Genomic DNA, 144,179 nt, shown 5'->3' with positions numbered 1-144,179 from the left:
TCTGGGTGACATTCTGGTTCTGAGACCTGCCCAAGATTTTCTTCAAACAGGGGAGAAATGTCAAGTAACCCATCATTTAGTTTTGATTGAGAGCGTGTCACAACACATGAGGGAAATATGTCAGGGAGGAACCGAACATAGTCTAGGTCACGGATTGGTTGTGCTACGACTTCTGGAGCGGGGTAACCAGTCCTCCAGCGATGTCGTTTCCAAGTAGTAAATCTACCCCGGAAATAGGTAACGTGTCGCTCACGGCAATACTAAATCTACCCTTAGCTAGACCACAATCCAACATGACCTCATGTAGTGGAAATGATGCGTTCTCAGAGTTTAAACCTTTTAACAGGACTGAAACACCAGAGTAACTGTCTTTGCCAAAAGGAAGCACTCTTTTCAAAACCAATGAGTGAGAATTACCAATGTCCCTTAGTATTTTAACTGGAATTGCAGAAGTAGAAATTAAGGCTGCTGTTCCTTCCAATACAAATGGTGTGAAGCATTTGTCATAGTTCTGACCCTCGGGTTGCAGATTATGAGGATTCGATAAAAACCCTACCTCCCTGGGAGGTGACTCTCGTCTTTCATTTTTACGCTTTAAGATCAAGCAGTCTTTAGCAATATGTCCCAGCTGATGACAATAGAAACACCGCGGTAAACTCTTTATTGCTTGTTTTTCTGGTGCTTTGAGTTTACTATCTGTTGGACGCTTAAACTTGGTTTCATTATTCAAACGGTGGGTCAATGCAAACTCATCTGCTGATAAAGCAGCTGCAGACAACGTGGACACCTTTTGTTCATTGAGATACAACACCAGTTTTTCAGGAAGACACCTTTTAAATTCCTCTAAGAGGAGTAACTCTTTCAACTCAGAGAAGGAAGAAGCTTTAGCAGCCATCAACCATTTATCAAACAACCCATTCTTTTCTCTGGCAAATTCAACATAGGTTTGAGTTTCATTTCGTTTCCTTAATGTTCTGAACTTCTGTCTATAGGCTTCGGGCACTAATTCATAGGCTTTTAAAACTGCTTCTTTTACTTTATCATAATCGGTTCCATCGTGAGTGGATAGTGATGAGATTACCTCTTGGGCTTTTCCACACAGTTTGCACTGTAATAGCAGGGGCCAGACTTCCCGCGGCCAGGAGAGTGCATGTGCAAGGCACTCAAACGCGGTGAAGTAGCTGTCCACCTCGGTCTCACGGAATGGAGGCAACAACGTGATGCACTTGCTGATGTCCAGCCGGTCTGGTCCACTGTCCTTTCTTTCATCTACTCCTCGTGCTGAATGGTTTGCCAACTGTGTTTGGAGTTCCAGCTCCACGCGACAGAGTCGGACTTTTGTTTCAGCCTCGATTTCGAGCTTCCTGAGTTCCATCTCCATTTGTCTTCGCTGAGCTTTTTCTTCAGCCTCGTGCTTTAGTCGAGCCAACCTGACCCGCAGCTTAGCAGATCCGGGAGATTCTCGAAAGGAGTCTGAAGACACTGGATCATAGCGAGGAATTGAGACAGAAGGAGCCAACTGTCTTTCACCTGGAGGTGGGGTCACCTTCCATTCCTCGATGTCTGTCTCCCGGTCTGCATAGTCCCCGGCCACAGTTCCACCATCGCCCTTCTCATGATTTGCCCCCTGCTGGAGGAGGAGAGGATTAACAGAAACCAGCACAGGGGGAAACAGTTTCAATTGTTCCATTTCAAGCACAATCTGTTTTTGTAGCTCCAAATTCCGCATCTGCTGAGCCCCAGTGAGGCCAAGATGCACAGCCACCTCTACTAAATCCTGTTTGCAACATCCCTCTATCTGGCTACGGGAAGGTGCCTCCAAGAAAGCCTTCACATCAAAGACAGACATACCATTAGTCTACAGAATTATACACACACACAAGGTCACTTCAGGAGATAAAATATGAGAAATGGTAAAGAAGGCTTCCAGGATTAAGATGTGAACATTAAAGGATAAGGTCCCGGACGAGCCCCCACTTGTTACGTTTGCTCGAAATGCAAGCTGTGATGAAATGTGTTAATTATTTTTTAATGCGTAATTTTTTTCTAATTAATCAATCATAATTAATATATGTATATACATATATATATATATATATATATATATATATATGTATATATATATACACACACACATATATATAAGTATATATAAAGATATATGTATATGTAGCTTCATAGCTAAAGCCTAGCTAAAGCATCCTGTTTATCATAGAGTTTATCAAAAGGAGAACCGTGGGCAGTAGCGGTTGGTGCGGAGTGTACTCTTCCAGATGGAATTAACCAGGAAAAAAAAACAAATGTCAAAACGCCAGTTACAGAGTCGCACCGGTAATATTTAAGTATTCGTTTAATTCTTTATTTGTCTTATTTTTTACAAAATCTTTTGGGGCTGATTGTTGCTTTTTATTACCCAAGCACTGTTACTTTTTCTTTTTCTTTGGGCAAGCAAGTAAGAAAATTTACAGAATTTAAGAAGTTCCTTAATTTAAAGATAACTACATGTTTTGCACTCTGAATGTTGCAATTCGAGGTGCATCCTTGTTTCCTATCTCAGCCTGGTTCTTCCCTCTGGTTGATTAATAAGTCATTTTATGAAAGCCATTTGAACAGTGAACTTCGTTCAAAAACGTTTTAATGATGAACTAAAAAAACAAACTAGTTGATTTTAAAACATATGAACTGAACTGAACTTTGAATTAGTTCGTTTTTAAGACACTGCAGAAATCAGCGGAGGAGAAAGTAGCTTCACACACTCTGCTCTTTCTTGTATGCTACATCAACAACTCTTTGCATAGACCCTTTTACTGTTTGCAAACAATATGACATCAGCGAGAATGCGTGCGCAGCTTGGCAACAGAGAATGGCGTTGTTTCAGGCTTTATCAAGCTACGCTGCGGGGTTATCACCGGCAAATCTTGAATGTTATATTATTAAACTCACTTTAATGAATGGCAACAGACTCCCGGATCCCTGTGGCATTACGGAATGGGTGGAAGATGTAGGTGCGTGGCCAGATATCCAGTGGCCCAATATATATACGTACGTTTTTAGTGGAGAGGCCCAGTAAGTACACACGTGAGAAGCTACGGGCATACAAATGGTTAGATGCATACAACTATGTTGTCTGTGGCCATACAGAAAGTGAAATATCACGACATAGACTCTGAGTTTTGCGTCTTGAAGGCAGAAGTCCTTCCTAGCCAAAGACAAGGACACAAGACTGCTACGTACGAGGCTTGGGTCATAGTAAACAAACCAGAGAACTACGTCTTCACAGCCAACTGTACCTGCATGGCAGGGTGAGTATAGCATAGGTTTCTTTTTTTAGCGTGCTCAGAGTACAATCGTGTTGATTTTAGAGAAATACAGTAATATGCAGTGTAAATAAATGTAAATAAATAGACTGCTTAAAAGCAAACCAGCAAACGCAACTTACTTTATTTAATAGATCACACGTTAACCAGCTTTCTGGTGTAATCTTAGTACATAATTACCTTACCTGATATAAAATGGGCGCTACAAACTCGAGCATTTCGGATCGTGTTTTCAGTCCAGTTTTCATCAACCCTTTGGATGGCCTGCAGCCACGGACGCCTCCGATTTTGTTGAAATGGATGTGCTCCCTTCGGAATTCTGTAAAGTTTCCGTCCACTGCTTGAAGAGAAGCGATTCTGGCATCCATACACGCAAAAACCTGACATTTTTATGCGCTCAGAACTTCAAAACAAAGGGTTTAAAACGCTGTTTTAGTATCGAGTGTGAATGAGGAAGCCGTCACTCTCGTTGCCAGGCTGCGCGCGCAACTTTTGATGACGTAGGTAGTAAAAAAAGGTCTATTTAGAGCCACGATGGCCGAGCCCATGAATGTTAATTACAGTGTGATGTAAATCTGCGTTTTCCCATCGATTTTCTATCACAAGCTAATGCAGGAAATAAGGAGCGAAGACTATTTTCACCATCAAAAACTCAGTAACTGATCATTTTCAAAAACAACCCAAGTAAAAAATGGTTTCTCCGTCAACTTGCTCTTTAGTGTTTGTTTATCTTTGTCACAAAAAGTAAATAATTCTGCATGATTCAACATTATAAACACTACATACTAACTAAAACATCTGCTTCTTTTCATGGCTTTTAAACTAATTTGCAGCCTAGTAATTCTAAAAACTGGGAATAAAAGAATTATAAATATCTATAATGACAGATCACTTAGTTTCCGTTGTTATTAGCAACATGGCTGCAACACGGCTAAAGAAAGGAGTCATTGGGCTCAGACCACGCCCTGGTCTGTCCACACTTTCCAGAAGTCATTCATTAAAAATCCCCTCGGGTTCGGCTTTTGCTGGCCGGGGTTGACCCAGTAGGACAGCGACCTCACATTGTGTCGATTTTTGACTTATAATAGCATTTGACATGTTTTCTTCCTTGTGGCTCACAGATAACCCTTAAAACGTACTGAACATGCACACATCCATCCACTCTGCAATGATTCCCACCCGGCTTTGCTGGTTCCACCATGGGAACAGGAAAACCGACTTGACTTCCAACATCAACAACTGGAAAACCTGCAGCACACATCCGGTTTATCATTGGCTGTGCAACATTTGCAGAGTTTGTTAGTGTCAGGTCAAGGATTCTGATTCCCCCACAATAACAATATGACAGCAGAGTGTCAGGAAAGGAGGGTACTTCCTGTCCCTTCAGAAGCTGCATACAGGAAAAGAACGGCGGTGAAGACAAATGGGTAAATTGATTTTGTTTAATGTTTGAACAATGTTTCAAAATAGCTTCATCGAGTTTTACAATAATAAAGTTGTGCCTTGCAGGGCTATACAAAAACTCCCATCCTAAATAATTTTAGTCCTGCAGTGTTTAACATGAATGCAGTTTCAAGCGTGCACATTAGGAATAAGCCATACTTAGCTGTTTAAACAGGGACATTAAGAAATTCCTCCAGGAAGCTGCTTTTAGCTATGCTGACCTGAGATGGGTCTCATCTCTAATAACTCTTAAATCAGAATAGAAAACTTTCATGTATTCATCAGACTTTGAATTTCTCATGCTGCACCTTCTGCACTGTAACTGCTCACCCTTTAACTTTGCCTTTTTATCTTATTCTCACAACAAATTTTATTAGTGCATTTGAATTCTGACTTTAAATCTGCTGTTTTGTGTTGTCGTTAAACAGGTTTGTAGGATTTCCTTTTGCCACCTTCAGAACATTGCTAAGATTAGAAGCATCATTTCCAGGAGTGATGCTGAAAAACTAGTTCATGCATTTATTACATCAGGGGCGGATTTAGCAATTTGGGGGCCCAAGGCGAACACAGACATGGGGCCCCTTACACTAAATTTTCGACAATCTTACCTTTAACTGGATTTGCGAAACTCTCCCCTCTTCTGACATGAGTTACAGTATTTTCACTTTTTATTAGTCCTCCTCCTTTTTCCTGCTTTTCTCTCCCTTTGAGCACCTTCAATATTTGCTCTGCTTTCTTCTTTCTGTCAGTGCTCCTGTGCTTTAGCCTTAGTTATTTTTTTTTTCAATTTTCCATTTTGGTCTATGTTTTCCTCCCTTGAAACATTTTCCATTGTCTTTCCTTTCTGCTTCCCGACGTCACTTTCAGAAGTGAAAATAAAAGCTTTTATGAAGCATGCTGCTTCTTCCTCTTATTGGAGCCACTAGGATAACTCAGTTTCATGCTTAATGGTTTGACTATCGCTTTGAGTTTGTTACGAACGCTGCCGCCTCTCTTCTTCTTCTTATTTGTGGTCTTATGGCACTTGGCAAACAACAGTTTGGTGCATTACCACCACCAACTGGATTGGAGTGGAATGACTACCAATCACTTCCTGTTTGTGCATCGCCGTCTTAATAACCCTCTTATGACCATAATTATAAAGGGCCACCTGGTATTTTTTTAATCTTATGGCTGTAAAATTGTAATAAAAAGTGCAAAGTGTGTGTAACTCTTCTTTTTTCAGAAAAACCTCAGCTTTTAGTGTATGGTTTGTATTTAGCATTTATTTCTATTAAAGCCGTTAAAAAATCAGCTTAAAAGTGAAAAAAGCAAAAAACGGATTCGAATTTTTTACATTTATTACTGAACAGGAACTTCAAAATTACTGGGCGAACAATTTAAACCTTGAACTGTAATGCATCTATTCTTAAAAAAGTTAGAACCTTGGGATCTTTTTTTAGCAGTTTTTAGGACCATTTATTTTTGTAAACTTTCAGACGTTTTTATTTGATGGTAGACCTTAAAGCAGTTTCTCTCCAGCTGCAGGCAGAGCTCACCTCACACCGCCATGGGGTGCTTCTCTGGCACACCATGCACTGCTATACCAAAAACTTTTGTTTTAGCAAAAATAATTATTTATTGTAAAAAGATAAATAATGCTGGAATGATGCTGAATCTTACAATTAGCAAATAGTTGAGAGTTGTTCAAATAAAAAAAGAAAGACTGAACAAACATTCATACCCCGGTTCACCGGAGATCTGTCTTTCGTTGTGGTCACTATCTTCAGATATAAGCCTTCTGGGACACCTAATAGATCGTGTTGATTTTCTTTGAGGCATTTCCATAATTTCATGCTGGTTTGTATGCTGATTAGCTTCCCCGTTCTGTTATCCGCTTTCACCGCGGCGCTGCGCTCTGTTTCAATCAGGCTGTACAGCAGGATTTCCCCCGTAGCGATATTTTCCCTAACTCTGATTGCTTCATGCTATAAATCGTTGGAAAGCTGCTTTTATGTACTTTTAGGAACCGTTGGAATTATTTGAATCTGATCAGCCATTCAAAAGTTATAAAATGGAGTATTTTGGATGACAAACTCAGCACGTCTCTGAATCTGTGTTGTGATTCGTTGCGCAAAAGACAGGGAATCCCGGTGGCTACCGTAATGTATTGTATACGCACGAAAAGCCCCACTTTTAGTCTTTTCAGCACTTTTGGAATGTTAATGATATCTTGAATGGTTCAGGAATTATGGTAATGAGAAGTGCGCATGTCCAATCCCGTCTGCGGCCACAGATTGGTAATAAGAATATTGTGGCATTAACAGAGGGGTGCCGGCGGTCAGGGCTAGGGGCCCCCCAACACAAGGGAGCCCCAGGCGGCCGCCTACCCATGCCTAATGGTAAAACCTCCTCTGTTTTACATCAAGACTGGATTACTGTAATTCATTACTCTCAGGAAGTCCACAGAATGTAGTTAAAAGTCTTCAGCTTGTCCAAAATGCTGCAGCTAGAGTTCTGATGAGAATTAAAAAGAGAGATCATATCTCTCCTGTCTTATCTTCCCAACATTGGTTACCTGTTAAATTCAGAATAGATTTTAAGATCCTTCTTCTCACATATAAAGCTCTTAATAATCAAGCTCCATCATACATCAGTGATCTGATTGTTCCATACGTTCCTAACCGAGCACTTCGCTCTCAGACTGCAGGTCTACTGGTGGTTCCCAGAATATTTAAACTTAGGATGGGAGGCAGATCTTTTAGCTATCAGGCTCCTCTCCTGTGGAACCAGCTCCCAGCTTCAGTCACTTTGTCTACTTTTAAGAATAGGCTTAAAACATTTTTGTTTGATAGGGCCTATGGTTAAAATCTGATGTTAGCCTAAATCAGGACAAGTGGGGGAGTAGAGGGAGGTGGAGTGTACAGTCGGTAAAGACGGCTCTCCCTTGCCCTGCCTCCAACATGCCTCCATCTAAATAGGATAGATTATCCAGAGTTATCTCTGTAGTTATGCTGCTATAGGCTTAGACTGCTGGAGGACATACTGACAACTTTTCACACTCTACTACTTTCTTCTACAATCTGCTCTTAGTATTTTCTGCTATTTCAGCTGTTAACTTTATTTTCTCTGTAAGTGTTTTTCTCCCCAGAAGAAGCTACAACGATGTTCTGCTGAGTTGTGGTGGCCTCATGGAGGGGGCCATCGTCTAGCACACTGCTGCTAACCACTTAAACATTCTCCCTCTCCTGATAATAACTTTTTGCTTTCCTTGACGTTGGATGTGCTACTACTAGTTTACCCGTTTAATTATCGATCCACTAGGATAAATACAATAAAGTTTATCTCACCAAATAGAATATTTACTAAGACATCACAATATCACTATAGAACAATTACTTGGTATATACGTGTGTGTGTGTGTGTGTGTGTGTGTGTGTGTGTGTGCGTGCGTGCGTGCGTGCGTGTGTGTGTGTGTGTGTGTGTGTGTGTGTGTGTGTGTGTGTGTGTGTGTGTGTGCCTGCTCTGTCTTCTCCATCCCCAGTGAGTCGTGGAGGATGGCTGCTTATACTGAGCCAGGATTCTCTGGAGGTTTCTTCCTGTTAAAGGGAGTTTTCCTCTCCACTGTCGCTGCATGCTTGCTTAGTATGAGGATTGCTGTATAGTCACTGATGCTAGTCAGTGACTAGATGCAATTTGCTGGGTTCCTTATATCGGAAACATTGCTCTGATTGGCTTAATGAACTGTGAATTGGAATGTTTATTATGTGAAGTGCCTTGAGACGACTCTTGTCATGATTTGGCGCTTTATAAATAAACTTGAATTGAATTGTCACTTTGATAAGAATGTTTTGCGGTCTTGCTCCTGGACATTGAGCACATTGAGTTGCCTCTGTGTATGAAATGTGCTAGGTAAATAAAGCTGCCTTGCCTAATGTGTTCACTAGCAAAAACGGAAATAATAGTTTTACTTTAGGCTTCTCTAGGCTAGAGTACTGCAACTCCTTCTATGCTGGCTTGAGCCAGTCCTTAATGACTCCACTCCAGCTGGTCCAAAACGCTGTTGCCACATTTCTTTATGGAACACGTGAGTGGGAGCATCTCACTCCCCTCCTGACAGTTTTGGACTGGGTACCGGTGAAGAGTTGCATCTTGTTCAAAATCCTGGTCCTTGTTTTTCAATCCCTCTCTGGATCAGCACCACCATATTTAGCCTCCCTGCTGACCTGTTATGTCCCTGCAAGATTGTTACATTTGGGTCAGAATGACTTTTGGGGTCATTTATCACAAAATATGCCGCTCGTTCACGTTGCCTCCATCACCCGTTCATGCCGCTTCGTGCTGTATAACATAAAAAAGATCAGACCATACCTAACACTACATGCCACCCAGCTTCTGGTGCAATCTACTGTCATCTCTACTGTCAGCATTTTTCAGCCTCCCGACTCCTTACCCATCCATCTTTACTCTTCAGAAACCTGTAACTCTCTCCTTCAGTTTTTTAATGATAAGGTCAATAGAATCCATCTCTCTTTACCTCATTCCTCCCCTCCCTCTCCTGATTTATTTGAACCCTCCATTCCGTTCTCCTCCTTTGAACTTCCCCATCCCTCAGAAATATTAGATTACATCACCAAATCCAAACCTTCCACCTGTCAACTGGACCCTATTCCAACAGTTTTAGTTAAATCGTGCCTTTCTTCTCTGTTCCCTTTTATAACAGCCATTATTCATTCCTCACTCTCCTCTGGTACGGTCCCCTCCCTATTCAAATCCGCTTCAGTCAGCCCTATTCTAAAAAAACCTGGTTTAGATCCCAATGATTTCAATAATCTCCGTCCCATTTCCCATCTTCCCTTCATTTCCAAAGTCCTAGAGAAAACTGTTGCATCTCAGCTCCATTCCCATCTCACCCGCAATAACCTTTATGAACAGTTTCAGTCTGGCTTCCGTCCCCACCACAGCACAGAAACAGCTCTCATCAAGATCACTAACGACCTACTCGTTGCTGCTGATTCTGGTTTAATCTCTATTCTCATTCTCCTCGATCTGAGTGTGGCCTTTGACACCATTTCTCATTCCATCCTCCTCAATAGACTCTCTTCCTTAGGCATCACTCACACCCCCCTCCGCTGGTTTCAATCTTACCTTACTGGCCGCACTCAGTTCATCCAGTTAAAATCCTTTACCTCAGAACCCTCCCCAGTCAAGTCAGGTGTGCCCCAGGGCTCTGTCCTGGGGCCCCTCCTCTTCATAGTATACCTCCTCCCTATCGGCAAAATCTTCCGCAAATTCAATATCCAGTTTCACTGCTTTGCGGATGACACCCAGCTCTACATTTCCAGTAAGCCCAACTCAACTCTCCCACCATCCTCCCTTACACTCTGCCTCTCTGAAATCAAATCATGGTTCACCTCTAATTTCCTCAAACTCAACGGCAATAAAACTGAACTTCTTCTAGTTGGCACTAACTCCACCCTCTCAACATCTGACAGCTTTTCTTTAACAATTGACAGCGCCATAGTCTCCCCCTCCCCTCACGTCAAGAGTCTGGGTGTCATTCTTGACAGCTCACTTTCTTTTCAAGCTCACAATAATAACATAATTCGGTCAGCATACTTCCATCTACGTTCCATAAACCGTCTCCGTTCCTCACTGACCCCTCACACTGCCGCCATTCTCGTCCACAGCCTCGTCACCTCCCGTATCGACTATTGCAATTCACTTCTTTATGGTCTCCCCAACAAACTCCTTCATAAACTGCAAATGGTCCAGAATTCGGCAGCCCGTATTATCACCAGAACCCCTTCCTTTCACCACATCACCCCGGTTCTCCAGCAGCTTCACTGGCTCCCAGTTAAATTCAGGTCCATCTTCAAAATTCTCCTTCATACCTTCAAAGCAATCCACAACCTCTCTCCTCCATATATCTCAGACCTTATAAGTATTCACACCCCGTCCCGTTCACTCAGATCTTCTTCTTCCATCCATCTTGCAGTTCCTTCTGCCCGTCTCAATACCATGGGGAGCAGAGCTTTCAGCTGCTCTGCTCCTCGACTCTGGAACTCACTTCCCCCAGACATCAGGAACATCGACAGTTTTACCCTTTTCAAAACAAAACTCAAAACACACATGTTTAAATCTGCCTACAACCTCTGATTTTATTGAACTGTTTCTTTGTTTTTTCTTGTTTGGGTTTTATTATTGTTTTATTGTATTTTATTACGTGTTTTCTGTCAAGTGACCTTGGGTGTCCTGAAAGGCGCTTTTAAATAAAATGTATTATTGTTATTATCTCCCGCCTCGATTACTGCAACGCCCTTCTAACCGGTCTTCCAGGCTGTACTGTGAGACCTCTTCAAATGGTCCAGAACGCAGCGGCGTGTTTGGTCTTCAATCAGCCCAAAAGAGCACACGTCACCCCTCTGTTCATTGAGCTCCACTGGCTACCGCTAGCAGCACGCATCAAATTCAAATTGCTAACACTAGCATACAAAGTGCGAGATGGTACGGATTCCATCTACCTGAATCCTCTTGCAAAGGCTTACGTCTCGGCCCGGCCGCTCCGGTCATCACAGGATCATCGGCTAGCAGTGCCTACACCACGCTCAGGACAATCCAGACTCTTTTCACGTGTCGTTCCACAAATGTGGAATGGCCTACCAAGCACTACCAGAACATGGGCTTCCTTGTTGATTTTCAAGAAACTTCTGAAGACCCAGATCTTCAGAGAGCATCTTCTAAACTAGCACCCTCCCTGCACCCCCCCCCCCTCTACCGTCCACTCTGTGTTTGCTTCCCTCTGTAATTGATTATGCTGCCTCATTGCCACCTAGGATTGACTGAATAATGTTTGTTGTTAGCCTCAATGACAACCTGCTGACCTGTAAGTCTACTAAGTACATGAACATAAACCTAATACAATGCCAACATGATAGACACATGCTATCAGAACATGAAATGATCATGTTCTAATAACATTTACATATCACAAAATTCAAAATATACATTGATATTGTTTCCACAACCTCACCAAAGCCCTTTTTTAGTGTGTCTGTTCCCCTGTCTGTCTCTAGGTCATGTAGCACATGCTCCCTGTGAACTCCACAGGTGTTTAACAACTGGTGATTCGTAGTTAGATGTAGTTCATCTGTAAACATTGTTCAAATTATTTCAACAATTTGACCATGACAATTTGACTTTTTGTTTTTCACTTGAATTAAAAAAAGTTGTTAATTCCAGCTTCTTTCCTGGTGTGTCTCCCACTGCACTTAAAAATGCGGTCGTTCAACCACTGTTAAAGAAACCAGGCCTGGACCAGCCCGTCTGTGCCAATTATCACCTGATCTCCAGACTTCCATTCATCTTAAGTCATTGAGAAGTTGGTTCTAACTCAGCTTACTTCGCACCTTGATGACCATGAGCTTCTTGACCCACATGAATCAGGTTTTAGTCCAAATTACAGCACTGAATCAGTCCACATTTGGGTTCTCAATGACATCCTGATTTTAAAGGACTCTGGCTCCTGCGTCTTGTTACTGTTACTTCACCTGACTGCGGCATTGGACACTGTAAACCACACCATCCTACTTCATAGGGTTAAGACATGGGTGGGTCTGATGGGGCTGGTGTCTATCTCCAGTGGTCAACGGGCAATCAGGCGGGGTACACCCTGGACAGAGTGCCAGTCCATCGCAGGGCAACACAGAGACACACAGGACAAACAATCATGCACACACACACACCTAAGGACAATTTAGACAGACCAATCAACCTAACAGTCATGTTTTTGGACTGTAGGAGGAAGCCGGAATACCCGGAGAGAACCCACGCATGCACAGGGAGAACATGCAAACTCCATGCAGAAAGATCCCAGGCCGGGAAGCGAACCACTGCACAGCCCCTCCATGATCCATTACACTAAAAATTACATGAATCCTGTAGGCTATGTCTCACTTTTCTGCACTTCTTAGCACTGTTTTCCTTTTATCGTTTAGTTTAATTAAGAATAAATTGCTCTTTCAGTTGCACCTTGTGATATTTATTAGCCCTTTCGGCTTTATTTGTGTCATTTTAGCGGGTTTTAATTCGGTTTTGTCATTCATTTCCTGGCATAGTCCCTTTACTTGTTTTCTTAAATTGTTCTTTTTAACATGTATGTGTATGCTTTGCCTTTTATAAATTTTAGCTAATTCCTCAGTTTTTTTTGCTATGTTTCCATTGGGTTTGAGCCTTTGGCTCTTTAATACACCGCACCTTGTTTAACTGCCATGCTATTCTTAAACTGTGCTTTATACATGTTAGGTAAATGCAAAATGGTATGGTACTGATCTCCTTGACTTTTTATTTTGTTATTGTTTTTATGGAAAATCTGACAAAGAAGACTAGAAATCCACTCTTTATGTGGCCAGGTGAAATTTCCCATTTGAAAACTGGTCAAGTATTAATTCTTTCAGCATGATGATCGATTCAACAACATAGTTGCTGCCAGTAGATTATTAGTGTACAAGAAGTTAATTTACATCTAATTGAGGACCCGTGAGACATTAAGATCTCATAGTAAATATGAAATCAATCGTCAGTCTTTTGGGTTAATTAACCAGATGATTGGAACTTTTTATTGCAGGGATTATGTAACACTTTGTATTAACTGAGAGACAAGAGAAGAGAGATACCTTTAAAAGGTTTAAGATGATTTATTTCTAAACACTTTAAACAATTTTAAACAAGACTAACTCTAACTCTAAATGATGGATGGATCTGGTGTAATGAGACGTGAGATGGATGGTGTATGTGAGTGATGTTTAATCAGAACTCTCGTATCCGGAGAAGCAAGTCTGAATGATGTTGTGATGTTTTGCTTCTAGTGATGATCTGAGTTTGACCGGAGTAGTTTCATAAACACATGAGACGCCATTTTGTCGCTCCACACATACCCTTGATGAGACCTCCGTACAGATCCAGATCGCCAGGTCCTCGGACCCCCCTTTCGGTACTGGTGCTGATGAAACAGCGTCAGCAGTACGACAACTTGGTCTTTGGACTGTCTCCAGGTAAAAAGCGACAGGTGGTTGACAGCGTCAAAAGGGACCCTCCTTGGGTCAGTGAGTTCAGCTTTTATTCTGAAAGGATCCGTTGCTTGGTTGGTAAAATGCAACAGATTTTATCCAGCTTGTTGGTTCTCAGCTTAAAAAGGAAGTCCGGATTGCCGGTCCGATACTTCTCTTAGCATGCGGTGAACTCCAGTGAGATCTTGAGAACTGAACTAAGATGGCGTGGGAACTGGTTTTATTAATCTGGATGTTTTGATTTCTGGTTGAATCAAAGTTGGCAGATGTATAAACATCATAGAGACTATGCCACGCTTCAGAAAGGAAGGTTCTGATTGGATCAGTAACAGCAATGTGTCATGCCTTTACATTATTGTGTAGTCAGCGTGTCTAGTGCACTAGATTAAAGTCATATTACTTATTAAAGCGTATTAATCATAACATTGTTATTTCACAGATCGGTCAACATTATATTATTGACTAACACTTTGTTTGATTAGCTTTATTAAAAATAGAGTTCTTTGATTTATTAAAAGAAAAGTCTTTTAATCTTCTTTCTTCTCTTGCTGGAAAGTAAACAGTTTTAGAAGCGAATGCATGACCTTGAGGCTGTCTCATGCACTCTTGAATTGAATTGAATTGAATTGAAGTGACTGCAGCCACGCATATGTTGCACATGGCCCATCTGGTCTTGTTGGAAAACATTGTTAATGGTTTAAGATTGTTTTAATAATTCTTTTGTCATTTTGGCATGGGATATGTGACACATTAGCTCCTTCAGACTTCCAAGAGCTTGTTTCAGAGTCATCATCTCAATCTGAACATCTGTGTCCTTCTCCTTCAGCCCTGTTGTTGCACTTGTTTCAGATGATATCCTTTATTCTCTCTCTTATAGCCTCTCTTAGTAAACATTTTAATTATTTTATTTGCTTACGTCCAAGATCCTGGAAAAAAATGTGGTTAAGCAACTCACAGCTGCTCTTAAAGAACATAACATCTATGACTGTTTCTGGTTGGGTGTCCGTAGAGCTCATTCTACTAAAACAGCTGTTCTTTGAGTCTAATGACCTTCTGGCTCACAGTGATGCAGGGGACTGTTCTGTTCTGGTCCTGCTGGACCTGACTGCAGCCTTTGACACTGTTGACCATCACCTGCTACTGGAGAGGCTGAGAGACTGGGTAGTTTAGCATTAGTTTTATTTTAATAGTAGCGTTTGACTTTGTGAAGTGAATTGGGTCAGCAGTGAAGTCATTCCAGATGTAGATCCATCATGCAGTCACCTGACACTTTAAAAATAGAAAGTCCCCCATGCACCTGGACTCCTGCAGCCAAATATGCTCAGTTTATAAACACAAGACAAGTGGGACACCGCTAATTTCTTTCCCAGAGTCGACACATTGTGACTGTGTGAAATGCTCTTTTGTTTTCTGGTGATCCTGCTCATGTTTGACCCCCTCTGCAGAGAAGTGAGAGGGTGGGGTTGTCTGTGGGCTCTGGCAGATGTCTTGCTCAAGGGCATTTTCAGCAGATGCTTGGAAACAAAGATGCCTAAAAGCTTTATGTCCTGAGGTTGAAAGTTGTGGGTATGCCTATTAGACCACCCTAATGTGTGTAAATGTGTCTGTGTGTGGCGACTGTGGAGGAATGTTGAGTTTTTGTTCACGTGGTGGGTTTTCAGTAAGTCTTTGTGCATTTGGAGGAGTGCAGGTCGTTTTCCTTAGAGGTAATGGAGCTCTCATGCATCCTGTTACTGCCTGGCAGACAATATAATAGGGAGCACGTAGCTACCAGTTGCTTCTGGAGAGATTACAGCTTCCACCGTTCTGGTTGATTTCAACAAAATGAGTAAACAGACAAAAAAAAAGGAAGAAAAAGCATTCAAGCAAATCTGAAGGTGATTCAGACTCTTATTAAGGCACTTTTGTGTTTAACAAGAGGCAACACAAACATGACAATTGTGAAATGTCTCCATTGCATCTGCAAGCAGTTTATAATGTGCAGGTATGCAGGTCTCCGAGCAGCATGATGTGATTTTGGGTTGGCGAAGCCTCTAAAAAAAGACATGCTGTCTGTTGTGAAACGTCTATCTTGTGAGTTGGCCTGCACAACATCCTGTTCTCGCTTCACCACACGGCTGCTGTGGAGCGCTTTGGCAGCGTTCACAATCCCAGCTGTACATCTGCTTTACATTCAGTTTTTCTGCCGTGTGAAAGTCGAAAAGACCATCGTCGTGGACAGAAGACATAAAACCTGCTTTGAAATGGCCAAATGACATTGTTTATTACATCCTGTTATACTGAAAAAGAGGTTGTGCTCTAGAAGATGTAAACATCAGATTCGTACTAAACTCCTATGTGAGAAAGAAGATAAGATAACATCACTGTTGGAGATTTTTCTAAAACAGGAGGATGATCTAGGAGATCTGTCAACGTCTGGGGACAGGGTTGGGCAAATATATGCAAGATGCAGGTGAATATTATTATTTATTATAGGAAAAAATCCATCCATCAATCCATTTTCGCCACTTATCCAGAGTCAGGTCACGGGGGCAGCAGCCTAAGTTGAGAGGCCCAGACTTCCCTCTCCTCAGCCACTTGGGCCAGCTCTTCCAGGGATATCCCAAGGTGTTCCCTGGCCAGGTGAGAGACATAGTCCCTCCAACGTGTCCTGGGTCTACCTTTAGGTCTTCTCCCGGTTGGACTTGCCCGGAAAACCTCACCAGGGAGGCGTCCAGGAGGCATCCTGACCAGGTGCCCGAGACACCTCAACTGGCTCTTCTCGATGTGGAGGAGCAGCGAATCTACTCCAAGCCCCTCCCGCGCTAAATTTTCTGTTCCGATTTAAAAACCGGTCCAGACAACCTACCTGGACCTCCCCCTATCTCTAAGGGAGAGCCCAGCCACCCTGCGGAGAAAACTATTTTCGGCCTCTTGTATCCGCGATGTCGTTCTTTCGGTCATTACCCAAAGCTTGTGACCATAGGTGAGGGTAGGAACATAGATTGACCGGTAAATTGAGAGCTTTGCCTTCTGACTCAGCTCTCTTGTCACCACAACAGACCGGTACACCACCCACATCACTGCAGACACACTTCTCCAGGTCAGGGATGAGGTCCTGCCTCAAGTGGAGGAGTTTAAGTATCTCTGAGTCTTGTTCACGAGTGAGGGAATGATGCGTGCAAGATCAATAGGTGGATTGGTGCTGCATCTGCAGTGTTGCAGGCGTTGTACCGCTCTGTCGTAGTGAAGAGAGAGCTGAGCCGGACTGAAGGCAGAGCTCTTGATTTACCATTCGATGTACGTTCCTATCTTCACCTATGGCCACGAGCTTTGGGTGGTGACCAAAAGAATTAGATCGCATATACAAGTGGACAAAATGAGATGTTTCCACAGGGTGTCTGGGCTCTCTCTTATGGCTCATTTCCACTGACCATTTTGGCATGGAATGAGAAGGATCCTAGCGCTAATTTTTCTGTTCCGATTTAAAAACCAGTCCAGACAACCTACCTGGACCTCCCCAGTCACGGGACTTTTTAGCCCTCTTCTGTTGTAGGTCCAGAAAATTCTGGAGCGGTATAGTTAGGGCGGAGCAACAGCACAGGCCACTGATTGGTTGAAAGAAATGTGTCACTACTTGCAACAAGCAAAACAGAGTTTCGTTGTTTGTATTTCCATTAGTTGTACATGAATGTGAAAAAATGCCAGCAAGCAGCAGGTTTTGGTCTTTCTCAGAGCTCCTACATTCCTCACTGTTATTGTGAGAGTCTACACTCAGGAGGAGTTAGATGGTTTTGTTTCTCGGCGGATGGCAGTTGAAGGATCCGAGCGGACGTGGGAATGGCGTCGGTGAAGAAATTAAAGCCCAATATAGAACATTTAGGACAGAAACAGCCGTAGTGGATTTTTTTGGATTAAAAATGGGAGAAATACACTAAGGTGCTACGACACACTGGATGCTTTAGCCACAAACCGAGGCAGGCATCTAGACTAGGTGAACGCACTCTGGAGACATTTGTGGAGTTTGGATTAGGGTAGGAGTTGTGTAAAGAGAGCTCTGAAGGACTGAACCCCCAGAACTCTGGTGCACGGGCACTCCTGCAGTTAGCTGGGTGGAATCACATTTGTGCCCCTCCTTGGAACCCAAGCGGGTACCCGTTGCAGTGTCTGCTGAGGAAAAAACTATTGGTTAGGGTTACCAGATGACCAGTTTTGGTTTCAAGAACTCATGTCCCCAGGAATTTATTATTTAATTCCCAGCAAATTTTGATGTCTTGGGAATGTGGATCCTCCAGATGAGGCTTTGATAAAACAAGGTTATGGTTAGAGTTAAAGGTTTAGGGCTAGGGATGTGGCCCATCTCAGGTTTTGAGCTTAAAGGGGCATAATGGAAGTTTGACAGCCAAAGCATGTATAGAAATAATAAATTTTTTCTTCATACATTCTCCTGCAATGTCCTGGTCCTGTAGAATGAGCCCTGGCATTTTTACTGTGATTGCCTGTTTTTCTGGAAAATCACAGAAAAAGAGAGATGCTCGGGTCGAGCAGGCTGCTTCATGCGCGTTCACGCTCAGGCATCGCCCGTAGCATTTGCTATCAGTAGCTTTAGTCTTTGTTGCTGTTCCTAACGCCTAGTGACAAAGCTAGCTACATTTCTGAGGACGCTCAGCTACTTTCTGTAGAACTTTCTTCTAGATATTTCCTGCAAATTAGCAACAAAATACCCATTTTCGCTTCGAACCGTTCTTTGAACGTTGTTTCAGCTGTCATCAAGGATATACAGATACTAAGGTTGTCACTGGCGCTTTAGCTCACCTAGTAAGATGTCAGACTCTTGTGCAGAATACCTGGGTTTGATTCTTGATGTGAACATAGTTTATTTAGAGTTTATTTTTTACATTAATGGTATATTTTTTTACAGCAAGATGCCCAAATTTTTATTTGAGACTCGCCGAACGGAATTAATTCACAGATAAAAAAGATGTGGGTTCAACTTTCATTTTGGAACAATTTTTCAAGCAAGGGAAGGGAATGATCTGAGCATGCAGGAGGACTGACCCATCATAAACCTTTGTCGGCTGTGCTGAAGAGAAAGCTACAGAACCAAATGATGTGATTAATTAGCTGCGCATTCTCCTGTCCTCTGTTCTCCGACACACACACACACACACACACACACACACACACACACACACACACACACACACACACACACACACACACACACACACACACACACACACACAGATATAATTTATCATAGCCATCCTGGATTAGTGCAAACAACGAACCGAGCTAGCGAGTTACTCCAGCATCACGAAGATTTATTCTGGTAAGCTATCAGTAAAATGTTTTCCGGAGTTATATCAATATTTACACACAGCTGTAAAACTGGCAGCACATTATTTTATTTATCTGTAGGTTACTGAATTATATTGGGACACATGATGGAGCTAAAACCAGATGAGAACTCGTAAACTTAGAGCTCCCCGGTGGAGCACAGAAATGAAAAATAAAATATAAACATAAACAAACTGTACCAATTTTGGTTCTGAAGACGAACAGAATCCTCCCCAGTGTTCAAATCGGGTCGCAGGTCTTCTGAATGAAATGGTCTAAATCATGTCTGTACCTCTGGTAGTGACATCCAGCTAGCGGCAGTGTCGCCAACTCCCCCCGATAAAAAGTAGCTGGGGGGTTCGGGAGCCACAAAGAGGGGACCCGCGGGCCACCTACTGAGGACCACTGACCTACAAAAAAGTTCTACAGAAAGTATCAAAGGGAAAAAGAGAAATGTCACTTGGTTTGTCGCTAGGCGCTTTTTGGAAAAAAAGTCGTTGAGGGGGATCAAAAAGCCGTTAGGAACAAAGTCACTGAATTGGTAACACTAGCGGGGTTGGAGTTCGGTTGACCTTCTCCGGCAATCCAATACCGTTCTCGTTGCCGTATCCCAGAGAAAAAACTAATCTGACCGACTAGCAGAGGCTTCAGAAGCTACATCTGACTGATGACACATTGGTCTCTGCTATAACGCTAACGCAGAAACACCGGAGTCGGGGTTATATCTCCTTGTGAAACGTCACCAGCAGCCCAGGGCCTAGACCGGAAGCTAGTTTCAGCTTTTCCCTCTCCAGTCAGAAACACCAGATTTTCTTAAAATTCCAGCTGTGAAAATCCAAAAACCTTTTTCATCTGAGGTTTTCATACTGCTTTACACATGCCGTTCAAAGGAATTTTGCCCCTGGCCAATATCTTTAAACATTATAAAACATAATGGAATTTACTTCTTGATACATAGAACACACACAGGATAATAAAAGATCCTGTGTGTGTTCATATTTCAGCAGATTGCAGGATATGGTAAGCCGTTTTAACATTTAATCAACACTTGAGCTTCTTTGTAATTCCTATTTCATATAGAGCAATAATATAATCTAACCTGCTTGTATTCTTACTTGTCAAAATTGCAAATGATGATGTTGTCAGCAATGTCGTTACTAGTAGAAATTATAATTAGATGTCAATAGTAACACCACTAGTAGGGAGTTTGAGATGTTTCAAAATCTTTAAAAACCTAAGGTGGCCTATTTCCAAATTTTTTAGGCAGACTGGATATGTATTCCAGATATCTATAACTCTATCGTTCCTAGTAGAAATTAACCTTCCAGATGTCCATAATAACATTTCTACAAAGCAGAATAACACTTATTTTGACAGATATCTGAAATGTAATTCTTCCTAGGGCAAATTGCATCACATTTCCCATTCATGTGTACTGGGTTTGTAGCACCTCCTATCTGGAATGGACATTATGGATAGTAGAAACTGAATTCTTACTAAGAGAAACTCTCATTTTAGAGAGATCGAATTCAGCTGTGGCAAACTATGCAAATGGTTAGTTAACAAAGCACCCAGGAAAGTGTGGAAGTACGGTGGTTCGATGAGATGAAAAACCAAATGTTTCAATAGTGTCTTTCCGTATTTATACAAATGCGCGAGAACAGTTTTATTCTTTTTTATTTATTTATTTTTATCGCCCCAAAAATTTATAGCTTTACTATGTTAAAATGTTTAGAGGCATAAAAAAATGTTTTAAGCTAAACTGTTTTCCAAATTTGTCATTGTAGCTTTAAGTTGTGTCAGCTTGAGAAATAGACATGAAATGTATAAGGATAATAACAATAATTGTATGTTCTTTTAATAATGAAGATAGAGCTAAAAGGCAGAACAGATTTTATTTTTTGACTTTAGCCCGTAGTGTTAGAATTTCACATTGTTCCACACTAAGTAGTCTCCGTCCCACATTTGGCGAGTTGGGTCATGGTCACCCTACGACTGATCCGCATTAAGAAACAGATGAATGGGGCCTTGTACCGTGAGATTTTGGGCAAAAACCTCCTTCTGTCAATGAGTGTATTGAAGATGATATACAGCTGGATCTTCCAGCATGACAATGATCCTAAACACACAACCCTGGCAACGAAGAAGTGGCTTTGTAAAAAGAATTCCAAGGTTTTGGGGTGGCCTAGCCGGTCTCCAGACCTCAATTCAAGAATGGGTCAAAATACCAGCTACAGTACGTGCAAACCTGAAGACCTACTGGAAACATTTGATCTCTTTCACTTCCATCAAGGTTAAAATAAAGTATTAGGGCGAACCTTTATTGACCAAATACTTAAATTTTTATACCATTATACAAATAAATTCCTCAACAGATCATACAGATTTGTTTACATTCTCTCTCTGACAGTTCAAGTGCACCTATGATGAAAATTACAGACCTCTAATCTTTTTTAAATAAGATAACTTGCACAATTGTTGGCTGCCAAATAGATTTTTGCCCCACTGAATCCTCCAGAACAACCATATACTGAGAAATCAATGGCAAATCAATCGCTTACAAATGAGAATTTGCATGAACAGTGACGTTTTGCTATTAAAGACCTTTCAAATAAAAGAAAATTGTCGCAGTGTGACAAGCTTTGCTCTCCAATCAAAATGAATGTTTCTGCCAACGTGAATTTGCCAAAAACTAATTTAAAGTGAAGATGTTAGCAAAACTCTGCTTTGAAATATGAGATTTATTACTTTTAATTTGGAAAAATTAAATCAAAAATATGCATCATCTTTTGTAATTGATGATTTCACTTGTGGACAAAGACAAGACGGTGTTTTGGACGAAGACAGAAAAACATTAAAATGATTTAAAAAATAAACTAAACTGTCTGATTTTAAATCAAGACAAGACGGAAGTTCTTCTCTTTGGACGGGAACTTCAGGAAAGGAAACTACTTAACCAATCACCCGACCTGAACGGCATTAAATTAGAATCTCCGAGAACAAAGTAAGGAACGCTGGTTTTATCTTTGTCCAGGATGACATGTAATTCAAATTCGACGTTAAACAGGTTTGTAGGATTCTCTTCTTTTACCTTCGGAAAATTGCTAAGATTACAAGCATCCTTTCCAGGAGTGATGCTGAAAAACTAGTTCATGCATTTATTACATCAAGACTGGATTACTGGATTACTTAGCTGTTCAAACAGGGACATTAAGAAATTCTTCCTGGAAGCTGCTTTTAACTATGCTGACCTGAGATGGGCCCCATCTCTAATAACTCTTAAATCAGAATAGAAAACTTTCATGTATTCATCAGATTTTGAATTTCTTATGCTGCACCTTCTGCACTGTAACTGCTCACCCTTTAACTTTGCCTTTTTATCTTATTCTCACAACAAATTTTATAAGTGCATTTGAATTCTGACTTAAAATCTGCTGTTCTGTGTTGTCGTTAGACAGGTTTGTAGGATTTCCTTTTTCCACCTTCGGAATATTGCTAAGATTAGAAGCATCATTTCCAGGAGTGATGCTGAAAAACTAGTTCATGCATTTATTACATCAAGACTGGATTACTGTAATTCATTACTCTCAGGAAGTCCACAGAATGTAGTTAAAAGTCTTCAGCTTGTCCAAAATGCTGCAGCTAGAGTTCTGATGAGAATTAAAAAGAGAGATCATATCTCTCCTGTCTTAGCTTCCCTACATTGGCTACCTGTTAAATTCAGGATAGATTTTAAGATCCTTCTTCTCACATATAAAGCTCTTAATAATCAAGCTCCATCATACATCAGTGATCTGATTGTTCCATACATTACTAACCGAGCACTTCGCTCTCAGACTGCAGGTTTACTGGTCGTTCCCAGAATATCTAAAAATAGGATAGGAGACAGATCTTTTAGCTATCGGGCTCCTCTCCTGTGGAACCAGCTCCCAGATTTAGTCCGTGAGGCAGACACCTTGTCTACTTTTAAGACTGGGCTTAAAACATTTTTATTTGATAGGGCCTATGGTTAAAATCTGATGTTAGCCTAGATCTGGACAAGTGGGGAGGGAGGTGGAGTGGAATGAACACTGTTATACATTAATTAATGGACTAATATTGTTATGTATGAATGAATTAATAATTAATATTAATGAACGAATGAACAAATGAATGATTGAATGAATTAATACTGTTATGATTTAGTTAATGGACTAATACTGTTATTAATGAATGAATGAATGATCACAGGACCGATACATAGTTGAATGCAGCTCCAGCTGAAACTGTGTAAATAAAGCCAGTAAAACCTTAGTATTGATCTCAGTAGCAACAAAATCCCTCCAACTTTATGTAAGAAATCAACAACAGTTATGAGCGACAATTTTGACCTGAGGCTTTGTTCTGAGTTGAAAGCATGAAAACACCTTTCTAAATATTTGTTTTTACTTCATTATGTTGGTTTTGAGGCATAAACACTTGTAATTGAAACCATGAACAATATTTTCCTTCAATACATTATATCAGTCAGGTTTGTATTTTCCGTGGAATAATTTTTTATTGATTTATTATAAAGAGACATTTTTGGGCCACGTTGTCATCTCCATACTGACTCCATTCCTTAATGGTAGAAGTTGAACAGGAGATGCAGTTGTCAGTTAATTGGAGGACATGAGCTCAACATCAATAGGCTGCATTGATACGGTCTCAGAGTGTGAAGGGCACACAGGACCATGTCAACGTCACCATTAGACTCCTCAAATCTGCTGGAGAAGCTTCCTGTAGACTTGCTGGTAACAAGAAGTCCATTGTGTGTGTGTGCGTGCGTGCGTGCGTGTGTGCGTGTGTGTGTGTGTGTGTGTGTGTGTGTGTGTGTGTGTGTGTGTGTGTGTGTGTGTGTGTGTGTGTGTGTGTAAAGGCCCAGAAAAGCCCTGATGAGAAGACTGTGGCCAGGTGTCATGTGATGGGTGGAAACCAGCACAATGGCCTCTTGAAAAACAAACAATGTTTTTGGTGTCTTCTTCTGCATCTCTTCTGGGACCCTTGAGCCAAACTCCAACAAACACATCTGGAGATCTCTGCTGCCATAGCAGCATTTACGAGTTGTTTAAACCTTACCGGACACATTTGGTGAGATGTCAGACATTCTTATTCTAATCTGCTGGACTAACGATATTTCCAACCTGACGTTCATAAGATATTTTCCTTGCTCTCCAATGTAAATGTAGAAATACAGGAATGATGATTTTGTTTTTTCATCAGGTTTTTATCGTACCACACCAGCTTCAGCGCCCCCCGTGGAAAACAAATAAAAACGTTGGCTTTTACTTCACAGATGGCGAATTCTACCATTAGTTTTCATCTCGCTGTAGAACTATCTGGGATCACAAATGTCTTAAATTTGACTGTGTCTCATATTTCCTAACATGTAGAGTTTTTATTGTAAACAAATAAGACAAAATATTTGGAGAAATTATGTAAAAATGATTAAAATAATTGTGGTCCTTGATTTTATTGTGAAATGATAACGTCATGACAGAACCTGGGTTTATTTTAGTCATATTACACGCTTTAACCTGCTGAGGGTTTTTACCAGTTTTATGAATGTTTTAAAAATTAGACTCCACACCTTCTAGACTTATTAGCATTTTTCTTTCAGCTTGTGGAACATGTAAACAATTTTCTTTAATGCGGTAATGGCAAATCTGCAAAACAAGCTAGCTTTGAAAAACAGTCACATGGTCGGCTATCATCCATTGGCCACATCATCCTGATACCAGAACACTTATTACCAGAGTAAACGAGAGAGCGCTAAACACACCAGTGGTAGTTTTTAGGTCCAAACGTGTGTTGTTGTATTTTTTCTGTTTTCTAGCTTTTCTACTCCTTGTGCACCAAAAATGCTGAAACAAACCTTCCTATAGAAATATCATAAAAGAAGTTTTCCAACATTTTTACATGAATTTCATCCTTAGCTTCAACCCTCACAAAAATGACTAAAATATTGATGTTTTTCTGAGCTTTAACCCCTTTTTTGCCATGTTTATGATCAAAACCACATCATACTGTTAAAAAAATGTACAAAAATAAATAAATAAAAGTAAAACAAAAAAATCCAATAATGTTTGTGTGTTATGTATAGAGGACTTGTTTTGATGGTGAGTTGTAGCTTGGAGTGTCACAAATGGGCATAAAATACTTTTTGCTCACTTTGCAGTATGTCATATTTTCTAAAAAAGTCACAATTTTAGTCTTTGTGCACAAAAAATGCTGTAACAAAACTTCTTCATTTAATATTTCACAAGTCCTCATGTTGTACATGGATTTCATGCTTGGTCTCAGTGCTCACAAAATATAATAAAATATTGGCGTGTCTCAGATATTTAACCCTTTATTTTCCCTTTTATTGCCAGGTTCATGATCAAAACCAGAAATGTAAACAAAAGAAAAAATTAAATAACTTATTGTGCGTTATGTCAAAAGGATTTGTTTTATGGGTGATTTTTCAACATCTTGGAGTGTCACAGATGGGCATAAACTATTTTAAACTTTTTTATTTGAATGCAGTGACAGTCATTGCCCTACTATACATGGGGGAAATATGCAATCTGGTGGAAAACAGTAAAAACTAAATGTTTGACTGGTCTGGGAACCCACACAGATTAATCAAAAATTATGCAAATATTTAGGCATATTAGAAAACGAAACTTCATGGGAGTCAATGGCACAGAAAAATGACATAGGAGCAAGAACGCTATAAACATTTTCATCATTATATTAAATGTAGTAGGGGAATATTTTACTATTTTGATAATTGCCCACAAAACTGGCCTAAATCAGCCCAGATTACCTCAACGGTTCTAATGATAATCTAGTCAGATAATCCTGCTGTTCGTGGTTTGTTCTGTGACAGTTCCAATCAAGGCAAGCTTGATCACAAGAAATTTTTTCAGATTTCCCATCTGACTGGGAATGTTCGTGTATGAAACTAGTTTGTGTAGTTTTTGTCTTAAGGCTACATAATCAAAACTGTTAAATCCGTCACATTTTTTGCCACGTATGTGGTTTCTCGTACTCGTACTCGTACTCGTCTTCCTCCGCTTATCCGGGTCCGGGTCGCGGGGGCAGCATCCCAACCAGGGAGCTCCAGGCCGTCCTCTCCCCGGCCTTGTCCACCAGCTCCTCCGGCAGGACCCCAAGGCATTCCCGGACCAGATTGGAGATGTAACTTCTCCAACGTGTCCTGGGTCGACCCGGGGGCCTTCTGCCGGCAGGACATGCCCGAAACACCTCCCCAGGGAGGCGTCCAGGAGGCATCCTGACCAGATGCCCAAACCACCTCAACTGGCTCCTTTCGATCCGGAGGAGCAGCGGTTCTACTCCGAGTCCCTCCCGAATGTCCGAGCTCCTCACCCTATCTCTAAGGCTGAGCCCGGCCACCCTACGGAGGAAACTCATTTCGGCCGCTTGTATCCGCGATCTCGTTCTTTCGGTCATTACCCAAAGCTCATGACCATAGGTGAGGATTGGGACGTAGATCGACCGGTAAATCGAGAGCCTGGCTTTCTGGCTCAGCTCCCTCTTCCCCACGACAGATCGGGTCAGCGTCCGCATCACTGCAGACGCCGAACCAATCCGCCTGTCGATCTCCCGATCCCTCCTACCCTCACTCGTGAACAAGACCCCGAGATACTTAAACTCCTCCACTTGAGGTAGGACCTCTCCCCCGACCCGGAGGTGGCAAGCCACCCTTTTCCGGTCGAGAACCATGGTCTCAGATTTGGAGGTGCTGATCCTCATCCCAGCCGCTTCACATTCGGCCGCGAACCTACCCAGCAAGAGCTGAAGGTCAGAGCTGGATGAAGCTAGGAGGACCACATCATCCGCAAAAAGCAGAGACGAGATTCTCCTGCCACCAAACTCGACACACTCCACACCACGGCTGCGTCTAGAAATTCTGTCCATAAAAGTGATGAACAGAACCGGTGACAAAGGGCAGCCCTGGCGGAGTCCAACCCTCACTGGGAACAGGTCCGACTTACTACCGGCTATGCGGACCAAACTCACGCTCCTCTGGTAAAGGGACTGAATGGCCCTTAACAGAAAGCCACCCACCCCATACTCCTGGAGCGTCCCCCACAGGGTGCCCCTGGGGACACGGTCATAAGCCTTCTCCAAATCCACAAAGCACATGTGGATTGGTTGGGCAAACTCCCATGCCCCCTCCATCACCCTTGCAAGGGTATAGAGCTGGTCCACAGTTCCACGGCCAGGACGAAAACCACATTGCTCCTCCTCTATCTGAGATTCAACTATCGATCGGACCCTCCTCTCCAGTACCTTGGAGTAGACCTTTCCAGGGAGGCTGAGGAGTGTGATCCCCCTATAGTTGGAACACACCCTCAGGTCACCCTTCTTAAAGATGGGGACCACCACCCCGGTCTGCCACTCCCTAGGAACTGCCCCCGATGACCACGCAATGTTGTAGAGACGTGTCAACCATGACAGCCCTACAACATCCATAGCCTTAAGATACCCAGGACGAACCTCATCCGCCCCCGGGGCTCCGCCGCTGTGTAGTTGTTTGACTACCTCAGCAACTTCTGCCCCCGAGATCGGACAGTCCATCCCCAGGCCTCCCAGCTCTGGTTCCTCCTCGGAATGCGCATTGGTGGGATTGAGGAGCTCCTCAAAGTATTCCTTCCACCGTCCGACTATAGCCTCAGTTGACGTCAGCAGCTCCCCATCCCCACTGTAAACAGTGTGAGCGAGTTGCTGCCTTCCTCTCCTGAGGCGCCGGACAGTTTGCCAGAACCTCTTTGGAGCCGATCGATAGTCTTTCTCCATGGCCTCACCAAACTCCTCCCACGCCCGAGATTTTGCCTCGGCAACTGCCACTGCTGCACCCCGCTTGGCTATCCGGTACCTGTCTGCTGCCTCCGGAGACCCACAGACCAGCCACGCCCTGTAGGCCTCCTTCTTCAGCCTGACGGCTCCCCGAACCTCTGGTGTCCACCAGCGGGTACGGGGGTTGCCACCACGACTGGCACCGGCCACCTTACGACCACAGCTAGCAACAGCCGCCTCGACAATCGCAGAGTGGAACAAGGCCCACTCGGACTCAATGTCCCCCACTGCTCTCGGGACGTGGTCAAAGCTCTGCCGGAGGTGGGAGTTGAAGACCGTCTTGACAGGTTCTTCTGCCAGGCGTTCCCAGCAGACCCTCACTATGCGTTTGGGTCTGCCAGGTCTACGCGGCATGTTCCCTTGCCATCTGATCCAACTCACCACCAGGTGGTGATCAGTTGACAGCTCCGCCCCTCTCTTCACTCGGGTGTCCAAAACATACGGTCGCAGGTCAGATGATACGACTACAAAATCTATCATCGACCTGTGACCTAGGCTGCCCTGGTACCAAGTGTACCGGTGGGCATCCTTATGTTCGAACATGGTGTTCGTTATGGCCAAACTGCGGCTTGCACAGAAGTCCAATAACAAAACACCGCTCGAGTTCTGATCAGGTGGGCCGTTCCTCCCAATCACACCCCTCCAGGTCAAGCTGTCATTGCCCACGTGAGCATTGAAGTCCCCCAGCAGGACAATGGAGTCCCCTGATAGAGCACTATCTAGCACTCGTCCCAGGGACTCCAAAAAGGGTGGGTACTCTGAACTGATATTTGGCCCATAAGCACAAACAACAGTCAGGACCCGTTCCCCGACCCGAAGGCCAACCCCTCTCCAGGTCTCGGGTTCCAGAGCCAATGCAATGTGTCGAGGTGAGTCCGACTATATCTAGCCGGTACCGCTCAACCTCTGCCACAAGCTCCGGCTCCTCATGTTATGAAAATCATCTGACAATTTTCTCATCCCACTGTGTGAACCAAGCTTCAATCAGAGATAATTTATTTTCCTTCAAAGATTAGGCTATAGGGCTCTTTCCTCACAGGCCTAGAAAACCTCCAGATAGTAAACAGGATGAAGCTTCAGATTCCTTAACTTTCCACCTCAACTTTTAATGAGGATGAGAGACTGCTTCACTGCAGATGAAGCCCCAGTCATTTATATGAGGAAACACGTAATTCCCTTCAATTAAGTTTTTTTTTAACGGCGTGATTCGCACAACAGAACAGAAAACCTCTCAACAGAACAGCGGGGCTGCCACCTTTTGAACATTTCAAAGAGTGAGACGGGGTCATGGGGTTGGGAGTGGACAATTCGCCGACCATTTAGTGTGTGTGTGTGTGTGTGGGGGGGGGGGGGGGGGATTAATATTGAGCCTTTTCGTGCTCTACATTTTATTTATTTATTTATTTATACTCTGTACAGAAGAGGATTAGAGCCACTGACAAGAAAAAAAAAAGAAAGAGAATTCTTACTTTTTTCTCAGAGGGAACCCAACACCTTTTCCGGAGAACCAGGTAAATGCCGTAGCTTTTTATGATTATGTGAGTTAGCTTTTGAACGTTCCCCAGAGACTTTTATTAACGATACGGCTAAAATTTCGTTTATTGTTGGTTTGCTCCGGTGTAAGGCCTTGCAGTGGGCTGAGGCCAAGAGCCGCCAGCCCAACTTCCTACGCGGCTCCCTCTCAGATTTTTTAAGCGAGTTCAAGCAGCTTTTCGATTTCACCGAATGCCCGGCAGAGTTAGCAAAACGAATCTGGAATCTGCAACAGGGTAAACAATCAGTTACAAAATTTGCTATCTAGTTCCGAACCCTCGCTTCAGTTTCCACCCTAGACGAGGCCTCCCTTAAAGCCGCCTTCTCTCAGGCCTTAACCGAGCACATCAAGGATCAGTTAGCCTATTGTCTGGAACCAGAGAACCTTGAGGCCCTTTAGTCCTGGCCACCAACAGGACGAGAAGCGTCTTATGGAAAGACATAGAACCAACTTGTTCAGGCCTCCGCCGGTTACAGTCCCACATCAACGAGTCCACCAAACACCACAACAAATCTCCCATCTTACAGGACCAGAGGAACCGATGCAGATCAGAAGAGCTCAACTGTCTCCTGAGGAGAAGCAGAGACGTTGCTCCTCTGGTCTGTGTCTGTATTGTGGTCAGTCTGGCCATTTTGTCCCGACCTGTCCAGTTCGGCCAAAAGCTGTTGCCCACCAGTAGAACCAGGATTACTGGTGGGTGGAAATGCAAGTAGCCCCAACTCCCGATGTGATTTATCCTGCTCGGTCACCTTCAACAAAGAAACTTTTACTGCAGATGCCTTGTTGGACTCAGGCTGTGAGAGGAACATTTTGGATCTAACAGTGGTACAGCAACTCAACATCCCCACTGTCCTACTCCCTTCACTCATAAAAGCCTCCTCACTGGATGGGAGCTCTCTTACCACCATAACCCATTGTTCAGTTCCTGTAAATCTGTTGGTTTCTGGAAATCACTATGAAGTGTTGAGTTTCTTCGTGTTTCCTTCTCCACAGTCTCCTGTAGTCCTGGGTCATGAATGGTTGGTCAATCATAATTCCCACCTTGATTGGAGGACAGGGTCAGTCACTGTCTGGAGCCCCTTTTGCTTCTCCCACTGCCTCCTCTCAGCTCCCCTTCCCGTCAGAGAACCCAGGAGTCAGACACAAGAGCCACCTGATTTGACGGAAGTCCCCTCAGAGTACCATGACCGCCAGCAGGTATTTAGCAAGGACCGTGCATCCTCATTGCCCCCTCACCGACCCTATGATTGCTGTATCGATCTCGTTCCTGATGCAGCTTTACCTTCAAGCCGCCTATACAACCTGTCCAAACCAGAACAAGAAGGTATGGCTAAATACATTCTGAGTCCCTGTCTGCAGGTATTATAAGGCCTTCCACGTCTCCCCTTTGTGTCAAAGAAGGATGGATCCCTGCGTCCCTGCATTGACTATCGAGGACTGAACCAGATCACTATCAAAAACAAGTACCCTCTACCTCTGCTTTCCTCTACTTTCGACCCTGTTAACAATGCCTCTGTCTTTACCGAGTTGGACTTGCACTACGCTTACCACCTCGTGAGAATCTGGGAGGGGGACGAATGGAAAACGGCTTTCAAGACCGCTCTTGGACATTACGAATACCTGGTCATGCCATTTGGACTCACTAATGCCTCCGCAGTCTTCCAGTCTCTGGTGAACTCTGTCCTGGGTGACTACATAAACAAATTAGTCACGGTTTATTTGGACGATATTTTGATTTTTTCCAGGCCCCTCACAGAACACCGCCAACATGTCCGAGCTGTGCTTCAATGACTCCCCAAAAACCACCTGTATGTCAAAGCCGAGAAATGTGAGATTCACGCTTCGTCCATCAAGTTCATGGGTTTTGTCCTGGAGAGTAGTCGGCTGAAGACAGACCTTGATAAGATCGAGGCAGTTCGGACATGGCCAACCCCTGAAACAAGTAAGCAACTACAAAGGTTTTTGGGTTTTGAAAATTTCTATTGACGTATTATCAGGAACTACAGTCAGATAGCCACACCCCACTTGACTCACCTCAGTCAAGGTTCCGTTTCTGTGGTCCCCAGAGGCCGACCAAGCATTCAACACCCTCAAGACGAGTTTCACTCAGGCACCCATTCTCACACGCCCAGACACCTTTCTGCAGTTTACCCTAGAGGTTGATGCATCTGACACTGGAGTGGGTGCTGTACTCTCCCAAGTCTCTCCCACAGATCACCGTCTCCATCCCTGCACCTTTTTCTCCCGTCGTCTTTCGTCTAAAGAGCAGAATCACGATGTGGGAGACTGGAAACTTCTGGCCATCAAGCTGGCTTTGGAGGACTGGCGTCACTGGCTGGAAGGTGCAGAACATCCAATAGTAATCTGGACACATCACAAGAATCTCACTTATTTAAAGGAGACTAAAAGACTAAATCCTCATCAGTCCCGCTGGTTGTTGTTTTTCTCCCGGTTCACCTTTGTTATCTCTTTCAGACCTGGCTCCAAGAATGTCAAACCCGATGCCCTTTCCCGGCAGCACGCTTCTGACAAAGACACTGAACCCACCACCATACTACCAGCCTCCTGCATTGTCGGTTCCATTGCTTGGGACATCACCAATAAGGTACTGGAAGCCCAATGTTTGGAACCAGACCCAGGTACCGGTCCCCCTCACAAAACATTAGTTCCTTCCAGCACTCACGGCTCCCTAATCCACTGGGCACACACTGCTAGATTTTCCATTCACCCGGGCCTTGGCAGAACCTTAGCGCTCATTTGTAGAACATTTTGGTGGCCTTCAATGTATAAAGATGTGAAGGAATACATTAGCGCCTGTCAAGTCTCTGCCAGGTCAAAAAGTAGCAACCATGCCACTCAAGGTCTTCTCCAACCCTTGCTGTTACCTCCTCGCCCCTGGTCTCACACAGCCCTAGATTTTGTAACTGGTCTACCTCCCTCTAAGGGCTTCACCATCATACACACTGTAGTTGACCGCTTTTCCAAAGCCTGTCATCTGGTCCCGTTAAAGTCCCTTCCTTCCTTTGCAGAAACCACTAATCTCCTCATTAAACATGTTTTTCGATTGCACGGCATCCCTTCCGAGATCCTCTCAGACAGAGGACCTCAATTCATAGCCTGCATTTGGACTGAGTTCGCCACCCACCTAGGGGCCTAAGTCTCTCTCACCTAAGGTTTTCATCCGTAAACAAATGGCCAGTGTAAATGCCTAAAACAGGAGCTTGAGGCTATGCTCAGGTGCGTCTGGTCCTCCAACCCTTCCAGTTGGAGTTCACAGTTGCCATGGATGGAGTACGCACACAACTCCCACACCTCCTCCTCCACAGGTCAGTCCCCGTTTGAGATCTCCCTGGGGTACCACCCCCCTCTGTTTCCCTCGGACTCTGCTTCTCCCATCACTGTGCCTCAGTTCCTCCACAGGGCCAGACATACCTGGAATCAAACCTGTACGGCTCTACAGCGTACGGCGGATCGTAATCGCAGGATTGCGGATCGACACCAGCGTCCGGCCCCTACCTACGCCCCAGGACACTTGGTTTGGCTCTCCTCCCATGATATCAAGCTCCGGGACTCTTCCAGGAAGTTCTCTCCCTGCTACCTTGGTCCTTTCCTCATCGCCGCTGTCCTCAGTCCTGTCTCTGCCCGTCTGACCTTACGCCCGTCTATGAAGGTACACCCTGTGTTTCATGTCTCGTTGCTCAAACCCGTTGTCTCCAGCCCCCTGTGTCCTCCTGCCGACCCTCCTCCGCCGGTCCGCCTTGCTGATGGTGGTCTTGGCTACCGGGTCCACTGCATCTTGGATGTTCGGCCACGTGGTCGTGGATGCCAGTTCCTTGTGGACTGGGAGGGGTATGGACCGGAACACCGTCAATGGGTCCCGGGGTACTGGATAGACAACGTCTCCCTCATCCAGGACTTTGAGGCCTCCCGTTCTGCCTCCTCCTCCTCCTCTGCTAGGCTGCCAGGTGGCGTCCCTTGGGGGGGGGGGGGGGGGGGGGGGTACTGTCGTGGTCTGCCCTGCTCACTATTGATTTCACTTAATACACTGCAGTTGTCCCAGTTCTGTGTTAACAGGTGGGCATGTCAGAGAGCCAGCTGTTCCTGATCTCCCTGATCATAGGGCCAGGGGTACTTAAGGAGCGGTGTGACACAACTCCAGTGCCGGTTGATACTCGCATCTTGGGTAAACACTAGCCAGTCGCAGTCTCGTTTGATGTTCAGTTGTAATCTTGTCTGCCCGTTCCAGTCTGCCCATATCTACCGAGTCCTGAAGGTTCCTGCTAGTCTGTTCTCAGGAATTACCCACCGCTGTCTGGAGTTGTTAGTCCAACATCACGTCACTCACCGTCCCCCTGGTCTCCTCACTCTCCGCCACCCGCCTGTCGGCCTGCCCGCTTCCTAGCCTGCCTAACCACCAGCCTCCGGACCTGCATCATAGCCTGCCTCGCAGCCTGTTTCCTCGTCCAGTCCTGGATCCTTACTCTCTGCTGCTTGTCTGTCCCCGCCTGGTCCCAAAGACCCAGCCCTGCCTCACCAAAACTGATCATCTCCAGTAAGAATAGCTCTCCAAACAGTTCTAGTTCTGGTTCTCTGGTTCCAGGGTTTCGTGATTCTAATACCTGTTTGCTTTCCCGTTTTAGATCTTGGTCCCTCCTGTTCCCGTTTGGAGCAGCACTTTCAGTTACACATCGTTTTAAATAAATATTATTTGTTATTTACTTACCATCGTTTCCGTCTGTGATTCTTTCATGTCCTGGGTAAAACATATTCCCAACATGACAATTGGACTGTTTGAGTGATTCAGGCATCAGTGGAAACCTCTGAGACAATAGAATTGCTTGTTGCTGAGTTATTTTTTGCTGGCTTTTGTATTAACCAATCACAGGAAGAGAAAATGATGGGGCGTTGGAGATTTGTAAACACTCTCCAGCAGGTAAAACAAAAAAGCCCCAAACAGTCAGGAATCAAATCAACGTTGGGACATAGGATTACACAAACAGAGTGGACTTCTTTTACTATAACATGGATTATGACCTTAACCAGCAAAAGTAAGACTGAATTTATGCTTTTGACTTCATGAAAAGAGTTTTGTTTGCTACTGCTTTTGCAGCGGGCACATATGAAAGGTCATTTGGCATCCCCTAGTGGTGATATGTGGTTAGAGCACATATGAAAACTGAATGGCAAAAATGCGCTCCACCCAGAGCCGGATAAAATAAATGGACTACACTAGGCAGGCTGCATTTTTGGGGCCCCCCCCTCCATCGATGTTATTTAATGAATTGAAATCTGAAACTTACCAAAGTTACTTATAAAAGTTCATTCACATTTTACACAGCCTAGTTTTTGGTTACAAATTGGTTGTTTGTATGCCAAAATAAGTCATGTTAAACATTCTATCAGCCTATTTTTTGATATTAATAATTTATACGTCATTACACAGCTGTATTAAATGCTAATAAATTATCCTCATCTTATCGATTGGGAGTGTCATTGTCGAGGCGGTACCAGTAAATAACCACTAGGTGCATTAAACTATGTAAACAGAGCAAATATGTGTCTCTTATTTGCTCTGTTTATATTTAATCACTACATTTAATTAAAAAGATTTTCTGCTAAATACAATAGCTTACAACATTTATAAATGTTGACAAATTAATCACATGATGGTGGAAAGACATTGAAGAAGAAATAGATTAATTTGAATGGACTGAAGCATGTTTTAAAGGTGCAAAAACAAACTATAAACACGCAGATTAAATTATTACAGTATAAATTTAATACAATCTATAATCTTAAAAGAAAGTATTTTAATAAAATGAAAACATTATCTTAAGTTTTGATCTTGCTTTATGCTCATTCAGGCTGTTTTCGCCTCTGCTGAATCAGAAACTCTGTGACAATTTTCTGAGTGTGAACTTATTGTTTTGCTATTTGAACAATAATAAAATTATTTGAAAAATAATTAATAAAACCAGCAACGCTTACAAAGGAAACCATTTAGCATGCTCCGCTCCGGGATAATCAGATAAGCCTTCCAGCATCACAGGGCCTCAGTCACAGCAGAAACACGTCTAAAGAAATGTTCCTTAGTTAAACTTCGGTTTATGTCTCCACATTTCCTCTGTGATGCCGAAGAATATCCAGTATTTTGAGAGGGATGGTTTAGTGCAAAGTACTCATGCATCGTGTCATCAGTTTGGTACCACTGCAGGATCAGATGGGCAGCTAGTTGTTAACACCCTTTCTGGGTCTAGAGGCTCCTGTAAGACTATATTGGGATCACTTCTGGCTGGCTGCTGTTCTTCCAGTTTGCCCGTCTGTGAAGGTGTTGATGTTGACGGCGTTGGCGCTACAGCGTCTTCCGCCGCATCTTCCACCGCGTCTTTGGGTCGCGTCTCCTCCGGGTCTGACCTGGGCCCGGCCTCTCGCTCTGCTGACTCGAGCAGGTTCACAGCTGTTGGACGGCTGCCCGAGCAGCCCGACAGAAACTTCTGTAAAGCCCCCCGCTGTCTCTTCTTTTGTTCCTCTTCAGTTTTTTTTATTTATTTTTTTACGTTTTGACGCACCCGAAAGCATCGTGAAAGTTAGCCCACTCAAAAACACCTGCTAGCTTTGTTGTGTCCCACTCTGACTCTGACCGCTTCTCTGACATCCTTAATTGGGTGGTGCCTTAACGTGACGTAGCCAATGAAACGGTCTATGGTTAAGATAAACATTGTCACTATTTTTAATTAATTAATAAATATTGAAATAAATTGTAGGTAGGAGTCCTATCTACAAATTATATCATAGGACATTTGTACGTTTAATTTTTAATTTATTTATTTTTAATTTTGTTCCTCTGTCTGGGCCCCCTCCAGCCAATCAGGCCCTAGGCACGTGCCTACTTTGCCTTTGCGTTAATCCGGCTCTGGCTCCACCAAAAAGAAATCACCAGCCACCGCTACTCAGATGCCTGCGCACTCTGTTCTACCATCACTGGTTGGGGGCAGCAACTGACGGTTCCAGTTAAGATCCATGCCTTCAGATTTGGAGGGGTTGACTTTTTTTCTGACTGCTTCTTATTCAGCTGCAAACCACCGGAGTACAAACTGAAGGCCATGTTTTTAAGATTAGACTTGGATAAATCTTGAAGGACTGCCTCACACTGAATGACACACTGAAAGAGCAGACTCTAATTTCATAGCAAATTAAATCAAAAGGCTTCATAAACTTTGGTTTTTCAGATCAATGATAAGAAACAGACAACTAACTGTAATATTTGACCCCCAAACATTTTTTTTAAATTGATGACACAATTTTTATGATAATTTTACATTTTTGACATCTCAAACATTTACAATATGCAGTGCCAAATATTTCAAACCTACAGAAGATTCTGTATTTGTTGTTTCTCCTGATCTGTTTCGTGTCTAAAGTCTGAAAGCACACAGGAGCCCCTTGTTTCCAGAGGTTGTTTTGGTTCTGATGGGCTGTGATGATGTCCTGTAACCTCAAGCTAACGTGTTCCTTGTGCACCACAGACAGCCTTCAACGAGCTCAAAGAACTTTACTGCAGTCCGAGAAAAACAAAGTGCACGTGGAACGTCTGTGTGTCTGTCACCATGGTGACCCAGTTTCTCTGCACCCCACCTGCTACAGCGTGTTAGTGGATGGTCTATTAGCCAAAACTCTCTTTAATTTCTTTGCTTGCTGTTTCAGTAAAGCTCCAAATCCTATTTTTCCCACCTCACAGGCTTTGTCATCATCACAAAAGCTTTTCCTCCCCGGTGTCTCAAAGTGGGAGCTTTGATTTCTTTTGAACTTGAACAAAGAACCTTCTGTTCAAATCATCATTCTGCTGCTCAGGGCTTTGTTTTTCGTCAGCGTGCATTCACAGTTTTAGCTTTAAACTCCTCTGCAACTGTGGACCAGAGAGGTGAATATCACAGCTGTGGCCTATTGTTCAAACAACCCAATTTACATGACATAAGATTCAATGAAAAACCTGCTTTTCTTTGCACGAAAAAAAAAAACATTTGCATTTAACATTCTGAATTGAATTTAGTTTTATTTTTTTTAATAATGAGCTGTTTGCTTTGCAAATCAATTTCCTTGCCCTTCATGTCCAGTCGGTTTGTTTAGAGGAAGAGAACATCTTCGAAAAAGGTTCTACGCCTCTGGGTGGAACATTCAGGAAGAGACATTACTCTGCCACTTCCTCTGAGACAGCTGCTCAGAAACATAAAAGACTATAGATACGAAAACCACCTCTGTGTTAGTTGTGAAACATACCGCATTATGTCAAATTTAAATACAGAGAAAGCTGAGTGAGTGTCTTTCAAATTTAGACATTTTTTTTGAAAGCTTGACTGAAAAAAGTGAAGAATTTCATCCACTGAGGAGCCTTTTTGTAGTTTTTCATGAAAATAAAACTTTGATGATTGGTGGAAACAAGGTGACAAAACATTTTCTGCTACATAGTACTTTTCTTAGCTACGTAGCATCGTTCTCGTTAGCCATTGGCTAAGAACAACTCAAAATACATGTGTTCTATACTTTTGAGCTGAAGATGGCGCTAGACTTAAGTTTTTAGACAGAATTTAGAGATTTCTAAGAAATTGCATCAAAATGCAAAAATAATGACTACACATGTCAACAACACAATTATACACTTATTTATACTAGATATCAGCAAAAAATAAATCAATAAAAAAGGTAGATTTTGGTGCGATTTACTCTTTAAGCAAATTGAAGGCCTTTTTTCCTACACCAGCAGCTAAAAATACCTACCACTGGAAAGAGGGGCGCAGATAGGATTTTCAAACTGGGGGGGGGGACAAAGTTCCAATGTACCCTCCCCCAAACACACACACACACACACACACACACACACACACACACACACACAAGCATGCACACACACACGCACACACACACACACACACACACACACACACACACACACACACACACACACACACACACACACACACACACACACACACGCATGCACACACACATACACACACTCACACACACACAAACACACACACACACACACACACACACACACACATACACGCACTCACACACACACACACACACACACACACACACACACACACACACACACACACACACACACACACATACACACACACATACACATGTACACGTACACACACACACACACACACACACACACACACACACACACACACACACACACACACACACACACACACACATACACACACACATACACATGTACACGTACACATACACAAACTATTGCAAGCGCCTTAACTAGAGCTCAGTCAGTTTGTGTAATTTCATCCAATGGTTTACGTGAAAACTAACATTTATATACGTGTTTGAACCAGGGACGGGCAATCCTGGTCCTCGAGGGCCACTATCCCACATGTTTTACTGTTTTCCCTGTTTCAACACACCTGATTTCAATCAGCAGGAGATTAGCTGTCTTCTGCAGAGCTTGATAAGCTGCTGAATCAACTGTGTTAGAACTGGGAAATAACAAAAAGATGGAGGATACCGGCCCTCGAGGACTGGAGTTGCCCATGAAGTGGAACGCTGGCAACAAAGCTCTACCTGATCAACACTATAAATGATAAATGACCCGCACTTGTATAGCGCCTCTCAGAGTAAGGACTCCAAAGTGCTTTACACTGCAGTGTATCATTCATCCATTCACACACTGATGGTGATGAGCTACGATGTAGCCACAGTTGTCCTGAGGCGCACTGACAGAGGCGCCCCACTATTTAAATCAGTCATTTGTTATTCTCCCAATCAGTTACTAACCAAAACCTCATGCTTTATGCAAAACATTAAATGATTTTCAGCACACCAATCTTTACAGAACACATAAAAGCCCTAAAAAACTGCACATAAAATGAAATAAGAAACAAAATTCACTTATTACTTAGAGCAGTAGTTCACAAACTTTTCAGCCTGGGCAACAGATGTTACTTCGTATTTTTACGTTATTTATAGATTTTCATTATATTTGGAAACTTTTAATTTCTATATAAATAAATCTCTTTTAAAATTTTATATTTTACTTCTTTTTGATTATGTGGCACACTTGACTTCCATATAAACGCATCAGCATCTGCCTCTTTTTTACGGCTTTTTTTTTTTTACATTGCCGCTACGTCTGTCACGTTAGCGGTGTTTTACCATCATTTCTACATCCATCACGTCCCAGAGAAGGTTAAACCAACATCAAACCCAACGTTTGGAGCTTGTAAACTCCACACACCTCTCGTGCAGCACCAGCTGTCTGATGCTGCAGCAGCGTCAATCGTCCTGGCTGGATGAGTGAATTTCTTCATCAGAGTCAATATTCTGCTTCATAATCAGAGTCAGTCATTACCAGACAAAGTGATCAGTCAACAAAGACCAGACCTGCCGGCAATTATACCTTTTATCTAATATTTGTGCTCTTCATGCTGCACGCATCTCCTCCTCTCCCCGACTGGGAGCCTCTCGGCGGGAGGCGCTTTTCAAGCTCTAAAAACTCCCAAACTTTGCTCAGCCTGAAGGTTCCACATCTCCACTATCTTCTGGTGTAAAGTAGTAACTTCATGAGGGATCATATTTGTAGATGAGACTTGTTAAAGTCAGCAATGATGCTTTGGCGCTTATAACGAGTAAGTCCCAACACTGACAACAACGTAGTGAAACTAGAACCAACACGCATAAACAGACAGATCGGTCCCGCCTACTTACTCTGTTGGTCTTTTTTAAATACGCAGTAATCGTTGCCTTTTTCGCTTCATCCTGCATCCTAGCAGCAACCACTTTGGCGCCTCTGGAGTCGGTGTTTGTTTACATCATGCTGCATTCATTGTAATTGGAAAAAGGAGCTTCAAGCGCTTAATCTCCGATTTTGTTTTCTTTCTGGCCTTAGTGCGGGGCGGGGGACGGATCGGGGTTGATCTGAATCTGGGGGGGGGACAGATCCCCCCCGTCCCCACCCTATCTGCGCGCCTGATTGGATACACCGCTGCTTGCCCTGGTAGTTGTTACTTCCTGTTAGAGCGAAGGCAAACACTAACAGCGGAGGGTGGAGTCTCATCTGTAGGGTTAGCGGGTTTAGGAGAAACTGTGGTGTTTTTGTTTAGCTGCATATGATGTGGGCCGTCTGAGAATGACTGATGCACTTTAACCCCCCTTGCTTCAGGCACCCAACCTGCTCTAGAATATGCTTCTTAGTTGTTAGTAATAAAGATCATTGATGTGGTTCTGTTAAAGGGACACTTCACCCATTTTAAAATGGGTTTTTATATAAATGCTATAAAAACACCATCATCTGGTTATTTATACAGAACGTCTGGTTATCTACAAATGTGTCTAACAACAGCAGCAAGACCAGGGATGTTTGCTGTTGTTGGTCAGAGGGATGGGTTGGGCCTGTGTGCAGCTGTGTCTCTGTCAGTGTGCCCCAGGGTCACAATGTAGCTGATCGCCATCAGTGGGTGAATGGATGAATGACTAAAGTCATTAAACTGTGTCTTCCAACTCGATAAACAATCGTTTAAAAAGTAAGTTTAATATAGACAAATTAATTTTAATTATGATTATTTTCAATAGAACTAAATTCACTTTCTTTTTATTGCTCAAATTCAAAACGTCTCAAGGCACTTTACAAAGTAAATGTTCTAAGTTTGATAGGCGGATTGGTGCTGTGTCTGCAGTGATGCGGGCGTTGTACCGATCTGTTGTGGTGAAGAGAGAGCTGAGTCCGAAGGTGAAGCTCTCGATTCAAAGGTCGATCTACGTTCCTACCTCATCTACTGTATGGTCACGAACTTTGGGAACAAGATCGCGGATACAAGTGGCCGAAATGAGTTTTCTCTGCCGGGTTTCTGGGCTCTCCCTTAGAGATAAGGTGAGAAGCTCAGTCATCCGGGAGGGGCTCTAAGTAGATCCGCTGCTCCTCCACATCGAGAGGAGCTAGTTGAGGTGGTGTGGGCATCTGGTTAGGATACCTCCTGGACGCCTCTCTGGTGAGGTTTTCCGGGCACGTCCAACTGGGAGAAGACCTAAAGGAAGAACCTGGTCATGGTGGAAGGACTGTGTCGCTTGGCTGGTGAGAGAATGCCTTGGGATTTCCCTGGAAGAGCTGGCTCAAGTGGCTGGGGAGAGGGAAGTCTGGGCCTCTGGGCTTAGGCAGCTGAAATGGATGGGTGTTCTATGTGAACCCATTTATCAGTTTCGTGAGTTAAGTTCATGATGCCAATGAATTAAACATTTTCCATGTATAAAACTCAGCAGATTGCATCAGGCCACTGACTTGATGAGTCAGCGACTTTATTGCCATCCTCTGTAAAAAGGTCTGCTGTGTGGTCCAAAGTTATGTTCTCTGATGAAAGCTAATTTAGCATTTCCTTTGGAAATCAAGATCCCAGAGTCTGGAGGAAGAGAGGAGAGGCACAGAATCCATGTTGCTTGAGGTCCAGTGTAAAGTTCCCACAGTCAGTGATGGTTTGGGGTGCCATGTTTTCTGAGGCCCAAGGTCAATACAGCCGTCTACCAGGAAATTTTAGAGCACTTCATGCTTTCTGATGCTAGCCAACTCTATGGAGATGCAGATTTCATTAGCCTACAGGACTTGCACACAGTACCAAATCAATCAAATCAAAGATACTTTATTAATCCCAGAGGGAAATTAGAGAGCCAGTACCTGGCTTAAGGTCCATGGTATCCCTGTTCTTGATTGGCCAGTAAACTCCACTGACCTTAACCCCATAGAATATCTATGGGGTATTGTGAAGAGGAAGATGCAATACGCCAGACCCAAAACTTCAGAAGAACTGAAGGCCACGATTAGAGCTGAGCAGCACCACAGACTGATGGACTCCATGCCACGCCGCATTGCTGCTGTAACGTGATGAAGGAGCTATTCCTCCAAGGTTATTTAACCTCTCTCCACAGATGCCTCTGACACAGTACTAAGCTGCATGAGACAGCCTCAAGGTCATGCATTCGCTTCTAAAACTGTTTACTTTCCAGCAAAAGAAGAAAGAAGATTAAAAGACTTTTCTTTTAATAAATCAAAGAACTCTATTTGTAATAAAGCTAATCAAACAAAGTGTTAGTAATGTTGACCAATCTGTGAAATAACAATGTTATGATTAATATGCTTTAATGAGTAATATGACTTTAATCTAGTGCGCTAGACACGCTGACTACATGTAATGTAAAGGCATGACACATTGCTTTTACTCATCCAATCAGAACCTTCCTTTCTGAAGCGTGGCATAGTCTCTATGATGTTTATAAATCTGCCAACTTTGATTCGACCAGAAATCAAAACATCCAGATTAATAAAACCAGTTCCAACGCCATCTTAGTTCAGTTCTCAAGATCTCACTGGAGTTCATGCTAAGAGAAGTATCGGACCGGCCATCCGGACTTCCTTTTTAAGCTGAGAACCAACAAGCTGGATAAAATCTGTTGCATTTTACCAACCAAGCAACGGATCCTTTCAGAATAAAAGCTGAACTCCCTGACCCAAGGAGGGTCCCTTTTGACGCTGTCAACCACCTGTCGCTTTTTACCTGGAGACAGTCCAAAGACCAAGTTGTCGTACTGCTGACGCTGTTTCATCGGCTCCTGTACTGAAAGGAGGGTCCGAGGACCTGGCGATCTGGATCTGTCCAGAGGTCTCATCAAGGGTATGTGTGGAGCGACAAAATGGCGTCTCATGTGTTTATGAAACTCCGATCAAACTCAGATCATCGCTAAAAGCAAAACATCACAACATCATTCAGACTTGCTTCTCCGGATACGAGAGTTCTGATAATAACATCACTCACATACACCATCCATCTCACATCTCATTACACCAGATCCATCCATCATTTAGAGTTAGAGTTAGTCTTGTTTAAAATTGTTTAAAGTGTTTAGAAATAAATCATCTTAAACGTTTTAAAGGTCTCTCTCTCTCTTCTCTTGTCTCTCAGTTAGTACAAAGTGTTACATAATCCCTGCAATAAAAAGTTCCAGTCTTCTGGTTAAATAACCCAACGGTCCGTAAGATTGATTTCATATTTACTACGAAATCTCATGTCTCACGGGTCCTTAATTAGATGTAAATTCACTTCTTTTACACTGCAGTGTGCAGGCCAAAGGAGCCACAACTAAATATTGAGTGCTGTAGATGCTCATACTTTTCAAGTTCATACTTTACAGTTGGCCAACATTTCCAAAATTACTTTTATTGCATTGGCCTTAGTTGTTATACTATGGATGTTGATACTCAATAAACATGTTCAGAGTAGTTGTGGATGTTGCTGATGATGACACAAACACACATATCTGTATGCATGCTCTAATTAGAAACGGAGACCTCTTGCTCTAGTCTTTTATCTTCTTTATGTGGATGTGTCGCTGTATTTTTGGGAGGAAAGACCTACATTTGACCACTCCTCTAAGAAACCACAAGCTTCTCTGTGAAATGATCGTGTGAAGTCTGTAAACTTGTTCCTGACCTGACCATCCTTATGTGCCCCCAAACGGACCAATGACAGAGGACTCGATGTCCATTCTATCCTCTCTCTGGACCACCCAGTTCTCTGCTCGTCTTTACACTAATCCTTGACCTTGTGGTTCCTCTTACATTTCATAATATTTCTGTTTGTTTTTGATCTTTTTTGGGAGAGATTGTTTTCTGTGTAATTCCCAGCAACAGCAGACTAATGGCTCACAAGATAAAAAGCTTGAGAAGACATTAGACAAATTTAGTGACAACAACACTTGGTTAGAGTTCAAATATGTTATGGAGGTCATCAGACGTTTAGTTCACTCTCTGTGATGGAGACCCAAATGCATAATTCATTTCAGGATCTTTCACTCAGTAAATAAAGTTAAAGTGACATTTTGTAGTGAAGCAAAGATGGAGATAAAAAGGGAGTAAACGGTCTGGTGTTCATCAGGTGGCTGGACGCAACTCCACATCAGGATGATAAAGAAAAGAGAAAGAAAGGCAAGTTTTCTCTGGGAAATATCTGAAAAGAGAAGAGGTTGGTTCATGACACGTGGTAGGTCATTAGTACCAAGACAAGCAGCAATGTTTTCTGTGACCTGAGAGAAAAGATGTTGTTTCCTTCCAGAACCAAGACATAAACGAAAATGGACAATACGTCTTAAAAGAAGGCGAAACTTACATTTCAAACTATTGAAGTTAGAATGTTCTTCTAAAAAAGGGAGCTTTGGTCAAGCCTCCTTTTTAAACAACAAAATATAGAGAGCTTATGAAAGAGCAAACAACCAGTGAAAGTCAAACCTGACAGAAAATAATTGGATCAGAAATTAATTATGTTAACCCGCCACGCAGCTTTGATCCGGTTCACAAGGTGGGATTTAAAAAAAACTCTGGGACGATTTTCAAAAACATGAGAAACCACACAAGAACTGATAAAATACTCAGAGATCTAACAGTTTTGATGGTGTACAGACACACAGCAAACACTTCATACAAACCTGTGTAGCCCCCTGGGTTACACAGTTTACTTAAAACCCTTCAATGTAGTAAACCAGGTTTGACATGACTTTGTATCAACATGAACATTGAGGTGCATGTATAACGTTAACTGTAACGTTGCCACTAAAGTTATGCATTTTACGTCGAGTATTTTTCAGTTGAGAACAGGCCTCAGATGAGAAATGTTTGTTTTCATTTATGTGTGTATTATTGTTTTGTTGATTGTTTAGTCTAAGGATGTTGGACTGAATTTTAAACAAATGAAAGCTGTGTAGGAGCAATAGCAAGCTATGAACACTAGGGGAAGCTTTGGGGAAAGTTCGAGAAGAGGGAGATGGCGGGAAGGTGAGAGAGAGAGAGAGAGAGAGAGAGAGACTGCGGGCGGTGGAGATGTTTGGACAGAGAAGCGGGAAAGGAGAGCTGAAGCACAGCAGTTGAAGAAGCACGGAGAGACCAACGAAACTTCAGAGCCGTAGTTGTGAACTGCTTTTGAGTTCAGAAAAAGAAAGTACATCGGGCCTAAAGACTTAAGAACGGTTAAAAACCTGGCCGGTTTGGAGGAGGAGGGACGTTGCAGTCAAGTAGCCGTTCAAGAATTTCTACAGTGCTGGCTGCGTTAACGAGTCATAAAGCTTCTACCTGGGATAATAAGGGACAGAGACGGGACTGATCGGGAGCTGGTTGGAGCAGGAGACGCAAGGAGAATCAGAGGAGTGGTGTGGGGAAGTTCGCTGAGGACGTCTGGATTCCTGTTTTCCGACGGAGGACACAGACACCTGTCGAATCGCTGAGGACATTGGGTTTCGTGTCTCGTGATGAGGACGCCTGCTCTGTGAATCTGTCAGGGCGTCAGGAAAGGTTTCGCATGCCACAAAATCAAAGTTACGGTACCGAACTTGGTGTGTGTGTGTGTGAGTGAGTGTGGGCCCATGAGTGGATTTATATTGAACTTGGTATTGTTTTTTTTTTTTTTTTTTTTTTTGAGAAATGTATGGAGGTCGGTTAATGACCCATGTTGGATATGTTCACTGAAAAAACAAACTGATTTGGTTATTTAATTCAAAGACATTTACAATTTTGGTAATTTGATTGCTTTCAGGTTAAATGAACAGTTCAGTTATTCTAAGTGAGTTCTTTATCAAAGATCATTTTCATTAGAAAGTTGTCTGGGCTTATTCTAGTTTAAGTGATAATGCTAACGTAATGGTTTGAGAGCAAAAGGAAAAGATTACTTTACCTTAGGCGAACCTGCTGGGTTTCTACCAGAAATCAACGAACCCAAGAAGACACCCCACCTGTTTTAGATTCTAGTGCAGTTACTAGACTGGGTAAGGGGGTGCTACACTAAAGTAAGTGAATGTGTGGTTGGATTGTGTGTTTGACCGTTTATTCGTCACTTTGTTGAGACACTGCGTCTCCGAGTCAGATACTCTTTTTTTCGCTCCTCACGTTAGTCTGAGCTAACCGCTAATAGCCAGCCACCGGCTGGATAAATAGCACCTTTTCTGGAAAGTAAACCGGACCTTTCCAAGCTTCTCGGATATTTGTGAGTGTCGTGACACTCTGTAATTATGTGTAAAACAGAGACAAGTCTCCACAGAAGTTACCTTCCCCGGTTTCTGACTGATCGACAGAGACCCACCCGTTAGCCTGGCTAGCAGTGAGCTGCTAACAGCCATAGATAAAACGGAAGAGCCACTGTGCACGAGCGCACACGCTATCAGGCGAATAGAACCGGACGGTCACGAACGTCCGCTATTCACCGCCGATTCAACCGACAGAATTAGATCAAATCGCCTATTCAGCTGATAGGCACGCGAAGCTTAGCATACAGCTGCTTTAGTTTAGCCCTCGATTCAGCAAAACGGATTAGTTATCCAGCCGTAATCGGTAGACACAGAGTCCTGTGTCTTCTAACTCGGCGTAAGTCAACAAAATAAACCAGTGCACGCTTTTCGTTGTAGCCGAAAATAGGCTGTGTCTGCGGGCAATTTTAAAGCCTCTGTACCGGTTTCTTTAGCAACCGAACCGCCGACAAAGCTAAAATAGTTACGTCGTGCAGAAAGAGATAGGATTTTACTCCGGTAAAACCGTAGCGTCTTGTCAAGATCCTTTAGGGTAATTATTCGGTATCAAAATCACTGTGTTTTAGCCAAAACCAAGAGCTTAGCTTCAACAATTTTGCTCCTCTCATGACTCTGGTTGAAGGAGCAGAGCCTCAGGCCTAACTCCATCAATCACAGTTTCCTTAGCCTATCAATGCTGCCATCTTGTGGCATTTTTTTTAACACCCGGCTCAATAAGTTCATTTTTCTTTTCTGTTCTTGTGTTCACTAAATGATCTTATTTCTTAAAATAAGGTTCCTAGTGCATTATTAAATGTTGTTCAAAGCAAAATTTCTCCTGTAACATAGCTCAGTTAACACCTGAAGTCAGCTTCCATTAATTTGTAAAATAAATGAAGGGCCTGGACACTGTTTTTAAAATGAGCTCAGAAATAAAGCAATTAATGTCCCTAATTCTGGAGATGAAATACGATCTCCAGACTCAATGCGCTGAGTGGAGAACCCAGTTCCAAATTCAGATGGCTGAGATGACAACTCAGCTCTCCAAACTGCGTCGTGACGTAACATATATTCAAGATTAAACAAACATGCTGAAAAGGTTACGAGCAACAACTCCATGTTCCTCCGATTTGCCACCAGAAAAACATGAATCAAAATATTATGATGTTTTACTCGGCTCTGATCTAAAGCAAGAACCCTCGTCTCCGACTAACAAACCTGACATGATTTCACAAGGTCTTTCTGTTATGCCAGATGTAATGCACTGTCACATTAATCCAGAACGAAACCTGCAAACGGAACACTCGGGCCATCAGGAAACAGAACCTGTTCCTGAAGTCAACCCTGTCGCAGAGCCTTCCATGTAGGGCTGCAACAACGAATCGATAAATTCGATGAAAATCGATTACTACAAGCGTTGGCAACGAATTGCGTCATCGATTCGTTGTGTCGCACAACTCTTCCAAAAGCGCCCCCCCCTTCCCGCCCGCCGTTGCGCGCAGACAGATCAGCGCGAGGGAGAGCCGGCAGTTGTTTGGAAGAGGAACATGGCAGAAGCAGCGAGAGTCAAAAAAGTAAATGCTTTTTAAGTTTGGGATCATTTTCAGTTAAATCAGGCGAAGACATGCGTTACCTGCAACGTTTAGGTCAGACTTGGCATGGCACGGGATGATGCAGCGTCTTAAACGCAAGCATGTCGGGATCATCAGCGAGGAAGGAGAGAACTCTGTGTCCGGGTAAATTAAAAACTTTTCAAAAGTTAATCATCCAAGTCCCGGATTATTACACCGGCTAGACATGCCCTGAGCTCGTAAAAAAAGAGTCTAAAGTCGTGAGCGCGACGCTAGATGAGCGGGGGGGACTCGCGCTGCTGCGAACCGGTTCCAAGGCCGGATTAACTGGGCAATTGCCCAGGGCCCACGAACGCAAATTACTGTATCTATAATTTCCCGCTTTATGAGGACTATGGTGACCGTACGTTCCGTTTTCCCCGGACGTGTCCACTTTTCACTCTCTGTCCGGCGCGTCCGGACTGCGGGTTCTTGTATTGATGAAAATGTCCGGCTTTTCATCCAGGAGCAGGGATCGAATTATGGGGGAGCTGGATATCCTACACATCCAGGGGAACCGGAAAAAAGTTTTCTATATTATATCATTTTTGGACTCTTTTGAGCAGAGAGCGGCACAGCGCGTTGTTGCGCAGCGATCCAGGCAGCTGCTTCCAGCGCACGGTCCATTCTCAAAGTGGCGCAACCAAAAAACTATAATTAGCACACGATCGTTCATGTCTGCACATGTTCTCTATTTTCTGTCTTATTTGTGCCTGAAGCGCGCTACTGCGGAGCTCATCACCTGTGCTGCGGTGATTTCACCTCACGCAGCATCGAAAACGCGCTCTGCGCTTTGCGGTCAGGAGATCCCTTTGATCTGCTCAAAAATAACTGATGAGGTGAAAAAGTAAGAATCCAGGCAGCAGTTTTTCTGGAGAATTAAGAGGAGATGCAGGAAGATGAGAGACAGACAGGACAGGAAAATAGTTAAATAAAAACAAAACAAAACAAAGTGTTGAAAAGTAAAATGTAGGTAGATTTACCTCCACTACACGTTTTTACCTGTATAAAACAATAAGTTACACACATGTAATATTTATAAATTTGATACTATTCAGGTCACCTTCAACACTCAGTCACACACCCAGGGCCGTTTCAAGACATTTTGGGGGCCAAGGCAAAATGCCCCCCCCCCCCCCCCCCCCCCCAATAACTGGGCTCCCCAGAAGCCTCTGTGTAATTCATACCCTCTCCAGTAGTGTTAGTTATACAGTGTTTATAAAAGCCCCTCAGGCATTACTGACATGTTCTAATATTATCAGATGAAAAACTAAATTATCAGACATGCTGTCTCATCTGCTGCTTTTCTAAACTTGCAGAAAGTAACAAAACCATTTGAAAGCCACTATTTGTGGATTCTCTGAAAGTTTCCATGGAGTGTGTGACAACTTATTTTTTCAGTCATTTTTGGAAATAGTGATCAATTTTGATTAATTCACAGCCTATGTTTAATTACATTTAAAAATTAGTTGTTTGACACCCCAGCAATAATAAATGTCTACAGATCAAAGATCAAACAAAACAGATGAGAATTGCCCTTAAGCTGTTTAACTTGGACCAAGCATTTTAGGTCACAGATAGATGTAGCTTAGGGTCTCTGTCTATACACCTTATAAGACAATTTAGGTGATGGCATGTTGTTTTTCTGCTATTGAACTGTTTTCTAATAATGTTGTGTTAAATAAAGTGAAGGAAGGAGAGAAATAACGTTTCCCTAGCAGTTTTTGAAAATGTCCCCATGTAATCCGATTAATCGATTAATCGTGTCGAGACCCCATCCGATTAATCGATTATCCAAATAATCGTTTGTTGCAGCCCTACTTCCATGATGTTCTTGGGACACCTGCTCCAAAGGCAGACAGGTGGCAAAGCTCTGGTGCCAGTCAAGCTGACCCAGAATCTGTTCTGCGATGCACTTCTTGACACGAGTTCCGACTTTTCACTGGTAACACGAGCCATGTTCGATCGCATTTGCATTTCTTGTGGAAGGGGGGTTAGGCCCCCAGAAATCACACCATGTTCTGTAATTACCAGGACTTCATCTCATGACCTAATCTTGTCTTCTAGATTCGATCGACAGATAACACTCGGGCCCATGACTCTGAAACACCCGGATCTCCGACCATGCAAGGATGGATTTCGCCCTGGGCATGGATTTTTTGAGTCGTATAAATGCTTTCATTGATGAGAAAAGGGGGGAGCTCTGGTCAGAGGGGATCCTGCCTTCGGCCGCCACTCCACCCCCAGAACCCCACTGTTTCACAGTTGGTAGCTCTGAGCAGGTGGGAGCACCAAGTTTGCCACCTGGTTCAGAACCTGTGCCACCACAGATTCAGCTTCCATCACAGTCACATCCTGCTGATTTCTTTCTAGCTGAAACTCTTACTCCAGTGGTCGACCGAGAATAACAAAAACTTGTGTTAAGTTATCCTGATTGCAATAATCTTTCTCTTTCCACCATGTGGACAGGTGTACACCTCACCAGTTACATGGATGGGCAGAATCTCGGAAATGACACCCGACTTCCGCCAGAGAACTTCCTCAACGGCCATTTCATCTCTTGCACAAACCAGCTTGTCTCTCAGGGTGAGATGGTGGACACATCATGGGCCGTGAAACCATTGTGGCTCCCGGATGACCCCATCTTAAAACCACATGAAGGGTCTGTGCCTGTTCAACTTGGCTTTTCTGCGAATGACTTTGTCAGTCCTCAGGTCCAGGATCCTGCTGTCAGCGGGATCATCTTGAACTCTTTTGACTCCATGCCAGAGCTGTGTGCTCTATCTTGTGCTAGTGTCATCTCTCCTTCAGGTGTTGATCACAACAGCATGGAACTGCCTGGGAAAACTAGTACCTCTAAGTTCAGTGATGACCACGAAGCCTCGGTGGTCGCTGCAGCACAACCACTTCTTTCTGTGTTGGTAGATCCACCTGACCCAGGAAAAGTGGGTGCTCGCAGCGATGCTCCGCCCGGAACTCAACCTGTCGCAAGGGGGGTGAGGGGTGGCACAGAGACTTCAGTTACGGCCCAGAACTTGTTTGTGGGAGCGTCACCTACAAACAGGGGGGTCAAGGCCAGTAACACCATGGAGAGCTTACTGCACTACAGCTGGCGCTGATGACCCCTGAACCTTAGGTGGGTGATTCACCTACCAAAGGGAGGGTTGCACGTCACTCTGTATCTTTGCTGGCTAACCCTGGTATTTCTGATCACGTGTGCGTCGACCGGGAATCCTGCGAAGAGCACATCTGCTCTGGATTCTCGTAAGCCTGCGCCTGTCTTTAACGAAAAGAATTCTTGGCTTCAGTCTTCAGGACTTCAGGTGAAATCAGGTCCTGACCTAACAACGAAACAACTCGCCCCGGTCCAGTTTCAAACGATCTCCGTAGGTAACACAGCACCCATTTCTCTATGGGTCCGCAACACCAGATTCAAACCGCGCAAAGACCCGATCGATTTAGATCACATATGTCAGAGTCAAGGCGTAATTATCAATGGCCCCCGGGATGATATTTGATTAGTATTAGAACCGGCCCGCAGGCCGTAGCTGCCCGCTGGTGTTTTGCATGCACCAATACAACATTTCCCACAATGCAACGGTAACCCGCGAACTCACTGCAGCGCAGCCGCAGCAAGCGGACTTCAGCTTCATCATTCATTAGCAGTCAGAGCAGACGTCGACTTTCAGCTACCTCCTCCCCAAAAAATGGCTAAACGGAAGGTGGGTGCTGAGAACAGGGCGTTTCAAGCTAGGTGGGAGGCAGAGTACATGTTCACTGAGGTAAATGGCAAACCTGTGTGTCTTCTGTGTGGAGGAAGAATATAATCTAAGAAGGCAACATGAAACGTCTAAGAAACACAAAGACAAGAATATGGACACGGAACAAAGGCTACAGAAGGTGGAAGAATTAAAACAAGGTCTTAAGTCCCAGCAGGCTCTGTTCACAAAAGCAAAATCACAAAGCGAAGCTGCCGTCAGGGCGAGTTTTGTTGTGGCAGAAGAGGCCGCAAAATCCGCTCGGCCATTTACAGAGGGAGAGTTTATCAAAAACTGTATGCTTAAATTTTGTAACGCAGTGTGCCCAGACAACATGCAACTACTTTCAAACATGAGCCTGAGCAGAAACACTGTTGCTGAACGTGTAGACCAGCTTTCCACCGATCTAAAGGAACAGCTTGTGGGAAAGGGAAAAGATTTCATCGCATATTCCCTTGCTGTGGATGAGAGCACCGACACATCTGACGTTGTCCAGCTGTCAATTTTTATTCGTGGAGTGGACTTCAGCCTGAGCATAACAGAAGAGCTTTTGGCATTACGTCCTATCATGGCACAACTACAGGACAAGATCTGTATGAAGAGGTATCCAGATGTGTAAATGAGATGGGCCTGCCTTGGGAAAAACTCGTGGGATTAACGACAGACGGAGCACCCGCGGTGTGTGGGCACAAGAGTGGATTGGTGGCAAGGATGCGTGAGAGGATGCAGGAGCAAGACGTCACAGGTGAGCTGACAGCTCATCACTGCATCATACACCAGGAGTCGTGTGGCAAAGCCTTGAAAATGGAACATGTAATGAGCACCATAACGCGGGCGGTCAACTTAATCAGAGCAAGAGGTTTAAATCACCGCCAGTTCAAGGCATTTCTGGGCGAGTTAGATACAGAGTATGGTGACTTGCCCTATCACACAGAGGTGCGATGGCTAAGCCAGGGAAAGGTGCTGCAAAGATTTTTCGAGCTGCGTGAGGAGATCTGTCTGTTCGTGGAAAGCAAAGGGAAAGACACAACAGAGCTCCGAGATGAAAATTTTCTGTGTGAAATGGCATTTCTGTGCGACATCACGAGCCATCTGAATGTGATGAACCTGCAGCTGCAGGGACGGGGGCGTGTCATCTCTGATATGTACAGTACAGTGCAGGCATTCAAAACCAAGCTGAGTCTGTGGGAGACTAGGGATGGGTACCTTTGACATTTGAATCGATCCGGTACTAATTCCCGGTACCTACGAGTCGATACCGGTACTTAACGGTACCAATTTTCGATACTTTTGAGTGTTTATTATTTTAATTCTCTTTTATAATTAAATATATATTTTTCTCAATATATAACCATATATGATAAATATCACGATAAATAACATACAAGTTTGTATTTTAACATCGTCCTTGTAGTTTTATAAGCTGATAATTAAACTGAATCAAACATCTTTACTGTGAACTAAATTTACTGTGTATCTTCATTCCTTTTGCCGTCCTTTTTCATTTGATTTTTCCTACTGGGAAGTTAGAATTTCCGAGGAGAAAGCGAACGCACCATTAGCTGGTCACAACGGTGGCAATGGAAGCTAACATATCAAGTTAACGTTATCTTTAACAGTTTATTTAGCTGCTGGAGCAGATTAAAACGATGATGCCTCAAACTTAGATCGTTGTCGCTGGTTTTACCTTCACCCATTCACCCGTCGCATTTAGTAAAGTAAAGCCAAACTTTAGAGCGCGTTCATGTTCTTCTAGTCGGAAATTCGGAGTTCCGAGGAGAAAGCGAACGCACCATAGCGAAACGGAAGCTAACAAAGCAAGGTAACGTTATCTTAAACATTTTATTTACCTACTGGAGCAGATTAAGATGAGGATGTCTCACTTAGATCGTTGTCTGTCGCTAGTTTCATCACCCAGTTACCCATCACATTTAGTGAAGTGGACCCAAGCTTTAGCGTGCGTTCTTTCTACCATGCTTGCTCTGTTTACAACGGGCTCGCAGGGACCGGCGACATAACGCTCTTGCGCATGCGCAACTGTCTTGGCAGTACCGAAACGAGGCACCGTTTGAAATGACGTGAATCGGTGTTCGGTCGGTACTATGGAATTCGGTCGGTACCTTAAAAAGTACCGAATTCGGTACTCATCCCTATGGGAGACGCAGATGCGGAAAGAAAACTTGAGCCACTTTCCCAGTTGCCAGACCATGAAAGAGAAGCTCTCTACCGCCGTGTTCCCGAGTGCACAGTTTGCTGACAAACTCAACATACTTGCCGCCGACTTCCGACGCCGATTTGCTGACTTTGAAGCCCAAAAATGCAGGTTTCAACTGCTCAGCAATCCTTTTGCAGTTGACATGGAAAGCGCACCACCAAACCTACAAATGGAGTTGATTGAGCTTCAGTGCAATGACACATTGAAGGAAAAGTATGAGAGAGTGGGTGCTGGTGAGTTTGCACGTTTCATTCCCGACACAATGGCCAAGCTGCGCATCCAAGCTGCTCAGACTGTTCTCTTTGATGAAGCTAAACAACACATCACACAGGAACCGTCTCACTGATCAGCATCTTCACTCAATCTTGAGGATTTCCTCAGCTCAGAGCCTTACCCCGAACATTGATGAGCTTGTACAAAAGATGAGACACCATCAAGTATCAGGCTCATCCTCAGACAAGTGAGCATCACAGAGCATTAACGTGTTTTTAGTTTTTAATTCAGTTAAAATTTTACATTCGTTTCTACAAGACGTGTGATTTTTCTTTAAAGGAAGTATTGTTTTGTCAGTGTGCCATATATTTTTGCATTTTATTTTATTTTATTGTATTGTATTTTATTTATTTATATTTATTTTAGTTAATGGACTCGGGGGAAATTGCAGCTAAGAGCCATGAGAAAGAATTTGATTTATTCTATATTTTTTCATTTTACTATTTGAAGCAGTAATTGGTAGGATAATAGAGCAGCACAATATTGCATTTTCAGTTTATAATGCATGCAGTTTCATTTATGCATTTATTTTGATATAAGGAACATATTTTGTTTTTGAAGGAAAATTGCTTTTTTGCTGTTTGCCTGTTGAAAATGTTTTCTTTTTAATTTACTGACAGAGTCATAAAAAATATTACTTTATTCATTTAATGTACAGGTCATGTGATTTTTCTTTGAAGGCAGTTTGTTCTTGTCTGTGTGCCTGCTGAAAAATGTTTTCCTGATTATTGATTTAATCATTAAATAATACACTATGTTAGCTCTTGGTTCAATAGGCTACGTGCAATCATTTCAATAAGTTTTAATAAACATTGAACCAGTCCGGCCCTCGGCTTATAGCCAATTTTTTTTTTTTTGGCCCTCTGAGTATTTGACTTTGACATCCCTGATTTAGATACTGTCTCCACCAACATAGCTGACCACCAGCCCGATTCGTGCCCAAAGGGGGGTGAACTCCTGCCCGCTCACACCGGAGTCTCTGATTCCGGATCACGTTTGTTCTGTCTTGGTTGTATGTGTGCATGGACATGTCTAAAAATCTCACACAGGCTTTGTGAATTTTGGCTGTGGTCTGCTGTGGTTCCAATAATCATGTGTTTCCAGAACATAACAGTTAAGAGTGGACGTCTTCACTACCTGATGGGTCGATCCAAATTCAACCAATTCTCTATTGGATGATTTTTAATAGTTTTGATAACTTTTGGGGTTTCTTCAGGATAACTGCCTTCAGCCAGTTATCTTGTTACTAACCTTACATTTAGGGACTACTAACTCACTGATTTACATTTTAGTATTGATTTACACTTCTATCTTTTTTTATAGTGCTTTCCAGGGTGATTACGTTTGAGCTTTAGGGATTAACTTGGTTAATTTCCCTTAAAGGGCTACAAGCCAATTTGCCCTTCATTCTTATAAAGCCTTTAATTAGTGCAGGTGATTTTTCCCATATCAGTTAGGGTTTGATTTATTTTTATTTGTTTTTTCTATGCATCACTTTTTACATGACACATAGAGAGGGTGCAGTTCATTTCTTCACGTAGATAATTCACATAATGCTGTCACATAGTACAGAGGTACTCACAGGACAGGTTATAATTATTTCTTTGCATCAAACGCAGTCTTCGTGTGTCTGCCTCACTTGCTGCTCTACTCTTCTCACTCCTGAGCTTCACCATTGATCCTCGCTGTCTGAGGGATCTCCATCCATGGGGGACTTCGCCATCCGAGGGTCCTCTATGCCTGTTCCTGTCTTCGCCTGGTGTTCCTGTCGCATGAGGCTTCGTTTAAGTCGTGGTTCAAGACGTCCTGAGTGCCTGCGCTGTGAGGTTGCCTGGAGGTCATCCTGGGACCTGCCGCTGACGGCTGGTCGTCTGCCTGATCCTGCTCGGCTTTGTGTGGGAACACGGGCTACCTTATCCTTTTGCATACGCCTTTGCATTACTGCTGATGAAAATTATCTGCTATTGAAATAGCCATCTTCTAGAGGATTACTTTAAAATGATCTGACAATTTTGACTTAACCATCTGCTCAGGATGCACTCCTGTCTTCACGGAAGGAGGGGAACGCTTTCCTCTCTCCAGCCTTTGACTGGACTGCAACAGCTTCTTCTGACAGAGACCCTTCAAGTCTTTGGTTGCCAACGTCAGGTGGTTTCCTGCGTCCACCTCCCATTGACAAAGGGGGGTCTGTAGCGTGATGAAGGTTCTCTGATGTGTGGCAAAGGTCACATTTGTCAAGCTGGGTCAAACAGTACTTTAGAATCCACAGTTTAACCCAAGGAGCCACGATGTCTGCTCAAGATCATAACACCATATCTGCTGTTCCGTCCAGAAGGACACTTCAAGCCACGATGAAAATAATTAGATAATAATTAATAAATTCATTGATTTTATTACTGTTTATTATAATCATCATAACATGATCACTTGGTTCAATGTAAAGGTATTTTAAGTACATGAAATTGATTATTATGCTTTGGGTATAATAATAATAATTATTATAATGATTAAAGATGTGTTTAGCAAAGAAGGTCAAGTCACCTTATCCAGCTAACACAGAGTTCAGATAAACAATAACTGCATCACATGTTTTTGACGCATGAGCAAGCTTTCTTCCGGAGAGAGAGGGAGTGGTCCTGAGAGCTTTTGGTAAAACTAGCATCACAGATTCAAGTCCAGTTCTTGAACCAACTCCACGAAGGAAAAGAAAATGGCCGTCCCTAGACCTCCACCTGCTGTTCTAGTCACGCTGACCAGAATAGCCAAAGAATAAACGTAACTGTCACCAGCTAACAATGACTCTACCCAGAGCCATTGATTTCTGAAGTTAAGTTTAAGACGAGAACGTTCATCTGCCAAACGCTTCATAACCCGTGTACCCAGGACAACTCCGGACCAGATGATCGGACACTTGCGTCTCCTCTACCAGCCGGGGTGTCATCTTGGATGAATCACCATCCTCCAGATCTCCAGATCCACAAGAGGGTCCTGTTTGGGTGAGGTAGAACACGAGGATGCGTTTGATGCTGTTTCTCTCAAAATACCTCAGTTATCCGCAAAACATCATTTCCACCCAGAACGCTTTCATTCTCTCTGAAAGAAACCCTCTGAGAACTTCATTCATGCATCCAAATCTCATCATTCTCATTTTAGCTCCATCCAGTCACAGGTTTGCTTTTAAACAAGTTTAATATCAAAACTGTTAAAGATTGTCATTAAAATTGCCATCCATGAATTGTCGTTTCAAATCTTTCCAATTCAAAATTGTTAGTAACAAAATTTCTTCATTTTTAAATTTGCCTCATTATTGAAACGAAACACAGAAAAGGTATAATAATTCTGGTTATCTGAAGGCAAATATCCTAACTTCTGATTCAAAATAACTTTTACTATTAAATTTAATTATCTAAATTAAACAAACATTGGATTAATATGAGACCAAACAGGTTGGTGTATGAACTTAGATCGATATAAGCATCCAGGATATTTATACATGATCTAAGCGTCATGGGTTAATCTGATTGGTTATTTTTCAGAATCTCCAACTGAATAGCAACAGAGTTGATTCCAGTGTGTAGTTTAATTCTACATTCTATTCTCTACATTCAAGCATAGCGCACATCCACACTGTCACACCACTGCATTCGGCTTGTTGTGTCCTTCTACTTGCTTTTTATAAATAGAATAATTGATTTTATCAATAAACTCCAGTCAAGTCAAGTCAAGTCAAGTCAAGTCATCGTGTCCAGTCAAGTCAAGTCATCGTGTCCAGTCAAGTCAAGTCAAGTCATCGTGTCCAGTCAAGTCAAGTCAAGTCATCGTGTCCAGTCAAGTCAAGTCAAGTCATCGTGTCCAGTCAAGTCAAGTCAAGTCATCGTGTCCAGTCAAGTCAAGTGAAGTCATCGTGTCCAGTCAAGTCAAGTCATCGTGTCCAGTCAAGTCAAGTCATCGTGTCCAGTCAAGTCAAGTCAAGTCATCGTGTCCAGTCAAGTCAAGTCAAGTCATCGTGTCCAGTCAAGTCAAGTCAAGTCATCGTGTCCAGTCAAGTCAAGTCATCGTGTCCAGTCCAGTCATCGTGTCCAGTCAAGTCAAGTCATCGTGTCCAGTCAAGTCAAGTCATCGTGTCCAGTCAAGTCAAGTCATCGTGTCCAGTCAAGTCAAGTCATCGTGTCCAGTCAAGTCAAGTCATCGTGTCCAGTCAAGTCCAGTCATCGTGTCCAGTCTACGTGCCCACGTCAAGTCTACGTGCCCAGGTGTTCGAGTCCAAGTTTCCCTGGTCTAAGTTCGTGGTCACGTCTGGTCGTAAGACGGAGTGCCGCCTGGACCAAGAGGCCCCTGCTCCGCAGCCCTGGATGGTGTTCCTTGTCCCCTGGTCTCGTCTTCTGTGTTCCCTTGTCATGTGTGCCCTGGTCTGGTCTTCGTTCGTGCCCGTGTCTCCTGTGTTTTGTGGCTTGTGGGCGTCTGGTATCCGCCCCTTGGGGGGGGGGGGGGGGGGGGGGTACTGTCATGATCCGCCCCAGCCTCCCTGACTGTGTCTCTCCTGCCCTGATTAGCCTAATTGTTCTCACCTGTCCCTGATTACTCTGCCCATGTGTTCCTGATTCCCTTGTGTATTTATACCTCCCTCCTGGTTGTTGTCTTTGTCGGTTCATTGTCGTTGTCCATGTTCGTTCGTCCGTCCTGTGCTTCCGTCCTTCAATAAACAGCTTTTTATTTTTTACATCCGTCTGCCTGCTCATCTGCCTCCGGAACCCACCACCACACATGGTCTGCCACCTCCACCCGCAGAACATGACAATGAGTAATAATGAGTTTATCTGACTAAGGATCCCTACATTTACTGTAACAAGGTTGTACCATTCATTAACAGCAATACTAACATACCAGTGAGTCAGAGACCAGACGTCTACCTCCTTCAGGATGGTGTTAGTGTGGATGTTTCATTGGAAGCTCCAGCAGCTGTTAGGGTGCATCTAGACAGATACAGATGGACATGTTACTGTACAAAATCAAACAGAGCCAACATGTGAGTCAAAGTTCATTTATAGGGCACATTTCAAAGCAAAAGTCACAAAGTGCTGTACATGACAACAAGCAGACAAAAACCAATAGGCACTGAAGAACCAAAACATAAAACACAATGAATCAATTAAAATCCATTTAACTGTTTTTTTAACAATTGTTTCTAAATGATAAATGACCTGCACTTGTATAGCGCCTCTCAGAGTAAGGGCCCCAGCGTGCTTTACACTACATTTATTCATTCACACACTGATGGTGATGAGCTACTACGTAGCCACAGCTGCCCTGAGCTGACAGGGGCGAGGCTGCCGAGCACTGGCGCCGCCGGTCCCTCCGACCAACACCAGCAGGCAAGGTGGGTTGGGTGTCTTGCCCAGGGACACAACAGCAAAATTTTCTGTCCAGACCCAGGATCGAACCTGCAACCTTCCGATTACTGGACAACCTGCTCAACCTGCTGAGCTACTGCTGCCCCGATTTTATACTCTAAAATAAAAGTTTCCACACAATTTGCCAAATTCCACTACAGTGAGCAAAACGCGTCCACACATTTGCACAACAGTGCACACAATGTCTGCTTCACCCTTTTTGCAAAAATATCACACACAGTGATTTGTAGAGCGCAACACACATTTTCACACCTCACACACAGATAAGAAGTGTGAAGTTACTTCATTGCCATTACAAAGACCCTGATTGCCAATGGCCACACTAATAATCACATCCACCCTGTGTGGAAGCACACATGTGCTCATTTGAAAACGCAGCCCTCAGGTGTGCTATAAAAGGCAGCAGGTGAGTTCACCCGTCTTCAACAAAAATGTAGGAGGCAGAAGGAGAGTGAGAATGAGAGGGGGAGCTCAAAGAGGAGATGAAGGGGGTAGAACACGTGTTAAACTCAGGCCGAATTCGGCCTGCAGTCTGTTTTTATTTCACATATCAAATACATATTAAAGTTGCCCGCTGGCCGATTTTGTCGCAAAAACTACAAATCCCATAGTTCTTGTGGCATTAGTCCCTCCTTTCTGTTTACATTCATTAGCATCCATGCTACTTCTCGGCGTCTGCAGCGTTACTTCCTCAGTCTGGAACTAAAGTGAAAACACTCCTCTTACTCAGCTCCGAGTTTACTCAGCAATTTGCTGACTTTGAAGTCCAGAAATGGATTTTAACTGCTCGGTAATCTGTTCTCGGCCGACATAGAAAGCGCACCGACCAACTTCCAGACCGAGATTCCAGTTTAGCGACACACTCGAGCCAGTATGACTGTGTGGCTGCCGTGGGTTTTATCTTTCCTCCCTGACACACGGACCCAACTGTGTGGTCGAGCTGCTCAGATTTCCTCCATGTTCAGCAGCACAAACTTATGATTATGTGAGTCAAGGAATAACAAGTTTGTTTTGAACAACTGAGGCGAATACATCTTTAATGGTGACATTCAACCATCAGGTGTGATTCTCCTGCTACAGTTTATGAAAGAAAAGGATTTTGTCTTGCAGCGGTTTGAGGAAACAACAAAAGGTCATGAGAAAATAAATCAACTGGGACATGATTGGATGTGACACCAGAATAGGTGGTGTGAAAAAAAGAGTACCCCACTCTGTACAGCAAATGAATTTATCATGATTCAGTTCTTAGCGTAAACCTTAATAAGCTCACAGAACTCAAAAATTCTTTAGTAACAGATTGCACAAAAATATTTAAGTGATGTATTTAAATATTTAAAAATTACATAAAATAAAAATGTGCTACTACTAGTTTATCCGTTTAATTATAGATCCACTAGGATAAATACAATAAAGTTTATCTTTCACCAAATACAATATTTACTAAGACATCACAATATAACTATAGACACATTACTTGTGTGTGTGTGTGTGTGTGTGCGTGCGTGCGTGCGTGCGTGTGTGTGTGTGTGTGTGTGTGTGTGTGTGTGTGTGTGTGTGTGTCTGCTCTGTCTTCTCCATCCCCAGTGAGTCGTGGAGGATGGCTGCTTATACTGAGCCAGGATTCTCTGGAGGTTTCTTCCTGTTAAAAGGGAGTTTTCCTCTCCACTGTCGCTGCATGCTTGCTTAGTATGAGGATTGCTGTATAGTCACTGACACTAGTTAGTGACTTGATGCGATTTGCTGGGTTCCTTATATAGGACACATTATTTCTGATTGGCTTAATGAACTGTGGATTGGAATGTTTATTATGTGAAGTGCCTTGAGACGACTCTTGTCGTGATTTGGCGCTTTATAAATAAACTTGAATTGAATTGAATTGAAAAATTACATTTGCACTTGCCTTAAATTATCTCAGTGTTATCTTATAAATATTGATATTCCTCAACTTATAATTAGTGAGTTATTAACTCAAAATTTTCTACTTTTTTCAACTCATATTATTCTGAAAATACACTCAAAATGTTTAATGGTTTGTAACTCCTATGTTGTCGGAAATACACTCACATTTTTTTTATGTTTTTAAAATCATATTATTCTGAAAATACACTCAAAATGTGTTTCGCCTTGTTGGGCCACAGAATAAATCCTGACTCCACCGACCTCAAAGTAAAACAATTTTATTCTAAAGCTTCTTTCTAAAAAACTGAGTGTTTACAGTGACCCACTTAGTGGGACTACAGTTAAAGGACAGTGTTCCTTCCGTTCATAAAGAGGGAAGCACTGCAGCACTAACTGAACAGGAACTTGACCTCGTTTCATGCACAGAGTGAGGTACAATAATGATGCAACCCCCATCTTCAGGGTGGACTGAAACAAACATGTTTTTGTGTGGATGGAGGAGGAAGAAGCTCGTCATGTGTTTGATATTATCTGTTTATGAAGCAGCAGCACAGTGGCTCTCTATGTTCCACAATCAGCAGGGCTGGCCTCAGCAGCGTGCTTCCTCACAGATGTTTTGCTTTTCTGAGCTGAGGCTGAGTGTTCATGTTTTAGCTTCACAGAGGCATGGGGACGTGCTTCCTGCTCTTTCCTGTACTTATAGCATCAATTATGATGCTGATTTACCGTATAAACTGTCTCATGACTTACAAGTTAATCCAGTTATCAAATGAACTGAGGTTAAATAAATGTGTGACTTTTATGTCTGTAAAAAGAAAACACCAGTGAATCACAGAGGGGCTTTTATTTTTGTGTGCTGGTGCGACCCCTACTGGTCGTGGACTGGTAACTCTTGCTACATGAGAGTTAGGTGAAGGTCCTTTATGCACACTGGCTACTTTGGAACCTCTTCTGTAAGAAATGCTGCCTCACACAGCTCCATGATGAGAAGTTCCCGTTCCGTCATATCCCAAAGGTTCTGGACTGGACTGAGATCTGGTGACTGTGGAGTTCAGTGAACTCATGGTTGTGTCCTAAAGACCAGTTAGAGAAGATCTGAGTTTTGTGACGTGATGCGTTATCCTGCTGGCAGTGGCATCAGAAGATGGGTGCATGGGTGGACATGGTCAGCAACAACTGGCTGCAGTGTTTAAACCAGGCTCAGGTGGACTAAGGGGTCCACAGTGAGACAAACACCACTTGCTGAAGCACTGGTACAAGGCAGGATGGATCCATGCTTTCATGTTGGTGACACCAGATTCTGGCCCGACCATCTGAACGTTGCAGCTGAAGTCCAGACTCATCAGACCAGGAGAGGTTTTTCCAGTTTCTTCTGGTCCAGTTCTGGTGATCCTGCTGGAATTGTAGCCTCGGTTTCCTGATCTAAATATCAGGAGAGACACCTGGTGTGGTCTTCTGGGGCTGCAGTCCATCTTCTTCAAGGTTGTACACGATGTGGTTCAGAGATGCTGTTCTGCAGACCTTGGTCGGAAGCATTGGCTATTCGGGTCTCTGTTTTTTTCTGTTAGCCAGAGCCAGTCTGATCAACTGCTGCTCGCTGGAGAGTTTCTCTTTCTTAGGCCCTTCTCAGGAAGAACCCTAGAGATGGTTGTGGGTTTTAATTCCTACGGTGCCCGTCTGGTGACATTGAGAAAAAATATATAACTCGTGGCCACGAGATACTTATGCGTGGGAACGAGTCATTAACTCGTGGCCACGACTTATTAATGCGTTCCCACGAGATATTAATACGTGGCCACCTATTCAATTCAGTTCAATTCAATTTTATTTATATAGCGCCAAATCACGACAAGAGTCGTCTCAAGGCACTTCACATAATAAACATTCCAATTCAGGTCAGTTCATTAAGCCAATCAGAAATAATGTTTCCTATATAAGGAACCCAGCAAATTGCATCAAGTCACTGACTAGTGTCAGTGACTATACAGCAATCCTCATACCAAGCAAGCATAAAGCGACAGTGGAGAGGAAAACTCCCTTTTAACAGGAAGAAACCTCCAGAGGATCCTGGCTCAGTATAAGCAGCCATCCTCCACGACTCACTGGGGATCGATTACATATCTATTAATAAGTCGTTGCCACGCAACTCGTGCACGCATTAAGTATCTCGTGGCCACAAGTTACTTTTTTCCCTCAATGTCACCAGACGGGCACCGTAAAGTCTTTTAGATCACCAGGTTCTGATATGCCCATCTACCGCCATGTCATGTTCAAGTCTATTTTTTCTTCATTCTGATGATCATCTCAAACAGGTCGTGTTCAGCACATCTACATGCTGGCATGTGATTGGCTGGTTAAAGAGCAAGTCACTCCCTACCAGAATCGTACTCCACTTCTACATCCTGTTTGAAAAATGCAACAAATGTTTCCTGGCAGACCGAAAGGGCGGAGCCGCTGACAAATACACACACAGACTCACAACAACATTGTGACATCATACGGTACCAGCTGATGTCATAGGGTACTTCTTAGCCAATAGCAATGGCAGATTTAAATTCAAATGCAGTGCAGAGTGTTTACCTGAAGAGGGTGCAAAAATTACAGTTTTAGATAGAAAATTTTTAATTTTAACTAAGATGCACTAAAGTGTCATATTGTTGTCTACATGTGTCTACAGCATGATTAGACACTCATTTATACAGCTTATCAGCAAAAATAAAAGTCGATTTGGGGTGACTTGCTCTTTAAGTATTTGTACAGTGGAACAGTTGTGCCTAACAAAGTGTCCGGTGAACAAATAACCACAGTGAAATATTTTATTGGATCTTTTTAATGCAAATTTTCTTATTTACATGAAACAGTTTGCAAACAGGAAACTGACCGCACAATTAAAAGTGTTAAAAGCTGAGCAATCTCAGTAAAATGAAAATATTCTTGCTTTGACTTGAAACCAGTGTTCACTTCATTTAAATTATTTTTACTGAAGTTTTAAAAACAAGAAAATACAAACAGGCTTTGTACCACATGGCTCAGTAAGCTTTACCCATGCTGATGGGAGAACTGGCCACACCTGAATGAGTCACCGGGTTTGTTTCCTTGTCCATCCTGTTTTTAGATTTCTGCGGAACCTTCTAGATGTTTCATATTTACTGTGCAAACAAAGTTTGGTGTTCGTCTCCCTGCCTGATATTATACAAACAAAACTAAACGTTCCTCTCTGCTCCCCTAACGCCACACTTGCTGATCCCAACAGTAGTGACAATATCAGACTTCACAATAAAAGCTTATTCAAACAAACACAAGTTTGAGGAATCAAAACGAGACCCAACAGACACCAAACCTTTGTAATAATTATTCAACAAAATAAATGTAATAAAAATGTAATAAAAGAATAAGTACAGAAGTAATACATTTTTACAGAATATAACTTTATTACGATATTTTTTCCACAGAGTTTCACATAATGAATTTGTACCTTCACACACTGTATTAAAACAACACAACATTCATGAAAGTCGAGCTAAAAAGATAAGTTTAAACATCCAAAAGTCATTTTTACACTGAGATCATTCATATATTAGTAATTCTATCATAACCAGTGGATTACAGTAACTTTATATTATATCAGTACCTGACTTAAATAAGGGCAAAAGCACATTTTTTCTAATAAATAAATATACGTCTTCATGAATTTTGTCACTTGCTGAACATTTGAATAAAAACTAGGAATAAAGCAGTAGAAATGCTACATCGTTTTCTTCCAATCGCTTTTAAATAGAATTTCCTTCTTCCTGAGTGACTGAGGGTTTCTTTTCCCAACCAAACCTGTTCCAGTGCTAGTTCAGTGCTACTAAAGTACCAACTCTTTGCTGCTCCGGATCAAAAAGCTGCTTTTTTTTTTTTTTTTTAAGGGGGCTAGGGGTGGGATTATCAAACCCAACAATGACTTTGTTTAAATTCCCAATCTGCTTAGAAACAAACGAGGACATCATTCGATTTCCAGCAGGATTGGTCCAGTGAGGTCAGCTTAGAGCCGGCATTCTGATGTTAACAAAGTTACATTTCTAAAAGAGTAAAACTAAAATGTTTGGTTGAATTTGCAAGGAGCACTAGAACAGAATGGACAAAAAAACTATTAATAAAGAGATGATTGACATCTATTCCTTCAGGTTGCCCTTTAGCCATGGAAAACCTAACCGGTTCTATCCTTTATGGAACAACTATAAGAACCAGCTCCAGTACATCAGCCCTTACGGAAAATATTTTAGCGGACAACCCCTAAAATACATCCTGGTCTTCTTGTTGTGTAACCGCTACACCTGCTGAAGCTTAACTGACATCCAGTTGCTGGCTTTCTTGGGCTTCAGAGACCGTGGTGGGCTTCATCTTAGCTGTAAGCCTCTGGGAGCTGAATCTCATGGTCTGGCGTATAGAAGACAAGCGGCTTCGAAAACCCTCACCGGAGAAGAAATAGAGCAGAGGGTCAAAGCACGAGTTGGACGCAGCCAGGCACAGCGTCACCACGACAGATTTGTGCATAAAGGTCTGCTCTTCGCAGGAGGAGTCTTTCCGGGACAGAAAGTCCAGGTGGATGGTGCGCTGCACGTGGTATGGCATGAAGCTGATCAGGAAGGTCATGAAGACGATCACAATCATTTTGATGGCTTTTGAGGCTGAATTCTGCTGCTGGTGAGAAGCCAGGGTACGAGATAGGAGAGCTCGGATGATACCAGCGTAACAGACCAGGATGATCAGGAAGGGCAGGATGAAGCCGAGTGTCAGACCCACGTAGTTTAGAGTCTGGAGCTTTAGGAGGCGATCGCTCGAGGGTGACGGTGGCTCGAAGCACTCGGTTTTCTTTGTTACGTTGTTGTAGTGCTGACCAGACATCAAAAAGGGGGCAGACGTTGTACTGCTGAAGATCCAAATGCCCAAACACACAATACGTGCACGATTCACCGTCCCCAGGTGCAGGTTCTGGACTGGGAACACGATGGCCACGAAACGAGTGACGGACATGGCGGTCATGAAGTAAATGCTGCAGTAGAGGTTCACGTACAGGAAGTAGGAGCTGATGCGACAGAGGAAATCCCCCTGCTCCCAGTGGCCCTTCCTCACATAGTACAGGACCCGGAGAGGCAGCGTCAGAACACACAGCAGATCCGACATGGCCAAGTTCATCATGTAGACGTGAAACGGCGAGCTCTGGCGCCACGTTTTGATCAGAACCGCCAAGGCGAAGATGTTCCCCACGAAACCCAGGACAAAGATGAGGGTGTAGGACGTGGAGTAGACCTGGTTACGGAACTCATCGATGGACGGGCACTTGGAGAAGTTGCTCTCCACGACGTCTGTCAGGTTGGGATCCTGCATGTCTGCTCACAGCTGCTGAGACAGAGAAAATCCACATGGTGAAAACTGCAAAAGCTCTGAAAATACTAAAGTGGAAGAAATCTGCTGCAGACACTGTTTTGTGGCAGATTGTTTCTGAGATAACCTATTTTTTATTGCTGTGCAGTCTTCAGAGGAAATACCCAGAGCAGATAAGCATTTCACGACCTTCATCCTGTCACGTGACAAGCATCTAGTCCGGTTTGGAAAGTCTGCATGACTGGTGTCTGTTTCTTCAGTCAGGTTTAGTTCTAAAAAGGGCATTTTTTAAAAGATGCTTCCTAACCCAAATTCTCTCAAATAGAAACATGCAGATTATGTTATAGAAACATGTTTATTTCCACCCGAGTCAGAGCGAAATAGTTCATCAGTCAGTGTGACGGAAACTGAACTCGTTTGCCTTTCATCTGTAGAAGCGATCTCTGCGTTATGTAGATAATCTCGGTCATTTAAACGCACCACAACTGCGCTTGTCCTTTTATTTTCAGCAGCCAACATGCTGCACAATTTATTTGCATGGATTTAAAAAAATACTAAAAACAAAAGATTATCATGTGAATTCCCGAAGAAAACTTGACCTGGAGTCAAAGATTTCTGACCCCTGTTTGGATTATTTGTCTTTGTTTATAAAATTCTTCCCACCCAGGCCCCTTCCCCTCTGTCCAATGTCATCAATCCAAAAGTGCCATCACCATCATTAAGGTCAATGGATCACCTGTTCCTGTGGGGAGCGAGCATTTTCTTACGCTGCCCAGAATCTCTGGAATGAGCTTCCTCTGCACGTGAGGCAAGCCCCATCGCTAGCTCGCCTTAAGTCCACTCTTAAGGCCCCATTACATGTATCCTGCTTTTGAATGCTGATTTTATCATTGTCTGTTTTTATGCTGTTTCTATTATTGTTGGACTTTGCATCTTTGTTCAGCACTTTGGTCAGCGGTCATGCTGTTTTAAAAAGCCCCATAGTATAGAAATAAACTTGGTAGTCATTTGTCTAAATGCTGACTTTGGTCCTTGTTTCATCAGAGCATCATTTTCAGACACCGTCTGCTGCATGTCTTTAAGGCTGGCCACTTCCTCTTTCTACCTCCACCCAACAAGTGTCTGCAAATGTTTTTCTAAGATGCACCACATGTACCACTTGTTACTTTGTTAGTGCAAAAAAAAAAAAAAAAAAATATATATATATATATATATATATATATATATATATATATATATCATACTTGTTAAAATGGGTTAGATGTTTTGATTAATTGAAAAAGTTAACAAATTATGAGTTTTTATGCATGCATCAATTGGTTTTATTCATTATGTTTGTTAAATATTTTGTGTTTCAGGGATTTAAAGTTTTAATGAAAAATGACTAACTTGCATAGAAAATGCAGCTAAACTTCTGCAGAAAGCATTAAGAGTAAAAGCTGATTTTTTAAAAATCTCTGAACACAAAAATACTGGAAGGAAGACGATAAAGTAGGGATGTCCCGATCAGGTATTTTTGCCCTCGAGTCCGAGTCCAAGTTATTTGATTTTGAGAATCTGCCAATAGCGAGTCCCAATCCGATACTTTCGATACATAAAAAGAAAGAAAAGGAAGAAAGAGTTCCAGAATGTTCCCTATTTTTTATTTAATTACCTTTTTTATTTTAATTTTTAACAACAGATCACTTCTGTGAGGTAGCGTGAACAATCAAGTAAGAAATAACATAAATTCTTCACTTTTGGACTTTATTGCAAATATAAAAAGTCTATTATAAAACAGATAGCACTTCAACTTAAAATACCTGGCAGGGGTCTATTTTGCCTCGGCCCCCAAAATGCTTAGATACGCCCCTGGCCATGGGACGGAGTTTTGAAGATGATCTGAATTGTATCACCTATATAAATACTACATGCTGATAAAGTATTGCTTCATACAGGTACAAACGTGTAGTGGGATCACTCTACCTACATTTTATTTATTTATGAGCTTTGTTTTGTTTTCTTGGTTTTTATTTTCCCGTCTTCCTGTCCTGTTTGTCTCTGACCCTCCTGTCCTGTCTGTCTCTGACCCTCCTGTCCTGTCTGTCTCTGATCTTCCTGTCCTGTCTGTCTCTGACCCTCCTGTCCTGTCTGTCTCTGATCGTCCTGTCCTGTCTGTCTCTGATCGTCCTGTCCTGTCTGTCTCTGATCGTCCTGTCCTGTCTGTCTCTGATCGTCCTGTCCTGTCTGTCTCTGATCGTCCTGTCCTGTCTGTCTCTAACCTTCTTGTCCTGTCTGTCTCTAACCTTCTTGTCCTGTCTGTCTCTAACCCTCTTGTCCTGTCTGTCTCTGATCTTCCTGTCCTGTCTGTCTCTGATCTTCCTGTCCTGTCTGTCTCTGATCGTCCTGTCCTGTCTGTCTCTGATCGTCCTGTCCTGTCTGTCTCTGATCGTCCTGTCCTGTCTGTCTCTAACCTTCTTGTCCTGTCTGTCTCTAACCTTCTTGTCCTGTCTGTCTCTAACCCTCTTGTCCTGTCTGTCTCTGATCTTCCTGTCCTGTCTGTCTCTGATCTTCCTGTCCTGTCTGTCTCTGATCTTCCTGTCCTGTCTGTCTCTGATCGTCCTGTCCTGTCTGTCTCTGATCGTCCTGTCCTGTCTGTCTCTGATCGTCCTGTCCTGTCTGTCTCTAACCTTCTTGTCCTGTCTGTCTCTAACCTTCTTGTCCTGTCTGTCTCTAACCCTCTTGTCCTGTCTGTCTCTGATCTTCCTGTCCTGTCTGTCTCTGATCTTCCTGTCCTGTCTGTCTCTGATCTTCCTGTCCTGTCTGTCTCTGATCGTCCTGTCCTGTCTGTCTCTGATCGTCCTGTCCTGTCTGTCTCTGATCGTCCTGTCCAGTCTGTCTCTGATCGTCCTGTCCTGTCTGTCTCTAACCTTCTTGTCCTGTCTGTCTCTAACCTTCTTGTCCTGTCTGTCTCTAACCCTCTTGTCCTGTCTGTCTCTGATCTTCCTGTCCTGTCTGTCTCTGATCTTCCTGTCCTGTCTGTCTCTGATCTTCCTGTCCTGTCTGTCTCTGATCTTCCTGTCCTGTCTGTCTCTGATCGTCCTGTCCTGTCTGTCTCTGATCGTCCTGTCCTGTCTGTCTCTGATCGTCCTGTCCTGTCTGTCTCTGATCGTCCTGTCCTGTCTGTCTCTGATCGTTCTGTCCTGTCTGTCTCTGATCGTCCTGTCCTGTCTGTCTCTGATCGTCCTGTCCTGTCTGTCTCTGATCGTCCTGTCCTGTCTGTCTCTGATCGTCCTGTCCTGTCTGTCTCTAACCTTCTTGTCCTGTCTGTCTCTAACCTTCTTGTCCTGTCTGTCTCTAACCCTCTTGTCCTGTCTGTCTCTGATCTTCCTGTCCTGTCTGTCTCTGATCTTCCTGTCCTGTCTGTCTCTGATCTTCCTGTCCTGTCTGTCTCTGATCGTCCTGTCCTGTCTGTCTCTGATCGTCCTGTCCTGTCTGTCTCTGATCGTCCTGTCCTGTCTGTCTCTGATCGTTCTGTCCTGTCTGTCTCTGATCGTCCTGTCCTGTCTGTCTCTGATCGTCCTGTCCTGTCTGTCTCTGATCGTCCTGTCCTGTCTGTCTCTGATCGTCCTGTCCTGTCTGTCTCTAACCTTCTTGTCCTGTCTGTCTCTAACCTTCTTGTCCTGTCTGTCTCTAACCCTCTTGTCCTGTCTGTCTCTGATCTTCCTGTCCTGTCTGTCTCTGATCTTCCTGTCCTGTCTGTCTCTGATCTTCCTGTCCTGCCTGTCTCTGATCGTCCTGTCCTGTCTGTCTCTGATCGTCTTGTCCTGTCTGTCTCTGATCGTCCTGTCCTGTCTGTCTCTAACCTTCTTGTCCTGTCTGTCTCTAACCTTCTTGTCCTGTCTGTCTCTAACCCTCTTGTCCTGTCTGTCTCTGATCTTCCTGTCCTGTCTGTCTCTGATCTTCCTGTCCTGTCTGTCTCTGATCTTCCTGTCCTGTCTGTCTCTGATCGTCCTGTCCTGTCTGTCTCTGATCGTCCTGTCCTGTCTGTCTCTGATCGTCCTGTCCTGTCTGTCTCTAACCTTCTTGTCCTGTCTGTCTCTAACCTTCTTGTCCTGTCTGTCTCTAACCCTCTTGTCCTGTCTGTCTCTGATCTTCCTGTCCTGTCTGTCTCTGATCTTCCTGTCCTGTCTGTCTCTGATCTTCCTGTCCTGTCTGTCTCTGATCTTCCTGTCCTGTCTGTCTCTGATCGTCCTGTCCTGTCTGTCTCTGATCGTCCTGTCCTGTCTGTCTCTGATCGTCCTGTCCTGTCTGTCTCTGATCGTCCTGTCCTGTCTGTCTCTAACCTTCTTGTCCTGTCTGTCTCTAACCCTCTTGTCCTGTCTGTCTCTAACCCTCTTGTCCTGTCTGTCTCTGATCTTCCTGTCCTGTCTGTCTCTGATCTTCCTGTCCTGTCTGTCTCTAACCTTCCTGTCCTGTCTGTCTCTGATCGTCCTGTCCTGTCTGTCTCTGATCGTCCTGTCCTGTCTGTCTCTGATCGTCCTGTCCTGTCTGTCTCTAACCTTCTTGTCCTGTCTGTCTCTAACCTTCTTGTCCTGTCTGTCTCTAACCCTCTTGTCCTGTCTGTCTCTGATCTTCCTGTCCTGTCTGTCTCTGATCTTCCTGTCCTGTCTGTCTCTGATCTTCCTGTCCTGTCTGTCTCTGATCTTCCTGTCCTGTCTGTCTCTGATCTTCCTGTCCTGTCTGTCTCTGATCGTCCTGTCCTGTCTGTCTCTGATCGTCCTGTCCTGTCTGTCTCTGATCGTCCTGTCCTGTCTGTCTCTGATCGTCCTGTCCTGTCTGTCTCTGATCGTCCTGTCCTGTCTGTCTCTAACCTTCTTGTCCTGTCTGTCTCTAACCCTCTTGTCCTGTCTGTCTCTAACCCTCTTGTCCTGTCTGTCTCTGATCTTCCTGTCCTGTCTGTCTCTGATCTTCCTGTCCTGTCTGTCTCTGATCTTCCTGTCCTGTCTTTCTCTGATCTTCCTGTCCTTTCTGTCTGTGATCTTCCGGTCCTGTCTGTCTCTGATCTTCCTGTCCCGTCTGTCTCTGATCTTCCTGTCCCGTCTGTCTCTGACCTTCCTGTCCCGTCTGTCTCTGATCTTCCTGTCCCGTCTGTCTCTGATCTTCCTGTCCTGTCTGTCTCTGATCTTCCTGTCCTGTCTGTCTCTGATCTTCCTGTCCTGTCTGTCTCTGATCTTCCTGTCCTGTCTGTCTCTGATCTTCCTGTCCTGTCTGTCTCTAACCTTCCTGTCCTGTCTGTCTCTGATCGTCCTGTCCTGTCTGTCTCTGATCGTCCCGTCCTGTCTGTCTCTAACCTTCCTGTCCTGTCTGTCTCTGATCTTCCTGTCCTGTCTGTCTCTGATCTCCCTGTCCTGTCTGTCTCTGACCTTCCTGCATCTCCCAGTCCTCCAGAAAAACTCCTGCCTGCTTCCTTTTTTTTCACCTCACAAGTAACTTTTTAACCAGCAGATCAAATCGATCTATTGTCCGCTAAAAAAGTGGAGTGTGTGCTGCGCTGCCCGGCTGCGCCAGTGACGAGCGCTGCAGCGCGAGCGCGTCCACACGTCGTGCTCAAATACAGACAGAACTTACCAGAGAGAAAATGAACGGACACAAATGATTGTGTGTTAATTATATATTTTTTGGTGACGCCACTTAGAAACTTTGAAAATGTTGCTGTGGCCGTGTGCAGAACGCAGCTGGAGTTCATGAATAATCAGCGGTCTGTCTGCCGCTCTGCCCAAAAGAATCCCCGCTACTCTGAGTCCTTATAAATAATATAATAAAGGTAGAAACTGGATCTCTGTGCTCCTTCTGGGTGTGTAAGTTAAGGGCATCAGGGGAGCCTGACAACCTGTAAGGAGAACCAAGTTGCTCTCCTGTAATTTGAACCCAGTATCCGAGTCCGTATCGGGGCTTGGATTGGGAAGTAAAGCCCGAATCCCAATCGAGTCTGAAACCACGTGATCGGGGCCGATTTCCGATCATGTGATAGGATCGGGACATCCCTACTAAAACGTGTAAAATGCATGAACAAAATTACATTTAAAGCAACTTACTCTACTAGAACGGATGTTTAGGAAAACAAACTCCACCCCATCAGCTGAAATTACAATAATACCTCTCTGAATCCTCATCTCTTTTGTAAACACCGGATAGTTGTTAATCACTTGTCTTCCCAGTAGCTCCTCTTTAAATTAAGATTAGACTTCAAAGTGCTGACAAGCACATCCTTCAATTCTTCCAGCTGTAAAGCACAAAGCCTTGCCTGCTTGAGTTGAAATCCTCTTCTAGTGTTAAAAAGTCAAAACTGCCTTACTGGTGAATTTCTGAAAGCAGCTCCTCTTCTCAACAGCAGCGTTGCCTCCGCGTGCTTCTCCTCTGCCTCTCAGCCTCGTCTAACAGCTGTCGCAGCTGTGGAAGGATGAAACTCTCTTCTCACACTCAAGTCTTTCAAGACTCCTCTAAGTGGGACTGGTCTTCCTCCTCCTGTGCAGCACAGAAACCTGCATGGTGACATCACTTGCAACCACTCTGGCTCAGACACACACTCAGGAATGACACCGAACCACACCAAAGTGAAAAGCTGTTAAGGAGGGTTTCCACCCTTGCAACCGCATTAAATCACATTAGTTATTTTTAAGAATTTATAACATGCATTTAGTTACTTCCTGTATATGAACCCTTCCTAGATCGTGTTCTGCACATAACTGGTTCCCCTCCTTGTGAGTCATCTTTAGTATGCTTGTTTTTCTTCTTGTACAACTTACTGTAATTTAACTCTTTATTTGCAGAAGAATTTGCAACAGCGTACACGTCTACTTAGTGTATCCTCAGAGGACGTTTGAGTGTTGACATGCATGAAATATTTTGGGTGAGGGAGTTTAGAGCAGGCAGTGGTGCACTGATGATTTGTTGCAGCGGTTGTGTAAGAGGCTGCAAGTTTAGTATTCTTTGGAAATTGGAAGGTGTGACATGTTTGAACAAGCCATAAACAAGATGAGTACCCTGGGATTGAAGAAAACCAAAAAAATAAAAACTAATGTTTTTTCCTCTTTTCCAGGAACATTTCCGCAGGATGCGTCTAATGAGTCGTTTAGAGATAGTTAGTGGGGGTGTGGAAGCTACTGTGGAAATGGCCAAATGCATTTTAACTTCTGAAAAGGCCAGTGAAGTTAAAGGGCCAGATAATTTGTCTTTAATTCATTTAGCGGTTAAACACCAAAGGCAATAACAAACATCAGCCCAACTTGTGCATCCACACCAGTGACTCTGATTGAACGTTTACCCGTTCTGTGGCTTGAGAGTGCATTAGCAGCTTTGTAAACAAGTGTGAGGAGTGTTCTGGTCACTCAAGAATGATAAAAGTGCATTTGTAGTTTCTGAGAAATCTGTTCTTGATCTGCTTAAAACTTTTAATCCTCTACAAACACATTTTCCCACTCAGATTCTCCATCTTCTAACTCTAACTAAAACAACAGTGCCTTACTCTGAACCTATAAACTAATGCAACAACAAACTCTAAAACTAAAGCACTAGAAAAACTGATTTCTAAGAAAGTAAAAATGACTCCTTTTTATGCATTTCATACTATGCTTGGTCTTTAAAGGAAAAACAATTCTGTAGAAATAGCATTACTTAAAATAATGTAACTATTCTTACATATGAACCAAATTTATTGTTTTAACCCTTTAAGACCTACCATAGAACAAGTCCGCCAGACCTTATATTTACATTTTTACATGCTGTGCAGGGCCGGATTATCATTGCAGGGGCCCCTGGGCACAATGTGCAATGTGCTTACTGGACACTGTGCTCAGCGCAGCTTGCAGCGCACACGATGGATGGTGGGCTGAAGATCTGTAGAGGGGTTCGCAGCGCAGTGCAGAACCACAGCTCATGCGGTAAGATTTCCTCCCACTGAAGCGGTCTGGAAACCCGGTCTCTCTGAGGGATGTGTCACTTGGAAAAATGTTCTTTTTATGAAATTATGAAACTTTGGCTGAACAGCGCTTGTTCCCATCTCTAATATGGAGACGCATGACGCATCCAGTCTGAGGCAGAATAGCCTCTTCAGCTCAGAAAGCACCTGTAGAGACATTTGATCACGCACAAAGTTTTTGTGGAGCAGAAGCGGTCGGGCCACGGCAGGTGAAACGTTCCTAGCCTACATGAAGTGAAACTGTTCAATTGTAACATTAATGTGTTACTGGACACACACACACACACACACACACACACACACACACACACACACACATTAAAATAATGCTGATAGCGTGGACTAGAAGACGTGATGGTTTACGTATTTAAATGATGATCAGGCTGCTGTAAAATGTAATCTCCATCCACATCCAGACAGAATTATCCTCTATTCTTTCTCTATTTTCTCTGCTCTTGTCTGGGCTGACATAGCTGACGGTGCGGTACCCTTATGACAGAGTCCTACGTTGAGAGGTACATATAAGATGTGCAGGTAGACTTAGAAAAATCTGCAGGGCCACAAACACATTAGGGAAGATGGACTGTAGACTATTTTGTTGCTCATAAACGATCATGGTTCTATTTACAGTTGTGGTCAGAAGTTTACATACACTTGTAAAAAATATAATGGCTCTACTGAGTGTCCCGTTATTTCTAAAACTCTGATTTTTCTCTGATAGAGTGATTGGAACAGATACTTCTTTGTCACAAAAAACATTCATGAAGTTCGGTTCTTTAATGTCTTTATTATGGGTTAACAGAGAAAAGTGATCACATTTGCTGGGTCACAAATATACATACAGCAGTGCTAATATTTGTTACATGTCCCTTAGGCATTTTCACTTCAATTAGGCGCTTTGGTAGCCATCCACAAGCTTCTGGCAAGCTTCTGGTTGAATCTTTGACCGCTCCTCTTTGGTGAAGTTCAGTTAAATTTGATGGCTTTCTGACATGGACTTGTTTCTTCAGCACTGTCCACATGTTTTCAATGGGGTTTAAGTCAGGACTTTGGGAAGGCCATTCTAAAACCCTTATTCTAGCCTGATTTAGCCTTTCCTTTACCACTTTTGATGTGTGTTTGGGGTCATTGTCCTGTTGGAACACCCAACTGCGCCCAAGACCCAACCTTCGTGCTGATGATTTTAGGTTATGTTGAAGAATGTGAAGGTAATCCTCCTTCTTCATTATCCCATTTACTCTCTGTAAAGCACCAGTTCCATTGGCAGCAAAACAGCCCCACAGCATAATATTCCCACCACCATGCTTGACTGTAGGCATGGTGTTCTTGGGGTTAAAGGCCTCACCTTTTCTCCTCCAAACATGTTGCTGGGCATTGTGGCCAAAAAGCTCGATTTTCGTTTCGTCTGACCACAGAACTTTCCTCCAGAAGGTCTTATCTTTGTCCATGTGATCAGCAGCAAACTTCAGTCGAGCCTTAAGGTGCCGCTTTTGGAGCAAGTGCTTCCTTCTTGCACGGCAGCCTCCAGTCCATGGAGATGCAAAACAGGTTTGACTGTGGACAATGACACCTGTGTTCCAGCAGCTTCTAACTCTTGGCAGATCTGCTTTTTGGTGATTCTTGGTTCACTCTTTACCCTCTTGACCAATTTTATCTCAGCAGCAGGTGATAGCTTGCGTTTTCTTCCTGATCTTGGCAGTGATGAAACAGTGCCATGCACCTTATACTTACAAACAATTGTTTGCACTGTTGCTCTTGGGACCTGCAGCTGCTTTGAAATGGCCCCAAGTGACTTTCCTGACTTGTTCAAGTCAATAATTCGCTTTTTCAGATCCATGCTGAGCTCCTTTGACTTTCCCATTGTAGCGTTTGTGGGCGCTTGTATCCAATGAGCCCTATTTACCTGGCCTAAGAGAAGTCACCCGCTGTAGTCACTCATAGTCACTCACAAGAAGTTAAGAGGCCATGCTATGAAGCTCAGTTCACTGACACGTTTCTAAGTCACCAAAATTGCTAGTTCATGTTGCTGTATGTATATTTGTGACCCAGCAAATGTGATCACTTTTCTCTGTTAACCCATAATAAAGACATCAAAGAACCAAACTTCATGAATGTTTTTTGTGACAAAGAAGTATCTGTTCCAATCACTCTATCAGAGAAAAATCAGAGTTTTAGAAATAACGGGACACTCAGTAGAGCCATTATATTATATTTTTTACAAGTGTATGTAAACCTCTGACCACAACTGTATATTACATTATCTATGTGGACTCTGCTGGGATTATTTAGAGCTGAGAGGCGCAGAGCTCTGATCGTTGATGCGCTCCAGACAGCTGCCTCCTGAACACGGCCACAGAAGCATTCTCAAAGTGTCTCCACCTCAAAAACAAATTTAACATGCAGTCGTTCATGTCGGCTCATATCCTTTTATGTTTTCTGTCTTTTATTTATGCCTGATGCGTTTCGCTGCTGTGGATCGGGGCGCATCACCTGTTTTGTCCTCGGTGACAACTGATGCGGCCGGCGAGCACTCTACTGTTTTTGCCGTCGGTAGATCTTTTTTAACAGCAGTTCAAAGGTAACTCATGAGGTAAATATATATGAACCCAGGTAGCAGTTTTTCTTTAGGATTGAGAGGAGATGCAGGAAGATAATAAACAGACAGGACAGAAAAATAGTCAAATAAAAACAAGTTAGTTTTTGTACCTGCTGGTTGCAACAAACAGACACCATTGAAGGTAATCCGAAGTGATGAACAAAAAATTAAATGATTCTTTCAATGTTTAGATCAGCAGGAACTCTGAGAGGCTGCAGGCGCATCAGTGAGTTTGTGGCCACTGCGCAGGGGGAGGGGGGAGAGGGCTGAAGCAGAAACTACCGTTGTTAAAAGAGATGTGTGTTAACTTAGAAAATGTGGGCACAATTTTAATTACTTGTCAACATTTTTCTCCAACGTTAAGGCTGCTGCACAAAAAAATAAACAAATAAAAAGACTGCTGCTTGCGTGGGCCCCCTTGTGGCTGTGGGGCCCCCGGGCCTGTGCCCAGTTTGCCCATATTATAATCTGGCCTTGATGCTGTGGTGCCATTTTTGGGAGTATTTCAACTTTCTATACACCATTACAACCCTTACATTCTAATGTTAATAATAATGTTAATAATAATAATGTGTATGTAAAATGTTCATAGCAACAAAATATTTGACTAAAAAATGCAATTATCTATACAGAAATTGAAAATCGTTTTTTGTTTTTACACATATTTTTAATTATACAAAAAGGCCACACCTTTATCCCTCAAAATTTCTATGAAAAAAAATTGCATACAATCCTTTCAAATAACCATACATTTATTTAAAGTGCTTCCATAAATTAGTTTCTGAGATACACTCATTTATGTAAACTGTAACAAAAACGAAAACATAAATAATAATAATAAGCAGGAGTCTAAAATTATAATGTTGAATATTTGTAGCTAAATTTTCAGTGGTATATAGTTTTCCTTTTCTCTCACTAATAGTAATAACAATAATAAAGAATACTGCATGAATAAAAACATGAGGAAACGGAAACTTAAACATCACCCGGCGCTGTAATCGCGTCAACCGCTTCGAGGAGGGAGGATGTACTGTTTGGCGGGTCCGTGAGTCATCAAAACGTTCGTAGTGGTGTGTGAGTGTGTCGGGAGTTTGTAGTGGGTGTGTGATGTGTGTACGATGTGTTTGTCTAAATGTATCATTGTGGAAAAAAACGATAGACTGGGACTACAAAGAACTATAATTTGCAGGAAAATGGCGTCAAAGCAGGTAATTGGGTGTGTAATAATCATATGACAGTTCAGTCATCGTCCTTCGGTTTGCTAACAGAAAGCATAAAGTAGCATTGCTAAAACAAGGGAAAAAGCTGAAGGGTTCCAATGTGTACATGAACGATCACCAGACTAAAAAAATGCTGATGTCGCCAGAAGAGCGCACAGCCTGAAAAAAACAAGGAAGGATTCAACGCACATGGACTACACACCACAAAGTATTTATTAAATTAAACGGAACACCAGAGCAAACTAAAGTAAAGGTCATCAGAAACATCAGTGAACTGGATAAGTATGAACAGTCAGCCTAAACTGGAGGTACGAACATAACACACAACCATGGCAGGATCTATCAGCACCCAGTCATCTTCATCCAGAAACAACAACTACTTAGTGCAAAGAACAACACGTTATAGCGACCTGGAACTGACAACCTTCACCTATACAGACTATAAATCAACAGACTCACTTAGGCACTTAGACCCAGAGAACTACTTTTTCTCTCACAACAACGACAGCTGTCAGATCTACACAGAGGAGGAGTACAATCAAGCTTTTAAAAAGGACAGTAAATTATCTACAATTCATTTTAATAGTAGAAGCCTGTATGCTAATTTTGATAACATAAAGGACTATTTAAAGTCATTTACAAAACAGTTTAGAATAATCGCTACATCTGAAACATGGGCTTGCCCTGATAAAGGAATGGACTTTGAACCAGATGGATATGAAGCTAGCTTTCTAAACAGAAATAATAAGAGTGGTGGTGGAGTGGTGATGTATGTAGATAAAAGCCTGGATTTCAAAGTTATTGATACCATGACAACTGTGATTGATAATTATTTTGAATGTTTAACAATAGAAATTATTAAGGAAAAAAAGAAATATGCAATAATTAGTTGTGTTTATAGATCCCCAGGCTCTAATATAGTCATTTTTAAGGATTGGTTGGAAGAGGCTTATTCAAAAATTAATTAAAAAGTTGTTTATATTTGTGGGGATTTCAATATCAACCTGCTCAATCCAAAGAAGCATAACATGACAGAAGAATTTATTAGCACAATGTACAGCATGAGCTCATATCCTAAAATGACAAAACCTACCAGAATTCAGACACACTGTGCTACTTTAATTGATAATATATTTACCAACAATACTGAAAACAATGCAAGAAGTGGATTATTAATTAGTGATATCAGTGACCACCTGCCAGTCTTTGTAGTTTCTGAGGATAACTCTCAGAGATGTCAGCAAAATAAAAATGTAATCTATAAAAGGATAAAGTCACAGGAAGCGATGAGAGCTCTGAGGGAGGATTTGGGGGCACAAAACTGGAGCAGCGTGTGTAGAGAAACTGAAGTTGACAAGGCATATGAAACATTTTTAACAATATTTAATACAATATATAATCAGAACTGTGCAGTTATTCCGTTGAATGTAAAGCAAAAACAAATAGATCAACCATGGATTAGTAAAGAACTACAGAACGCTTGTAAAAAGAAAAATAAATTGGATAAAGATTTCTTACAGCAAAGAACAGAAGAGGCAGAATCTAAATATAAAAAATATAAAAATAAGTTAACAAATATTATTAGAAAAAGTAGGAAGGAATACTATAGTAAAAGGATAGTTATATATAAAAATAATATAAAAAAGTATATGGGACACACTAAAAATATTATTAAAAAATCAGTCAAGACAGCTGTTGAGGTTCTGCCCTCATGAGAAATTGCTACGCAGTAATTTCTCCAAAAAACTGTCATCTGAACTCATTGAAAAGCAGGAAATAAAGGAAGCGCCAAAAGTGACTTCATTTCCCATGATCCTCTAGCCGGAAGCAACGTGATAACGTCACCAAAGCGACGTCGAACCCCAGACCCAGGGTGGAAAGCTATGAAGCCCAGCGTAGAACGAAACTTAACTCTCTTTTGTTCCAGACATCTGGTTTGAGGAGACCACCCGGTTCTGCTCCGACCGTGCTCCGACCGTGCCGGACGCAGATGCGTGAGGCCTACCGGAGAAGATCCACAGATCACCGCCACCTGATCTGTTTCAGCCGAACGACGAGGGACGCCTTGAATTCGTTCAGAGAAGATTTTTTTTTCTCTATCTCTCTTTTCCTCCCGTTACTCTTAATAGTTCGAACAAGCGATCAAACCGCGCGATTGCTTCAAATTAACAGACGGCTCTTTCTCTTCCGTACCAAAATACGCCCTCCTGACTAAGGTTGTCACGGTAACCGGTATAGCGGTAAACCCCGGTAAAAAAGTTGACAATAAAAATAACCGTCCAGTTTTTAAAAAACTAAATTATCTCGGTGGGTTTACCGTGGCCGCGGTTTCGGCGCGGTGACCCTTACCAGCCACCGTCGCTTCAGCTGAAGTTCCCGTGGCGCGCACTTTTTAGTTTGCAACGGCACCAAAACTTTGAAGCTGAAATAATGGCCGAAGGAGGAGACGGCAGCGCCCAGGACATCCATCAGCCCTCAAAGAGGACTAAATCGGAAGTATGGGCATATTTTGGATTTCTGAAAAATGCTGAGGGACAGTTAATAGAAGACGGCTATCCCGTTTGCAGAACGTGCAGGAAACAAGTGTCTGCAAAAGGCAGCAACACTTCGAATCTAATGGCACATCTGCGTGACCATCACCCACGTCTCTACAGCCAGTGCAAGGTAAGTTAACATTAGCATTTTAGCTTAAATGCATGACGTGAGGACTTTTGGTTGAGGGAGAATGCAACGAGTCGCCGCAGCGTCCTCTGCCAGCATTTAAACCGTGTCACGGACACCCTGTTGCTGGACGAAGCATCTTATTTGTTGATGATGAAGAGAAATATACAATTAGTTCCTTGTCATTGATTTGTTTACTTATTCAATGCCATTTATACTTGAATATTTGGATTTGATTACATAGTGTAGTAGTTATTTTAGTCATTTGTTTAAAGTGGATATTTATTTTAAATACATATGTTTTAAGGTTGACTTGTACAGTGCTCAGGTCAAGTGTGGACTGGAGTTTTAGATTTTCATTTTGATAATGAAGAAAACAAGTATATGAGAAAACAAGTGGTGTTTCTTTGATTTGTTTACATATTGTTTATGTTTTGAATGTTTGGATTTGTATAATTTAAACCTGCACTGACTACTGTAACATGTTCCAGAAAAAGAAGCCATTTGATCCTTTACTTGTGAAAAGTTGCACTTTTGCTAAGGCGTTGTGTTATTTTAGGTTTAATAAACACTGTTAAACCTTTTCAAAACTATTTCAGTTTGTGTAGAACAGGACTATCAATGCTTTCTGAACATATGCAACACCGTTTAAAAAATACCGCGATAATACCGAAAACCGTGATAATTTTGGTCACAATAACCGTGAGGTTACATTTTCATACCGTGACAACCCTACTCCTGACCATCTTAAAAGTAAGGCGTTTTGTTTTTGTCATTGTTTAATATCTAAGTTTTATGCTGTGGCCAGGCTGACAAACTATTGGATATTTTCATTTGCCTTTGATTGATCTTTTGTTTTGTTTATTGATCTTTGTGAAGCAGTTTGAAGTGTTTTGACTGAGTTACTGTGAAAAGCTAAGCCCACTGTGTGTCTGTACTTGAGAAGACAAGCTAAAACACACACACACACACACACACACACACACACACACACACACACACACACACACACACACACACACACACACACACACACACACACACACACACACACACACACACACACACACACACACACACACACACACACACACACACCACAAGTGGTTTGATCCCAGGAGCCAGATGTAGGAATCAGCCATTTTGGGTTTTCAACTACCTCCATCTTGTTACCCCACCTATCAGATCATTATTTCACATTATCATTCCATTGTTTAATTACTTGTTATTCGTTTGATAAAATAAGTTGGTTGATGTTGATTGGCTAAACACTTTGGGAGGAGCTGAAGTGGTCATACTAGTTAAAAAATTTTAATTGGCAATAACATTTATTATCTCAGGTGATTTGTTTGTGTTGATATAGAATTACAACTGCAGCTCGTTAAGGATTTCACGGAAAGGATCAACAGATTGAAAGAGCTTGTGGATTCATTTTTCCCCTGTTAAAAGGGGAATGGTGCCCCGAGGAGATCCAAGGATTTCCTAATTACGTAATAAATTGGTAAATATTTCCATATTTACAAATTTATTGATGAATCCAAAAAAGTAAGTAAAGATTACAAATTATTCGTTGACTAATAATCACAACACAGCATAATTACCCAGAGTATTTTTTGATAATAATAGTAAGATAGAAAACATGGGGGATATAGCCAATGGATTTAATAACTTATTTGTTAATATTGGGCCAAACCTGGCAAAACAAATACCGGATGATTTGTCAATGGACAACAGTACTAATAATTGGAGCGAAATCCCTGTTTTATGTTCCTCACAGCAGTGGAAGAAATGGAGATTATACATTTATAAATAAATGCGAAAGTAAAACATCAACTGATTATAATGACATTGATAGCAAAACAATGAAAAATGTTATTGGGGGTATTGTAAAACCACTTACTTATATTTGTAATTCATCGTTTCTAACTGGAACATTTCCAAACCAGATGAAAATAACTAAAGTGGTGCCACTGTTCAAGACTGGAGATAAACACAGCTTCTCTAATTACAGGCCTGTTTCATTACTATCACAATTCTCAAAAATACTAGAAAAATTGTTTAGTAAAAGATTGGATTTATTTTTGGATAAATGTATAATATTTATTTTTGGATAAATGTATAATATTATCAGAAAGTCAGTATGGCTTTAGATCTAATAGATCGCCTTCATTAGCATTAATGGACACTGTTGAGGAAATCACAAATGCAATAGATCGTACACATTTTGCTGTGGGAATTTTTTTGGATCTTCAGAAGGCCTTTGACACAACTGAGCATTTTAATTAACAAATTAGAACGGTACGGGATTAGGGGGATTGTTTTGAAGTGGTTAACAAGTTATTTGAGCCACAGGAAGCAATATGTGAATGAGGGACAGTTTTCGTCAACAGACTTGGACATTGCTTGTGGTGTACCACAGGGTTCAGTATTGGGTCCAAAGTTATTTATTCGATATATTAATGATATTTGTAAGGTTTCAGAAATATTTAAGTTTGTAATGTTTGCTGATGACACAAATATTTTTTGTTCTGGGGAAAAATTAAACAAGCTAATGAAAATACTTTCTGTAGAAATGTTTAAAGTAAAAAAATGGTTTGATAAAAATAAATTATCATAGAATTTAAGTAAAACAAAATACATGTTATTTGGGAATAACAAAGTAAACACCCAAATTGTGATGAATATTGATGGTGTAACTATTGAAGGGGTGAATCATTATACATTTTTGGGTGTTATAATGAATGATAAAATTAATTGGAAACAACATATAAAACATATTCACAACAAAACTGTAAGAAGTATTTCCATATTAAATAAAGTGAAACATTTCCTGGATTGCAATATACTTCACATTTTATACTGTACGCTGGTGCAACCATAGTTAAATTATTGTGCAGAGGTCTGGGGCAACACTTATAAAACTACATTATCACCAATAATAAAATTACAGAAGAAAGCTATCAGGATTATTAATAAAGCGGGCTATAGAGATCATACTAACAACCTGTTTTTGAAATCACGAGTGATAAAGTTTACTGACCTTGTTCAATTCTTGACATTACAAATAATATATAAAGCTAATGACAAACTACTCCCTGGTAATATACAAAAGTATTTCTCATATAGAGATAAACAATATAATTTGAGAGGAATGGAATTTAAAATACCCGTCTGTGCGAACAACAGTAAAAAGTCAGTGCATCTCTGTTTGTGGGGTAAAATTATGGAATGGATTAAATAGTGATTTAAAGCAATGTCCAAGTATGACCCAATTTAGAAAGTGGTACAAAAATAAGGTCTTCATGAGGTACAGGGAGGAAGAGGGATTTTGACTCAAAAAGATCCAATGAGTTGTGCGAGGGTGTAAGTGTACAAAAGAAAATGTGGTGTGTTGTAAGTGTGTGTAGTAGGGAAAGTTAATCGCTGTGTGGTGGATAATTGGAAAAGGTATGTGGAACTATTTTGTATGTAATGGTGTAAATGGGCCATTTGACTATAGATGAATAAAGAAAATGTATGATGAATTAGGAGAACGACATTGTTCCTTTTGATCTTGAGCAAATGGGAAAAGGGGGGTAGGATTTAATAAGCATTAGCTCCCTCTTACTCCTTTTCGAACAGAATATGATAATAAAATTTTTGTGTGATTATCCGTGTGATTTTATTTTAAATGTCTACAATGACTTTGTGTAACAAACAGAACTCAGAAGACCCGTAATGACGCCAAACACAGTAAAAGTATATTTAGAAAAAAAAATTATTTTTGTGGAGTTACCAGAGGAGGGCGAGGCAGGAGACAGAGTCGGAGGGCAGGCGTGAGTCAAAACCAGATCGGCACAAGCAGGTACAGGGAGCATGCTGGAGACGTGGTAGAAGACAGGCGAGGGTCGTGATGACAGGCAGAGTTCAAGGCAGGGGTCAGGAGACAAACGAGATCCGGAGGCAGAGATCAGGCAGGGTGGATGGCCGGAGAATTTACTGGCAAATGTTTTCAATAATCTGGCCGAGACTGGGTAGCTGAATGGATCTTTTATAGCAGGGGAAGCAGGTGAGATGAGCTGAGGAGTCAGGAGCAGGTGAAGTGGATGAAGCTGATTACAGGAACAGGTGAGATGAATGGAGTTGATGGTGGTTGCCAGGGAAACAGGGCTTGTCAGGAGCTTGGTGAGGGGACCAGGTGAGCTGAATGAAGGCTGAAAAATGAGAGTCATGACAGTTATTATTATTATTGTTATAATAGTTGTTTTTATTCTCATTATAATGTTCGAAATAAAGATTTCATTCATTCATTCATTCTTTCATTCATTCAAGACTGTAACTTTTGTGGATTTCTAATAAACTCCTACATAATTAAGACATTTTTTTTTGTAGAGAGAGAAAAACACAGGCTTCTGTTTCTATGTGGACAAGGTCTTGGAGATAAAGGTGAAGAAGCCCTTCATCAGTAAAGAGCAGAGAGGAGTCTCATTTCTCTCATGGAGAGGAGTCTTGTCCCAGTGGGAGGAGACCTTGCAGAAGCACAGAACTCGCTGGAGAGATCACATTTCTTTTGTGTTTCGGAAACACTTCTGACTTTCCCAGGAGGAGCCAGAGCATGTTGCTGGGAAGAGGATGCACTTTAAACAAATATAAAATTGCAATGATAATTTTTGCATAAAGCGATATGCCACTTATCTAAAAAGTTGGAATTGAATGCATTGTTTATGTTTTCTTAAATTAAACACTAATGGCTACAATAGATTCTGGTGAAAGGCATTAGATGTAAAGCATAATCTATTGGAGCTATTATGGGATTGCTTTTATCCATTAGCTGTATAAATGTTTTATAAGTTATTAAGAGATTTCCTAATTCCAAATCTTGTAAAGTAATCATAATAATTTAGGTAAAGAATGCCTAATATTTAACCCTTTGGTACATAATGGTCACCACAGTGGACAGGTACTCAAAATTGTTATTTATTTATTTATTTATTGCTATTAAGCACAGCTGTTGATGACTTTATTGCATTTGATCCCCTCCATTTGGACTTCAGTAAGTCAAGCCAACATATTTCATGTTCAGAATGCACGCTGTCCACTGAGGTGGACATGTAATAAATTATTTGTAAATTATTAAATGTTACAAAAAATATTTGCTGAAATTTGTTTCATTCACACCTAAAGACAAATGAAAAACATTGTTAAAAAATCATGGTTGAAGATTTCATAATTCATGCATCAAAGGGCTAATATTTAATCAATACTTTTAAGCTTAGCATCATAAAATAGTTTACACAGAAGCAGAGATGTGGACTCGAGTCACATGACTTGGACTCGAGTCAGGCTCCAGTCATTATTTTAGTGAGTAAGTAGTAAGTAAATTTTTTTATATAGCACTTATAACAGACATAGTGCTTCACATAGATCAAAACAAAATAAAACAAAGTCATGAAATCATAATGATCTCTAAACAGAATCACATTAACATCAGAAAAAATAGTCATAAAATTATAAAATTTCATAAACAGATGAAAGATTAAGAATTTGAGTTAAAAATAAGAAAATAAAAGGTTTATGTAAAAGCAGCTTTAAATAAAAGGGTCTTTAGCTGTTTTTTTTAAAGGTGTCCAGACTGTCAATGCTGTGTAAGGATAAAGGAAGATCATTCCAGAGTCGGGGTGCAACAGTTTGGAAGGAGCGATCACCTCGACTTTTATATCTGGTCTATGGAACTTCTAGAAGGTTCTGGTGTGTGTACCTGAGGGCTCGGGTTGGAGCATAAGGCTTTAACAGTTCAATAATATAGGGAGGAGCTTGACCATGTAGATCCCTGAAAGTTCTAGTCAGGATTCTAAAATGAACTCTAAAGTTAACGGGTAACCAGTGCAGAGGCTACAGAACAGGAGTGATGTGAGCTCTTCTGTTTGCTCCAGTTAGGAGCCTTGCTGCAGAGTTCTGGACCAACTGAAGGCGGTCAAGGGCTTTTTTGTTAAAACACGTGAAGTGTGTGTTACAGTAATCTTGACGGGAGGAGATAAAGGCATGGATAATGACTTCTGACTTCATTTGAATGACTTCTGACTTGACTTGATAAAATCAAACGCCAATGACTTGCGACTTGAATTGACTTACATCTGTTGACTTGATGATGACTTGAGCATATTTGATATTTTAGCACAAAAGTGACACGACATGGACAAAAATCATAAATAATTCTTGGTTCTGGGTGTGATCTTGAACTGCTAACTGCAGCAGCACTTTGTTTATAATCAGTTCCAGTTGCACTCCCTGCTTGTTTGAGCAAATAAATGAAGCTTTAAGAAGCTTTTATTCTGGAATTTATTTTTTATCATTGTCATTAAATTCAAGTTTGACAGATGACTTATGTCTTGAAAATTCAAATGTAAGGACTTGGACTTGACTGTAAAGACTTGTGATTTACTTTTGACTTGCAAAGCAGTGACTTGGTCACACCTGTGCACAGAAGCAGGCTGGTTGATTGTGCTGACATGAACATTAACAGCTCTAGAACTCGGCCCCTCACCCAGCCTGTATTGGGAGACAGCACTGCAATGAAGGCTGGTGACATGAACTGCTAATTAAATTAGATTTAATTAAGACCATGTTTAGTGAATCTCCTTGGAGATGCGAGGAAACGTCTTAATAGAGGAGAAAGCTGAAAACCAACTCCAGCTCCAAAACGCCCTACTCATAGGGGGAGGGGGACCTGAAGTGGGCCAAAGACCTAAACCTGTATTTTTATTCACCTTGAGAAGCCTCATGAAGAAATGTTGATGCAGTCAACATCCAGTGAGGTGGATCCAGAAGTGGCACATTGGTTTGTATTGTGAGGTTTCATTGCTAGTAGCAGTTTTTTTGAACATTTGAAGAGGATTTAAAAAATATTTACCCCCAAAAAATGTACTCAGGCAGCTAAGGAAGGAGCTTGTGCTGATCGCGTTTGTACTAACAACCAGAGAAAAGGAAATTTGTATCTACATGAGCGATATTTAGAACATGCACCTCCAGAGTGATACAGTGTGAGGCTGCGAGCGTCTGTATGGTTTTCACCTCCTCTCCAGAAATGAGGAACCCAGAATGATGTGACTGAAAAATCTTAACTTGAAAACCACCACAAACTTTATTTGTGCATTATCTTCATTTTATTGTGAAAACCCGGAGAGGAACACCTGCATCCTACTCCGTTGTTGGATATGACAAACCTCCGGAGAAGCAACACCGAGTAGCAAAGAGATCTGACTGCAGTCTCACAAGAACAACAACAGGTATGATTTCATGTGTACAAATTTCTGAATAGTTATAATTTAAAGCGTGTTTAGACTTCTGTTATAAACCTAAAAGAGCCATCCTGCTGTTTGTATGTCACCTGATGTAGAGACTAAAACCCAAAACTTAGCGATGATGGATTTAAGGCTCTGACTGGGTTCTACGTCTGTTTATTGCCTCGCAATTGGATGTGACTGAGTTCAGAAAGTAGCTAAAATGCTACTGTACGTTAGCTTTGGCCAGAGTTTAAGATCGTCCCCCCACCTCTCTGCTTCAGTAGGCAGAAGGAGTGTAACGGGTTCCTGTTTGAGCTGTGACAGCTGGTGTTCATGCATGTTTTCAGTCTCTAAATGCCCATTAAAAGAGGATTTGCACAAAGGGATCCCATCATCTCAGTGTAAACTAGTGCAGGACCGGAAGTCGCTTGCATCTTCCGCGCAAAGCATGATGGGCCAAAAGAATAAGGTGTATAGGTTTGATCAAGCGTCCACGCCTCCCCTCACACAGCTGCATTCAAATAACTCGACACCTGGATGACCCCGAAAGCTAAGCTGGAGAGGGCTGGGATGGACCTTAACTTAGCACAGTGGACTCTAAACTGTCTCACAAACCGGCCCCAGTGTGTGAGAGCCCGGGACTGTGTGTCTGACCTGCAGTGTGGGTGTGCCCCAGGGGATGGTCATCGCCACCTATCTTTTCACCCTCTACACTGCAAGTTTCAGACACAACACGGGCAGCTGTGTTCTGCAGACGTTCTCAGACGACTGCGATTGACGGACTGATCACAGAGGATGATGACAAGGAGTACAGAGGTCTGGCGCAGAACTTAGTGGAATGGTGACAGCAAAGCCACCTCCTGATTAACGCAGGGAAAACAAAGGAGATGGTGGTGGATCTTAGAAGATGCCGGCTTGCTGTTCCTTCACCAGTGAACATCCAGGGAAAGGACATCAAGAGACTGAATACTTTAGTGTGCTACTGCTGCTATCCTCTGTCTTTGAGATGTTGCAATAATGCGATTTCCCCACTGATGGAAAAATAAAGGCATTCTTGTTCATATAATAGTTTTACACAGAATAGGGAGAAAGATTTTTCAATATGTCACCCAGTTCACCTACATGCTGTTTGTGGGGAGAGGTTCCTGTCAGAGACGACATCTAGTCTGATGATTAGTCACCAACAGAAGTATAACCAACAAAATGTCTTGACTGACAAAGAAGCCTCTTGAATGAGCGGCGAAACGTCTTCAAGGAAAGTCCAGTTGTTTCCAACTAAACACAAACTGAATGACTGAGAAACATCTGCACTAATATATTGGCTGAGAGGATACAATAAATAGAAAATGTGAGACAAACCTAAAACCTTTTGTTTATTGGTTGCTGGTGGAAAACACAACTTCCTCTGGAAAACTAAGCACTCACCAAAGCAGCAAAATGTGATGGTGACCTGGCTTTGTTGCAACTGGACGTGTTAGTAATAATAATTTTTGTCCACAACGTCTTGACTAACACTTTAGTCTTCCTGAGAGCTTCGCCACTCTTGGTGGCATCACTTCCTTCTCCGTGTATCCGTGGGCAGCAGAGAGCGACACTGACTCTCCTCGCCGATGACACAGTCCCATGCGTGATTCAGTGTGTAGACCCCATCGTCTCTGTTCATGGTTGAGTGTCCACGTCTCCTTATTTCTATGGCTTCCTTAATCCATCCTCTGTATTTTTGTTGTTCGGTGTTTATGATCCTTGTGCTGTCCCATTATATGATTCTCCCTATTGCAGTGGTCTGTTACGGCTAATTTCTTTATTGTTCTTTCTGCTTCTTGATTTGCGGCTCTTGTCTGTCTTCGATTAGTTTCTTTCTCGTTCTTTTCTATGTTCTATTGTTCGTGTGTTGAGTTGGTGTCCAGTTTCGTCTACGTATGTTGTATTGCAGAGTTTGCACGGTACTTCGTATAGGACTCCACACTTATGTCCTGCCAATATCTTGTATTTTGGGTGTACTTGGCACTAACTGTTATGTATGGTTTTGTTGGTGTGTTTATGTTGTGTTTGTGGGGGGTTGTCACACAATTAAAAACAATAAATTATGAATAAGAATGTGATTCTAGACCTGCAGAAAGAGAGAGAGAAAAGGGGACACAAAAACACAACATAACCAAAGTATCACTGCACCCGCAACATGAGGATCTATAACAGTAACAATTTTATCGAAAAGGACACGGTAAAAATTCATAGTGCATTAAACCCCGGCCTTGGGTCATCTGTTAAAAATGCCCAAGTCCATACTTGTGAGAGCACCATGTGTGCACCTGTGTGCATACATGCGCTTGTGTATGTAAGGTTCTCCATACAAGTGTCCACAAACCTGCCCCCAAAGACGTGTGGAAGATGAAGGACTTCCAAGAATCATTTTATCTCTCTCTCCACTTTGCAATGTCTAAATTGTTTATTGGTAAAGATTGGTATGGGTTAATCGATCGGCTTATTAATATAACCCCTGCGTGTTGAACTTTCCCTCAGGTAACCCTGGATGGGAAAATGAAATTACCTAACATTTTGGTGCCGTGATACCTGTCATGCAGTTCGGCCGCTGGGGGGTCGTCTCCGGGAGCCGCTTCCTGCTTCGGTCCGGGGGGCTGGAATTGCTTCCCGGCCGGCTGGATGGCTCCGTGGGACTCCTCTCTACTGCAGTCTCATGCGCGTCGGACTTCGGGGTGACTCCGCCGCGCAGGGGGGATTGGGATTGGATTGGATGAGTGAGTGAATACCTCTTTTTTGCAGCCTTGCATACATAAAGCTGGTTGACTTGACAGTGTGTTTTACGTTCGTGTCTGCCTTCCGAACACGGGAGATGTCCTGTGTTTTAGCAGGGAGCTTGAATCCGGTTCGGGTGAAATAGCATTGAAAAGTCGCAACCGGTAGCCGTTAACTCATGTCCTAGATTCAGCTGCTCTGACCAGGCCAGTTCCCAATGAAATAGTTGAAATATGCGGAAAGGCTGGTCAGAAATGCTGCTGGTAAGGTTTTAATGAGGTCTGTGTCGCAGGAGACACAGCCTGCCCCGCTGTGAGATGTCATTGCGGGTCGTAATACGATCGGAATTGCAGACAACTGGTAAATAAAAGATTAAATAAACCAGCGCTGCGTTAAAGTGGCCAACCGCAGTTTGGCATAGGCACGTACTCCCTTTGCAGCTGCCGATAGGAGGGGTTGAATGGATTATTTTTAACGCTGTCTGCATTGAAATGCATGGAGATTTATAACAAAATGTATTGACCCCGCGCACCGCCAGTATGTATGTGAAATGCGCATTGACATAGATAGATGATGGCAACCTGCCTGCTTACGGCACTGCAATGAGAAGTGATGTGCAGCCACATTAAAGCGGATAGCAATAAAAAAGTGCTGCGTTAAAGCGGCCACAATATCTTTGCACAACGCCGGCTAACCAACCACTGGGTTGGCAAAGTTTATAGAAGTTCGTCATAAACTCCAACAAACACACTGTCACTGATACGTTTGGCTTCTCTTGTAATCACATTGTCGTGTGGATTGTTTAACGTTTTCCTATTGCTGCTGAGATACAAACGTTTTGGACACCGTTGCTTTTGGCTTACTACTCAAGTCGAACTAAAAATCACTCATTTTGCTTCATGATTTGTGTGCTTCTCATCGGTTTTGGTGTTGTGTCTGTGGTTTTCGTCCGCCACTTGCTGATCATTGTTGTGTGTCCTTAATAAATGCTTTCTGAGGGTTCTGTCTGAGAGAGCGAATTGCCTACCGACTCGTGTGAATCATTTTATCTCTCTCTCCACTTTGCACAGTCTAAATTGTTTATTGGTAAAGATTAGTATGGGTTAATCGATCGGCTTATTAATATAACCCCTGCGTGTTGAACTTTCCCTCAGGTAACCCTGGATGGGAAAATGAAATTACCTAACAGAAGACTTTTTTTATGTATTACCGTGTCCTGTCTGGCTGTGAAGCAAACAGAATTAATGTCTGAATGCTGGTAACAAACCTTACAGATTTACTCTCAGGTGGAGCATCAAAGTGTCTGCTTTTAATGTCACGCCTGATACTTAAAACTTTATTGTTATTGTTTTTGAATGCTTTGTAATTCCGACCAGACACGGAGACAGAGGTCTAACAGAAGTCTGAAAAGAAAACATCTCCATCAATGTGTGTGTGCAACTCCACACTTGATCTGTATAAAGTTTGAACATAATTATAAATAAAATATAAGTATGAAATAGGCTTAACACAAAAATGGCCATAAACAGATCCCAGGTCTTGATAAGGTAGATGATTATACCAGAAACGATTGGTGATAAAACTCAGATACGCACACGTAAAGCTTACAGTTTACACATTTCCTTTGTGTCATTTGTGTCTTCCTGTTCACAGAGTTAACTGACAAAATGATGCAGGGGAAACACTTTCAGGTTGACAGCAACATGAAATGAATTTCAGATTAAGATTCAGAACAGAGAAAAACTACAAATTTATGACCTTTCTGCATTTATTTTAGGCTGACAGCTAAAGCTAGTTGAGCTTAGTGTGGTTTTATGTTGCTGTGGTTGCTTTGCGGATGATATTGCTATGATATGTAAAATCCAATAATATGGGTGATGCAGAGTTGGGAGTCCACCGTTTTCCTTCATAAAGTCAGCTTTAGTTTTTCATACATATAGACCATCACATTAACATCATTTTCTGTCTTAGTTTAAGCTTAAATTAAATTTTAGACAAAGTTTTTAGGTGAGCAGCTGTCTGATAATTGAGGCAGCAGTCATGAAGGTTTTTTTTGCTTAACTGGGGGCTTATTTATTACTGCATTCTGATGAAGTTGGGATAATATATTTGCCTGTTCGTGTTTATTTATTAGCTAAATATCCGCTAAACTACATAAAAAAAATTAGACTCTTTAGCGTAGAGTGGGTGTTGTAACCATGGTAGCCCACATGCGTCAAAAAGGCAACATGTCACCAACAACTTCCAGCTTTCAATCCAGCGATCAAGTCCATTTTTAAAATTTGTATTCTCTTTTAAATGTATCTAAATATATGTTAAGTAATGAAAATTGAGATGCAGAGGTGTGTCACAAGCAGGCGAAGCAGGGCAAGCAAGAGGAAGGAGCAGAATTTTCCCAAACCAGCGAGACTGCCATGGTGCCAAGGCCGGATTAACCATATGGGCAACTGGGCAATTGCCCAGGGCCCACGATCTCTAAAGGGCCCAGGGCAGCAAGGGCACGAGCAAAATACTGTAGGCCTATCTGTAATCTCCCGCTTTATATTAAACTAGGGTGACCGTACGTACAGTTTTCCCCGGACTTGTCCACTTTTCACTCTGTCCGGGCGTCCGGACTGGAGGTTCTTGTACTGATGAAAATGTCCGGCTTTTCATCCAGGATCAGGGATCGAATTATGGGGGAGTTAGATATCCTACACATCCAGGGGAGCCGGAAAAAAGTTTTCTACTGATATTACATCATTAATGGACTCTTCTGAGCAGAGAGTGGCACAGCGCGTTGTTGCGCAGCGCTCCAGGCAGCTGCTTCCAGCGCACGGCCCATTCTCAAAGTGGCGCAACCAAAAAAAACTATAATTAGCACACGTCCCACATGTTCTCTATTTTCTGTCTTATTTGCACCTGAAGCGCTCTGCTACTGCAGAGCTCATCACCTGTGCTGCGGTGATTTCACCTCACTGACGCAGCAACGAAACGCGCTCTCCGCTTTGCGGTCAGGAGATCCCTTTGATCTGCTCAGAAGTAACTGATGAGGTGAAAAAGTAAGAATCCAGGCAGCAGATTTTCTGGAGAGTTTAGAGGAGATGCAGGAAGATGAGAGACAGACAGGACAGGAAAATAGTTAAATAAAAACAAAAAAACAAAACAAAGTGTTGAAAAGTAAAATGTAGGTAGATTTATCTCCACTACACGTTTTTACCTGTATAAAACAATAAGTTATACACACGTCATATTTATACATCTGATACAATTCAGACCACCTTCAAAGCTCAGTCACACACCCAGGGCCGTTTCAAGACATTTTGGGGGCCAAGGCAAAATGACCCCACCCACCCCCACCCCCCATAACTGGGCTCCCCAGAAGCCTCTGTGTAATTCATACCCTCTCCAGGAGTATTGGTTATACGGTGTTTATAAAAGCCCCTCAGACATCGCTGACATGTTATCAGATGAAAAATTAAATTATCAGACATGCTGTCTCATCTGCTGCTTTCTAGACTTGTAAAAAGTAACAAAACCATTTGAAAGCCACTATTTGTGGATTCTCTGAAAGTTTCCGTGGAGTGTGTGACAACTTATTTTATCATTGATCCTATCGTCTAATCTCACAGCTGAAACAAGCATCCTTAATAATCTGTGCACAGGAAGCGTACCGATGCTGTAGTAAAACAAAAGGTATAATAATTTATTATTAATAAAACCTTGTTGCACCACTAAAGCAGAAAAATGAGATTTTGCATTAAATATGCTAAATATTTACATATGACTAGTTTTGGAGCCCTTTTATTGGCAGAATCTGATATTAATTTAGTTCTTACAAAAAATGGGTCCCAACATGGTTTGTGTGGCGTTGCCATAGTGTGACGTCATAGGCACAGATTTCCTGTCCTCTTGTTTGGAAATGGAAATATGATCACCCTACATTAAACAAACTGTCCACCCGGGCTTTTGCGCTGCACAGAGACGCTTCGCTGCCTATGACTTTGAACGTCAGTTGAGAGTCAGTCTCATGCAGACTGACCAATGAAGAGAGGGCCTCAAGTTAAGACCCTCTCCTCGTTGGTCAGTCCACACGAGGTGGGTCAAAGGTTACCCTGAGCGGGTTACGTGATGTCAGGCATTCAAGTATTGAGTATATTTACTGCATATTACAGTAAAATATTCTGTATGTGACCATATTGTGGTGATCCTTGGGTCTTGATGATGGAGCCCTTTAATATTGTTGCCCAGGGTACAACAAAGTGTTAATCTGGCCCTGCATGGTGCCATCCCTAAATCATGTACTGTATGTCTCTAATCACCTACCACAGATTATGTATTTAAAATCACACAATTTCCAGCTAATAGCAATACAAAGAATAGACACTGATGAGGAATATTATTGAAAAAGTACAAGCATGGGAAACCAATGCACAGAATTTGATAATAAACAAGTAAAAATAATAAACTGGGCGGCTGTAAGTTTAAAGTTGATGTGTTTCTTTCTGAGGTATTCTCAATCCAATCACAGAGGAACTACTTAGTTTTAACCCCCTCAGGCTCAAAATAAGTTTTGATAAAAGGACGAACAACTAAGTCCTTCAGGGGTACTTCTGAGTTAAAAAATGCTCAAGAAATACGTATGTGGAGTAACCAGTTAGGTAGGTTTTACGTTGCAAATCTGCAACGCCTGCGTCCAGTGGGTTAATGAAATCAAAAATTTGGACCAAAGTTATAAGTGACATAATTTCTAAGCATTGTCTAAGTTTAAAACCTTTATGTAAGGTGCAAAGTGAACCGTATCCAAAAAACTGTGAAATATTTAAATAGCTTTTGCTCCAGCCTAAATTCTCCTGCTAGTTTTGGGCACTCTCTTGTGTTTGCCTATAAAACTGAGGGTGGAGATTTCTTTAACACGCTAGCTTGATCAACTCTGCTTTACCATGCTTGTTTTATTGCTAAAGTCTGTATGAGCTCTTGCAGTTATGAGTTGCAAGAGGAGCAAGTCAGAACCAGACGACGGTGTGCACGATGGCACAGACTGCTATAAAAGATAATTGCTGACTTTGACACTGAACAGCTAAGCAAATCCTCAAATGCCTTTGATTTGAACTCTTTCTTCAGGCCAACTGGTAGCCAATCTGATCTCTGTTAACTGTGATCATCAATACTTTTCCAATGAGTTTTTGCCCTCAGGCAAATCAAGTTTTATCAGTGGAATACAGATCTTCATTTAAAAGGGTGGTCTCATGCTATTTACATCTTCCAGAGCAAAGATAGGCAAAACATATGAGAAAACATTGCTGTTGACACTATTGAGACATATTATTTTCCTAAATATAGTGTTAAGTAATGGCTACATATGATCAATAAGATGTGATAATTCCATATAAATATTAAATTTCAGTCTGATTGTTCATTGAATGTTTAATCAGAAGACTTTAGTTTCTTTGACTTATCGGAGAACATACACACTTCACATAAATTCAGAGTCAAGTATAAATTTTCTAAAAAATAATTTATTTCTATTTCCCTAAACTAATGATTATACAAGACAAGGTATGAATGAAATGATGGAATGGAAGCTAGATGTTTTAGCAAAACCTTTCTTAGGTATCTGAGAGAGATTGTGGAGTCTGAGTTGTAAAGTCAATTTGGTTGTATGGTTTGATAAACTAGAGATTTGTTTATAAAACCATCCGACGCAAGCTGTGCCGAGTCTACGCACCCTTGTGTGAAGATCCCAAGCAATCCAGGGGGTCAGGAGGTTGAGATGGACACTGCCGATGACGTGGACCTCTTGCAGTGTTGGGAGTAATGCGGCACAAAAGTAATTAATTACTGTAATGCATTGCTTTTTGCTGTAATGTGGTAATGTAAGGCATTACAGGGAAACAAAATGGTAATATTTACTCAGTACAGTTGTCAGTAATGTGGTAATTACAATGCATTTTTAAACCCAGAATCAAGATGCGTTTCTTAAAAATTCAAATTGTGGGAAGCCCGAAAAAAGATCCAGTATCTGCATATATTACGTCATTTATGGACTCAGCTCTTCGGGCAGAGAGGACACAACGGGAACGGCTCAAATACTCCTGTGTCCTGCACGCGGCCGCTGTAACATTCACAAAATCGCTCCACTAAAACAAAATAATTCACTTGCGATCATTCATATTCATATTCTCTGGCACTTTCTGTACTTGTCTGACATGCTTTGCCTCAGCTGAGTTCATAATCTGTACCCCGGCAATTTCAACTCATTGCTGCTGGAGTGCAGCACATGTTAAGATCCCTTTGGCTGATTAGTTAGAAAGTAGGAAGTCTAGGAAACTGTTTTTCTGGAAGACTGAGAAAAGATGCAGCATGCAGGACGGTTAGAGAGAGAAAGGGCAGGAAATTATTCAAATAAAATCAAGAAATCAAAACAAAAGTGCTTGAAAAGAAAAAAATAGGTAGATTTATCCCCAATACACATTTTTACCTGTGAAAAGCATTTAGTATTTATACATGTGATAGAATCAGATCACCCTCAAAAGTCAGTCCCACATCCAGGGCCGTATCAAGGCATTTGGGGACCAAGGCTAAATCAGCTCGAAGCCCCCACCACCTCACTCCCTGCTCGGTTAATATAAGATGGCAGCGTGCTGAGAGTACAGTTTGTTGTTGCTTTTATTTAATAAACAATCATTCTAAAGAACTGTTTTTAACAGCAACACTAGCTCAGATACCACGTCACCTTCCACCGGATGTGTCATGAGTTCACTGGGCGTCAGATTACCAAATTCATACTGAAGTTGTTTTGTTAAAAGTAACTTAGAGTAATGCAAAAGTAGTGTAATGCCTTACATTTTAAAATCAGTAATCTTGTAATGTAATGAATTACTTTAAAATGAGGGTAACAAGTAATAAATAATGCATTACAGTTTTGAAGTAACTTGCCCAACACTGACCTCTTGTATCGGAGCCCGTAGGCAGCTCCGATTATGATCCCTCTGGTCTGGGTAATCTCCAGGTGGCGGGAGGAAGCTGTAATGCTTGTTTTGCATCTAAGGCTGTTCGGTGGCTAAGAGCGGTTGTGTCTGTAATCACTCGCAAGCGTTGAAGAGAGGCTTTGACTGCAAGGTCAAAAGATAGAATGGTCTCAAAATGCTTATTCACCGGTTTGGCCGAACCGGGAGGCAGCTAGAAACTAACTAGATCAGGAAATAATTCATGTTTTATCAACTTCAGTTAATAAATTTGGCAAATCAGAATTTGACACATTCAAAAGCATTACCAAAAATGCCTCAGAAGTCACTCCTTCAGATATTCAGAGAGGTTAACTTGGTGTGATGTGAAAATGTTTTTACACATTTATGTTAAGTTAATGTTAGAGAGATATAAGGAACCACCTTTCGTCAAGGTTTTTGACAGGTCTATTGTTCTTTGACCTTTATCCCCCCCCCCCCCAACCCACCATAAATCAAACTTGACAGGTGTATTGTTCATTGATAGGGATGAGCCGGATTCTCGTTTCAGACGAGTATCCGGTACGGATAAGGCATTTTTACGAATACGAGCATGACACGAGTAAAACTAGTAAATATCTGTAATCGTGCTGAAGGAAAATCCTCATTGGGTAACTGACTGTCTTCACGCTCTGTGATTGGCCAGTCACATAGAGCGCCCGCCCCTCCCTACACACAAAACTGCAGCCGGCCGGGCCAGGAGCGCAGTCCGTCCGGCTCATCCACGCACACAAACAGACAGTAACGGATCTCGCTGTGATTGCTTCACTGTTGCTCACGTTTCTTGAGAACTCCCTAGGTTTTCTTCAGCTCGCCTCTTTTTCGGTTGAATATTTAAAGTTACTTTTTTCGTAACTTACATGGTGCATTTGACAAGACAGAGCTGACGTGCTGTGCTAGTCACTACCTCCGCTCCGGTCGGGTTTTTTATTTTTTTGAACTCCCTCTCTCCCTCCCTCCCTCTCTATCTCACTCTCTCTCTCTCTCTCTCTCTCTCTCTCTCTCTCTCTCTCTCTCTCTCTCTCTCTCTCTCTCTCACACACACACACACACACACACACACACACACACACACGCACACAAACACACACACACATTAATCAACATTGTTTTGTTTAACTTTGTGTGGGAAAATGCCAAGAATGTTAAGAAAAAAATCTGTTTAATTAAATTAAAATAAAAAAAAATACATAAAGTTGTGTCTGGTTTTAGCATTTCATATTTCCTAGTTCCTACTGCATGAGTTCAGATGTATCAATCCATGCACTCAAATATTAATGTTCTGATTTTATTGAAAAACTTGTTCTGTAATAGTTCCTTTACTATTGTGATCAAAAATATTTAATCTCAATTCTGAGGCTGCTCTGTAAATAGTTTTCAAATAAAGTTAAAGTTAAAGTCCCATTACTTGTCACACACACAGGTGTGTGTGCAAAATTTGTTCTCCGCATTTGACCCATCCCCTGGGGGAGCGGTGAGCTGCAGACACAGCCGCGCTCGGGAACCATTTGGTGGTTTAACCCCCCAATCCAACCCCTTAATGCTGAGTGTCAAGCAGGGAGGCATTGGGTCCCATTTTTTCAAAGTCTTTGGTATGACCCGACCAGGAATTGAACCCTGACCTCCCAGTCTCAGGGCGGACACTCTACCACTAGGCCACTGAGCTGTAGGCAACAATACACATAGCAACTTCTGATCAATCCATATCAATTTCAGACTTAAAATAATATATTGATGTCAACCACACCCACTTCCGGGTTATGCCACGCCCATTCCGAGTACAGATACAGATAGATTAGTTGGTTGAACAGATACAGATACAGATAGTGGTGTACTCGCTCATCCCTATTCATTGACCTTTATGCCCTTTCCCCAACGCACCTTTCATCAAACTTGACAGGTGTATTGTTTGTAGTCCCCTTTTGTCATATGATCTTTAACGACCCTATATGTCAAGAAATGAATTGATGACTGATGGGGCTTCTTCACTTGGCCAACATGGCGATCAAAGCTCACTTACCTACAATCTGCCATAGATGCAAGATCAATCACCCCGGTCAGCGGCAACACGAATTTCTTTACGTAGCTGTAAATGAATTATTTTAAGATATTCACTTTATGGACATTATTCGCAGGGTTTTAACACCCAAGCTGATTCTGGCTCTTCAAAGTTTTCTCAGTCTGCATGGCTTCCAGCTGGACGCTGAGATCCTGTTCATCATGGCTGTGATGCAGCTGCACGGATTCAGGGCTGTGATGCCCATTCACAACGACATTTTTCCGGTGTACGATTCCCTGACCAAAGCTGACCTGGATGCACTGGCTGCGGTGGTGGAGGAGTGAACTGTGAGGGGTATGCTGTGTCTTCTGCAACTTGTTTTTTTTAATTATAATCATTATATTTGATGCCTTTTTTTACAGTGTGATTAGATTTTATATCTGACTAGATTGTACGGTTGTTTTTTGCAGTACGATTAGATTTTACTCCTTATATTTGATGGCTGTTTTTTACATTGTGATTAGAGTTTATGTGTGTCTAGATAGTACGGTTGTTTTTTGCAGTTCGATTAGATTTTATTCCTTATATTTGACGGCTATTTTTACAGTGTTATTAGATTTTATATTTGACTAGATTGTACAGTTGTTTTTTGCAGTACGATTAGATTTTATTCCTTATATTTGACGGCTGCTTTTTACAGTACGATTAGATTTTATTCCTTATATCTGACTAGCTTTATTGTGTACCATTTATGAAAGAAAAAGAAATTATGAGAATGAAAATGTATATATTTTTTCAAGCATCCATCAGAGATGGAGGAGGTCATGAAAAAGGTTTATTTTTCACCAAAACATCAGGGTAGTTACGGAGGTGTGGAAAGGTTTAGAACTGGTTTACAATGAGAGATTGGGGAGAAAGTTTCATCGGATAAGGCTCGTGATTTTCTCTCAGAGCAAGATGCTTACACACTCCACAAACCTGCAAGAGTTCATTTTCCGAGAAATAAGGTTTTTGTCTCAGGGTCACTAAAGCAGTTTCAAACTGACTTATGTGACATCAGTCAATCAGGTGGCAAGTAGGGCTAACAGAAATCACCTACACCCACTCCTAGTTTAATTTACCGAATGAGCATGCTTTTTTAGAATGGCGAAGAATGATTTTGACATGCAGGCCTTGTCAAAATCAAACAACGGTTTTAATTACCTATTAACCGTCATAGATGAATTTTCAAAGAAAGCCTATGTATGAGTCCTGAAAAACAAATCGGGGAAAGATGTTACAGAAGCTTTTGCTTCAGTTTTGAAAGACAGTGGTATCCCTAAAAAACTGCAGACGGATGCTGGTAAAGAAATTTTTGATAAGAAATTTGATGCCCTCATGAAGAAACACGGAATTGTGCACTTTGCCACAGCCAGCAGCGTAAAGGCCAGCATTGTGGAGAGATTTAACAGGACTCTAAAAGGTAGAATGTGGAGATATTTCACAGCAAAAAACACCCATCGCTACACAGATGCGATTTGAGATTTAGTACGATCTTATAACCATAGCTACCACTCTTCTATCAAAATGGCCCCCTCTGAAGTTAACTTGGAAAATCAAAGACGGGTGTTTCGCAACCTTTACGGAGCCACCTCACTGAAGCCTGCAAAGAAAATGAAGTTTTGAGAATGTCGTTGTGAGAATTTCCAAACTCAGTGGTGTTTTTGATAAAAAATACGAGCAGAGTTTTACACACGAGCTGTTCACAGTGGATGAGTGTCTTCATCGATCACCACTGGTTTATAAACTCAAAGATTTTGATGGGGAAAAAATTGAAGGGTCATCTTATGAAGCCGAGTTGCAGAAAGTAAACCTTTTGACCAAGAGATCTGTCCACGTTGAAAAAGTTTTAAAACGCCTGACATTTCAAGGAGAGTGGCAAGTTTTCGTTAAGTGGCTCGGCTGGCCCCAAAAATGTTCCAGTTGGATTAAGGCCTCACACCTACATATCACATTGCCCTGTAACGCCAGTGCCAATGTATTTAAAAATAATACAATTTCCAGTTACAGAATCGATCTTGCGCGTCACATCAATCTGAATGGCAGGTGGCAAGTAGGGCTAACAGAAATCACCTACACCCACTCCTAGTTTAATTTACCGAATGAGCGTGCTTTTTTAGAATGGCGAAGAATGAGCAAACCTGAGAAAACCAACAGAGCTCCGATTAGTCCCGGGTATTATAAAAATGTACAACAAGTTGGGAATGAGTGCAAGACTGTTATGAGAAAGATTCATCCTGATTTCTATCTCATTTACAGAACCCCCAATCCCACTCTCAAATATCAGATTGGTGGTGAAATAGAATTTAGATTTGCAGCTCCTTTGGTGTATATGCTAGGTTTCAATGCGAATGAGTGGTTGACGCCTGAAGGGCCTGCCAGTGATAAACCGGTCAAATCAGCGCCTCATTCCCCCGATTTAACCGGTGGTCTATATCAGTTTTATTGTTATTCAGATATAATGACTGAGCCTTTGGTGGGTGATGTGTATGCCCCGTTATTACGCACGGTGAAAGTTGAAGGTACCTTTGGGAACACAATTACTCATGTGTTTAACCCTGTGGATTACATCCCCGTCTCTACGAATCATATAGAAAACATGCATATCGAAAAAAATCTGATCAGAATGAGCCGATTCACTTCTTATACGGAAAACCAACAGGCTTCATTTCAGGCCCGCTCATCAGAGAAATACGATAATATAAAGTGCGTGAAACGGTGTGAGAGTCAGTTACGCTCTTTTACTCAGCTCAGCATACATCTTGCAAACGAAAAAATTATTTATCGCCTGCAGAGAAATGACCCCAACTGTTCTATTAATTATTATGTAACTCAGGCCGGTCAAGGTCTCCCGGGTTTTAGCGGCGTTCCTTATTTATACGGGCACAGCTTTGGTTAGATATTTTCAAGACTCTTCAGATTTATATCACCTTGTGACAGGAATCGCGTCAGATGTGTTGACGCAAGCCGTCAGTAAAATCATTGAGCCTAACGCGCAGGAGGGGTCAGGGCTCATGGTTCTGTCAAGGCTAGTCCGGAAAAGACCCCCTGGCTGGCGTGAAAAGGGATCTACTTCACAAAACGACCGGCGCTTAAAAGCTCCAGTTACAAAATGCAAGCAAAAAATGAAGAAGTATCAACAGCGAGGCTCCGACATTTTCTAATCGTGTCACTGCTTCACAGTAAATCATCAGAATGCACACTGAACGAATTGGACCTCTTCACTGTGCCCATGACGCAACTGTCTATCGAAGATAAGATCTACAGTGAAATTTTACCCATAGCAGCGACGGATAATGGACCTGTAGAATTTTTTGTCCCAGGAGATGCTGAAAAATATTTAGATTTAAACGACACGCTGCTGTTTTTACGTGTGAAAATTACAAACGATGATGGGACTCCGCTGGCTAACGGAGCGGCCACTGCTCTGATTAATTATCCTGTAAACACAATTTTCTCACAATGCGACGTGATCCTCGGCGACCGCTTGATTTCACAATCCAGCACCACGCATCCCTATTGTGCAATTATTGAAACTCTGCTGAACTTTTTGGAAGCGAGTTTGGCATCTCAATTCAGCGCCGGCTTATTTTTCAAAGACACGGCAGGTGCACATGATTCCATTGTTACAAATAACGGGCCGAATTCAGACCTTAATCAGTGAGCGATTTTTACAGAAAACTCCAGAGAGGTGGACCTGATAGGGCCCCTGCATTCTGATATATATTTTTGTCAAAGACTTCTTTTAAACTCGGTTGATCTCAGAATCATGCTTTCTACCTGATGGGGGCACGTAACTCCACCTACAAGCTGAAACTGCTGGGTGCTTCGCTTTAAGTGAAAAAAGTTAATGTTTCACCCACCGTACGTTTGGGTCACGGATCTGCTTTACTAAAAGCAAACGCCTTATATCCCCTTTCATGCGTTACCGTCAAGACTTACTCAATTCCACAAAATTCGAGGATATGCAATCTCGAGAACCTCTTTCTCTGAGCCATCCCTAAATATGTAGTACTGGGATTAGTGGATCATGAGGCCTATACGGGGAGAAGAGACCTTTCTCCGTTTAATTTTCGCCACATGAACGTGGAATATCTTGTGTTGTCCAGAGACGGTAAACAGATACCTTCAAAAGCCTTTCAGCCGACTTGATCAGAAAACGTCAGTCAGAGAATTTTATAATCTGTTTACAGCCACCTCAGGACATTTGAAAGATTTACCTCTTGCGATTAACAGGCTAGAATATCAACAAGGGTATATGCTGTTTGCCTTCAATCTGAACTCTGTGGATGAGCTGGGGGGCGTTGTCACCGGTTTACAGTAGCAACTTGAGAATGGAGATTTGCTTCAGCACCCCGCTGAGAGAGACGGCTACACTCCTTGTGTATGCATGTTACGAATCCATTCTCGAGATAAACTCAAAGACAGAGGTGCTGGTTGATTATTATTGATGGATAACCATGAACTGCACAGAATATTATCGAGCCTGCTGGGAGATCTTTTTTGCGGAGTTTATGCATCTGATCAGCTGTCTACAATCCCTAAAAACATACAGCTACCTGCCTATTTTGTGGTGAACACCCACCCCTCTCATTTACCTGGTGAACACTGGTTAGCGATAGCTGTGGAGCAAGATGGCCTCGGGACATTTTTCGATTCTTGTGGATTTTCACCAGAGTTTGAATATTACCCAGAAACCATCCTGAATTTTCTAAAATAACGCTGCTCGGAAAGACATTATCAGGATGACCAGCTGCAGAGTTTGACATCCGACCGCTGCGGACATCATTGTGTGTTATTCTTGTGTCATAAGGCCAGCGGAGTTTCTCTCAAACAAATTCTGTCAAAATATCATAAAAATGTTTCGATGAATGATCCTATGGCTTATAATTTTGTTAAAAAATATAAAAATCGTATAAAATGTCATGATTTCTATTTTACACAGATGAATTGTACTCTCAAAATGTTTAAAGAATGTCATGGACTGAAATTTGTTTTGAATAAACGTTTTATTGAACAATCACAAAAAAGTTGAACATGTGATTAATTTATGGGGAAAAGCTGATCCATTTCTTCAAAGTGGGCAGATCGCTCCAACTTGGAGATAAAATTATCCCTCTCTTTTGTCTCCTCTTCTTTAAAATACCAGCCTGACCGGACAGTTGCTTCTTTTTTTCACCCGCAGCCGGAAGTAGCCCCCCTTCGCTCCTGAGTTGCGTAATATGCTGACGTGCTAGTGGATTTGTCACAGCTGATAGCGGTACATTTGTCTCCACCAGAGTGTTTAGGAAATTAATCCACCCCGTTGTTTTTTTTAAAGGATTTGGGATGTTTTTAACCAAATCAAGGATTTAAGACCCTTTCTGCACATCGCCTTTATATATAAATTCACCTGTTGGAGCCCAATTTAATCATGTCATCCTCAGCAGATACTCTGCATTTCTCCTGTTTTATTAGTCACTTTGGTAAGTTTCAGATTTCAGCTCATTAAATAAAATTGATGGGGTGGGGGGGGGGTGGGGGGGGGGTGGGGGGGGGGGGGCAAAAAATGCAGCCTGCCTAGTGTAGTTCATTTATTTAATCCAAATTATCCGCTTCTGTACTCGGAGTGGGCGTGGCCTAACCCGGAAGTGGGTGTAGTTTAACCAGAAGTGGGAGTGGTTTACATCAATACGCTATTTTAAGTCTGATCAGAAGTTGATATGTGTATTGTTTATTTGAAAACTATTTACAGAGCAACCTCAGAGTTGAGATTAAATGTTTTTGATCACAATAGTAAAGGAACTATTACAGAACCAGTTTTTCAATAAAATCAGAACATTAATATTTAAGTGCATGAATTAAGAGAGAAGAAAAGATCTTTTCTATAGCGCCTCTCAAGATAAAAATCACGGGGCGCTTCACAAAAACAAAACATGCAAAATAGAAAAAAGAATTTAGAAAATGATTAAAATATATTTAAAATGAGTAAAAAATAGACAATTGTGATTAAAAAATGCAAAGAGAGAGAGAGAGAGAGAGTGAATAGGAAAGAGGGAGTGGATCCAGAGGAAGAGGAGAAAGAAAGAGGGGAAAAAAAACGGCCGGAGCGGTGGCAGTCACTGACGCAGCACGAGCCGTTTTCAGCTCTGTCTTGTCAAATGCACCACGTACGTTACGAAAAAAGTAAGTTTCAAGTAACTTTAAAAAGAGGCGAACTGAAGAAAACATAGGGCAGGGGTGTCAAACTCAATTGCAGTGTGCAAATAATATCCTTTAATTGCCATAGCCACACCCATGACACAAAACACCCACGACAGAACACATATTTACAAAATAGTATCTACTCTCATACTCTCACCACTTCTGTCCAGTTTCCCCCTCCTGTCTGCTCGTCTTTTGTCCAGTCTCCTCCTGTCTTCTTCTCTGCTCCTCTTAAGTCGCCATTCTCCACAGCTGTGATTTACTGCAACATATGAACAGCAGAAATACGTCTTGACGGCATAATCACAATCTTGTGCTGAAATAATAAAATGTATACATAAGACAGCTGTTTCAGATATGAATAAACTTGGTTTGTTTCTCATATTTCATTTAATTATAGTAGAACATATAGCCCAATATTATACATTTAATTTATACTGTATGCATCTTACATTTGATTTTCATATTCACTTTACTTATTCAAAAGAAAAAACTTACATTTACAGATGCTTTCTCCTGAGTTTTGATTTGGTGAAGTCCTCGATGATGTCGTGAAAATCCAGTGCAGTTGTGAATCCATTTTCAATTGCTAACAGAGCAAAGGCATTCAGTTTTTTTTCCTGTGACTGTTGCTCTCCGATGTGTTTTTACTTGTTTCAACACAGAAAATGATCTTTCTCCTGAACAGTTTGCAATCGGTAATGTCAGATACATGCGAAGGCAAATGTCCACATTAGGAAAAGCATCCCTCAAGCCTAGCTCTAGAAATTTCTTGTACATGGCCGTGACTGATTCTTCATCTTTTACCATTGACATGAACTGACAAAACTCTGCTGTAAAGTCCTCCTCAACATCCTGGGGGTATATTTTCTTCAACTTTTCTGTGGCTGCACGGATTTGTTCAATGTTCATTGATTTCCTTTTGGTAAGGAAACCAAATTTCTCCTCCACCTTTTTGTATGCATCTTTGCGTTTTTTCAATTCTTGTGACAAGCAGTCACAGATGACATAATGGGTGTCAATCAAGAATGCTTCACAGCCAGAGCACCACACCTCTGGACCTGCAGACTCATCAAACATAACTTTCTTTACTCGTCTCCTTTGGCTATCTGCTTTGTATCCCTCTGTCGCTGTGAGAGTCTTGACCTCTGCTTCATAGACATCAAAATAATTTCTGGCCTGTCCTATGTATTCTATGAGTGAACTGTTCGGAATAGGAACAGTACATACATCAATGTGTACCTGTTGCAATGCTTTGCTGGTTACATTGATTCTTCTCAGCAGTTCATCCCACAGCACTGTCATAACTGCAGTTTCAAGGGTTTCCATCACTGTTATTAATTGACTTGCCTCATATTGAGCAGCTCTGGGGGTTTCATGGTCAACTTTGATTTCATTCAAAGCATCCTGTATAGCTTTGTAGCCAAATCTCAGAGCTTTTGTTGCTTCAGCTCTTGCAGACCATCTTGTGCTGGAAAGGCTCTTCAGCGTCAGACCTTGCTCACATTTTGTCAGATGACTTACTTAGACTTAGACTTAGTTCCTCCGGCGCCTACTGGCGCATTGGGCGCAAAGTAATCGCCAGCGAGCTCTGTCGGCCGCGACGGCCTCGGCTTCATCCCATGACAGGTTCACGGCACGTAGGTCTTCGATAAAAGTTCTGCGCCATGTGATTTTTGGCCGTCCTTGTTTCCGTTTTCCGCGTCCTGGGGTCCACAGCATGGCCACTTTTGGTATGCGTGTTTGAGCCATTCGTAGCACATGGCCCCCAAACCGAAACCGTCGCTCTGCAACGACCTCAGCGAGTTGGCGTGTTCCCGTTTGGTGGTGGATCGCTTCATTCGTGATGTGGTCGAGGTAGGAAATGTGAAGGATGCGCCTGAGGCATCGTTGTTGGAACGCATTGAGGCACTGTGTGATGGCCGCTGTCGACCTCCATGTCTCGCTCCCGTATATGGCGGTTGGAATGACGATCGTGTTGAATAGGCGGATTTTTGCTTGTAGCCCGATGGACCCAGACGCCCAGACTGGCTGTAGCCGCCGGAACACTGCCGCTGCCTTTCCAATGCGACATGTGACGTCGCGGTCAGATGGGCTGTTAAAATCTCCCACCGCCGACTTGAAGCTGAGAAGAAGTTGTAGCGATTTTGAATGAAGCCAAAAAATGAAACTGCTCCAATGCAACATTCTGCTGCACATGCACCAACTAAATTAAGAGAATGTGCAGAACATGGTATGAAGTCAGCATTAGGATTTTTATTTTTTACTCTTGCTTGGAGACCAGAATATTTCCCTGCCATGTTACTAGCATTGTCGTAGCTCTGCCCACGACAGTCCATCAAATCAATGTCCAGTTCTTTTAATTCAAATTTGAGTGTTTCCTCCATGTGTTCTGCAGTATGACCATGTAGAGGTATGAACTCCAAAAATCTCTCAACAGGCTCACGACTTTTCTTCAGGACATATCGAATCATCAAAGTAAGCTGATCAACATGTGTGATGTCAGGTGTTGAGTCCACAATGATGGAGAAATACTTGCCATCTTTTACTTCTTTTACAATGGCACGCGGAACTTTCTCAGCCATCAGCTGAATAAACTCATCACAAACTGTAGAGGACAGGTAACTGTTATGTCCCCTGCCCTTGTTTCCATATCTGGCTAGACACATTTGCTCTGACAGAAGTGGATCAAAGCGACTCCAAGCAGCCCAAAAAGTTCCCATTGTGGGGTGATCCTATTAACTCATCATCTCCACGGAATGGCAGTCCTCTTGAATAAAGAAACTGAATAGTTGCCACTATACGTTTCAAAATGTTGAGCCAGTATGCTCTCTCAGACTCCTGTTGCTTTACTATGGTTGAATCTATGCGTGCATTTTTATTTCCAAGTGATGATAGACTCAGCACAGCAGTACGATGATCCATACTATTCTCATGTTCATGCAAGCGATTAGCACAGTTTTTATTATATCCAGTGACTACGTGATTGTCTCTTATGCTGAACAACTTGCAGCAGAAACCGAATACAGTTCCAGTAGACGGTGAGTACACTAACCATTTTCTTGACAGCGTTTCTCCATTTAGCTTTTTTCTAAAAAAATGTTCCTTAGTTAAGCATCGGTTTATGTCTCTGTATTTCCTCTGTGATGCAGAGATATCTCCAATATTTTGAGAGGGATGGTTTAGGGCAAAGTACTCACGCATCCTGTCATCAATTTCACACCATTTTGCAGGATCAGATGGGTAGCTTCTTAATACCCTTTCTGGGTCTGGAGGCTCCTGCTGTATATTGGGCTCACTTCTGGCTGGCTGCTGTCCTTCCAGTTCTGTCTGCGACTGCGTTGATGTTGATGGCGTTGGCGCCACAGCATCTTCCGTCGCATTTCCCGCCGCATCTTCCACCTCGTCTTTGGGCTGTGTCTCCTCCGGCCCGGCCTCTGGCTCCGCTGACTCCAGAAGGTCCGCAGCTGTCGGACGGCTGACCGAGCAGCCCGACAGAAACTTCTTTAAAGCCCCCCGCTGTTTCCCCTTTTGTTCCTCTTCTCTTTTTTTCTTTTTACGTTTTGCCACACCCGAAAGCATCGCGAAAGTTAACCTAAAACACCTGCTACTAGCTTAGTCGTGTCCCGCAGCCGCTCGATGGTCCCGCTCTCACTCTGACCGCTTCGTTCTCTGACGTCCTTAATTGGGTGGCGCCCAAGTTGTAGGCTACTGTGATAGGCTGGCGTTAATGTGACATAGCGCATGTAACAGTCTATGGTTAAGATAAACATTGTCACTATTTTTAGTTAATAAATATTGAAATAGATTCTAGAGAGGATGAGTCCTCTCTACAAATTCTATCATAGGACACGTGCCTACTTTGCCTTTGCGTTAATCCGGCTCTGACAACAGGAGGAGTTTGGCAGGCTAGAATTAAATCTAAAATCTAATCATTTGCATCTGCTTCACTCATTTCTGAAAGTCCACTCAGATCAAACCAGTCCGGAAGCAAATCACCATTTTCAGTCGCATGACTCATGATACAAAGATAGAAAACCTACTATAAACTTTATGACTGAAAAAAAATCCTCTTCTTCTTTCTCTTTTAATCCGCTTCCAACTACGCTTTTAATCCTCACAAAGACAAGAGAAATCACTACATCTTATTCTAATCACTTTCGGGGTAGTTGTAGCATTTGTGCGTTCTTTTTTTGATATTATTTGTGCAATTGTTGGACAAAATGACTTGTTGTGGCATTAATTGCACTAATAGAGCATCCAAGGAGTCTCCACTTCATTTTTTCGGTAAGTAAAATTATATTTATGTATTTTAGGTCACTGTCGAGCTGAGCTTAGATTTTAACATGTACTGTTTAACCATGAAATTTAAATGTAATAGGGTAAAACCCAGTGCATTTAACATAATGCTGCCCTTTAGAAAATGGGTTGAAATATAACATGTTGGTGGAGCTGGGTTCCCACTATCGGCTTGTGGAGCTCTCGGGAGACCGACGTTTTCCAACCGTTCTCCCCTCCCTGCAGCCCGGCGTATCTCTGTCTGATCGCGGCTTCTGTCTGCTGCGCGGACTGCTGGCTTGTGGAGCTCTGGGATGGAAACCTTTCCACCCGGTTCTCCCTAGCGGCAACTCTGCGCATCTCAGATCGCAGCGGCACTTGTCTGCTGTGCGGCTGCCGGCTTGTGGAGCTCTCGGAGACCTCTGTGTTCCACCCGGTTTTACCCAGCAGTCAGCCCGGCGTATCTCTGACTCAGAAGCTCTGGTGTTGTGCACAGTTTACTCCGGTTGTAGCTAGGTTGCTACCTCCGTTACCTTAGCTCCCACCTCTGTGTTAGCTTTGGGTTAGCTTCAGGTTAGCTTGTAGCAAGTTTGACCGGGTGTCGTCACTTGATCCCAGCCTTACAGCCCCACCCTCAGCTCCACCTCTCTTCCCTTTTATGGAATTGTCTGGGCTTGACGGAACCTGTGACACAGTCAAAATGGCGGTGGTGGCCACCTCCCATTTCTCTTCCAAAACGTGTTATTGGAGTCTATGGAAACCCATTGTCCATATATGTATATGTCGATGGTAGGTACCAGGTCACTTTGCACCTGAAGATAAATAAATTTTTCTGTTAACAGATGAAGTCATCATTTGTACATTTCAGCACAAATCCATAAAACTAATTAAAAACACAAATAACATAGATTTACATGTAAGTTAAATAGAGTGCTGTGCTGTTTGAATGTATAAACTGAACGCCAAGAGAAATCACTAGTCTGATTTTATCCGTGAATAAAATAAATATGTCAGGCAGGAGCGTCTCAGGATCTGTCTGAGATCTGTCTCGGTGAGATAGATAATAGCAATGCAAAGTGCTTTTTATGTGTGATCTGACAATTGATCAACCGTTGCTTAAAAATGAAATACAGCTTAGCCGGTTAATTTCTGTGATCATAAAACACGTAAACAGAGGCACGCAGAAGTCACGAGTCAACGTTTTACGTGATGTTTACTTGTTGCTATGAGTAATAAGACAGAAAAAGCCACGCCAAAATAAGTTTAGGAAGCCCACTAAGTATTGTAATAAAAGCATTTAAAATAAACACCATACACAGTTGAGGAAACGTTGGTTTAAGTACCTGATATGAAGCGGTCGCTGCATAAGCGAAAACCTTTACTCTCGGGATCCCACAACTTCATTTTACCCTGGAGGCTAGCGCGTTTCATTGCGATGATCCAACGTTTGCGGCATTCCGGATCTTGGGGAATCCTGTAGAAGGATCTTCCCTTATCTTGTCCCCGTCTGTTCTGGCATCCTGGGGCACAAAGGAATCTACCATATTTGAGTTTTATGACAACCAATAGCCTAGCTGTGGGCTTCTGCCTGCCAAGATGGCGCCGTGCGATTTGAACTGTTGCATGCCGGGAGAAGTGACGTCAACTCCTGGAGCTCTATGGATGCTGAATGGTTCAGAGAGAGTCAGGCATTTTCTGAAAAGGGAGAAGTGCTTTAAATGTGTGTGTGTGTGTGTGTGTGTGTGAGTGTGTGTGTTTGTGTGTGTGTGAGAGCCGACACTTTGTGCTGAAACTGATTAATACCTTTTTAAAGAGTTGACAATGGTTGGAGGGAGGGATGAGAAGTCTCACATATGAAAGGGAGGGGGTGTGAGGCTAACACAAACCAGTCATCAATTCAAAATGTGCGTTTTACCTCAGGCGTCAGAACCAAAGCTCCGGCAGTCAAGAGTCGGTTTGCGACACGCTGGGACTCCCAACGCCTCAGAAAATAAAACACTTGGTCACCCAGCGTCAGTTTTCAATGCTTCGGGAGTGAGAATGTGTTGGGATGGAAGCAGCTAAGAAAGGAACATGCATGCATGAAACCAAAAAACACTTTTTGGGTAGTTTTCAAGAAATATGATAAAATATGTGCAAAAGGTCCAAAGTGGATTTTGCAAGATAGACATAAATCATAACCACTTGTTATTTTTTGTTGATAGACACTGACTTGTTCCTGCAGCTCAAGTCTTTTCATGGAGAGGTGAGCATGCAGCTGATCTCTCTCTCTCTCTCTCTCTCTCTCTCTCTCTCTCTCTCTCTCTCTCTCTCTCTCTCTCTCTATGTTTATTTACATCATTCATCGCGAAGTGATTAGATTCATTATCTCAATGTGTTCCCACTGTTGGAAAGTTGTTAACTTTGCACCAATATTAAACCTATTTAATACCAAACAAAAGGAATATCCCATTCAAGGGAGTGAGTTTTTAAATGCACCTACTTTGTGTGTGGTCTGCTGATGATGTAAAAGAAAATTTGTCATTCAAACATTTTTTACCTGACAGAACTGCAGTTGAGGATGTTTATTTAGGCCAGCTTATCTCTAAAATGTGATGTTGTCTTTCTTAGAACACAGAGCTCAGCAAAATATCAGCTGCCTTGAAGCTTCTGTAGTTTCTTGTTGCTGAGATTAAACACAGATATACTTTAGCTGACGGAACAATTTTCTCATTAATTTCCTTGAAGTAGCAAGCCGATGAAAGGTATCATCTTGGTTGTATTTATGCGTGTGTTTGTTGTATCTAGTTCTGCTCTGAGCTGTGGCTGCTGCTATGGGTTGCGGTCAAGTTTCTTGTCTCCTAGCTCCAAATAAGTAGCTAAATAAACAGATAAAAGCAAGGTTTTCTGCAAAAAAATTAAAAATAAATAAAAATAATAATGATAACAATTTAACTGTGGAAATGTTCAGATAAAAAAGCACACTGATAAACAATAATATGCAGTAACACAGTTACATTAATTATAAATTTAAAATTGCAAACCATACAAAACAAAAATGAGAAGAGTAAAAGAGTTAAACCTCTTCACAGTAAATCAAAAGTATCTAACATTTAGAATTTGACCAAGTCTGCTAATTTTGGTGAACTTTTCATACTATTCCCACATTTCAAAGTCTCTTACTGTCCTCCAAACCTTTGTTTCACTGCCTCTCATGCAGAAAGAAATCAAGTTCGTTCATTCTTTAAAGCTTTTGCTTTCCAACGTTCCTCCAGTCTCCTTCGAGGGTGGTTGAGTGGAAATTGTGCGAAACTGAGAGACGAACTAATAAATGCCCTTAAGGAGTAACTGTATGTACGACATGCTAGAAAACAGTCCCAGCATGCGCAGAGGTAAAATTTGAAGTTGCTGGCACTACTTAGACTACCTGTTCATACCGGCCCATGAAAAGCACTGTTCCAAATCTGTTTTCCATTGGGACCTACTGAGTATTTATTATACCATTGAGTCTGTTACTGAGAATTCATGAAAGTAATTAAAAAAATTATATATATATATATATATATATATAAAATCTTGGAATCCCCAAAATATCAGCAGAGAAAATCTATAATAATCAACCGCATGCGACTCAAAAACAGAACCGCAATCAGCCATCTCCTCTAGATGGATGACATAAAGGTGTATGCCAAGAGTGAACGAGACATCGACTCACTGATCCACACCACCAGGATCTACAACACTGATATCGGAATGTCACTCGGACTTGAGAAGTACACTGAGACTGTACACTAGCCGTAAGGAAGGAGGCCGAGGACTAGTGAGTGTGAGAGCCACTGAAACATCCAAGATCCATAAGAACATCAAGGATAAGGCCCCAACAGATGACGTACTCAGTGAATATCTCAGACAATGGTGAACAAAAGAGGAGATGCTGGAAATATTTTCGTGGGAGGACAAACCCCTACATGGGATGTACCACCAACAGATACTGAAGTGGCTGATATCATAAATCCTACCAATGGCTAGAAAAAGCTGGTCTGAAGGACAGCACAGAGGCACTCATGGGAGGAGCGCAGAGCACATTGACACCTGCAGGTTGATGACCTCGCCAGGCTGAAGTCCACCAATCCGAAGGCGGGGGGTGGGGTGGGGGGGGGGGGTGTTAGGTCGGGTTTTCACAGCATCTGTCTGCATTCCTTCGTGGGGGGTTGTTGTTGGCATTCACAAGGCTGCCATGGTGTCAGATTCGGATAACAAGACATGTTTGGGTCAGGCAGAGATAATATTCCTCTCTTCCTTCAAGTCTGTAACCGATCATTCAAGTCCTCCAGTGAAGCCAATTCAGGTTTTAAACATCTCCACACCGTCCGGTGACCCTCTCCGAGATGACATCCATTTTGCGCACTAATATCGGTATCGCAGCTAGAACATTAACCAGCTTACGATTCACCCCGAGTAACATCCCAGTCTGTGAGGTCTCCACATGAACGGTGCTTTCCATGGGTGCGGGTCGCCCTCCAATCGCTCCCGTCTTCCCAAATTTCCAGAAAACCAGATATCCTCCCACTCCAGTCAGAAGAAATCCAGTGATCATCAGGCTGAATATCCACACGTCTTCGACATCCTCAATGGACAACTGAGAGAGGCATATGATCTTCCACTCCCTCCAGGAATCGAGCATATGTCCCGCTGCGTGTGTCCCTTGCGGGCATGTGGGAGCCCCCTCCTCCGTTCTCATCGTAGAAAAAATCTTATCAATCGCATTGAATGACCAATTAATTAAATCCTTTCTAAAAAATAGGGTTTTTCAGAAGAAATGCAGAGAAGCGCTCTGTGGGCAGACAGGACAAAGAACCTTGGGAAAAAAAGATAAGGGAGCAAAAGCAGAAGCGTCTGTACTCTGCGAGTGCCGGAAGAAGAGGCAACAAACTGTAAGACAGAGAGGAGATCATCTCTGTCTGGCCCCAAAACAATTTCTAATCGGAATCTGGCGCCCTTGAGCCTGCAAGGCTACAACGAAAACTCCCCCCTCAGAAGATAAGTGGAATGTGCCGTCGCTAAGGCAACTCAACTCTGTCTCCTATCCCAGCCTGGGCGGGACTATAGGAAGGCCGCTGAAACGTTCCAGGGTCACTGCAACCCTCCAACCCTCAATGCTCCTCCCCCTAACCACACTGAGGTGACATGCGCTGCTTCTATTGTGGCTGCAGGAACTGAAGTGGGGACAGTCCCAACCCACCACCCCACCTAGTGGACACTTATGTTGTGTAATGTCTGAAGTCTGTTGCATATCTGTTTGAGGTGTTTTTTGCAGAGCAAAGCTGCCCTCCTGGTGGGAGGGTAACTCTGAAGTGCCCCCCCCCCCCCCCCCCCCCCCCACACACACACACCTGAACCAACCCTCATGTAACCCTCTCATCTCTATTAAGGTAGCGCGACTCAGGGTTGCGAATGACCACAGTCACCAATTCTTGTCATGTGTCTTGCCCATGTATGTCTGATCTCTGAATTGTGTGTACTGAAACTCTAATTTCCCTCTGGGAAGTATCTTTGATTTGATTTGTGTGTGTGTTACATAAAACATTTAGTATCCGGTCGTAATGGGTTAAATGGGAATACAGCTGTCTTTGGTCAGACTCCAACTCAGAAATCAATAGCTTCCAGTCATCTTTGTTGTTCTGTTAAATCAGTAGAAGTGGCTGTAAGTCCTCACAGGAACCTCTGGTATTTAGTTTTTAAGTGTAAGACTGGACACAAATAAAACAAATGAGAAATGAGGGTCAACATCATCTGAGAAGAGTTTCAGAAACAGACTTTTTCTTTAACCTCGTTGAAAAATGTTTTGGGTTTGGTTGTCTGTGTGCACATTTATTTATTTCATCCATGCAGAAGTTACAGTTTTCCCTAAATCTAATCTGGGCTTTTTTGCTGTCAGAGGCTAAAGAAAGACACCAAGTCATACGAGATACAGAAAAAACAGACACTTATTTCTATTTCCAGTGACTATCATTACAGTAAGAGCTGTGACCTAAACCAATAACTTGTACTGATATAAGGAGAAGAAAAGCCTCTCAAACTGGAGAATAAATGTGAAAATGTTCATATAGATTTAAGAAACACAAACAAAATACCTTTCAGACAGTATTAATATCCTACTGAGACCAGAAATTATATTAATTTGACAGTTTCACCCCCCTTGCTAATTTGGATTTGAAGGACCACATCGACATTGCTCAGGGTCTAGAATGGGACATCCACTAATTGCACGTTTATTGGTTTGAACTCAGCTCCCTCTAAGCCCTTCTGGTGTGTCTTTGGGCAAGACATTTCTCCCACCTGGCCTGTGTGTGAATGTTGGTAGGACTCAGCCACAGGGCAGCTGTAGCTGCACACAAGCCTACCACAGCAGTGTGTCAGTGAGTGGGTAATCAATGAAGCACTTTTTCTACCTTGGGAAGTCTTATAAATATTTAAACCATTATTGTTATTGACCAGATTGATAAGCTAACAGCTACTCAGAGCAGTGCCAATACCAAAATTAATTAATTTAATATTAAAACCAATGTGGTCTTTAGAATTTGATTCTGATTTAGCTGAATGCTATTTCACTATTAGGAAAAAGGTGCAGCTACAGCTGAAATTAAAGTCTTTAGTTGAGTCTATGTGTCAAAACTTCTTTTAGATTTCAACATGGACACATTTTTAATAGACTTTCGGCCTGCTCATAAAAATTGGGGATTTTTTTTTTTTTGCAGATTTTATATGATCTATATTCCTGCAGGAAGTGCCTCAGGCTGCAGGACGTGTGACAGCTATAGCTGCTGCTTCCACTGTTTGCTTTCGTACATCGCACAACTATAACAACAACCAAAGAATGTTATTTAACACAAATAGCTGAGTAATGCTATTGTAGCAACAATCAGAAAGTGCATGGCAAACAGTTGCTTTAACCAGTGTGATATTTTAGAAATTTGAGTTTTAAGATGGCAGCCTTTCAGTCTAAAGTCTTGGATTATCTGTTGAGGGTTAAGGTTTTCCAGCTGATGTTAGTCAGAAATCAGCCTACAGTAAATGACTTATGAATTGTTTTTAACCCACTTTAACGTCCAAAAGGGTCAATTTTCTGCTATCTATTGATCAACATTATAACTTTCATCTTCAGAAATAAATCCCCTTTCTAGGTGGCCTTCTAAATCCAGAAGGTTCTGCTCAGCGCGTGTTGACATTCCATGAAGACAAAACATGCAAACAAACATTCTCACCCAAGGCTCCTGCACTCACTGTGTGAACGCCAGACGTCAACATTCTTCACTCTGAATAAGCGAAGTCTCCACGATGTTATAGTAATAAGTTAAATAATCATATGTGATGAATGAACAAGATGTTTACATGAAATGTTTGAATAACCTGTGCTTAAATTAATGAATTTAAAATGACTATTGTTCTTACAATGATCCATTTATGTCACAAATCAGTATGTGTTTGATTTAACAAGTGAATCATTGTTTACACTCATACAAGTTACAATAAGATACACGTTAGGGTTAAAAACATTTTTGTATCTGAAGGAGGGTGTGGCTTTCTGAGGGATGTTGGTAAAGACTCAGAAACGTGTCAAATCCTGATTTGCCAAACTTGGCCAGACATCATAACAAAGTAGTTCATAAAACAAGAATCACTTCCCGATGAATTCAGTTTCCAGCTGAACCCCGATTCGGCCAAATCGGGAAAGAAGCCTCTTTTGAAACAAACTTCTTTGACCTTAAGTCAAAACCTTTCTGCGACGCTGCGAGTGATTACAGACACAGCAGCTCTTTCCAGAGCTACTTCAACTCAGACATCCACCTTGGACACCTAACCTGCAGACCCCGGGTTGCATCTCATGGCTGGGGAAGCTGAACTCAGAGGAAGATACTAATCTCTGAGTATTGTGGTTTCGACATCTGGTGACCTCACCACTCTGACCGCAACCCTCTGGACTGCCGGGAGCAACTCATACAAGGGTATCGTAAGCCTGCATACTGGTGTCTGATGAGGTTTATCAATAGCTAATTAGGTTAAAACAAACAACAAATTCTTTTACACCCAGATTTCACAATTTCTCTCAGATACAAAGAATGGTTGCTACAAAATCTAGCTTCCATCACAACACCTCACACCCACCACTCCACATCTCATTATTCATATCTTGTCATGTATAAATTGTTAGTTTAGGAAAAATAATTTAATTCATTTCATAAACTATATACTGACTCGGTCTGAATTAATACGAAGTGTGTTTATGATCCCTGAATAAGCAAAGAACCCTAGAATCTTCTGATTAAATATTCAAAGATCTGTCAGATTGATATTTCATATTTCATATTCAGGAGGTCACTCAGGCAGCGAAGACCAATGGCGAAGTTCATGACTGAGAAGAGCAGAGCATGTGCATGTGAGGCAGACACACAAAGATTGCGTCTGATGCAAATCAGAGAAATAATTATAAACCTGTCACTATGAGTACCTCTGTACTATGTGTCAGAATTATATGGATTAACCTTTAAGTGAAGAAATGGGTGCACTTGTCACGTTCTGCAGGTGGAGATGGTGGACCATGTGTGGTGGTGGGTTCCGGAGGCAGAAGAGCAGGCACGGATAACGTAAAAACGAATTTAATTACTGAACGGGAACGGCGGGAACAAACACAACGGTGACAACAAACAACAATGATCTGACGAAGGACAGGAGCAAAACAGGTGGTATAAATACACAAGGCTGATTGGGAAAACATGGGCAGGTTAACGAGGGACAGGTGAAAACAATATGGACTAATCGGGGCAGGAGAGAGACACAGTCAGGAGGGAAGGGGCAGATCGTGACAGTCCCCCCCCCCCCCCCCCCCCCCTTAAGGGGCGGATACCAGACGCCCACAAGGCCACACAACACTCGAGACAGGAAGACTTGACTGGGGACTCGAAGACTTGACTGGGGACACGAACACTTGACTCGGGACACACTCGAACTCTTGACTCGGGACACACTCGAACTCTTGACTCGGGACACACTCGAACTCTTGACTCGGGACACACTCGAACTCTTGACTCGGGACACACTCAAACTCTTGAAACTCGAACACTGGGACGGCAGAGCAGGGGCCTCTGATATAGGCGGCACAACTCTGGCGTCTGAGGGCTCTTTGAGTTCCATGAGCTCTGGTTTGGGCTGCAGTAGCAGGACACTTGAAAAGGCTGCAGCCAGAAGGACCTGCAGGCGTAGGCCCCGCAGGCGTGGACCAGGAAGTGGTTGAACAGCGGGAGCGACGCAAGGAAGCCCAGCTCGGCGGCAGGTACTCGACATCTGGTCAGAGCAGGTGCACTTCCCGATTTGCTGGATCCATCAGCGGAGGCTCGGGTGAAGGGAAGCAGAAAAGGAGCAGGAAGACCAGCCCTACCACTCCGAGGAACGCTGGCGTGCGCAGGAGTGTTTATCTCACCAAAACTCCAGGATCCGCAGCTTCCGTGGGAAAAAACAGGATGGGGCGAAACAGCAGGAGAGGAGAAATGATTCTGACCACCCCGAGAACAGGTAGGATGCGCCAAAATCTCCCAAACGGGCTCGACCACCCCGAAAACCTGTAGGATGCGCCGAAGCCCCTCAGGCCGGAATCTCCCTCCACTGAAAAAGGAGAAAAAGAAAAAATAATCCTCCAAAAACAGATGTAGCTCACCACAGGTCCAGGTTGGTCAGATCATTCTGTCACGTTCTGCGAGTGGAGATGGTGGACCATGTGTGGTGGTGGGTTCCGGAGGCAGAAGAGCAGGCACGGATAACGTAAAAACAAATTTAATTACTGAACGGGAACGGCAGGAACAAACACAACGGTGACAACAAACAACAATGATCTGACGAAGGACAGGAGCAAAACAGGTGGTATAAATACACAAGGCTGATTGGGAAACCATGGGCAGGTTAACGAGGGACAGGTGAAAACAATATGGACTAATCGGGGCAGGAGAGAGACACAGTCAGGAGGGAAGGGGCAGATCGTGACAGCACTACATACGTGTAATGTAAAAGATGGTGCAGAAAAGCATAAAATTAATCAAACCCTAACTGATATGGGAGAAATCATCTGCTCTAATTAAAGTCTTTATAAGAATGAAGGGCAAAATTGGCTTGCAGCCCTTTAAGAGAAATTAACAAAGTTAATCCCTAAAGTTCTCAAAACTTAATTACCCTAACAAAAGCACTATGAAAAGATAGATATGTAAGTGTCAAACACTAAAAATGTAAATCAGTGGAGTTAGTGAGCCCTAACTGTAAGGGTTAGTAACTCGACATAAACTGACTGAAGGCAGTTATCAAATGATTAAACCTCAAAAGTGATCAAGATCACCAGAATTTATCAAATAAAGAGTTGATTGAATTTGGATCGACATACCAGGTAGTGGAGTTATTCACTTTGAACTGCTATGTTCTGAAATCATGATTATTGAAAACCCACAGCAGACCACAGCCAAAAATCACAAAGCCTGTACGATATGTTTAGACATGAAGTCACCCATGCACACACATACTCACAACAGGACTCACGTGATCTGAAATCAGAGAACCCAGCGAGAGCGGACGGAAGTTCACCCCCCTTTTGGCACGATTCGAGGTGGTGGTCAGCTAAATTGGTTAGAACAACATCTAAATCAATGGGATTTTTGTGCGGTTTAAATTTGGTCTTGTGGACCCATAGATAAATGGGAACTTTGTTACCTTTGGAGATCTTAATGAGAAACACGACCTGAGAGAGTAGTTTAGTTGCTAGGTTAGGACCTGACTTTTCCTGCAAAAGGTTATTAACCAGTTTACCAGAGGTGACTATTGTGTGACCAGGATTTGGAGCGAACTTTAGGTCAGGATGAGAAGCCCTCAGATCATGAGGAGTCATACTGCCCCTGCTGGTTTCTTAAGACCTGTCTGTTGAACAGAGCAGAAAGAATACATGTTGAGGCTCTGGAGAGCCCGCTCACTAGTGAAAGTCACAGCGCCACCAGACTGAACTGGCTGGAACCACAAGTGATGTATGGACATCAAGGTATCTGGGGGTCCCCTGGATGTGACACCTAGAGGGAACCCAGATCCACACGGTCGAGTTAGAGAGTGCTGCTGAGAGAACGGACAGAGGCATGTGACTAGCAAGTGGAACATTATCTGTCCTGAAGACTGAAACCAAGAATGTTTCAGGCTATAGACAGGTGCAGGCTTACGAGGGTCCGGAGCAGATGTGCTTCCTGGAAGGCCCCCGGTCGACACACAGGTGCATTCAGAGAGATCAGGGTCAACCAGCAGATTTACAGGGCGACATCTGACCTTTTGGTAGGTAAGTCACCCACCTGAAGTTTAGAGGTCATCAGCGCCTGCTGTAGTGGAGAGCTTTAAATCTGGTAAAACATCACATTGCTGTGAAATTACGTCAGGCGTGTTAGTCAGAGGTGAGTGTTTGCTTTAAGTCAGAGCCAAATAATTCATCAGAACATTTCGTTTCTGCTTTATCTTGCGGAAGGTCCGCAGAGCATGGGGTCATTGCCCTTCTCTTCATAAGTCTGAGTGTTTACGAAAGCTTAAGCAAAGTCCGGTTAAGCTATATTTCGGAAAAAGGTTGCTATTCTTTGCCGTTGTCGGCTGATTAGCTACTAGCTTTTTGCTAGCGTGAAGGGAGAGAATGGATTCTCTCTCAAGAGACACTACGTGTCAACCTAGATGGTGAATAAACGTTCAAACACACTCAAACACACAAGCAAACAACACATTCACTTACTTTAGCAATTAGGATGTCTTTTAAAACAGTCCAACAGGCTCGTGGATTAATTGCTGTGTCAACACACTGCTGCATGTTTATGCCGGAGTCGGTGTTGCAGTGAAAAGCTTCCCTCCCGGAATTTCCGGAGGAAGAAAATTAAGGTGACACAACTCCCATTTTTATAAAATATTGAAAATAAAACACAGAAATAGCGTGTTTTGATCTGAAAAAGAATGGCTGTTTCGACCAATTATATAGTGTGTTTAACTACATACTAGAATTAATGCTGTTTGCTATCAGCTTTGTTAGATTCTGAGAAAAGCTCAGACAAGTTGACAATGAAGCTTCTATCATATATAAATATCCAGGATATTATATATGCGATAGAAGTTCATATGCCAACGAGCTTGGTCTTTTTTAATCCAAAGATTAATGTTTAATTTAAGATAATTAAATTTAATAGCAAAAGTTTATTTATTGAATCAGAAGTTTAAAGGAATCTTTACCTTTTCAGTAACCAAAAATATACACCATTCTGTGTTTCATTTCAAAGAAGAGTTAGGTTTTTAAAGTTAAGAAATTATTACTAACACTTTTAAAAAATGACAATTTGAAATAACAATTTAGAAATGACAATTTTTTAACAGACAATTTGATATTAAAACTTGTTTTAAAAAGCAAACCCGTGACTAAATGGAAGCTAAAATGAAAATGCGAGGTTTTGGGTGCGTGAATGAATATCAGAAGGTTTCTTTCAGCGAGAGAAGCGTTCTGGGCGAAAAGTTGGTTTTGCAGCTAACTGAGTCGTTCCTTAGGAAGAACAGCATGCAGACGCAATCTGTCAAAGTGTCTATCTCACCCCGTATCAGGAGACCCTCTTCTGGATCCGAGATGTCAGGTGGAGATGATGTCCTCTGGGCACGAGGTTGGTAGAAGGACCTTAGTGTGACCAAATCGGTCCTGAGATGTCTCCGAGGGTCACACGACTGGTGAAACTATTTGCGTCTCAAAATCAATAACTCTGAAGGAGTTTTCTGTCAGCTGGTTACAGGTGCGTTTATTCGAAGCAAGACTATCGGCGTGACAGAATGCTTAGTAGAGACTTGGACGGCCGTCCCTCGTCTCCTGGTATGGTTCCAGAACATAACTTTCTGCTGCGGGATTTGGTTTTAACAAAACCCTCAGAACACGCCCTCTCAGCGTCAGAAAGCTTGATGTTATGAGTAAAGACATGTGAGATGGTTTTAACTTTACCCTGGATCCCTTCTTCTGGATGAGGTGGTTAACGTGCAAGATGACCTTCTGGTTTGCTGAACACACATTATGGATCATGAACAATAATTATTATTATACCCAAAGCATAATAAGTCATTTCAGTAATTAATTAATTACATTTATACTGAACCAAGAGATTATTTTGATGGTTGTAATAACAGTAATAAAGTCAAGAGTTTACGAAAATTATTATTAAAAATTATTATTGTGAAACTTGAAGTGTCCTTCATCTCGGGACGGAACTGCAGCAGATAAAGATGGTTTCAGCAGACATCACGGCTCCTGGCGGTTAATCTGTGGGGCAAAGTTACAGAACGACCCAGCTTGACCCAGCTGGGAAAATGCTACACCACTCAAAAGAATTAGGTGAAAAACTTTTACATGACCAAAAAAGACCACTTTTTGAACTGTGTTCAAATAACTCTGAGGAAGTTCAGAGGAATGTGGAGGATTAGTGTGACATGCAAACAGCTGCTCACTCCTAGTTTAAGAACTGAGTAAACAGTCACAAACACAGGTGAACTGAAGAAAAAACAGAAATGCTTGAGAACAATTTAAACTAAAGTTTTCATTGCTCAGTCTGTAATAAATGCTTTTTGTTACAAGAATAAGATCAGGTCAAACTCAAGGTTTGGTCCTCAGTGATATTAGAAGGAATCAGCAGTCCTCTAAGAGCATGTAGGGTAGAGCTTACCACTGAGCTCACCGCACCAACACAGCTTTGGTCCTAATCATCTGGACTCAGAAACAGACGTCTTGCAGAAACTGTTTGATGCTGCTTGCCTGACTTTTTTTTTTATTCCTTTTCCTGTTTGGCTTCAATAAATCTGTTCTTAATACAAGATTTACACATTGAATATTTTCATTATCCAACTAAATCTTAAATTAGACCCTGTTCACATGGCAAGAAAAATATGCAGACCTTGGTAACACTTTACAATATGATTTCCTTCATCAGCATCACCTAATATATTATTCAGCATTAATAATCAAAGGGTCCCTTAAGTAATGTTACTTAGTGCATTATTAAGCATTAATAATCAAAGGGTTCCTTTGTTAACATTACGTAGGTCATTATTAAAAGTTCATAAACAAAGGGTTCCTTTTGTAACATTATGCAGTATTAAGTATTAATAAACTAGAGTTCTCCTTGTTGACATTACTTAGTGCATTATTCAGCATTAATAACTGTTGAGCTGAGTAGGTAGATCCAGTGGACGATGATCTGGGGTTAGAGCTAAAAAAGCAATCACGTATTCCGTTGCGATGTGAGAGACCTGTCACACAACAACTGGTTGTTGGCTTGTCGGCGTTTTGTATTACACTTGCCTCCCTTTTTAATGGATAACTCCAAAGGTCAAAGTTCAATACAGAGAGCATGAATTGGTTGTTACATCAACACACATCATTTCCTGTCCTGTTCCCCTCATAAATAAAAGCATCTATGCAATATATACATATACACATATACAAATACACACATAAACAGTGCATCAGAGCACACAACTCAACACTCCCACTTGCTCTGTGGACATTTATACTCTTAGCACATTAGTTTCCGAACAACAACACGTTAAACTTTGATGATGTAACAGGTTTAGTCATGATATCTGCAACCATTTCTTCTGTTGGACAATAGATTATGTCAACCTTCCCTTCTTGGAGAGTGTTTCTTACAAAAGGATGTTTGATATCGATGTGTTTACATCTCTGTCTTTGAACAGGATTCTTTGCTAGTGTCACAGTACCTTGATTGTCCTCATGTATTTCAAATGAGATGTATACCTACTTATCCATGCGTTCAAGAAATAGTAAATGGCCTGTATTTGATATAGCACCTTCTAGAGTTCTTGAAACCCCCCCAAGGCGCTTTACAACACAACCAGTCATTCATCCATTCACACACACATTCACACGCTGGTGGGGATGAGCTACGATGTAGCCACAGCTGCCCTGGGGCGCACTGACAGAGGCGAGGCTGCCGAGCACTGGCGCCACCGGTCCCTCCGACCACCACCAGCAGGTAAGGTGGGTTAAGTGTCTTGCCCAAGGACACAACGACAGCAACAGACTGAGCGGGGCTCGAACCTGCAACCTTCCAATAACGGGGCGAGCACTTAACTCCTGTGCCACCGTCGCCCACAGAAGAAGTTGTCGGAGATACAAACATTCTTGGACAGTTGCTGCTAGCGCCATGTACTCTGCATAATGCTACAGTAGGTTGTCTTTTACACTTCCAGGATATTAATGGTCCATTTTTGGTTAAACTAATGCAATATCCTGTAGTACTCCGGCGGTCGTTAACATCGGATGTCCAATCCGCATCACTATATGCATGTAGCCCTAGTTGTTTTTCCTCACATTTTTGGTAAAGTAGTGCTTTGTCAATAGTGCCTCTGAGATATCTGAGTGCATGTTTGACCGCAGTCCAGTGTTGCTCCGTGGGTTCTGAGAAATGTCGTGAAAACCTGCTCACTACATATGTTATATCGGGTCTTGTGCAAATGGATAAATATATCAAACTTCCCACTGCTTCTCTGTACTTCCTGATGCCCTGCAGTTTGGTGGTATTACCATCCGTCTCTGCCCCCTCTTCACATGGAGTACTCCTCGGTTTGCAGTCTCTCATATCAAACCTCTCCAGTATCTTTTCTATGTACTGTGATTGTGACATCTTGACATAGTTGTCTCTGTGTTCGATGTCTATACCAAGGAAATGCTGGATCTGTCCTAGATCCAGCATTTCTGTCCTTCATCCTGAACTTAGCTGCCAGTATTGTTTTTGTCTGATTCAGTATGTTAATGTTTGATGCTGCAATGATTAAATCATCCACCCATACCAAAATAATAATCTTATCAGAGTCGTTCATTTTTGTGTAAACACAATGATCAATCGGATTCTGATTAAAACTGTTTTCCCATAGGTAATCGTGTAGAAGGTTATACCAGTTTCTCCCTGCTTGTTTAAGGCCATTTATAGATTTCTTTAGTCTGCAAACTAACTTCTTATCATTTTGTGACTGTTTTTTGTATCCCTTTGGTTGATCCATATAAATTTCATGGTCTATCGGGGCGTGTAAGTAGGCGGTTTTAACATCCACGTGATGCAATAACAGACCTTCATGTACTGCTTTTTGCATTAGGATTCTTACACTTTAGTGGGCAGCAGGTGAGAAAGTTTCACTTTAGCTTTCTCCCTTTCTCTGGCTGAAACCTTCAGCTACGTATCTAGCTTTGAACTTTTCAGTTCCATCTACACTTTTCTTAACAACATATACCCACTTGCCCCCCACTGTCTTTTTATCATTTGGTAGATTCATCAGGGTAAAAGTGTTATTCACTGTTATTGATTCCATTTCCTCATTCATTGCAGTTTTCCATTCCTTTAACTCTGTTGACTGTATTGCCTCCTCGTAGGTCAGAGGTAAATCAGTCATCATTCTGTAACAATAATCTAGGTTGGACAGTATTTGATCATCATCAACATCATCATCATTCTTTGTTTTGTAGTTTGTTTCGTAATCCCCCAAATATTTTGGGGGATTTGACTTCATTAGTCTATACCTCCCTACTTTGCCTGTCTGAGGAAAATAGATCACAATTGCTGGGCTGTTTTTATCATGTCCTACAAATACTCCTTCTTCTCCTCTAACATCGAGTTTACTTCTGCCCTGTTTGTACACAAAACATGGTGTGCCGAATTTGTGCATTCTCGATAAGGTAGGTCTTCTGCCTTTTAACAGTTGATAAGGTGTGGCTTTAAAGCAATTGTTGTAACACCTGTTCCTGATGATAGTTGCTTCTTGGACAGCGTAGATCCACAGGGTCTTGGGTAGGTTACTTTCTATTAACATACATCTAGCCATGTCAAAAATTGTACGCCAGTTACGTTCTGCTGTGCCATTCTGATGTGGAGAATAAGAGGCTGAAGTTTCATGCCTTGTGCTTCTTTCTCTGAGCTATCTCTCATATTCACCTCCTGTAAACTCTGTTCCATTGTCAGAGCGCACACACTTTATTTTCCCATAGGATGCTGTGTCTGCTAGGAATTTCTCAGTTGCTTGTACCGCGTCACTCTTTCTCTTTAGGAAATACACAAACACTGCACTCGTATAATCATCAGTAAATGATAATGCATACTTATACCCTTCTTTTGTTTCTGGACTTTTCGGTCCAGCTAGATCTGTATGCACCAGCTCAAACACAGATTCTGCTTTTGCATCAGGCTCTCTTTTTCTGGTTTGTTCAAATTTTCCTTTTATGCACACTTCACATTCTTTTTCTGTTTCATCACTAATTTTCACCCCGTCTACAACATTCTGTAAGTTCTTTAAATCCTTAAAGTTACAATGTCCCATTATTTCATGCCAAGTGTTTAATGGGCCATTTGCATCTGAACCGGGTCGGCCCGGGCCGGGTAGCGTAGGTTGTTTACATATCTGGGTGGCCTGGTATTTTTCCGGGCCAACCAAGGCTCATTCTCAGCCCTCTTCTCGAGGGGGTCTGCTTCAGGCCGACCAGGGCCAACACACCCACTGCTGACAGCAGATTCACACCTTCCATTAGAGCAAGCCTCTGATTGGTGGCTAGAATCAGCCCACATGGGCTTAAGACAAGGATGTGTGGAATCAACCGGGCCAGGCTGGGGCCGACTGGGGCTACCCGGCCCGGGCCGACCCGGTACAGATGGGAATGGCCCAAATGTCATACGAACCACTGCAAATGTCATTGGCAGTGTTACTCGCGGTTTGTAGGTAATACAGTCTGTCATGTTCCTTGATGGGGAATCTTGTGCCATCTGGAAGTCGTAGTTCGTTGCCACCCCATCTGAAGATAACAGTTGCTGCTCTCACTGAGAAAATGTCTTGGGGGTACGAAGGTATGTGTAAGGCTCTCTTTAGAACAGCCTTGTGGTGATTTCCGCCTCTGTCTACCAAGGTCACCACAGCTTCTCCTCTTCGTTCTGCCACCCCTTTGCAATGTGTTCCGTCTGCCAACTCGATGTGGTGTGACTCATCTCCAAAGTCGTCATCGAATTTCTGGAACCTCTTAAGATCAGTGACGATATGTGACGTCACACCGGTGTCCACCATAAGGCTCCCCGTTCCATCTGCTTCTCTCACTTAGAATGCGTATTCGTTTTCATCGTCGTTCTCTACAGCTTTCCTTACGTCATCTTGCCTGTTTTTCCTTCTGCACGCATCGATTTGGTGGGTAGAAGTTCTGCAGTAGTTACACCACTTCTTTTGTTTGCAGGTCCTGGCTTTGTGACCAGCTCGACCACATTTAAAACAGTTCAAGTTACCATCTCTGGCGCTTCGTTCTCACATGTCTGTTCATGTAGGTCCGTCTCTGGGTTGCATGCAGGTCTTCGTCACGTTGTCTTCAGTTGCTTTTGTTGCTGCTCTCAGCTTCTCGGTCTCGTCGTAACTTCTAAGCTTACTTTTTAACATGGCAAAAGTCATGTTGTCGTCACTCTACGTGGCACGGATAATAAAAGGTCTAAATGATTCAGGCAAACCTTTCAGGACCATTGCTATGAGCAAACCATCACTTAATGTTTCTCTTCTTAACGCTGTAATGGCTGCCTCCGCCCTCAACACGTAGTCCGTCACGCTCTCGCCTCTTATTTGTTGTAGAGACGTTGATTCAGTATACAAACTGATTATTCTGGGTTTTCTCCTGCTGGCATAAAGTTCTCTCAGGATACCCAGCGCTTTACACCCGTCATCAGCTGCCTCTCTCATGACCAGTGACAAACTTTTGTTGTCGAGGAATTGAATGAGCTCCACATATGCTTCCGCGTTCTTTGACTCATCGTCTTTGTCCTCATCCCCATCGTCTTTCGGTTTTAATATGACCTCTTTCAAGCCTTGCAGCCGTAAGTGTCCGATAAACTTAGTTTCCCACAGTTCATATTTCTCTTCATTACCGTCAAACAGTAATCTTGACCAGCGGGTACTGGCGTCCGCTGTCCCCCGACTCATGGCGTTCGACACTCGTCTCAGCTCTTCTGGACTCACTGGACTTGCTGTTAGTCGGTTCCATGTTCCGGAGACATTCTTTCACACATAGACGTCCACAGCTGCCTTGAACAGGCTGTTGATTTGTGATGCTTTGGCTTTTCCCGGGAAACGCCATTCACCCTGGATCTTTGTGGCGCAGCGACACGCCCTGGGCCCATAACCTGTTGAGCTGAGTAGGTAGATCCAGTGGATGATGATCTGGGGTTAGAGCTAAAAAGCAATCACATAATCCGTTGCGATGTGAGTAAAGAGACCTGTCACGCAACAACTGGTTGTTGGCTCGTCGGCATTGTGTATTACACTTGCCTCTCTATTTATTGGACAACTCCAAAGGTCAATGTTCAATACAGAGAGCATCGACTGGTTGTTACATCAAAACACATCATTTCCTGTCCTGTTCCCCTTATAAATAAAAGCATCTATGCAATATATACATATACAAATATACACATAAACAGTGCATGAGAGCACAAAAATCAAAAAGAATCAAAGGGTCCCTTTAGTAACATTACGTAGAGGGTTATTAAGCATTAATAATCAAAGGGTTCCTTTAGTAACATTACCTAATGCATTATTAAGTGTCAATAAACAAAGGTTCTCCTTATTGACATTACTTAGTGCATTATTCAGCATTAACAATCAAAGGGTCCCTTTAGTAACATTACATAGAGTGTTATTAATTATTAATAATCAAAGGGTTCCTTTAGTAACGTTACCTAATGCATTATTAAGTGTTAATAAACAAAGGTTCTCCTTATTGACATTACTTAGTGCATTATACAGCATTAATAATCAAAGGGTCCATTTAGTAATGTAAAGGATGGGTAGTTTACATCTTACTTATGAACCATAACATGTGAGATTCCATAGAAATATGAAATATCAATCTGATGGATCTTTGAATATTTAAACCAGAAGATCAGAACTTTTTATTGCAGGGACTAAGTGACACTTTGTATTAACTCCAAGGAAAGAGAGAGAGTCAGGTTTAAAATAGTTAAGAAATTTATTTCTACACAATCTAAACAAGACTAAGTTAAACACTCTGTGTACTGATGGACTAAGGTGGAGTGAGACGTGAGATGTATGAAGGTGTGTGTGTGGAATGTTATTATCAGAACCAGCGGATTCGGAGAAGCAGTTAGTTCTGAGTGGGAGTGAACGTTTCGCTCTAAACTTTAGTGGATTTATAAAACACATGAAACGCCATCTGTCGGTCTATGTACCCTAGGGGAAGCCTCCGTTAGATCCAGAATGCCGAGGTCCTCTTGGACCCTCCTTGGTACCGAAGCCGAAAGAAAAGCAGTGGTGCTGACCAAACTAGACTTGGAATGCTTCCAGGTCACGACAGGTTATCACTGGCGTCTCCGAGACCCTGAAGGGGTCGTGAGGTTCAGCTTTTATTCTGAAGGAACCGTTGCAGTCAGGTGTAACTTGCAACAGATTTTATCCAGCTTGTCGAGGTTCTTTATGGCCGAAGAGCAGTGTTGGGAGTTATGCGGTACAAAAGTAATTAATTACTGTATTGCATTGCTTTTTGCTGTAATGTGGTAATGTAAGGCATTACAGGGAAAGAAAATGGTAATATTTACTCGGTACAATTGTCAGTAACGCGGTAATTACAATGCATTTTTAAACCCAGAATCAAGATGTGTTCCTTAAAAATTCAAATTGCGGGAAACCCGAAGAAAGATCCAGTATCTGCATATATTACGTCATTTATGGACTCAGCTTTGCGGGCAGAGAGGACGCCGCGGTAACGGCTCAGCTGCGTCCTGCACACGGCCGCTGCAACATTCACAAAATCGCTCCACTAAAACAAAATAATTCACTTGCGATAGTTCATATCAGCGCATATTCTCTGGTATTTTGTGCTTTTCTGACGTGCTTTGCCTCAGCTGAGTTCATAATCTGTGCCCCGGTGATTTCAACTCATTGCTGTTGGAGCGCCGCGCATGTGAAGATCCCTTTGGCTGATAGTTAGAAAGTAGGAAGTATAGGAAACAGTTTTTTCTGGAAGACGGAGAAAACATGCAGCATGCAGGACGGTTAGAGAGAGAAAGGGCAAGAAATTATTCACATAAAATCAAGAAAAAAAGAAAAAAGTAGGTAGATTTATCCCCAATACACATTTTTACCAGTGAAAAGCAATAATATATAAGCATTTAATATTTATACATGTGATAGAATCAGATCTCCCCAGAAGTCAGTGCCACATCCAGGGCCGTATCAAGGCATTTGGGGACCAAGGCAAATATAGGCTTGGAGCCCCCACCACCTCACTCACTGCTCAGATGGCCCTATAGATGGCAGCGTGCTGAGAGTACAGATTGTTGTTGCTTTTATTTAATAAACAATCATTTTAAAGCCCTGTTATTATATCTGACTGTTTTTAACAGCAACCCTAGCTCAGACACCACAATACCTTCCACATATATGTCATGAGCTCACTGAGCGTCACATTACCAAATTCATATTAAAGTTATTTTGGTGAAAGTAACTTAAAGTAATGCAAAAGTAGTGTAATGCCTTATATTTTAAAATCAGTAATATTGTAATGTAATGAATTACTTTAAAATGAGGGTAACAAGTAATAAATAATGCATTACAGTTTTGAAGTAACTTGCCCAACACTGCTGAAGAGGAAGTCCGGATGGCCGGTCCGAGACTTCTCTAGAACGCTTTGAACTAAAGAAAAGGTGGCGTGTAATAGTTTTTATAATTGTCATATTTTGGTTTACTGGCGAATCAGAATTTGACATGAAAAAGACGGTTTATGCAAACACCACATAAAACCACGCTTAGCCAGAAACGAAGGTTCTGATTGGATCAGACAAAAGGAAATGTGTCGTGTGACTAGCATTACGTGTTATTAGTGTCTAGTCAAGGATTATAATTACTTGTAAAATACTACTGATCACAGGATTATAATATCAAGTAATAACATTGTCATTTCACAGATTGATCGAACATTGGGCTCACATTATTATTGGTAATAACAGAGTTGTTGATTATGTGTTTATCAAACGAGTGTTCGTCTTCGTCTTGAGCTGTAACAAAGGTGAAGCAGTTCAGATGAGCAGAGTGCATGAAAGACCTTGGCCACTATCACATGTAGATTAGCCTGTCAGAGACTTTATGTCTCTGCTCGAGCAGATGCAGCAGATCATGACCTTTAGGTCAAAAACGGGACATTCATGATGCTACTTATGCCCCTTTTTCAAGGTTATGGTGGTCCAGGCAGAGACCACCTGACGTTGAACAAACCAGAGGCCAGAAGGACTCCGTCGCAAAAGCAAGGTACAATTTCTGAGGCAGAGGCCAAAAGTGGTGAGGAACGAACCCCACACCGAAGGACGGTTAATCAACATTCAGCAGATCATTAACATATCCACGGGAAGTGAAGTACCGTAGTTCAAGCAGCAGCAGAATTTTGTATCTCCACATGGAGGGAATAATTCAAACAGTAATTTGATCCTTGTAATTGCACTTAGCATAATCCAGAGTAGGAGGAAGACGAGCAGGCAACAGATCAGGTCCCAGTGAACGAAGTATCCCAGCAGCCATAGCTGGAATCAACAGATGTCCAGGTCCAACTAGCCGGAACACCAAGCAGCAAGCAGCAGAGTCTGATGACGAATCATAGGGCTACCCCCAGGAATCGAGGAACATCGGCGAAACTCAGCAGAGGAGAGAGAGCACAACACAGGGCACTTCACTGTAGACACAAACAAATGGCGTCTGATGCTAATCAACAAATACAAAGAAACCTGTCAATATGTGTACCTGTACTGTGTGAAGCAATTATGTGAACAGAGCCCAAGTGAAGAAATGGATGCAATACACTACGTGTACTGGAAAAAGTGGTGTAAAAGAACAAAAAAAAAAACCTATAATATATGTAAGGGAAAGTCACGCCACCATGCAAAAATGTTATCAAAATGAGGGCAAAAATGGTTGTAGCCCATAACTGGTAAATCAACAAGTTAATCAAAAAGTTATCAACTTAATCAAATGTAAGTAAAATAATATAAAAGTAGATATATGAGTGACAAAAAGCACTAAAATGGAAATCAGTGAAGTTAGTAATCAACCTATATGTGAATAAGGAATTAAGATTAGTGAAAATAAAAACAAATTTGGATAACACAACAGTATGTGGAATAAACCCTTGTACTGTTAAAACTTACTCATTACCTGACTTCAGGAACCCACAGCATGACCATCTCAAATCACCCAAGTCCGCAAGGCTTCGCGGACAACCGGCACTTCGCAGACAACCGGCACGAGGGCATGAGATAGGCGGCCACCAACGTTGCAGACCGAGTCCCGTAGAGAGGTCACCATGCGGAGAAGTGACGGAACAGGAAAACTGACAACCCCAATGACAGATAAAGGTTTTAGCATGCAGTGAATAACACAACAGAATCAGCGGAGGACCAGGAGTAAGACACTGGTTGAAACCTGAGACCGGGATCTGCCAACAACTCACGCAGCGCCCTGTTTACCGCACCAACTCGAACCATGGTTGGACCACTGAACGCAACACGATCCACCGTAGCTGGAGAAAGAGCAAAGGAGATGTTATCATAAAAAGGAGAAAACTCCACAACAGACTTATGCTCACCAGGATCCAAGTAATATAGAGAGACCTCACCTACATAGACCGTAGCACTACATGGAACTGTCACCCATAGGGTTTGGGACGGAAGCACAGCACGTGTGGACACACCGTGACGCTCATAGAAAACATCCGCTTCACGAGCAGTGGTGTTAACTAACCAACGATCACCAACCACAACAGCCGTAGTTTGAACCACATGTGAACGTGGAGTCACAGTCATTTAGAATCAACCGACAACTCATCAATGCCACACACACCAGTGGCACCGCCACGCAGAAAAGGTGTGCCTGCACTCAAAAAGGCAGGCCACGTGGGAGAGAACACACGTGAGAGAACACACAAGTGAGTCTGAAGGGCCATCAGGTCCTTCGATGTCACTCAAATAATCGCAGACCGGACCATGGCCAGGGACACGAGGTATGGAGGGATCCTCCCCAGGAGGAGGGTTTCAATCGAGGCGCTCACGACCTGACAGTAGTTGGACAGGCAAGTGGTCAGCATCTGTGTATGAGCATAATCAACATCCACAAAAGAACGTAATTCGTTCACAGCGGAAGTTGTTTTACGCAAAATGTCGCTATGAGTGTTGAGTACCACCATAGTCTGTTTTTCAGACGTGCCCAGCTGTCTCAAGGCACACCGCTGCTGCAGTACCTGCTTACGGAGAGCCGGATATTGTCTGTTAAGCTCATCAACGTGTCGATGAACTGTGTTAATCTCGATCGCGTTGACTGAAGAGAATCCGACATTTAAAACAGAGCCAATTGTATTAGCTACTGAGAAAAGTCCGTCTAGGAAATGCTTCAGCCTAATGCTGATACCGGAAAGGTCACTGTTCGAAACCGTGAATTTAAACGCTTGGACTAGTATGTGACGGATGTCTATGGCGTTTAAAGCGTGCCACAACCCGTGCACGCGCATTGGGTCCACAGCGCGCGTGTGAACGGGACTCGCGAGCGCAAATATACATGGCAGCGCGCGTGTGAACGGGACTCGCGAGCGAAAATATACATGGCGAGAGGTCATTTGTGGACTGAGAGGGAGCAAACTGTGTCTGTGAGCGCACAAGGATGTGCACAAGTGACAAACCTGCGTGCGCGCGTTGTCAACGAGCACACGGCAGAGGAAAACGTGCGCGCGCGGCAGCCTCTGTGCGCGCTCGGCAGCCTCTCTGCGCGCTCGGTTTCTGACTCCTGCTCGCTCGGCTGTAAGGGCTTTTGGAACTCTGGAGGCGTGGCCTGTGACAGATCTTCTCTGTCCTCTGATTGGTTAGTTTACCCCGCACTTTACCCTCTATCTATATAAAAAAGTCTGATATTCAGTAGTTGCTGGCATAGCTCAGGTGGGAGAGCGGGTGACTCTTGCCCCGGAGGTTCCAGGTTCGAGTCCGGGCAAGGAAAATGCAGTAGATGTCATGTTAATTTTTCTTAATTTCAGGTATTTTACAGTTGTGACCGTTCAACTGTCATTAAACGTCCGAATGTTTGCTGGGCAGTGTTTTAAAAAGTGCACATAAGCTAGATGGTTTTAACCATATAAAATTACATTTTTTGTGATACTGGAAAAATACATACTGAAATAAAACTACTGGTTGAAAACTTTATGACTGTGGTTGTACAACATATGACTCACTAATACACTGCAAACTCCCTTAGAGTGGGGCTTCCAGAGAGAGAGAGAGAGAGAGAGAGAGAGAGAGAGAGAGAAGTTCTTGCCTCATTAATGAATTGTTTATTTTTTTCAGTATTTAATTGACAAATTATCCTTTCAAATAATTAATTGATGAGTTACATAATTGTCCATTTAGAATTGTTGAATGGACTGAGTCAAGTTTTGGTGCACTTTATATATTTCAGTGCTCGCGAGTCCCGTTCACACGCGCGCTGTGGACCCAATGCGCGTGCACGGGTTGTGGTACGGGTCTGACGCGATAGATGTCAGCTTCTGCATGCTGCATCAGCGTACTAGTCCAGCGGGCTCCCGTTTCCGAGAGGTTGCCGAAGGCATTCGTCATCTTATCGGTACACGCCATAGCGGGGTCGAATTTGACAAAAATCTTTTGTGTGAATAGACGATAGTTAGTCATTAATAGACCTGGGCGGTCTCAGAGTGTGATACCCGAAGAGGGCCCAGGTTCGCACAGACACGTTGGAGCAGGCTGAGAATGAATCTCAGCTGTGGTCGATTTCAGACCGATGCACGCAACAAACAAAACGTATTTTGTCAGAGCTGTAAATGGAAACCAAGGACGGTTTAGATTATAGACTGGCGTGGCCTTGCGAGGGTTCGGTGCAGGTAAGCGCTCTGGATGGCCCTCGGCCGATGCGTAGGTGCAGTCAGAGAGATCAGGGTCAACCAGTAATGGTACAGGGTGCCATTCAACCTCCCCTTTGGTAGGTGAGTCACCAACCTCTGGGCTAGAGGTCACCAGCGCCAGCTGTGGTGTAGTAGTGTCAGTGATGTCATCCACCTGTCCTTCGGCAGGTGGTGTTCCCACCACAGGGTGCGGAGTCTCAGGTGGTGTGTCACTGCAACCGCCAACTCCCACTAGGGTAGGTGGTTTTCCCACCACAGGGTGGAGTGGTTCCGATGCAGAGACGACGCAGACTCTCTGGATGTCACTGACCTCACTGGTACTGGATCCACTGATCAGACTGGTGGCGCCGTTGTGGTTAACAATGCCTAAAGAGGGAATGAGGTCCTCAAGAGATGCCAAGGGCGTTGGTTGAGTCAACCGAGTTCGGAGTGTCCAATCACTGAGTGAAATGACAGCCTTAAAGCGTCGGAGCAGGTCCCCTCCCAACAGGAAAGGAAAAGCTTCAACGTTAGTAACAAACAATGGATGGCTCACGGACATGTCTCCCACTGTAAAGTTGAGGAACACCACGTTCGACAAGGTCATTTGAGCTGAAGAGAAAGGATGGATGTTCACGGCGCAGGGCGTGAGTCCTAAGACCCGACCCTGTGCAGCTGCAGTCATGCGGACCTGCTCCCAGAGAGAGCTGGACATGATGGTGAACTCTGAACCGGAGTCCATGATGCTCTCACATTCAAATGCCCACTCCAGGGTCACCGGAATGTGAGGTTTTTCGTTAGGACCATCACGGATGATTTTGAAGAGAAACCTTAGTGTAAGTCTGATCAGTGAGCTAGGCTCGCCGGGTCTGGTGGCAGGTGCTAGAGAACCAGCCTAGACGGAAGCGACCACACCAGACCTCACCGAGGTCTCAGGTGTCAGCGGACGCACCGTTGTGGCAGACTTCGCCTCTGCAGGATCTAATACTGCAACCAAGCCACGGGCAGGTTTGGCAGGTGTCGGAGGATCTGCCGCAGAGATGCACAGAACCGACTCACGTTCTGTCGAATCTTTCAATAGGTCAAGAAGTGCGGCACCCAGAGTGCGAATATTTCCAGGAGATTGGCTCCTAGAATCAGTTCTCGGCTTTGGGGCAGGACTGTAGTCCTTGCGACCACTACGCGATAAGTTCCGGCCAAAAGGAGTGTGGCTCTCACCTCTGCGAGGTGACTCTCTCCTGGAGGAGTATTTATTTATTTATTTAAACATAATTTTACATGGCGGAATGACCACTTGAGATGAAACATCTCGTTATTGAGTGGGTCCTCCTTTACAACAAAAAGAAGAACGAAAATTAAGAGCAAGACAGCAGAGCAAAAATCTAAATCAAAACATTACAACAATCATTTACAGACAAACACACACCCACCCACACACAGCCTTAAAACCAAAAGCATGTTTCCCTACCTCTCTTTTCACTCTAGGAACAACAAAAAAAGATCTGGTCATTATGCCGCAGGCTGTAAAGTGAATTATAGGGAATTAAATGTATTTTAAGATAATCTGGATAATTAAAGTAAAACGTTTTAAAAATGAACTGAAACCAGTGAAACTGTCTCCTGACAGCCGGCACGAACCAGGACAACTGTCGATACATCACACTTCTATGTGTCCTAAATGGATGACGAACAAAACGTCAGAGACTATTATAAGCAACATCAATATCATAGCAAGCAGGAGGATGAAGTGGCCTGATTGATAATGTCAGCATAGTCCAGAATAGGCAGAATAAGCTGTGTGGCGATTCTTTTCCTAACCAGAAAGTTAAAACAGTTAACACAGGGGTGTCAAACTCACACGGGGCCGAAATGAAACTCTGGGACGGAGTCGAGGGCCAAACTTAATATTTTTTGAAAAAGTGACGGCAAATTTGCACATTTTCTTTATCAACATATATGCAATTTTGAACGTTTAAATTTGGAAACAAACTTATTTCTGCATTAACACTGAATGTGGAATAACCAAATTACACACGAGCAAGTCAGTTTTAAGTAAAAGGCATCAGTGGTATTCATTACTTGTGGTATAATCAGCATTTTTAAAATCTATTCAGGATTTATGTTTTCTTGTTTATTCATTTTTCTTATTTTTATTTTTTCTCCTGTAATACGTGTCATCGCTGCTGTGACGTCTAGCTTTCCCCACTGAGGAACAATAAAGGGATTTTCTATTCTATTCATCTATCTGCAGCCTTTCCACTTCCTGTTTACTGTAGGTTAAATCTTTTCTCACGGGCCAACAACTAAATAAAAATATCATTTTATCTTAAATGAAAATGCAACATCTCACCTGTTAACTTTCATGTTTTGGAGCAGAAAAAGAGCATAAAACCAACATATTTAAAGCTCAGTTTGCTCCACTGGTTTACTGTGATGCTCACCTGTTCCAGCCAGATACCTGCATCATGGGGTTGATCTGAGCTGAGGAGGAGACTCCTGTTGTTTTGTTCATCTTCATCATAATAATGACAACATTAGATGACAACAGGTGCTCACATAGGTTTGTGCTGATGAACATGTCTGAGCAGCTTGACCACGTTGTTGTGTGTCGGGGAGGAAAAATAACAACTACAGCAGCCACAGAGTCGTGCTGGTTTGAGCGTGTCGCAGTTCGCTGGAGTTATACCAGCTCTTTCTGGACGTTAGTTGGAAAACTTTCTCTTTCAGTCGTGAACACGTTACTGAACCGCTAGAATCTCCGTTTCTGGGCTTCAACGTCAGAAAATAGCTGAGTGAACTCGGCGCTGATTGAGAGGAGTGTTTAGTTTGTCCGAGACAGCGGAGCTGCAGACACCGGCAGCAGGCGCTGGAAAAAACACAAAGGAGGGGGCGCGTCGGCTCCGCGCTGACGCCGCAAAGCATCATGGGAGTAGAAGTCTTTGCAGTAAAATAGGCCAGCGGGCCAGTTTTAATATATTTTTTATATTTATCTCGCGGGCCACATAGAAATGCTCCATGGGCCGCATCTGGCCTGCGGGCCTTGAGTCTGACATAAGTGAAGTTAACAGATTGATAGAGGTTTTTAAGACGAGAATTGAATTTTTTTGTAGTTGATTGTATATATGTTTTAAAGGGTAAATCAGGTTCCAGCCAAACACCAAGATATGTTATGGTCTTCGTGGTCTCCAGAGGAGAGGAGTCGAGAAAACAAAGCTTCAGGTATGTATGATGGACCCTCCTTTTCTCTAAAGGAAACACGATGTTTATCAAGACCAAGTCGTGGTGACTTAAGGCGGGAGTACACTGTACGACTTTTTCACTCGTAGCACTCAGCTTCAGCTCAAACTGTACAACTTCCTCGCAGAGCAGATCTCACGAGTCATGCGCTCACACTTTACGACCCAGTTCTCGGATTCGACCTGACTGCTCACACTGTACGTCTGGTAGCAACACGTCGGCCCTAAAAATATGCTAAAAATAGCCGTTTTTACTCAACACTTTTTTGTCTTGTCTTGCCTGTTGTCCTTCGGGAGTGCTGCAGGAGGACACACGGGGATTTATGGGGGTTGGATGAGGAAAACGAAATAAAGAAAGTAAATCTGTGTTTTGTGATCAGTTTAATTTGACATGAACACGACAAACACGCTTTCTTGACAATCTTTGTGAGTAAAAAAAAAACGTGTAGAAACAAAAACGAACAGCGTGTGTTATTAGGAAATAGCGGGTGAGCGGTGTTGATGCATGATTGTGCATGCGCCGTGAGCGGATCTGATACTTTTTGGGTCGCAGCTGCTCGCAGTACCGCTTCAACAGTGCGATACCCTCACGAGGGACGAGCAAAATATCAAACACGCCAGAAGTCTGTGCGAGCTCACGATTGCTGATCGGTAGCTGGTCACGTGGTGTTAATCGCCTCTCGTAACCCCCTGTACACTACACCACGCTCAGCGCAAAACTCGCCCCGATCTTGTGGATTCTCGCACGAGTGGAAAATCAGCTCAAAAAAGTGAAAAAGTCGCACAGTGTACGCCCGGCTTTGGTGTCCCCTCCACCAGCCAGTGGAGGGGTCTGAGGTCTGTTAGAATTCTGAGGCTTGTTATCAGGAAAGCCTCGCAGCTTTGAGTTATTGGATTTCTTGGCCTGTTGTTTAGCACCATTGTAGCCGTTTTTATTTTTACGAGTCCCTGATGCAGTCCATTCGAGTCGCAGCGTGGAGGGGTCTGCCTCCACCGCCAGAACCAAAGGGACGTGCAAACTCTTACTTGATTCTTTAAACCGCCTAAAGGCACAACTTGCCATTCTCCTGAGCTCCTCCATGGGTGTGGTTTTAGTGTCTACCATACGCATGTAGGGGCTATACTGAGCATGTAGATTCTCAAGGAAAATCTCCTTGAAACTTTTTCATCTTCCATCCCCTGCATTACGTAGAGTGTTATTAAGCATTAATAATCAACGGGTTCCTTTAGCAACGTTACCTAATGCATTATTAAGAATTATTAAACAAAGGTTCTCCTTGTTAACTCATTCACTGCCAGCCATTTCCTGATAAGTAAAGCCCTCAATCACTGCCAGTGTTTTTCAGCATTTTTGCAGAACGCTGCGCTCTATAATGATCTCAACGCCAAAACGAACTAAGATGTGATGATTCTATATAAATATAGAATATCAACCTGATTGATCTTTGAATGTTTAACCAGAAGAATTTAAGATTCTTTGCCTATTCAGTGACCATAAACACACTTCGTATTAATTCAGACAGAGTCAAGTATATAATTAAAATAAACTTTATTTTTTAGACTAATTATAATACGTGACAAGTTATGTAACGATGTGTGAATGGAATGAGGTGATGTGTGATCAGAACCTTTGTATCTGACAGAAACTGTGAGTTCTGAGTGTTAAGACTTTGGTCTGCTATAAATTAGAGAGTTGATCATTTATAGAACCACATCAGACGCAATCTGTCGTGTCTACAAACCTGATCGGAGACCTCCGGTGTGATCCGGAATGTCAGGAAGTCTGGTGGACCCCAAGGCACTGAAGTTCGTAGAAAAACTGCAGTTTGACCAGTCCAGTCTCGGGTTGTCTCAAGGTCACAACAGACAGGAAAGTGTTGCGTCAAAGACGGACTCTTAGGGAGTGGAATCTGTGTCAGCTTTGCAGCGTGCAAACAGGTTTTAAAAGCTTGTCAAAAGCTTTTATGGTTCAAAGAGTTTTCCTCCGGACTAGCCACTCCGAAGTTGTGCTCAAAAACTCAACTCGGCTCAACTGAACTGAATAACTCGGGAAGTGATCTAAGTTTTTTAATTCCTATGTTATGATTTTCTGGCAAATCACAATGTGCCATGTTAACTCATTCACTGCCAGCCATTTCCTGATTGCTAACGGCCTTCGCTGCCAGCGTTTCCCACCGTTTTACTGTTTTTTTAAGAGTCACAGAACTTTGCGCGCTAGGATTTTATGTCGATGCCAAAACAACCAAAACAAAGCGGAGACTCACCTCTTACATCAGGAAGAATCCGTGTGTTTCGAGCGTTATCCGTTCTTTCACAATCTGTTGTTGAATTGTGATTGGCAGACTCTTTTCCGGTTCGCGCCTCACTTTTTTTTTACAGGAACGGCCAAAAACGATCTCCTAATACATGGATGGTCTGCTTCCTGATCATGTGACGTGTGACGTATGCGGATGAAGATCCGCTTCAGGGTTGAGATGTTTGTTCTCAGTTTGTTCTGATGCTCAAACAGTAAAAAAAAATGCAGTGAACGGTTGGATCTAAAATTACGTCTTTAGTCGTCAATGGCAGTGAATGAGTTAAGGAGGTTTTACCAAACAAACCTCAGAAACACTCCTCCTTCAGAGAAAAGATGCTCTCATTTATGGATAAAAAAACCTCTATGAGTCATGAGATTACTTTAACCTTGTGATATGGTCATGTGTATGAGTGTGTGAGATTGTCAAGTCACGTACGCTGATTATCAGACAAATGGATATTACAAGGACACATTCATATCAGCCTTATTAATGTAGGCACATATTAATCAAAACATTTCATTTAACAACTTGCCCATTCATTATATGAGTATTTCAGTATTTCATTTAACCATATTGTTCATTTCATTTCATCATTATTTTAACATTTCATTATTTATAACGGTTCGTTATTATAAAAGTTCATTCTTTATTCTGAGAGGAAAAGACTAGATAAGCAGCAGCTTGGCAGAGAAGAGCCTTGGGAAGGGAACATGTTGACAATGTTGTGATCCCGGGATGTTAACAAGCACTGCAGAATCTTTCTTGCAGCTTGAAAGATTAGAGGGCGCACAATAGGCAGAATTATGTCTATAGATGACCGGACACTGTGTAGGTCAATATGTAGGTGAAAATTGACCCTTTCTGGACGTTACAGCAGTGAATGAGTTAACATTACTTTGTGCATTATTCAGTATTAATAAACAAAAGTTTTTTTTTAGTAACGTCATTTGGTGCATTATTGAGCATTAATAATCAAAGATCCCGTTAGCAACATTACTTAGTGCATTATTCATCCATCCTTCTATTTTCAACTGCTTATCCAGAGTCAGGTCGCCGGGGCAGCAGCCCAAGCTGAGATGCCCAGACTTCCCTCTCCCCAGCTACTTGGGCCAGCTCTTCTGGGGGAATCCCGGGGTGTTCCCTGGCCAGCCGAGAGACATAGTCCCTCCATCATGTCCTGGGTCTTCTCTTGGGTCTCCTCCTTGTTGGAAATGCCTGGAAAACGTCACCAGGAAGGCGTCCAGGAGGCATACTGACTGGATGCTCGAGCGACATCAATTGGCTCCTCTCAATGTGGAGCAGCGGCGGGTCTACTCTGAGCCCCTCCCAGATGACAGAGCTTCTTACCCTATCTCTAAGAAAAACGTTCTCACACCTGAAGCAGCTAAAACCGCCGAAGGGTGACTAAGAGTTTGTTTCCGACGTGTTGGGAGCCCCAGCAATGCTCGTGGTAAAACAGAGATTTCACCGACATTTAACCTCTCACCTCTAGCGATTTAACCTTCCCCTCACCCCGTCCTAACCTTAACTCAGTTTCTCCTTCTAAATTCCCGGTTACAGTGTTTGAGAGGAACGATACAAGTAGAAACA

At 42.6% G+C, this 144,179-nt stretch overlaps 1 protein-coding gene and 1 pseudogene across 4 annotated transcripts; one reads left to right on the top strand and one right to left on the bottom strand.

Moving 5' to 3' along the window:
• Positions 1-52,003: 52,003 nt before the first annotated feature.
• LOC129161616 (general transcription factor II-I repeat domain-containing protein 2-like) lies at positions 52,004-57,698 on the top strand (annotated as a pseudogene).
• Positions 57,699-65,180: 7,482 nt separating this feature from the next.
• On the bottom strand, positions 65,181-122,966 carry cysltr1 (cysteinyl leukotriene receptor 1). 4 transcript variants are annotated; one of them, XM_070549239.1, is made up of 3 exons: positions 122,855-122,966; positions 73,481-73,650; positions 65,181-67,161 (listed from the first exon to the last, which is right to left on the bottom strand). In XM_070549239.1, the coding sequence occupies exon 3, from the start codon at positions 67,144-67,146 to the stop codon at positions 66,103-66,105; it is 1,044 nt and encodes a 347-aa protein (XP_070405340.1). In that variant the 5' UTR covers positions 67,147-67,161; positions 73,481-73,650; positions 122,855-122,966; the 3' UTR covers positions 65,181-66,102. The 4 variants fall into 4 exon arrangements, with proteins under 4 accessions (XP_070405340.1, XP_054594268.1, XP_054594267.1 ...); XM_054738293.2 differs by having other exon boundaries at positions 65,181-67,158; XM_054738292.2 differs by lacking the exon at positions 122,855-122,966 and adding an exon at positions 85,356-85,805 and having other exon boundaries at positions 65,181-67,158.
• Between the last annotated feature and the right edge of the window lie 21,213 nt (positions 122,967-144,179).

Source organism: Nothobranchius furzeri, chromosome 1 (genome assembly GCF_043380555.1).
Source record: "Nothobranchius furzeri strain GRZ-AD chromosome 1, NfurGRZ-RIMD1, whole genome shotgun sequence".
Classification (NCBI taxonomy): Eukaryota; Metazoa; Chordata; class Actinopteri; order Cyprinodontiformes; family Nothobranchiidae; genus Nothobranchius; species Nothobranchius furzeri.
This window is presented reverse-complemented; position numbering and strand designations above follow the sequence as displayed.

Bases quoted from the DNA above. Each gene is read 5' to 3' on its own strand.
- cysltr1 (XM_070549239.1), bottom strand. From the start codon at position 67,146: ATGCAGGATCCCAACCTGACAGACGTCGTGGAGAGCAACTTCTCCAAG.